Source organism: Macrotis lagotis, chromosome 8 (genome assembly GCF_037893015.1).
Source record: "Macrotis lagotis isolate mMagLag1 chromosome 8, bilby.v1.9.chrom.fasta, whole genome shotgun sequence".
Classification (NCBI taxonomy): domain Eukaryota; kingdom Metazoa; phylum Chordata; class Mammalia; order Peramelemorphia; family Peramelidae; genus Macrotis; species Macrotis lagotis.
Genome location: NC_133665.1, coordinates 81,846,510 through 81,990,688, shown reverse-complemented (window position 1 = coordinate 81,990,688; position 144,179 = coordinate 81,846,510). Strand labels below are relative to the sequence as shown.

The 144,179-nt window shown below is 37.1% G+C and overlaps 3 protein-coding genes across 10 annotated transcripts in view; 1 reads left to right on the top strand and 2 right to left on the bottom strand.

The window, feature by feature from the left end:
* Window positions 1–43,151, bottom strand: part of CCDC171 (coiled-coil domain containing 171) — a 459,446-nt gene extending 416,295 nt beyond the window's left edge. For 2 of the 6 annotated variants that reach the window (XM_074197551.1, XM_074197553.1), the window contains exons 1-5: window positions 42,856–43,151; window positions 26,516–26,673; window positions 20,734–20,872; window positions 5,749–5,923; window positions 1,028–1,218 (exon numbers count right to left, since the gene is read on the bottom strand). In XM_074197551.1, the coding sequence (XP_074053652.1) occupies window positions 1,028–1,218; window positions 5,749–5,923; window positions 20,734–20,872; window positions 26,516–26,556 (546 nt within the window). In that variant the 5' untranslated portion in view covers window positions 26,557–26,673; window positions 42,856–43,151. Of the gene's footprint in view, window positions 1–1,027; window positions 1,219–5,748; window positions 5,924–20,733; window positions 20,873–22,966; window positions 23,036–26,515; window positions 26,674–42,855 lie in introns of all 6 variants that reach the window. The other 4 variants (XM_074197550.1, XM_074197552.1, XM_074197549.1 and 1 more) reach the window with 3 other exon arrangements.
* Window positions 43,152–72,811: 29,660 nt separating this feature from the next.
* Window positions 72,812–100,356, top strand: PSIP1 (PC4 and SRSF1 interacting protein 1). Of its 3 annotated transcripts, none has more exons than XM_074197544.1 (16): window positions 72,812–72,935; window positions 73,170–73,340; window positions 76,141–76,217; window positions 85,241–85,379; window positions 86,162–86,266; window positions 87,374–87,436; window positions 90,812–90,914; window positions 92,346–92,421; window positions 94,333–94,561; window positions 95,522–95,640; window positions 97,053–97,108; window positions 97,521–97,591; window positions 97,729–97,830; window positions 97,926–98,139; window positions 98,519–98,630; window positions 98,898–100,356. In XM_074197544.1, the coding sequence occupies exons 2-16, from the start codon at window positions 73,269–73,271 to the stop codon at window positions 98,956–98,958; spliced, it is 1,599 nt and encodes a 532-aa protein (XP_074053645.1). In that variant the 5' UTR covers window positions 72,812–72,935; window positions 73,170–73,268; the 3' UTR covers window positions 98,959–100,356. The 3 variants fall into 3 exon arrangements, with proteins under 3 accessions (XP_074053645.1, XP_074053647.1, XP_074053646.1); XM_074197545.1 differs by lacking the exon at window positions 72,812–72,935 and adding an exon at window positions 73,009–73,083; XM_074197546.1 differs by lacking the exons at window positions 97,053–97,108; window positions 97,521–97,591; window positions 97,729–97,830; ... (1 more) ...; window positions 98,519–98,630; window positions 98,898–100,356 and adding an exon at window positions 96,260–96,675.
* An 879-nt stretch (window positions 100,357–101,235) lies between these two features.
* SNAPC3 (small nuclear RNA activating complex polypeptide 3) lies at window positions 101,236–122,888 on the bottom strand. The gene is made up of 9 exons (XM_074197547.1): window positions 122,598–122,888; window positions 121,477–121,554; window positions 116,706–116,790; window positions 116,021–116,125; window positions 112,783–112,932; window positions 105,825–105,907; window positions 104,782–104,946; window positions 102,648–102,755; window positions 101,236–101,538 (listed from the first exon to the last, which is right to left on the bottom strand). The coding sequence occupies exons 1-9, from the start codon at window positions 122,873–122,875 to the stop codon at window positions 101,391–101,393; spliced, it is 1,200 nt and encodes a 399-aa protein (XP_074053648.1). The 5' UTR covers window positions 122,876–122,888; the 3' UTR covers window positions 101,236–101,390.
* Between the last annotated feature and the right edge of the window lie 21,291 nt (window positions 122,889–144,179).

The following is a 144,179-nucleotide window of genomic DNA, read 5'->3' as shown; positions in this document are numbered from 1 at the left end:
TAAGTGGCTTGCCCAAGGCCACACAGCTAGGTAATTATTAAGTGTCTGAGACCAGATTTGAACCCAGGTACTCCTGACTCCAGGGCCAGTGCTTTATCCACTGCGCCAACTAGCCGCCCCGACTTAAGAGATTTGAAAGTGGAACAGAACTGAGGCAATATCTAATCTTAGTATAAGATGAGGTCTATTTGGGGAGAAGCCAAAGGATGTAGGCTATTTGGTCAGGGGTTGCCCTGACTTTGGTTTGTGAGAACTTCTGAATATACTAAGCATTAAAAACGAATTCAGGTAATATTGTTAACAGTAAAAACTGTTAACAAAAAAGTTTAAAAAAAAAACTGGTTTGAGAGTTTGAGATGCTCACTCAAAACTTAAATTCAATTAAACTGCATGTGAAAAATCATGATGAGCCCCCAAGTCACCCTTCAATTTCTACATGTCATCTACTAAATCCTTTTAAGAAGTACAACTGAAGAAAATACCATAAAATAATTACACTAAATATTAATTAAATGCTTATATAGTATGTGTCACAGATAACATTTAGAAGCTGAACTGATATATAAAATATTCTAGTGCCATAATGGTATGTTTGAACAAAAATATGTATTCCATTCATATATAATCTCAAAATATGTCACTGTTTGAGTGACAAGTTACTTTATTTTTTATCATATTATATTTCATGCAAATTATCCTGTCATTTGGTCTAGAAAAATCTAAACATTTTCACAGCAAAGGTTCTAATGTGATGAAAGTCTCAGAAGAGACTGATAAAAATGCAAAAAAAATAAAAATAAAGGAGAGAAAATGAACACATAAACCACATATACAAACATACACAAAACAAGCACAAGTGATAGGAAGCCTTCATGTATCACAAGTGATAGGAAGTGATAGGAAACCTTCATGTATCACAATTTACTATTTACCTTTCCTAAGGGTGTTTGGAGTCATTTCAGATTTTCTTGGTTTACAACAAAATACATTGAAACTGGACCAAAATTTCTTAATAAGAAAATTGTACCTTTAGAACAGTCTCTAGTCTATTTTTTTCCTTCAAAAGAACATCATATTCTTGATTACAGTTTTGAATTATGCTGTCTCTCTCCTCCAAATCCAGTTCAAATCTTCTGCATTCTTCTTTCCAGTTGTACTGAGAAGTCTGAAATGCTTTTTCAATCTCATTTATCTTCTCTTGAAGCTCTGAATTTTGCACTATAAAGGTAAAACATATGTTACAGACATATATATGTGTGTGTGTATAGATTCTGAATATATTTAGAACTAAATGTAAATCTCAGAGAGGTCTGGAACCTAACTTCTGTCTTGACTTCCTCCTACTCAATCTCCCAAAGCTAGTTTCCACATCAAAAAAGTGAATAATAATAATAATAACAGACAAATTCACATTTGCAGGTTTCTATACTAAAGAGCTTAAAAATTAGAAATATATTCTAAAGTACTGAGAAGTACTAGTTATAGGCAGTAAAATGTATCTTAATTACTATAAAAACTGGACATAGTAAATACATAATGAGAATATATTAACAATAAAATAACTTAATAGAATTAAAGTGTTGCTATAACTTCATTGTTGTCCTTCATAAAATGAGAGAACAAAAATACCAATATGAGCTCAGAAGGCTGGACACAAATAAGTAATATAAACATTTAGGAAAAAGTTAACTCCTATAACTTTCCAAGTCTTGCATTTCAAAGAACACAGAACCTTCTCTGATGAGAGCACACTATGTTGATGGTCCTGTGCTAGTGTCTCTTGGGTCTCACAACTGATATCAAAAGTCTTCAAAGATCTTGGGAGTCTTCGTATTGCCTCTTCTGACCTCCATGTGAGCACTGGCCTTGTCTGAATTCTCTGTAAAATAGTCTTTTAGGGAAATGTATGTTTGGTATTTGAACAACATGACCAACCCATTAGAATTGTGGTCTCTATAACAGTCTGAATGGTTGGTTGGCAGGTTCAACTCGATAAAGAACTTCAGTGTCCAGTACATTATCTTGCCCAGGTGATCTTCAGAGTCTTCCTAAGACAATTCAAATGGAATTGTCTAAATTTTCTGGCATGGTGCTAGTAAACTGTCCAAATTTCAGAGGCATGTAGCATGGAGGTCAGCACAACTGCTCTACAGACCTTCAGTATGATATCTCTTCTCTCCCACAGAGATATTTGTCAATGTGTATATCAACATCATCAGCTATGTAGATATCCCTGGAAAGTACACTGCCAGAATAAGTGAACTTACCCAGAGCATTCAAAATTTCTCCATTTATTGTAATCAATGGTTCCACATATAAATGACACAGTGATGGCTGGTGATAAATCTTTATTTTGTAAGTCAAAATTAGCACAAGAGGCAGAGAGCTAATCTATGCTTTGTTGTTTCTCAGTCTCAAAGACTGCATTAAGTGCACAAAGTATCTGCAGAGTCACATCAATTCTCCCTCCACTTTAAACTTGGTTTGTAGTTTCTTTAAGCTTAATAATTTACCATTAGCATAGTAGTTGATTTTGAAGCCGGTTTCATCCTTGTTAAGTCATCTGAAAACATTCCTGAAAACATCATGCTTAAAACACATAGGAACAAGCACCCAGACCTGCTCTTCACTCTACTGGTGACTGGAAAAGCATGAGGACATTGCCTAGTATCCAGAATATATGCAAGCATGCCATAATGAAATTAGCATACAATACTGATGAACTTTCTTCAGGTAACCAAATTTTACCATGATATTCCACAAGTCTTGGCAACTGACATTATCAAAGGCCTTGGTTAGATTGACAAAGACTGAGTATAGACCTCTGTTCTGCTTCTGGTATTTTTCCTGGAATTGTCAGACTATGAACACTATGTCAACTACTTCTTTTCTGAAGTACATGGGCAGGTGAAGAATCAGTCAATTAAAGATGATTCTGGGGGCAGCTAGGTGGCGCAGTGAGTCAGGAGTACCTGGGTTCAAATCCGACCTCAGACACTTAATAATTACCTAGCCGTCCTTGGGCAAGCCACTTAACCCCATTGCCTTGAAAAATCTTAAAAAAAAAAAAAAAAAAAAAAAAAGATGATTCTGTAAAGAATCTAGCCAGTAATGAATGACTCAGAGAAAGACTCCTCCATGATTGTTACAGGATAACCTATTACCTTTTCCTTACTATAGATGGACAATGGAGGCATCCTTAATCTCCTGAGGATTAAGCTGTTCTTGCCCTATAACCCAGAAGATTCCTGTCAGCTTTTATATTAATAGTAGACTTCCTGAGCGTTGAAGATTTCTAATGGAATGGAATCAGCACCAGGTGTTTTGCCCCAGTAGAAGTGCCTAATGATATTCAAAACTTCTTCTTTAGTTGGAAATTCAGCTAGAAGCTTGGGGTCAAGATGATTCATCTTCATGAGTTCAATCAAATTCAGCCTCAGACACTTACTATAATTATATAACCCTGGGCAAGTCATTTGATTCTGTTGGCCTCAGTTTCCTCTATATAATTCCTCTATAATAAGCTGGAGAAGGAAATGGCAAACCACTCCAGTATTTTGGCAAGAAAACCTCAAAATAGAATCAGACATAACTGAAATGACTGAATTATAACAAAAATAATAAAATAGTAAAATATAAATGGTAAAATTTTTAAAAATAAGTAATTTGTTTTGATTCACGTATAAATTAGATTTAAGTAAGGCAGAATTGTGGGGAAGTCATTGATTTTTCTCTTCCAGATAAAATCAAGCAGCCAAGACAAAAGTCAGAACAACTGGAAATGGTCTGGGATGACCATGATGTCTGAGATGACAAAACTCCAAGCATTCCAAAGTGACTGCTTCTGCCTCCTTTATATACTGTTGGAACAAATTCTTATATCCACCTATCCTGCTAGGGAAAATATTCACATACTTGGGGAAAACACACCTCTAACACACTAAGAGGTATGAGGCTCATAAGTTACTCTCAACCTGGTACAATATCTCTGCCAAGACAGTTTACCAGGCTGTGACTACTGTTCATCCTACAGTATCTTGGAACCACAGGTGAGAGGTGGGTGGCAAATGAGCAGCCCCGAAAAGGACTCACTTTGCACAGCAAAGGAGTTAGTCCTCCCTGAACACTTCCTCCACCCCAAGGGGCATGACAGTGAATCAGCAAAGGATACTGAAAAGACGCAAACAGCTAAGAGGAACACCAACAGTAAGTAATGTCACAAAATCTCAGAGACAAAAGCATATCCAGGAAGAGACAACAATGCTGCAAAAATGATCAAGAAAGATGAATCAGCTGCAGAAAAGGCTATGGTTGGGGCAACTAGGTGGCGCAGTAGATAGAGCAGCAGCCCTGAAGTCAGGAGTACCTAAATTCAAATTTGGCCTCAGATACTTAATAATAATTACCTAGCTGTGTGTCCTTGGGCAAGCCACTTAACCCCACTGCCTTGCAAAAAAAAAAAAGGCTATGGTGATCAGGAGAAGATTGGTAACTTTGGGGAGAGAGTTTCAGTTGAGGAGGAAAACTAGAGTGCAAAGGTTTGAGGAGAAAGGCCAAGGTAGCTTTCTTCTAAGGTATGACTATTATGAAAGAGAAGAGGGGGCGGCTAGGTGGTGCAGTGGATAGAGCACCAGCCTTGGAGTTGGGAGTACCTGGGTTCAAATCCAAACTCAGACACTTAATAATTACCTAGCTGTGTGGCCTTGGGCAAGTCACTTAACCCCATTGCCTTGAAAAATCTAAGGGAAAAAAAGAGAGAAAAGAGGCAGGAAGAAAACTAGAGAGGAGAGTCGGGTTAAATGCAGGATTGTTTGGGGGGTTTGTTTTTATCCAGAATGGGAAAGACATGAGTTTGTTTATCAGCACAAGAGAAGTAGTCAATAATTGGGGAAGAGACCAAAGATAAGAAGGTAGTTGGTATCTGCTAGAGAAAAGAGGAAAGAATGATATAACAAGGGTACACATAAAGGCTTGAGCTCTTTCTCAGAAACTGAAAGCAAAGTGGGAAGAAACAGAGTAGGAAGTGTAAGGAGAGAGAGAGAGAGAGAGAGAGAGAGAGAGAGAGAGAGAGAGAGAAGGCTTGAAACAATCTTTATAGGGAGTGGGACAGTCAGTCAGTCAGTCAAAAAAACAAGAATTTATTAAATACCTATGTGCCAGGCATAGATAAAATGATCATCCAAGCTGAACTCAAGGATCACCTTTTATACAAAGCCGTCCCTGATTCCCCATCTGGGAGTGCCTTCCCAATATATATCTACCTTCCATATAATTAGACATTGCTTCCCTGACAAAACAAGATCTCTCTGTGAGCAAGGACCATTTCATTTTTTTTTTAATCATTGCATTCCTAGCATGGTGCCTGGCACATAGTTGGCATTTAGGAGAAAAAAATTTTTAAAGGTAACAATAATAAACATTTAACTTGCCTTTCATATGAAAATCAGACCAAACATATAAAGATACTTGAGACTAATTTCAAGTACTTCCAAAACAGTAAGTCAGGATTAATGATGAAATTTATACCTGTAAAGTAGATTAAAGTTACCTACATTAGAGATCAATCCCATTATTCTGTCCTTCTACAAGCAGTGGGTTCTAAACAAAGCATCAGCTGGATACTGCTCCATCTATACCTGGGTCCACAACACAAATTTCCTAAAGCAGTTGTTTATATAATTATCAGAAAAGGTACACATAGAATCAATGCACAGAGTTTTAAAAATAAAACACAAAAAAAATATGTACCTTGTAGTTGGTCATTCTTCTTATATGACTCAACTAATTTTTCTTCAATAGCAAATCTTCCAAGGCCAAGTTCCTTTCTAGCAAGAGCAAGTTCATATTCAAGACTCTGTCGAAGTGCCTCCCCTTTCTCAACATCAGATCGAAGCTTGGTAAGCTGGCTCTCATAGGTCAACATCTGAAAATAGATTTCTAAAATCATCAACTAGGGGTGGCTAGGTGGCACAGTGTATACAGCACCGGCCCTGGAGTCAGAAGTACCTGGGTTCAAATCCAGTCTCAGATACTTAATAATTACCTAGTTGTGTGGCCTTGGACAAGCCACTTAACCCCATTTGCTTTGCAAAAACCTAAAATCATCAACTAACATTAAAATACTTTTCAGCTATTACTAAACCTAAAAATTATCATGTGAAATTCTGTAAAATGCAACAAGGAAATACTATTTGTTTGAATTATCTATACAAGCTAATCATTTCTTGATTCATTTCTTGAAGGACTGAAAACAGAACCCTTAAAGTGTTTTTAGCACATAATCAATGATATCATTTGATTTTCTCATTTTAAACTGTATTGAAAAAGTCATTTTTAAAGTTCAAAAATTCTTGAAAATTTAAGGGAAATCAAACTTAATTTCATACTTTAGCTATAGATAAATGAAATTAAAGGACAAATTAAATAACAATGTAGCTTTTTAATGGTTTTAATTTTCATTATAATTATACTGATATTTTTATTGTTGATACTGATTGATGAAACAGCAGAAATGGCAATAAATCATCTTTTTTGCAAAGTTCTGATAAACTCCTACTTTTTGAATTTCCATGAGGAAACAATGTATAATAAAAATCAATGTAATCATTCTAAAGTCCACCAGACAGTTTTTATATGGGATGATATGAAAGCCTTTTGACATCATTTTCTTGTCAATTTCTTTTTGCTCTTTCATGTGGCAAATACTATTCACACTTTTCTATAATACTTCTTTTGAAATGTTTTGCAAAAGAGCTTGTACTCTAAAGCTATGCTGCCAATGGCTTATATATTTGAAGTTTAAAAGATGATGCTTTTCCTAATTTTAAATAGTTTCTTGGTTCTTTTGGTCATTTCAAGTGACAATTGTTTTCCATCTTACACTTCTCTAAAAAATAGACTAAAAAAATACAAAGGAAATAATATCTTGAGGGGCGGCTAGGTGGCATGGTGGATAAAGCACCAGCCTTGGAGTCAGGAGTACCTGGGTTCAAATCCAGTCTCAGACACTTAATAATTACCTAGCTGTGTGGCCTTGGGTAAGCCACTTAAGCCCGTTTGCTTTGCAAAAACCTAAAAAAAAAAAAAAGAAAAGAAAAAGGAAATAATAAATTGGAAGAATGAGACTTCAACTGTCTTCATGTGATTTTCTCTAAGTCTCAATTCCTGGACCACTCAATCCCTGAGCTCTAGAACATTTCAAAAGATCTCTTTCAGATCTTAATGATATTACCCATACTATCATCCACTCAAAAGATTATTACCAAATATCTACCATATATAAGACACTGTGCTAAATAAACTAAGGGATCTAAAGATAAAATTCTTGTTCTTGAGAAATTTAGAACATGAAGTGAATATCAATTTACACAAAAAAAAGAAACAATATGAAATAGGCATATTTTAAAGTTCAGAGGTAAAAGAGATAATCATCATTATAACACTGATAAAATAATCAAAAAAATTGAAGCATTACTGATTTTATATTGATCTTTTTGCTATTATCTTTTGTATAAGCTAATAGGTATTTCTAAAATACCTATTTTAAATAAATCCATTTATAAAATGGATATTTTGTGGGCACACATTTTTTAATATTAAAAAAGCTCTTCATTGCCAAAATAAATTGAAATAGCCCACACCTATGAAGAAAACCATGTCATAGTCTATATCATATGATAAAGACCATTACTATCATCAAAGCCTGATGGTACACTACAAACTGCGAAACAATGCTATTTAGCTAATCCATTACTCAAACTGTTAAATTCTTGAGTCAAAAAAATTAAATAAAATAAATTTGGTCATGCAAAAGTGATATGTAAAAAATTAATATTTCTATGAAATTTAAAAAATGCAAAATTTGAAAAATAGATTTTTAGACATTCTATTTCCTTTAATCAGTTTATATTTTATAAGCATTCTTCCATTTCACATAAATTTTTAAATTTATTGGGATATAATCAAGTAAAATAAAACTCCCATTAATTGCATTGACTTCCTCCTCATTAGCAGTATATTAACCCTTTTCATTTTTCATAATAGAGAGCTAGCTTTCTTCATTTTTTTAAATCATATTAACCAATAATCTATCTATTTTATTGTGTTTTTAATAAAAAGCAACTAATAGTTGGCTAATTTAATTTCTTTTCTGACATTAAATTTTATTAATCTCATCATTAATTTTCAGGATTTCCAATTTGGTGGTTTTTTGTTTTGGGGTTTGTTTTTTTTTAGGATTTTTACAAGGCAAATGGGGTTAAGTGGCTTGCCCAAGGCCACACAGCTAGGGAATTATTAAGTGTCTGAGGCCGGATTTGAACCCAGGTACTCCTGACTCCAGGGCCGGTGCTCTATCCACTGCACCACCTAGCTGCCCCCAATTTGGTGTTTAATTGAGAATTTTTAACTTGTTTTTTAATTACATGCCAATTCATTGATTTGCTCTTTCTCTACTTTATTAACATGAGCATTCAGAGAAATAAATTTCCCTCTGATTACTCCTTTTGCTGAATCCCACAGTTTATGGTATGTTGTCATTATCATTTCCTTTAATCATACTAATTAAATATTTCCCTTCATCCTATTTTTCCTTTTTATCCTTCTCTCCCCTCCCCCTTTTTAGACTATCCTACCTAAGATATCTTATTTACTTTGACCACTGTTTCCCTAAACTACATCCCTTTTAAGAAACCAATCTTAATGATTTTTCTCTCAACACATTTAATTTTGATTAGTGTATAGCATGGAAACAATGTAAAGACTATCAGACTGCCTTCTGTGGGGGGTGAGGGGAAGGGAAGCAAGATTGGGAGGAAAATTGTAAAATTTAAAAAAAAAATTTTTTAGGGGCGGCTAGGCGGCACAGTGGATAGAGCACCAGTCCTGGAGTCAGGAGTACCTGAGTTCAAATCCTGCCTCAGACACTTAATATTTACCTAGCTGTGTGGCCTTGGACAAGCCCCTAAACCCCATTGCCTTGAAAAAAACGAAAAATAAAAGATAAAAAAAAATTTAAAAAAAGAATTCCAATCCTTATATGTTCCCTTATCTTATTTCTTAATTTGCCTATTTTATTTATCTATTTATTTATTTATTTATTCATTCATTTATTCATTCATTCTTATTTTGTACAAATAATTTTTATACATTACTAAAATATACTTGTTTAACAGTAAACATAATACCCCCTCCCCCAAGAAAATATAGACCCACATAAACAATAAAGGGGAGAGAAAAAAATTTAAATTTAAATTTAAAAATGATACTAAGAATAATCATAGGTAGGGACAGGTGGCGCAGTGGACAGAGAACCAGCCCTGGAGCCAGGAGCACCCAAGCCCAAACCCAGCCCCAAACTCCCAACAATCAGCCAGCTGTGTGACCAACCCCATGCAAGCCACCCCAACCCCATTGCCCTACAAACCCCCCCCAAAATAAAAGACCCAAAATAAAATAAAATAGTAATAATAATAATAATAATAATAATAATAACAGGGCCAGCTGGATGGCAGACAGATCACTGGCCCTTATGCCAGGAGCACCCAGGTCCAAATCTGGCCTCAGACACCCAAAAATCACCCAGCTGTGCGGCCCCAGGCAAGCCACCCAGTCCCATTTGCCCTGCACCCCCCAAAAAAATTAATAATAATAAAAAATGTGCTTCAGTCTGTGTTCCAACACCACCAGCTCTGTTGCAGGTGGATCACATTCTTTAGGATAAGTCCATCACAAAAGTTCCATATTTTTCCACCATTGCCATTGCTGATCACAACTCCCTCCGTTCATATTTCTCTACTACCATGAACTATATTTTCTCTCTCCTTTCACTCTGTCTCTGCTGTAGAGTAGCTGAGTGGCAACAGCAGACAGATCCCCGGCCCTGGGGCCAAGAGGCCCTAAGCCCACATACTACCCCTTACCCAGCATCAACCTAGCCCTATGGTCCTGGACAGGCCATCCAATCCCAGTCCCTAGCAAGAAGTAAAAAAGAAAATGTGTTATATCTGACCACTCTCCCCCCATGGTCCATCCTCTCCTCCATCACTCACATTCCCCCCCCTTCCCCCTGTCCCCCCTTCTCTCCTTCTTCCTACATATGTCTATACCCCATTGAGTAAATATGCTGTTTCCTCTCCTAGCCACCTCTAATGAGAGCAAAGATTCCCTCATTCCCCCTCGCCTTCCCCCTTCCATATTTATTGCAATAGTTCATTGTAATAAAGAAAAATCTTATTATATGAAATATCTTAGCCTATTCCTCCTCTCCTTTTTTTCCTCTCATTACATTTCCCTTTTAACTATTTTTACACCATTTTAACATTTTTAAAATTTTTACACAATATATATCTTCAAATTCAATTTTCTCCTGTGCTTCATCTATAAAAGCTCCTTCTACCTGCTCTATTAAATGAGAAGGTTCATATAAGTATTATCAGTATTATTTTTCTATACAGGAATACATGTAGTTCATCATCATTAAGTCCCTCATATTTTCCCCTTCTCCTCCAATCTCTATGCTTCACCTGAGTCCTGTATTTGAAGAGCAAACCTTCTGTTCAGCTCTGGCAATTCCAAAAGGAACATTTGAAATTCCTCTGGTTCATTGAAAGTCCATCTTTTTCCCTAGAAGAGGACATTCAGTTTTGCTGGGTAGCTGATTCTCAGTTGCATTCTAAGCTCTTTTGCCTTCTGGAATATTATATTCCAAGCCCTACGAGCTTTTAATGTAGTTGCTGCTAAGTCCTGCGTGATCCTGACTGCAGCTCCACGATATTTGAATTGTGTCCTTCTGGCTACTTGTAATATTTTCTCTTTGACTTGGGAGTTCTGGAACTTGGCTATAATATTACTGGGGGGTTGGGGTTTTTTTTTTTTTGGATCTCTTTCTTGGGAAGAACAATGGATTCTCTCCATTTCTATCTTGCCCTCTGCTTTTCGGATATACAGGCAATTTTCCTGTAATAATTCTTTGAAAATGATGTCAAGGCTCTTTTCCTGGTCATGACTTTCAGGTATTCCAATAATTTTTAAATTATCTTCCCTAAATCTGTTTTCCATATCTGTTGATTTTTCAATGAGATGTTTCACATTTTCTTCTAATTTTTCAATATGCATATTTTTTGAAGAGACTGTCCCTTATCCTATTCTGTTGACCACCTATTTCTCTTTAAATTGGCAAGTCTTTTATATGTTTTGAGACATATATTATTCCCTCTTTAACCCAGTTCTGATGAGATAAAGATTCAAATGCTACCAGGCCTCTACCCTGTACTGTCCTCTACTGTAATAGTTCTTCCATTCCCAACTTGTTTGTATGGGATTTGCTTCATTTTACCTTTCTATACCCAATTTTGTTTTTCAGAATTATACCAACATATTCAATTCAACCCCAAATCTTCTATCTATGGGTGCCCTTTCAAACTAATCTATTAATATAACATTCTAAAAAGTTATTGATAAGTTATCCTATATCAGGTAAATAATTTGACCTTATTAAATCTTTTATAAATGGTCTTTCATGTTTACCTTCTTATGTTTCTTCTGATTCTTGTAGATCAAATTTTGTATTTAGTTCTGGTTTAATCTTTATGAATACCTCAATGTCCTTTAATTCTTTAAGCATTCTTTTTCCTTGCAGGATTACACTGCTGGATAGTTACAATGACACTGCTGGATAAATTATTCTTGATTGCAAACCTAGTTAATTTACACTTTGGAATTTCATGCTCCATTCTCTTCAGTCTTTTAATATATAAGTTATTAAATGTTAAAATGGGAGCTTTAGAACTTAGTTATATAATGTAAAGACTGGCAAATTGCCTTCTGTGGAGGATGGGGGGAAGTAAGATTAGGGGAAAAATTGTAAAACTCAAAATAAATAACATCTTTAAAAAAAAAAGAACTTAGTTAAAATAATCCTCTGCATTTTTACCTTGGGACCTCTTTCAGGTGATAATTAGCTGTTTGTTTCAATTTCTATTTTACCCTCTACTTTTAAAACTTCAGGTCAATTTTCCTTAATAATTTTTTGATGTATACTGTCTAGCCTGTTTTTTGGATCATTACTTTCAGGTAGTCCAACAATTCTTACATTGTCTCTCTTTGATATATTTTAACCTTATAGATGCTATATGTTTTTATAAAGAGATATTTCACATTATCTTTTCTTTTTTCATTCTTTTAATTTTTTTATTATTTCTTGATATCTTCAAAAGTTATTAACTTCCCTTCATCGAATTCTAATTCTTCAGGAATTGTTTTCTTCTCTAAGTTTTTGGATCTCTTTTTTCAATTGAAAGACCTTTTCATAATTTTCTTGATTTTTTCATTAATCCTATTTTTTCCCTAATTTTTCCTCAAACTCTCTAAATATTTAAAGTCTTTCTAAGCTCTTCTAAGAAGTATTTTTGGATATTGACCATTTTACATTTTTATTTCAAGATTCAGAAGTAATTGTTTTGACTTTCACTGTTTTCTTCTGAGTTTGAACCCTGATTTTCTCTATAATTGTAATAGTTACCTAAGCTTGGGTTCTTTCTCTTTGGCTTACTTTTTCTTTGGGGGGGGGGGGGGGTTACTTATTTCTTGGCTTTCTTCAACTTTACATTAGAGTAGGGGTATAGAACCAAGAAGAGGGGGAATAATGTGTCAAGCTTTAATTGTGTAAGCTATTGTTTTCCAAGCTCTACCTGGCAATCTGCAGTCAGGTATTCCTCTCCACCCTTGAGCCATAATTAAGAGCCCCTAGCACTGAAACACACTTACTTCTTACAGTTCCACTAAGGCTGCTAGCTTCAGATCATCAAAATCTGTCCTGGAACCAAAACCAGGGACTGTACTCTCCTGTGAGTATCCCTTTAAAGCTGTCAACTTACCAGCAAGTACTTGTTCCTCCTCACTCACAACTTAAGAACCCCTCTAGTCAACAAACTTGGGCTCTACTTCCAGGACCAACTATCACAGAACACTGCAAACTTCCCCTGATCAGCTGTCTGATTCCCTACACTGTCCTTAGGTTGAAAATTTCTGAAAGCTAAGGCTATTGCAACAGAGCTAGCCCTGTGTGCCAACAAGTTACACAGGGTTTGTTGTATGATGATTTGTTAGAATCCACCAAGAGATATCTTAATATACTCCCAAGTTGTCTAAACTGGACAACTGTTTGCCATGCCTTTTAGTTATTTCTACCAATTAGAATTAGAATTGATTCTGAGATGTTATTTTAAATTATTTATGGGGAAATGAGAGAACTTTGTAGTTAGTTACTGATCTTATTCTGTCATTTTTCTTAGAGTCTCTTCATCCAATGATACTTTTATAATGTCAGAAGAAATAAAAGAGAGCTTCCAACAAGTTGGCACATTGTGTCAAAGTTTGAGGAAGACTTAAGCATATATCACACCAAGGAGGCATGAATAAAATGATCTATATCATTGGTAGAAGTTCCTGAATCAGTGAGACCTTATAGCCATTTAAATATGATATGGATTTTTTTTAAAAGTTCAGAAATGCATCCTTTAGGATATTTGGGACAACTTTTTAAAGCTTACTGTAAAATAAATTACATCTTGCTATAATTTTTTTTTAGGATTTTTGCAAGGCAAATGGGGTTAAGTGGCTTGCCCAAGGCCACATAGCTAGGTAATTATTAGGTGTCTAAGGTTGGATTTGAACTCAGGTACTCCTGACTTCAGAGCCAGTTCTCTATCCACTGCGCTACCTAGCTGCCCCTCTTGCTATAGATTTAAGAAAATTTAATCACAAACTCCAATTCAAGCTAGTTAAATTTAATATAAAAATTTTGTGGCCTAATAAACAAGGTTTGTTTGGAATCAGAGTAGAAATTTATAAATTAAAGATTAAACTAAATTATAAATTATAAATTAAAGATTTAACTCAAAAATGTTAAGAAATTATAAAGAAAGGCCAGAGAATAAGCCAAACTGGGATCTCCCAAATTCCCCTCGAAGCAATTTTAAAATATTATATCTCAAACATAATTGTGAAGAAATTAAAATTAAAATCAGAGTGGCTCGGTGGCACAGTAGGTAAAACATCAGCCCTGAAGTCAGAAGGACCTGAGTTCAAATCTAACCTCATGAGAAAGTCACTTAATCCCATTACCTCAAATAAATAAAAATTGAAAAAATAAATTAAATTAAATATTATATCATATCTCAAACATAATCATGGAGCAATTAAAATTAAAATCAGGGTTGCTAGGTGGTGGAGTCAGGAGAACCTGAGTTCAAATACGACCTCAGAGACTTAATAATTACCTACCTAGTTGTGTGACCTTGAGCAAATCACTTAACCCCACTGCCTTTCGAAAAAAAAGAGTATGTGTGTATAGAGAGCTGGAGTCAAGATGGTGGAGTTAAGGCAGGGACTATCCAGAGCTCTCCCCCAAACCACTTCAAATACTGTTAAATAATGACTGTCAAAAATTCTAGAGTGGCAGAACCCACATAAAAACTGAGGGAAACAATTTTTCAGCCCAAGACAACTTGGAAGATCTGGAAGAAGAGTCTGCTGCACCAGAATGAGAAAGGAGCACAGAATAGCACCAGTGAACAGCAATCTAAAAAACAGCCTGCAAGGTGACTGGGTCATTGACAGGAGTGGCAGCTTCCAGACCTCTCAGTCCAAGGATTACCAAGGACAACTTGGAAAGTCAGTGGGAAAATTCAGCTGTGCCAGAGTGAGATTGGAGCACAAATGAGTTCAGGCCTCAGCAGTATAGACCAGACTCCAAACAGATCAGGAGCAGGTCTCAGAAATCACTGAATCAACAGTGGCAGCTGCTACCAAAATTCTCAGCCCACAGACAGTAAGGAGGTAAGAAGATTACAGGGGTCCTCTTAGCTATCACTGAGGCAGGATTCTGTTGCTTTGCCCATATTCAGATCTGGATCAAAGTCCGGGCCCCAAGCCAAGGAACAATAGAGATTATTGCCACAGGGGAGAGGGGTAACTCTCCCCCTCACAGGTCCAATGCTGAAAGGAGTGCTTATGATTTCTTTCAGAATACAGCACAGGCCAGTAGAGAAGTGCTAACCTCTCCTTTGGTCATAAGACCTTGGAATTTTAAACTTGCACATCCCTAGAGGACCTATGATAACAGTTGTCAAAAACATCCCCAAAAGTTTGGTACAGTACACCTTTGATCCTGGAAACCAAAGAGTTAAAATCAAGTCGAAGACTAGGAAAATGAGCAAATAACATAAGAAAAAAATCTGATCAAAAATACTATGGGGATAAGGAAGATTAAACTACACACTCAGAAGAATATAGCAAAATCAAACCTTCTACATACAGACACCCAAGAAAAATATGAACTGGTCTCAGTTATGGAAGAATTCAAAAAGGATTCTGAAAATCAAGTAAGGGAGGTAGAGGAAAAAACTGGGAAGATAAAATCATGAAAACCAAGTCAGCAGTTTAGTGAAGGAAATAAAAAAAAATACTGAAAAAAAATCTTAAAAACTAGATTGAGGCAAATGGAAAAAGAAGTAAAAAAAAAAAAAAAACAAAGAAAGAAAGAAAGAAAAATGCATAATTGACCAAAGGAGAAAAGAGATACAAAAGCTTACTCAAGAAAATAATTCCCTTATGATTTCTCTCTCATCACATTCAATTTGGATCAATGTATACCATGGAAACAATGTAAAGAATGGCAAATTGCCTTATGTGGGGTGCTGGGGGAGGGAAGTAGGATTAGGGGAAAAATTCTAAAACTCAAAATAAATATAATCTTTATAATTCAAAAAAAAGAAAAGAATTCATTAAAATATAGAACGGAGTAAAGGGAAGCTGATGGTTTTGTGAGGAATCAAGAAACAATAAAACAAAACAAAAGAATGAAAAAACTATAAGAAAATGTGAACTATCTCCCTGGAAAAACAACTAACCTGGAAAATAAATCAAGGAGAAAGAATTTGAAAATATTGAACTACCTGAAAGAAGAGCATAGACTCATCTTTCAAGAAATTGACAAGGAAAACTGCCCTGATACTCTGATGGGGGGGGGGGGGGGGGCAGGAATGGAAATTGAAACATTTCACCTCCTGAGAGAGAACTAAAATGAAAACTGCCAAAAAACTTGAATGACAACCAAGAATCAGTTAACTACCCAGAAAAACTGATTAACTCTTTCAGAGGAAAAGATGAAACAGGGTACTCAAATTTTTCTGATGAAAACACCAGAGATGTTGTGAATTCATCCAACCTTTCCGGGGAGAAATTTGGAACTACGCCCAAAGGGCAACAAAAATGCGCATACCCTTTGAACCAGCAATACCACCACTGGGTCTATACCCTGAAGAGATGATGAAAAAGGGTAAAAACATCACTTGTACAAAAATATTCATAGCAGCCCTGTTTGTGGTGGAAAAGAATTGGAAATCATGTAAATGTCCTTCAACTGAGGAATGGCTTAGGGAAACTGTGGTATGTGTATATCATGGAACACTATTGTTCTATTAAAAAGCAGGAGGAACAAAAATTCAGGGAAGCCTGGACAGATTTGCATTAACTGATGCTGAGTAAGATGAGTAGAACCAGAAAAACACTGTACAACCTAACAGCAACATGGGAGTGATGATTAACCTTGATGGATACACTTATTTCATCAGTACAATAATCAGGGACAATTTGGGGTTGTCTGCAATGGAGAATACCATCTGTATCCAGATAAAGAACCATGGAGTTTGAACACAGTTCAAGGACTATTCCCTTTAATTTAGAAAAAAAAAGAAACTGCTATCTTATTGTCTGATCTTGTTATCTCTTATACTTTGTTTCTTCTTTTTTATTTATTTTTTATCTCATTTTGTACAAATGTTTTTTACATTAATAAAATATTCTTGTTTAAGAGTAAACGAAGTACCCCCTCCCCCCATAAATATAGACTTGCTTGAGCGTTAAAGTAAAGGGGAGAGAAAAAATTAAAATTAAAAAAAATAATAGTAATAATTGTAGGTATGGCCAGGTGGCGCAATGGACAAAGCACCAGCCCTGGAGCCACGAGCACCCGAGCCCACATCCAGCCCCATAGACCCAACAATCACCCAGCCGTGCGACATGCAAGCCACCCGAACCCCACTGCTCTCCAAAAAACCAAAAAGAAGAAAAAGAAAAGACCCAAAATAAAATAAAATAGTAATAAAAGCTTTTGTACAGATAAAACCACTGTAACCAAGATCAAAAGAAATATAGTAAACTGGGAAACAATATTTACAACTAATGATTCTGACAAAGGACTCATTTCTAAAATATACAGAGAACTGAGTCATATTTAAAAAAAAAGAAAAGCTATTCCCCAGTTGGCAAATGGTCAAACGATATGCAAAGGCAATTTACACATGAGGAGATCAAAGCAATACATAGTCATATGAAAAATTGCTCTAAATCATTAATTATTAGAGAAATGCAAATTAAAGCCTCTCTGAGGTACCACCTCACACCTCTCAGACTGGTCAATATGACCAGAAAGGATAATGATCATTGTTGGAAGGATTGTGGGAAATCTGGGACACTATTACACTGTTGATGGAGCTGTGAACTCATCCATCCTTTCTGGAGAGAAATTTGGAATTATGCCAAAATGGCAACAAATATGTGCATACCCTTTGATCCACCAATATTACTACTGGTTTTATAACCTGAAGAGATTATGAAAAACAGTAAAAACAACACTTGTACAGAAAATATTCATAGCAGCTCTGTTTGTGGTAGCAAAGAATTGGAAATTAAATAAATGTCCTTCAATTGAGGAATGGCTTAGCAAACTGTGATATATGTATGTCATGGAACACTACTGTTCTATTAGAAAGCAGGAGGAACGAAAATTCAGGGAAGCCTGGAGGGATTTGCATGAACTAATGCTGAGTGAGACAAGCAGAACAAAAAAAACATTTTACATCCTAACAGCAACATGGGGGCAATGATCAACCTTCATGGACTCACTCATTCCATCAGTATCAGGAACAATTTGGGGCTGTCTGCAATGGAGAATACCATATGCATCCAGATAAAGAACCATGGAGTTTGAACAAAGTCCAAGGACTATTTCCTTTAATTTAGGGAAAAAACATGATATTTTATTGTCTGATCTTGTTATCTCTTACACTTTATGTTTCTTCTATGATTTCTCTCTCATCACACTCAATTTGGAACAATGTACAACATGGAAACAATGTAAAGACTGACAAATTGCTTTCTGTGGGGGGGTTGGGGGAGGGAAGTGAAATGGGGGAAAAATGCAAAACTCAAAATAAATAAAATCTTTAATTAAAAATTTTAAAAAAAGAAAAGACCAGAGCTGAATAGAAAACATGTTTTTCAAATAGAAGACTCAAATAAAGCATAAACAGGTAAAGAAGAGAGGCAAATCATAAGGGATTTAATGATAATGAACTGCTTATGTTCCTATATGGAAAAATTATACTGATAACTCATATAAACTTTCTCCTTTATTAGGTCAGTTAGAAGGAGTAGATATATAGACAAGGCACAGATGGGAGTTGAATACTAAGGGACAACATATTAAATAGATGGGAGTTAAGAGGTGAGAGAGTAATGTACTGGGAGAAAGGGAAAGAGAGAAGTAGAATGGGATAAGTGGTTGTGCAGCGCCCCCCCCCCAACATGGAAATCAGCCCCTCCCTCTCTGAGCTGGTGGTAGCTGTGCAGAGTTAAGGGAAGGGAGGGGGTTTCTTAAAGAGAAAAGCTGCGGTTTGGGTAGAGTTCAGAAGAGTTTAAGAGAAGAAAGAACATTTAAGGGGAAGATTGAGCAGTTTTAGGGGGAAAGATTTTTTATCCTTACAAGTGTCTGGGAAAGATTCCATGCTTTCTCCCTGGGTTGGGGAAGGGGTGGTGGATTGGACATGTCTCAATCCCATCCACCATCTAGTTAAAACTTGAATCTGACCTCAGACACTTAATAATTGCCTAGCTGTGTGACCTTGGGCAAGTCAATTAACCCTACTGCCTTAAATTACAAAAAAAATTACCAATACTACAATCTGATTTCAAACTATATCTCCAGTCTAATTTTATATTATTCCCCTTCATACAATCTATATTCCAAACACACTGCATATTCTCCAAATTGTTATCTAAAATTACTCATGAGAATTTAACCTAACTCACATAGGAAAAAACCAAGGATATGAAAAATGCCTAAATGTTCAAACTGTGTGATGACTTTGGAAGAAGAGCCTATTTAGAGAGGTCATCTTGGACAGGCACTACAAAGAGGCACTTACTGAGCGAGAAATAAATAAAAGAGAACAGTCTGACTGCATCTGAGAAACTATTAAAGTGTTTTTAATGATCCTTAACTTCTCCCCCAAAAAAAGGTTCTTTTTTTAGGTGGGTTTTTTTTTGCATGTCAATGGGGTTAAGTGGTTTGCCCATGACCACACAGCTAGGTAATTATTAAGTGTCTGAGGCTGGATTTGAACTCAGAGACTCCTGACTCCAGAGCCAGTGCTGTATCCACTGTGCTACCTAGTCACCCCAAAAAAAGGTTCTTTTTAAAAATACATTTTTTGATGAATTATATAGCTATAAAGGATTAAGCCCTAGAATATCTGAAGAATAAAAATTGTATGTCAACCAAAGGGAAAGAGAGGTTAAATTAGACACAAGAGTCACATTTATCACCAATAAAGAACTATACAAGAAAAAAAAGCATAAAAATTTTCATCAAAGAAATGTTTGACCAGAAATGGCAAAGGATTAGAATAAAGAATATGTTTACGATAGTCACACAATGTCAGGAGATCCAGAGGAAGGACCCTGGTGTAAGGTTTTTTAAAAACTCATTGGGACAAGAGATTCAATAAATAAGAAGGCTGCAATCTGCACTGGTGGAGAATGTACTTTCATCACCCAAAGAATTTCATAAGAATCTGATCTGGAGTTAAAGAAGAGACTTTCATTTTATAAATGAGGCTTAGAAAGGCTAAGCAATTCATCCAAGGTCATAAAGGGTACATCAAGATTTCAATATGCATTCAATTCAATAAATTACAAAATGCCTACTACATTCCTGATACTCAGGTTAGAAAAGAAAAAAATAAAACCTTCATGTAATTAATTCATAGTGTATTGGAAGGTAACAATATGAATACAGAAAATTAGATACAAAATATAACAAAGTAATTTCAGTATGCAAAGTAATTTCACTAGTAACTAGGAGCAATAGATAAACTTCTTAGCTTTGAAGGAAGCTATGGAATTCCTAATGATGGTAAAGACATTACACAAATCATCAAAATAAGTAAAAAATGTCAAGTAAAAAGAATACAAGAAAATACATTGAAACTCACTCCTAATTATGTAAAGTGAAGAAAACCAAAAGAATAAACACTCTGACCTTACAACTGCCTTGGGAAACAAAGGCTTAAGCAAAAGTTATTTTTCCTTAATGTTCTTTTACTCTCACTAAAATATAATCATAACAAATATACACTTAAAAACTTTCCTTTTCCTCATATTCAGTTTTTTTCAAAAAGTAGACTACTATTTCTACAAATAATTAAAGAGCAGGTTAACATGTTGCAAAATGAAAAGTACTGAAAAATCAAATCCTAGGTTTCATATTTAATGAACATACTAGACTAGTATCACTGCAAAAAATATTTCTATAATTCAACAATTGTAGGTTTCCTTTCTATTTCTATACTAAACTGTTCTTTTGAGCACTCATCAATATATAAAACCTACCTGGGCATTGTGGGTAGTGGTTATTTCCAATTTTTCTTTTTTTGCTCTATGAAGTTTCTTTCTCAGATCTGTAATGAAATCCAAATCTGACTCATTGCTTCGCTGCATTTCTTTTAAGTTAGTAGCAGCATTCTTAAACCTATTAAATGAAATTATAAAATATTATTGTATTTAAACTTCCTGATAGTTTTCTTACATTGGTTTAAGACACACATTTGGGGCAGTTAGGTGGCTTGACAAATAAGAAACAAAACCTGGAGTCAGGAGGACCTGAACTCAAATCCAGCCTCAGACACTTAATAATTACCTAGCTGTGTAATCTTGGACAAATCACTTAACCCCACTGCCTTGAAAAAATAAAATAAAATTTTTAAAAAAGACAAACATTTAATTATTTTTATTCTTGCAAAGCAATGGGGTAAGTGACATGCCCAAGGTCACACAGCTAAATAAGTCTTAGGTCTGAGACTGAATCTGAACTGAAGTCCTCCAGACTCCAGGGCCAATGCTCTATTCATTGCGCCACCTAGCTGCCCCAATACACATTTAATTTAAAATAAAAGCATTTCAAATCATAAAGAGAAGGAAAAGTTAACAAGGGAAAGAAAGGTATGTAAGATATAAGAAACACAAATCATCTTTAGCTTTGGCCACCTCTCATATATTCTTCATGTTCTCTTAATCCTGTCTGGGCAAAATAATCTGGTAGTTGCACTACCACAAATTTTTCCAAGTGAAGAATTGTTTCCAAGAATACTTGGAAGTATTATAGCATTTTATACTATAATTAATATATATATATGTATATATATATATATATATACTTGGAAGCTTATAGTATTTTAAACTTCTAGATCCTAGACTCTACATCATCATTTTCAGAAATATTTCTACCTTCCAGGGATCTCCCCATTTTCTAAATTACTCTTTGATCAACCCCACTGTGCATAATTTTTATATTTGTTTTGCAGCTTAATTTCCAGTACTTAAAATATTATAACTTTATTATATAAAAATGGAAAATTCAATTTGTCTTCAGAACCCTATATCCAATATAACTACCCTTCTTGACACAAAAGTATAATTTAAAAAGTATAATTAAAAAAGTGATTATCATGTGCTGAGTGAGATGAGCAGAACCAGAAAAACACTGTACACCCTAACAGCAACATGGGGGTGACGTTCAACCTTGATGGACTCGCTCATTCCATCAGTGCAACAATCAGGGACAATTTTGGGCTGTCTACAATGGAGAATACCATCTATATCCAGAGAAGGAACCATGGAGTTTGAACAAAGTTCAAGGACTATTCCCTTTAATTTAGGGGAAAAAAACTGCTATCTTATTGTCTGATCTTGTTCTATTATACTTTATATTTCTTCCTTAAGGATATGATTTCTCTCTCATCACATTCAATTTGGATCAATGTACAACATGGAAACAATGTAAAGACTGACAAATTGCTTTCTGTGGGGGGGTAGGGGGAGGGAAGTAAGATTAGGGGGAAAATTGTAAAACTCAAAATAAATAAAATCTTTAAAAAAAGTAAAAAAAAAAGTGATTATCATGGTACGACTTCCATTAAGTAAAAAATTTATCCCAAATTCAGATGAAGTAGCAATTATAAAACAGCAACTTTTTCTGCATTGGTCTTGTAAAGCCAAACATATATAATGAGAGAATAAGTATTCACAGAGGGATCTTTTATAAACATTTAACACAGAGTAAAGTTATTGCTATGATAAATGCAACTTCCATGTCTTTAGCACTTTAGCAGATCTTCATTTATTCAACAGGTATTTCTCCAACAATTATGTCAAAACATTAGGTGATTTAAAGAAAATGTAAAAAATGGCCACTATCTACCATCACTCAGGGAGCAAGATATGACACCTAATAGCCTAAAAGAAAACAACAACAAAAAACTACAAAAAGCACACGATTCCCCAATTCACAGCAAATCTAGGGCTTCTTAATACAGGAATAAAAAACTGTCAATAGACAATAAGAACATTAAATTGTTTCAAAAAAATTGAAGTTCAAACCTGGATTTAAAAATGTATGTATCTTGTATAAGTATCTTGGATTATTTAAAATTAAAATGAGTTCAGCATGCTTTTAAAAAAACACAGAAAAGTGTGCAATGTATTTGAAAAAAGATGACCTTTAAAAAATTCTAATTAGATGGTTCTACCACTTACTATCTTTGTAAACCTAGACAAGTCACCTTACCTTTCTGGGCTTCTCTTTTCTCATCTGCAAAACAGGTTGTCTCTTTAAAGTCCCTTCTAGCTTTAAATCCTACAAACCAATGAACTTAAATAGTTAAGCTTCAGTTATCCAAAAATTTTTAATTATGTGAAATAGCAGATTCATTTCCCATAATTAGGAAGAACAGCTGATTCTTTGACCTTGTCAAATAAAGTATTATAACAATCATATTTTTCTAAAAATCATGAAATCCTTCTCCCTGCTATAAAGAAACATAATTTATAAAATGCTCAAATTTTTAAAATTCATAGATGAACATTGTAATGGTCTATTGAAGATCTGATATCCAATAAATTAACTGACACAGTATTTTTATAATACATCTGGAAGGAGCACAAACAAGGTTAAATGAAAGAATGTTTTTAAAACAGATATAGGAAAACCATAAAATTTTTTTGAAAGTAAATCAATCTAATAACCATAACATATTCTTTTCTTCCATATTTCCACTTATGTCCTCAATAGTTCAGTGTAATTCTTCTCAATATACAAATAGGCTAATAATTGCATTTGCAAACATTTGACAAACCTAGTATACTTTATCAAATAAAAAGACAAATCACTCATTTGTATAAAGCATGCTAAATTTAAATTGAACTATGTTAAAAAAAAAAGCTATATTTTTCCAAGAAATAAAAGTAACATTCAATATAAAACTTGAAAATTCAACACTGAAAATCAAAGAATGGGGGCAGCTAAGTGATGCAGTGGATAAAGCACCGGCCCTGAAGTCAGGAGTACCTGGGTTCAAATCCAGTCTCAGACACTTGATAATTACCTAGCTGTGCAGCCTTGGGCAAGGCACTTAACCCCATTGCCTTGCAAAAAAAAAAAAAAATCAAGAATAATCAACAAGGGAAGAAAGAAGTTCTGAAATAGGGGAATTTGGGGATTAGTGATAAGAAAAATAAAGTTATATCAGATTGAGATATATTGGAACTTTGGGAGCACATACTAAGGAAAAATCTTCACAGAGAAAATATATATAACAAAGAAACATTAAGAATGTGATATCTGCTTTAAGATGTAATTACTACATAGTTATCCACAGAAGGTAAGAGAGTAACTTTAGAGTCACAGTTTGTCTCAATTTAAGAAATATCATATAAAATCATAGAAAAAGGATATATAATTCAACCCCTTCAATATAATTTTGAATATAAAATTACTTGTATTTATGAAATCATGCATTTATTATAAATTAAATACCTACTCAACAGTAAATTATTAGGTCTAAAGTTACATAAGGAAAAAAGTTCTTTAGGAACTTCATACAAGTGGAAAACATTGGATTTAATATTTCTAAAAGGAATATATTGATAGAATTGAAAAGATTACTTAACAGAAAATTATTTAGGCTCATTAGATCACAGATTTAAAGTTGAAAGGACCTTAGAGGCATAACATAATCTAACTTCCTGAGGGAAAAAAAAAAGGGGGCAGCTAGGTGGCGAAGTGAATAGAGCGTTGCCCCTGGAGTCAGGAATACCTGAGTTCAAATCCAGCTTCAGACACTTAATAATTACCTAGCTATAGGGCCTTGGGCAAGCCACTTAACACATTTGTCTTGCAAAAACTTAAAAAAAAAAAGACAAATAAGACAAAAGGAGATATAAATCTAATCAAAATCTCTTGTATATAAGTTTCATTTGAAATAAGAAGCTTAAAACTTTTAAATTTTTTTTTTGTTTTTGCAAGGCCCAAGATCATACAACTAAGTATTAAGTGTCTGAGATTAGATATGCACTCAGGTCCTTCTGACTCCAGGGCCAATGCTCTATCCACTGTACCACCAAGCTGCTTCTCAATTTAGAGTAACATGATGTGATAGTCAGAAGACACCAGAACAAACATGGGCTCCAAGAAGTCATCTCTAAGTCTCAACTTCCTCTTCCTCTGCAAAATGAGGATAATGATTCTTAGAGAATAAAAGAACCTACTTTCACAGAGTGGTTGAAAGGATCAAAGGATAATGGATGGATAGAAATCTAGGTTATCACTACCATTAATAGTAAAGAATAAAAGTCTATGAAACAGAAAGCCTAGGTTCAAGTCCCATTGCCTGCTAGTATTTATATGACTTTGAATAAGTCACTTAGTCTCGCTGGGCTTCAGTTTATTCACCTGTAAAATAGAAAAATTAAACTAAATGCTCTACATCATTGGTATCAAACTCAAATAGAAAGAGGGACAATTAAGTTATACTTAAGGATCCCCATGATCCTACATTGACTTAGAAAATGACTTAGAAAACAAAATTAAAATTATGTATGTTCCATTTTATTTATGTTAAATATTTCCAAATTACATTTTTATCTAGTTTAGTCCCTCAATTTTTATCTCCTGCTTTACTGAGTTTCAGCTTCTTGAAATAAGATGCCACTTCCAGGATAAAAGTTCATCACTTCTAAATTCACCACCCTGCAACTACTTAAGCTTTGAGGGATCCCTCAAATTCCTCTCCATCTGATTGAAGAGCTAGAAAGTGAAGTATCAAATTCTTCCTTTACAGAAATAACTTCCTTTACAGAGGGCAAAAGCTAGATTATCTCTACTTGGCCTCCCCAGGTCTCTTCTTCCCTATCTCTCCATCCTTTACTCCCCCCCCCTTCTCTTTCTGTGTTAGCCTCCCCCATTTAGAATATAAGCTTTTTTGAGAAGAAGGGGTTATCTTTTTTGATTGTATCACTGTGTGTTTGGCGTATATTGAGTAAATTGGAATGTATCCAGTATCATCTGTGAAAGACTCAGGTATACTAATCAATACAATGATACAATTACAAAGAACCTAGAATGAAGCACATTTTTTCCCCATTTTTCTTTGTTTTTCTTGATTCTTGTTTGTTTTGTAAAATGGCTAACACAGAAATATGTTTTGCATGATTTTACATATATAATCGATTTCTTACTTATCTTCTCAATGGATGAAGAGGAGCAAGAGGAAGGGAATTTGGAACTTGACATTTTTTTAAAATGAATATTAAAAACATGATTTTACAAAAAAAAATGTTTATTGAACATTAGATTGCTTCCAGCTGCATATTTGACAACTCTGCCCTCAATGATCTCTTCCAGTTCAGTCTCTAAGAAGTGAAAATCTCTTAATATCTAATACAGATACATAGTTGCTGAAGAAAACAAGATCCTGATTTCTGAGTGGGGGAAAGGCATAATTTTCCAATGTAGGATAATGAGGAAGTTGGACCTGAATGAGGTTATATATATTGCAGGAGAGGAAGAATGTAGAGTCAAAAAGTAGCATATTGATGGGAGATAAATGCTTTCAGAAGTTGGAAGGGCCCTAATTTTACATCCTTTTTGGAGGGGTGGGGGTGGCTGGGGGCTTATGGGGAAAAAAATAGGAGAGACTGGGTTGTCTTTGTATCTCACCCAGGTCAGAGGTACACAGGCTTGATCTCAACACTGATCAGATAAGATATTTTTAACATTTAATTTTATCATTGTCAGTCCTACTATAATGTTAATAAAAGGAAAAGACTTAAGGATTACCTTTGAATTTCAGCATTAATATTACTTGGATGGAAGTTCATGATGATGTAGTCTGACTGTTAATAAACAATCAAAATTCTTCTTAACTTTTTACTTTTAGAAAATGAAAACCTTCAAAGATGTCTTTCACTTTACAGATCAAGTAGATATAAATAAATCTGTAAGAAATAAACATATTGAAAACAGTAACAGAATTACTCCTAAAAGAAATAAATGCAATATTAAAAAAATGTGGCTCTGAAAGAATTAATTTTAAGATACACAAATAGAACCTAATCTTTTTTATCTATATTCTTTTTTTTATAAAGATTTTATTTATTTTGAGTTTTACAATTTTTCCCTGGCTCTTATTTTCCTCCCCCCCACCCCCCACAGAAGGCAATTTGTCAGTCTTTACATTGTTTCCATGGTACACATTGTTGATCTCTATTCCTGAAGTCCAATTCTTTTCATTAACGAGTTAATATTCCGGGCAGCGAGGTGGCGCAATTAAGTAGAGAGAGCACTGTCCTTGGAATCGGGAGGACCTGAGTTCAAATGTAATCTCAGACCCATAATAATTACCTAGCTGTGTGACCTTGGGCAAGTCACTTAATCCCCCTGTCTAGCAAAAATTAAAAAAAAAAACAAAAGTTATTTTCCACTGCAGACAAGAGACCAAAAGGATCGAAGAATTCTCAAATATGTAATTCAACTTTTCACTGCCTTTACCCAGGAAATTGAGAGGGTTGGAAAGGTGGGTAAGAGGAGCAATCCAAAAAGACTAGTTTTTCCCTTTCTTTCTGGTATCCTTCCTCAGCAATACATAATCTGAATAATACATGGTTATATGTTTGGTAAACAAAACTATTACTTTACAAGGAAATTTCAAGATATAAATTCTAAACAGGTAGACAATTTACAAGTATACAAATGATCTCTTAGCTGCCAAATTCAATGAATGGCCTTTTCTCAATGCTCATTCTCCTTTGACACTGTGGATCACTCTCTTCCTTAATAACTATTTTCTAGGATTGCTGGAACTACTCTCCCAGTTTTTTCTCCTGACTGACTACTACTTTTCTACTTTCCTGGATTCTCCACCAGATCACAACTTTTAACCATAGGTGTCCCTCAGAATGAGTCCCCTTCTCTTCCCCTTCCAAACTACTTGGTGATCTCATCAGTTTCCATGGATTTAATCACTATCATTATGATAGAGCACAGGGTCTGAGTTAGAGGATCTGAGTTCAAATCCAGTCCCAGACACTTATTAGTTGTATGACCCTGGGCAAAACACTTAACCCTGTTGGCCTCAGTTTCCTCAACTGTAAAATGAGAAGAAATAAATAACAAATCACTCCAAACCACTCCAGTATCTTTGCTAGGAAAACCACAAATGAGAGCATGAAGGAACAAATGAAACAACTGAACAACAAAAAATGCTGATTCTCAAATCTACCTATTCTGCCCCAGTTTGCTGACCTCCAAGCATGTATCTACAATGGCCTTTCAGAAAGCTTGAACTAGATTAAATTTTTTATGTCAATAGACAAAATAAATAATAAATATCTTTCCCCCAAATCCCTCTCCTCTTAAGCTTCCCTACCTAGGAGTCACAATGGATTCCTCACCATCTTTCACCTCCCAAACCCAAGATGTAGTCAAGGCCTATATAGATATTCTCTTCCGATCTTTCCACTGTTCTAGAACAGACTCTAATCAACTGACTCCTGAATTACTCTAAGAGCCTGCTGGTGGGTCTGCCTGTCTCATCTCCTCTGACTCCAAAGCATTTTCCAGTCACTAAAATGATTTTCCTAAAATACAGGTCTGATTATGTCACTTCTCTCTTCTCCCACCAATCCCCCACATAATAAACTCCAGTGGCTTCCTATGGTCTTCCAAGAAAAAAAATTGCAAAATGCTCTGTTTGGCATTTGAAGCCTTCCATAATCTAGCCCTCTCCTCCCTTTCCAATCTTCTTACTCCTTAGCCCTAACGGCACTCTTTGATTCAGAACATCCTCAGAGTTGTTCCACACACAAGAACTCCATCTCTCAATTACAGGCATTATCTCTGGCTCTCTCTCTCTCTCTCTCTCTCTCATCTCCTTTAAATCTAAACTAAAACTACAGGAAGTCTTCCCTAGCCCCTTAAGTCCAGGATTTTCTTTTGTTTTCTATGGATCCTGTCTAGAGTTTACCTGTGTTTCTTTGTTTGCATGTGGTCTCCTCCCCAGATTGGGAGCTCTATGAGAGGGCTGTCTGTGGCCTCTTGTTGCATCCCCAGTTGGTACAAGATAGGCACCTGAATGAATTCATGAATCACACCACATGTCAGTCTAGGCCACTTTCGTCCATCTGATGGACTGATAGAGCAGTCTGTTTTCAAGGAGTCCTCAGAGTATTGTGGGCTCCCTCCCCACATAGAGATAGATCTGAAGGTCTTCAGCCCCTACAAATAATGCACTACGATTTGTGCTGTGGCTAAGACACTCTCCATTATACACATTGAACCTGGCTGCCCAGGTCCAGTCCCTTCCTCAGACACGACTCTCCAACTCTGCATCTCTGGGAAGGCCTTCAGAAGCAGCAGTGACTGCCCATTTGTGCCCCATGTGACCACCAGTCTTCATCAGCTTTAGAAATGCTTGAGGTTCTTTTTTTTCTTCTCTCTATACTGCAGAGAATTCCACCACCTTCTCATTAGGTCTCTACTCTAGATTCTCACTCAGCCCCTACATACAATCAGTTTCCAATTTCAAACTCAGCAACATCTCACACAGCCAACTCCTGTTCTCTCTTCTCAGGCAGCCACAACCATGTTCAAGTATTCACTTGGGTTCCCTGTCTCTTCCCACCATTCCAGTACATTCTCCTCTCGGCTACCAAAGCGATTTTCCACAAGTACAAGTCAGACTAGATCAAATCCCCTATTCAATAAACTTCAGTAGCTCCCATTCCCTCCAAGATCACATAAAAATCTTTTCTTTGGTTTTCAAAACTCTTTATGACCTGTCCCTTCCTATTGTTTCAATCTAAAACCTTACTTCTCACTAAGTGCTCTATAATTCAATGACATTGACCTCCTACCTGTTCCTAGAGTAAGGTTCCATTTCCTAACACCTTGTACACACTGGCCATCTTGGAATTCTCTCTTTTCTTATCCCCACCTCCTCCCTTCCCTTCAGAACCATCTAAAATCACAACTTTTGCAAGAAGCCTTTCCCAATTCTCCTTAATGTTTGCTCTTTCCTTCTAAGAGTATCTCTAATTTTTTCTGTATATAACTTGGTTGTACAAAGTTGCTTGCATATTATCTTCCCTTTTAGACTTCAAGTTCCTAAGAGATAAGAGATTTTTCCTACTCCCCTATTAAGTTCTCTATGTTTTATATATAATCTTCAAGTACTCAAATTATGCGTTTCTCTTATCTAAAACAAAGGAAGATTGTCTACTTCAGAGATGTCAAACACAGGCCCACAACACTACTGAGTATGACTAAATCAGATTAAAATATTACTTAGAAATATTTAACAAAATAAGTTAATTATAAAAATAGAAATATATAAAGATGTGTTTTGGGGCGGCTAGGTGTTGCAGTGGATAGAGCACTGGCCCTGGAGTCAGAGAGTACCTGAGTTCAAATCCACCCTCAGACACTTAATAATTTCCTAGCTGTGTGGCCTTCGGCAAGCTACTTAACCCCATTGCCTTGCAAAAACCTTAAAAAAAAAAAAAAAAAGAAAGAAAGAAAAAAGAACACAGGACAAACATCATCAACACATTTAAGAGCAGGGATTCTGAACCTATAAAGATGTGTTTTCTAAGTCATTCTGGGGTCCACTGGAATACTTATGTATATTTTAGTGGTCCCCATTTCTATTTGACTTCAATAGCACTGGTCAATACCAGGCACATATACATACATGGACCAACATATGCACATACACGGTTTGGTATGGTAATAAATTAAACTCAATTTGACAAAAAGAAAGGAGGGTTTAAGAGGAAGGTTGTATGCAAAAACAGAGCAAACTTTTATTTCAGGGAGTAGATTATAAAGGAATGGTTAAAACAAAATAAAGTATAAGAATTCAATTTCTGGAAGCCATCCAGCAGGAGCCACCCAGCAGCTGCTCCCTGGTCAAGGTCTGTCCTCTGGTCCTGGGACAAGACTCTGGAGATTTAATCATATTCAGACCCTGGTTGCAGTCTGGGCCCCCCACAGAGCAGGGACACCACACACACACACACACACACACACACACACACACACACACACACAGCCCTGGGGCAGAAGGGTGGGTTTGTGGTCATTCTACAGACTAGGAGAGCAGTCAGAGCCTCACATACTGAGGTCCTTGTGGGGGTGTCCCAATAATACTCAAAAGCTCAGTAAGAACCATAAAACCAGGCACAGGCTGGGGAAATGAGTAAATAGGAGGAAAAAAAAGGAACCTGACCATAGACAATTACTTTGGTCTCATGGAGGACCAAAATAATCTGAAGATGAGGAAGTCCAAGTTTCTGAATCTAAAGACTCCAAGAAATATAGAAGTTGTGCTCAGGCAATGACAAAGTTTAAAAAAAAGATTTTTAAAATTCAAGTAAGGGAGGGGGCAGCTAGGTGGCACAGTGGATAAAGCAACCAGCCCTGGAGTCAAGAGTACCTGGGTTCAAATCCGGTCTCAAACACTTAATAATTACCCAGCTGTGTGGCTTTGGGCAAGCCACTTAACCTCATTTGCCTTGCAAAAACCTAAAAAAAAAAAAAAAAAAAAAAGAACACAAAGTCAGAAGCTTAGTCAAGGAGATTCAAAAAAAAAAATGCTAAAGAAAATAATATATTAAAAACCAGCTTAGGTCAAATGGATAAAACAGTTCAAAAAGTTATTAAGGAGAAGAATGCTTTAAAAAAGAATTGGTCAGATGGAAAAAGAGATAAGAAAGCTCTAAGGAAAACAAATCTTTCAGAAGTAAAATGGAGCTAAAGGAAGCTAATGACTTTGAGAGAAATCAAGAAATGCTAATTCAACACCAAAAACAATGAAAAACTAGAAGAAAATGTGAAATATCTTATGGAAAAAAAAACAACTGATCTGGAAAACAGATCCAGGAAATATAATTCTTTTTTTTAGGTTTTTTCCAGGCAAATGGGGTTAAGTGGCTTGTCCAAGGCCACACAGCTGGGTAATTATTAAGTCTGAGGCCGGATTTGAACTCAGGTACTCCTGACTCCAGGGCCAGTGCTCTATCCACTGCACCACCTAGCCGGCCCAGGAAAGATAATTTAAAAATTATTGGAATACCTGAAAGTCATGATCAGGAAAAGAGCCTTGACCTCATTTTTGAAGAATTTCTATAGGAAAATTATCCTGATGTCCTAGAAGCAGAGGGTAAAATACAAATTGAGAGAATCTACCAATCTCCCCTGGAAAGAGATTTCAAAAAGAAACAACCCCCAGGAATACTATAGCCAAGTTCCAGAACTCCCAAGTCAAAAGAGGAATATTACAAGCAGCCAGAAGGACACAATTCAAATATCGTGGAGCTGCAATCAGGATCACACAGGACTTAGCAGCAACTACATTAAGGGCTCACAGAGTTTGGAATATAACATTCCGGAAGACAAAAGAGATTGGAATGCAACCGAGAATCAACTACCCAGCAAAAGTGAACATCCTCTTCCAGGGGAAAAAGATGGACTTCCAATGAAACAGGGGACTTTCAAATGTTCCTGCTGAAATGACCAGAGCTGAACAAAAAGTTTGACTTTCAAGTATTCCTGCATGGAAATATAATACTGATAATATTCATATGAACCTTCTCATTTAATAGAGCAGATAGAAGGAGTTTTATAGATGAAGCACAGGAGAGAGCTGAATTTGAAGATTAAAATATATTGTAAAAATGGAGTTAATGGGTGAAAGGGAAATAAATATACTGGAGTAAGAGAAAGGAGAGATAAAATAGACTAAGATATTTCATATAAAAGATATTTCATGTAGCTTTTGCAAAGGTATGAAGGGCAGAGGGCGAGGGGGAAAGAGGGAACTTTCATTCTCATTAGAAATGGCTCAGAGAGTAAACAGCATTACACATTCAATAGGGTATACCCATCTAAAAGAAAGAGGAGAGAAGGGGTATGGGGGTGGTGATAGAGGAGAGGATAGATCATAGGAGAGGATAGTCAGATATAACACATTTTCTTTTTTTACTTTGTGCAAGGTGCTGGAATTGGGTGGCCTGTCCAGAACCAAGGGACCAGGTAGTTGCTGGGTCTCTGGGGTGGGATGTGGGTTTGGAGCCTCTTGGCCCCAGGGCCAGTGCTCTGTTCACTGTACCACTCAGCTGCCCCACAGCACATTTTTGAAGAGGGACAGAGTGAAAGGAGAGAGAAAATATAATAGATGGTAGAGGGGAGGAATGGATGGAGGGAATTACAATCAGCAACAGCAACTGTGGAAAATATGGAAGTAACTTCTGTGATGGACTTACGATATAGAATGTGATCTACCCAAGACAGAACCTGATGGTATCAGAACACATTTTTTTCTCTCTCTTTTATTAGTCATGAGGTTTTATATTTTTGTGGGGGAGGGGTATTATATTTACTCTCAAACAAGAATATATTAGTAATATGTAAATAAAAAATAAAATATTAAAAAAAAAGAAGTCAATTCTTCACTCATCTAGCTTCATTCAATGGAGATGGTGGTCCTCAAATGAGTCACACAATTGAGGGGAAATTTTTCCATTACTGAATGTAATAGGATTCTCTGGATTCTCCAAGGTAATGAGAACAGACTCCTCTGGTTCCAAACTATATCTTTCTACTGGCATAGTTTGTAATAGGAAGCATCTTCACCAATAGGGAAAAATTCAGGTTATAGCCTTGAGTCCAAGTAATGGAGTATAGAATTAGATCCATGTGACCTCATTTGATCAGATACAGTAATAGGGCTTCTGGTATTTGGGATCTTGGTCTTTTTTTTTGTAGCTGATAGCAAATTACCTCTAGACACTGATTCCTACTTTTCCTTCTCTCTTTTTCATTAGAGAACAAAGTATTAGATTTGCTCCCTGTCTTCTTTTATCAAGTTTGAGGCAGCTGGTCATATTCCCTTTTGCCTTCCTTTCCCTAGTTTTTTATCAGTCCTCTCTACTTCTTTCCTCCTCTCTACAGAAACTGGAAAGTCTGCAAACACTATCCAGATTAGCTCAACTAAGCTTAGTAGAAGTATCAATTTATTACAATCTTCTTTAAAGGATTAACCTGATTGCTTTATACTTTAGGGATTTTTTTAAAGATTCTATTTCATTTTTTAAAGATTTTTAGAGATTTGAACATTTATTATGGTATTAACTGTTTGAGCAATAGCCCATTCCATGTACCTGGTAATTCAATAGATTTTGGATTGGTATGTTCATTATTGAACTATGAATACCCAAAAATTTATAGGCTTAAAGTCCCACTAAAGTTCTCTTTCTCAAGCAAAAAGATTTAAAGGTATAGCACATTTGCCAGCTGGTAACAGTCTGCTTAATAGGGAAATAAATTCATAAGATTTATATGTACCAGAAGACTTATACATGCAAGACCCACACAGAATCTCTACAAATAGCAAAAACAGATGAATCTACCTCTTCTCTTCAATTAGTAGATGAGGACCATCAATTTCATGAATAAGCAAGGACTTTTTAGTCCAATCCCTCACTTGGGGACAAGACCTAGCTCTATAGGTTTTCAACAGAAAGACTAATTGGACAAAAACATGTCATTTTAAGGTAAAACAAAACAAGTGTGATAGTATCCTATGCTGTTAAAAAGGTTGGGAGAAAGACAAAAGCACTCATCCCCCCTTTTTAGGCCAAAAACAGTGTAAGATCAAAGAAAGAGTAAGGTGACAAAGGTGAATACTTAAAAGTTAAAAGGAGATAGAGGTAGTGAAGGTTTTAGAAAGCATAATGTATAAGTAATTTTAATATGAAGTGGCTTAGCCACCAACTACCAGCAAACAATAATCCCTTTGTTGCCATTTTGGGAGGCAGCTAGGTGGTACAGGGGATAGGGTATGGTTTGATGTCAGGAGGACCTAAATTCAAATTTAATCTCACACACTTACTAGTTGTGTGACTCTGGGCAAGTTATTAACCCCTCATCTGTAAAATGAGCTAGAGAAGAAAATTGAAAACCACTCCAGTATCTTTGCCAAGAAAACCCCAAATGGGGTCACAAAGAGTCAGGCACAATTGAATGACTAAACAATAACAATGACCATTTTATAATTTACCTGGGTACTATAAGAAAGAGCTATTTAGCTAATTATTAAGTGAGATTACAATGGCAAATTTCTTCCATTCAGTTCATTAGAACTGTCTTAGTCTCAGGAGTTGGAACAAATCTTAAAAATCAAGTATTCTAATTCAAACCATATTTGAATAGAAATCCCAACAAAATATAGCCACAACTGGCTATCAGTAACTCTACTTGCAGACCTCCCTTTACAGGAAATTGAATTATCTTCTTAAAAGGGTTTATTTGGGGCAGCTAGGTGGTGCAGTGAATAGAGCATGGGCCCTGGAGTCAGGAATATCTGAGTTCAAATCTGGCCTCAGATTTGAATTCTTAAGAATAACCTAGCTGTGTGACCTTGGGCAAGCCACTTAACCCCATTGCCTTGAAAAAAATCTAAAAAAAAAAAGAGTTTATTCTACTTTGGAATGTCTTTGTTAAGAAAGTTTTCTTCTATGGAGTCAAAATATGCACCTCTACAAAGGCTAATCATTGCCCCTAGCTCTGTCCTCAGGGGTGAAGAAGAATAAATCTAATCCCTCTCTAACATGTCTATCACCACCACTACTACAAAATGTTCTCCTGTGTGTCACTATAAAAATATTTTTAATTACACTTTCACCAAAAAGAGAATTAACCTAAGATTATCTTTTTTTTTTTAGGTTTTTGCAAGGCAAATGGGGTTAAGTGGCTTGCCCAAGGCCACACAGCTAAATAATTATTAAGTGTCTGAGGCGGGATTTGAACTCAGGTACTCCTGACTCCAGGCTGGTGCTCTATCCACTGCTCCACCTAGCTGCCCCTAACCTATGATTATCTAAACCAAATATACACATTCCTCAAAACCATTCCCATCTAACTAGCAACCTTCACCTTGACTGAAAATTGCAAGAATTGAAGAAAACCTTAGACTGGGTTACCGCTCCAATCTCATCTAACATATTAGGAAATCAAGGGCTAGAGAAAATAAGAGAGTTTCCCACAAGGGTCTTAAAGGCAATATAAAGTTGTAGAACAGAATAACTGTGAGAACACAGAAGTAGAGTCTAGGTTTGCAGCTACTTATGCTATTCTGCAATACCAACTTTAAAAATAGTTCAATGGCATCCCCTCCAATTCTTGGCCACAGAAAAGAGCTGTTATAAATATTTTCGTATATATAGATCCTTTTCCTTTTTGTTTTGTTTTTTTTTATCTCTTTTGGGATACAGATCTAGTAGTCAGCTGTCAAAGTCAAAGGGCAATGCCCTTTGGGCATAGCTCCAAATTGCTCTACAGAATATTTGAATCATTTCACAGTTCCACCAACAATAATGTCTTATTTTTCCCATACCCCCTCCAACATTTGTTACTTTTCTTTTCTATCCTATTAGTACTTCTAATAGGTGTAAGGTCATACCTCAGTATTGTTTTAATTTGCATTTCTCCAATCAATAGTGAGTTAGAGTGGGGGTTTTTTTTCCATATGGCTATGGATAGCTTTGATTACTTCATCTAAAACTTGCTATCTTTTGATAATTCATCAATTGGGGAATGGCTGAAAAAATTGATTCATGGAATACTATTATGCTATAAGAAATGAAGAACAGGATACTCTCAGAAAAACTTGGAAAGATATTCATGACCTGATACAAAGTGAAATGGACTGTACACAAAGTAACAACAATATTGTAAAATGATCAACTGTAAATGATAAGCTAATCTCAGGATTTCAATGATCCAATACAATTCTGAAAAATTATATGCATTTCCAGAGAAAAAACTGATAGTGTCTAAATACATACTGATGCATAATTTTACTTTTTTAAATTTTTCTTGAGTTTTTTTAAGGGGGGAAATCTGTATTTTCCTTCACAACATGACAATTATGGAAATGTTTTACATGAATAAACATGTTTAGCATATATTCAATTGCTTGCCTTCTAAGTGTGGGGGGGAGAAATTTAGACATCAGAGTTTTTAAAATGAATGTTAAAAAATTGTTTTTACATATCTGCAAAAATTTAAAAACTAAGAAAAAAATTTAAAAAATACAGTTTGATGAAATCACATAATGTCAGAACCTGGAAGTAGTCTAAGATTACAGTATAGTAGAAAGAACCAGGAAATCAAAGAGATCCATAGTCATATGAAAAATAGTTCTAAATCATTACTTATTAGAGAAATGCAAATTAAAGCATCTCTGAAGTACCACCTCATAGCTCTCAGACTGGCCAATGTAACCAGAAAGGACAATGATCACTGTTGGAAGGGATATGGGAAATCTGGGATACTAATGCATTGTTAGTGGAGCAGTGAACTCATGCAACCTTTCTGGAGAGCAGTTTGGAATTAGGCCCAAAGGACAATAAAAATGTGTATACCCTTTGATCCAGCAATACCTCTACTGGGTCTATACCCTGAAGAGATCATAAAAAAGGGTAAAAACATCTCTTACATAAAAATATTCATAGCAGCCCTATTTGTGGTAGCAAAGAATTAGAAATCAAGTGAATGTCCATCAACTGGAGAATGGTTAAACAAATTGTGGTATATGTACGTTATGGAACACTGATGTTCTATTAAAAACCAGGAAGGATGGGAATTCAAAGAAGCCTGGAGGGATCTGTATGAACTAATGTTGAGCAAGATGAGCAGAATTGGAAGAACATTGTACACCATAAAAGCAACATGGGATCGATGATCAATCTTAATGGACTTCCATCAGTGAAACAATCAGAGAAAGAATTGTGAAGTTTGAACAAAGACCAAAGACTATTATCTTTAACTTTAAAAAAAAAGTTATCTTATTATGTAATTTTGCTATCTTTTATATTTCATTTTTTTCCCTTAAGGATATTATTTCTCTCTCAACATGTTCAATTTAGATCAATGTATACCAAGGAAACAATGTAAAGACTAACAGACTGCCTTCTGTGGGGGGGGGGGGAGAAGTAAGATTAGGGAAAAATTGTAAAATTCAAAATAAATTAATTAAATAAAAAAGAAAGAATTCTGTTCTGTTATCTGTTTTTTTGACTTCATCATTCAACTGGAGACATCAAAATTATGAATGATTTCATAATTGTCAAATCTGACAGTCCTGTCTCAGTTTTCATTTTTCTCTTTGCTGTCTCATCAACCTTAGCCTATCCCTCTTCTTCCTCTCTATTCTTCATTTTGTGATTTCATCCGCTCCCTTAATCTCTATGCTGATGATTCTCAAATCTGCCTAACCACTCTGCTGACCCTCCCCAGTCTCACATCCTCAAGGTGCCTTGTAGACACCTCAAACTGAAGGTCTAATTGATATCTGAAAGTGATCATGTCCAAAACTCTCATTGTCTTTCCCCCTGAACCCTCCCAAGCTCCTAACATTCTTTTTGCAGTAGAAGGCAACATCATCACCCCAGTCCTAGGAGTCATCCTCTCTCACCTCCCCATATTCAATCTGATCCCAAAGTCTATTTCATCTTTTCCACATCTCTCCAATACACTCCTTCTTCATTCCTCTGACAGTGCTAACACTAGGTTGCAGGTCCTAATCTTACCTCACATCTAGACTACTTACTGCAAAGACCTGATAATGGGTCTGCTGGCCTTTAAGCCTTGCCCTAGTCAATCTATTCTCCATTAAATGGATTTTCCTAAAACACAAGTCCAACAAAGTGAAACTCTCCACCCTTTCTCTAATCTCCAGTGGTTCCCTGTTGCCTTAAGGATATTTGGCATTTTCCACCCTTCATCTTCTCAGTCTTCAAGCACCTTACTATCTGCCACCTACTCTTTGATCCAGTGACACTGGCCTCTTTGCTGTTTCACAAAGGATACAACACTCAGCTCCAGGTATTTTCTCAGGCTGTCCCCCTCTGCCCAGAATGGCTTCCTTCCTCATCTCTGTTTCCAGGTTTCCAAGCTTCATTAAAATTCCAGCTAAAAAATCCCATCTTCTACTAGAAGCCTTTCCTATCCTATCTTAATTTTAATACTTTCCCTTTGTATATACCCTGTATAGATCTTGTTTGTACTAATTTGTTTGCTAGTGTTCTCCTCCATTAAAATGTGAATTCATTGAAAGAAGTCAATCCTCACTGAATGAGGGACTTCTAAAGTCCTACAAAACTTGACCCCAACTTATCTTTCCAGCATCATTACACCTTCTGCACTCTGCCATCTAAACTGGCTTTGTGTTCCTCATACAGAATACTCTATCTCACTTCAGTATGCATTTCCTTCTCATCTGTCAGAATAGCTTTCCTCTTTTGAAGACACTGCTGAAACATCATGAAACTTTTCCAGATTCTCCCTAACTGATGGGGTCCTTCTTCCTACACAATCTTGTATTGGACTTCTTTGTTTCTATTCTATTTATTTTGATTAAAGATTTTATTTATTTTAAATTTTACAATTTTTCCCCCAATACTACTTCCCTCCCCGTCCCCTACCCCCCCACAGAAAGCAATTTGTCAGTCTTAATCTATTTATTTCTAGTAAATTTGTTTACATATTTGTTTTCTTCCACATTAAAAGAAAGTAGGCAGGTCCTTGGGAGTAGGGAATATTTCTTTTCATGTGAATCCCTAGGGTGTGAATAGCCAATATAGTAAGCACTTAATACTTGTTGATTGGTTTTGAAAAGAGGAGGACTTAATATGTTGGCTAAGCCATTTGCTATCTGTGTGACTTTTATGTGTGTGTGTTTTTGGTTTTTTTAGGTTTTTGCAAGGCAAATGGCATTAAGTGGCTTGCCAAAGGCCACACAGCTAGGTCATTATTAAGTGTCTGAGGCTGGATTTGAACTTAGGTCCTCCTGACTCCAGGGCTGGTGCTCTATCCACTGCACCACCCAGCCGCCCCTTACCTATGTGACTTTGGACAAATCAATTCACCTGTTTTCTCAACTGTAAAAAGAACAGGTAGAGGGTAGCACTAGATGACCTGCAAGATTCCTTCCACTTGTAAATCTAGACTGTAAACCAGCATCCCTCATTTTCAAATGAAGAAGCTGAGACCCAGAGAGATTAAAAGACTTGCCCCAAATGACACAGGATATAGATGATATAAAGATATAGAGATAGAGATAGAGACAGAGATAGAGATAGAGATAAAGATAGAGATAGAGATATTGATGTAGATGATATAGAGATAGATATAGATATATATTTATATAGATATATATAGATGTGTAGATCTATAGTTACAGATATATAGATATATAAATGTATATAGACAGATATAGATACATATAGACATATAGATATGTAGATATATAGATATATAAATAGATAGATATAGTATACATAGATATATACATATAAATATACATATACATATATGTATATAGAGGAGAGAGAGAGAGGCGCAATTCCAAGTGGCCAAGGCAGTTCCTCCACCTCCGAGGGAGTGGTGAGGCAGCGGCGCAGGGGCAGCGGCAGAGGGGCAGCACTGCATGGGGCAGCCCCGGAGGGGCAGCACTTCATGGGGCAACACTGCATGGGGCAGCGGCGGAGGGGCAGCACTGCATGGGGCAGCTGCAGAGGGGCAGTGGCAGAGGGGCAACACTGCATGGGGCAGCGGCGGAGGGGCAGCACTGCATGGGGCAGCTGCGGAGGGGCAGTGGCAGAGGGGCAACACTGCATGGGGCAGCGGCGGAGGGGCAGCACTGCATGGGGCAGCGGCGGAGGGGCAGTGGCAGAGGGGCAGCACTGCATGGGGCAGCGGCGGAGGGGCAGCACTGCATGGGGCAGCCGCGGAGGGGCACCACTGCATGGGGCAGCCGCGGAGGGGCAGCGCTGCATGGGGCAGCCCCGGAGGGGCAGCCGCGGAGGGGCAGCGCTGCATGGGGCAGCTGCGGAGGGGCAGTGGCAGAGGGGCAGCACTGCATGGGGCAGCCGCGGAGGGGCAGCACTGCATGGGGCAGCCGCGGAGGGGCAGTGGCAGAGGGGCAACACTGCATGGGGCAGCGGCGGAGGGGCAGCACTGCATGGGGCAGCCGCGGAGGGGCACCACTGCATGGGGCAGCCGCGGAGGGGCAGCACTGCATGGGGCAGCCCCGGAGGGGCAGCGCTGCATGGGGCAGCCGCGGAGGGGCAGCGCTGCATGGGGCAGCTGCGGAGGGGCAGTGGCGGAGGGGCAGCACTGCATGGGGCAGCGGCGGAGGGGCAACACTGCATGGGGCAGCCGCGGAGGGGCAGCGCTGCATGGGGCAGCTGCGGAGGGGCAGTGGCGGAGGGGCAGCACTGCATGGGGCAGCGGCGGAGGGGCAGCACTGCATGGGGCAGCCGCGGAGGGGCACCACTGCATGGGGCAGCCGCGGAGGGGCAGCGCTGCATGGGGCAGCCCCGGAGGGGCAGCCGCGGAGGGGCAGCGCTGCATGGGGCAGCTGCGGAGGGGCAGTGGCAGAGGGGCAGCACTGCATGGGGCAGCCGCGGAGGGGCAGCACTGCATGGGGCAGCCGCGGAGGGGCAGTGGCAGAGGGGCAACACTGCATGGGGCAGCTGCGGAGGGGCAGTGGCAGAGGGGCAGCACTGCATGGGGCAGCGGCGGAGGGGCAGCACTGCATGGGGCAGCCGCGGAGGGGCACCACTGCATGGGGCAGCCGCAGAGGGGCAGCACTGCATGGGGCAGCCCCGGAGGGGCAGCGCTGCATGGGGCAGCCGCGGAGGGGCAGCGCTGCATGGGGCAGCTGCGGAGGGGCAGTGGCGGAGGGGCAGCACTGCATGGGGCAGCGGCGGAGGGGCAACACTGCATGGGGCAGCCGCGGAGGGGCAGCGCTGCATGGGGCAGCTGCGGAGGGGCAGTGGCGGAGGGGCAGCACTGCATGGGGCAGCGGCGGAGGGGCAGCACTGCATGGGGCAGCGGTGGAGGGGCAGCCGCGGAGGGGCAGCGCTGCATGGGGCAGCTGCGGAGGGGCAGTGGCGGAGGGGCAGCACTGCATGGGGCAGCGGCGGAGGGGCAACACTGCATGGGGCAGCCGCGGAGGGGCAGCGCTGCATGGGGCAGCTGCGGAGGGGCAGTGGCAGAGGGGCAGCACTGCATGGGGCAGCACTGCATGGGGCAGCACTGCATGGGGCAGCGGTGGAGGGGCAGTCGCGGAGGGGCAGCGCTGCATGGGGCAGCTGCGGAGGGGCAGTGGCGGAGGGGCAGCACTGCATGGGGCAGCGGCGGAGGGGCAACACTGCATGGGGCAGCCGCGGAGGGGCAGCGCTGCATGGGGCAGCTGCGGAGGGGCAGTGGCAGAGGGGCAGCACTGCATGGGGCAGCGGCGGAGGGGCAGCACTGCATGGGGCAGCACTGCATGGGGCAGCGGCGGAGGGGCAGCGCTGCATGGGGCAGCCGCGGAGGGGCAGCGCTGCATGGGGCAGCCGCGGAGGGGCAGCGCTGCATGGGGCAGCACTGCATGGGGCAGCCGCGGAGGGGCAGCGCTGCATGGGGCAGCCGCGGAGGGGCAGCGGCAGAGGGGCAGCACTGCATGGGGCAGCCGCGGAGGGGCAGCACTGCATGGGGGCAGCGGCGGAGGGGCAGCACTGCATGGGGCAGCCGCGGAGGGGCACAGCACTGCATGGGGCAGCACTGCATGGGGCAGCGGCGGAGGGGCAGCGCTGCATGGGGCAGCACTGCATGGGGCAGCCGCGGAGGGGCACAGCACTGCATGGGGCAGCACTGCATGGGGCAGCACTGCATGGGGCAGCGGCGGAGGGGCAGCACTGCATGGGGCAGCACTGCATGGGGCGGCACTGCATGGGGCAGCGGCGGAGGGCAGCCGGAACGACCCCCGGGGCTGGGCCAAGGCTGCCAGGGCCCCTGGGCTTTGCCCGCGCCCTAAGTCCGGCCCATAGGGGGCGCCACCCAAGGGCGACTGTGGGCGCGGGGGGAGCGAGGGAGAGCAGAGGCAGGAGGGAGGCGCCCCGACATTGCTTTGCGCCGCTCTCCTCTGCTCCGGGGACCCTAGGCTCGATTTTCCAAAAAAAGTGAAAAAGCTATTTCAGAAAGGAGCTGGCGGGGCAGGGGCGGGGCTCCGCCCAGGCCCGCGCAGCGCCCCACCCCGGGGCTCCGCCCCCCGGCCCCTCCCCACCCTTTACCTCGGCGGGTCTCGGGCCGGAGTCCCCCAGCGCCGGGGGTCCAAACTGAAGGGACTCCCCCGGCCCGGCCCCAGGCCGAAGCCGGAACTGGGCGCGGGGGCGCGGGGGGAGGGGCAGCGCTGGGGGCTGGGGCCGGGACTCGGCGGCTTCTAGGACCGCGGCATCAGACCGAGACCGGGGAAGGGGGTCCGGCTACGGGGGGCCGGCCTCGGGGGGGGCTCGGGGGAGCCCCGCGGTACAACGGCCACTTCCGGCCGGCGAGAGAGGCGGGGAGAGGCGGGGCTCCCCGCTCCGCCCGCAGCCCCGCCCCGCCCCGGACGCCCCGCCCCTCTCTAGGATACGTGCGCTCTGATTGGAGGAGCGAGAGTCCGGCGGGAGCAGCGCGGCCGCCCGCCGCGGAGCCTGCACTGCGCCTGCGCCTGCGCCTGCGCCCGCGCCCTCTCCGCGTCGCACACACCTGCTCCGAGTGGACCTCGGGGAGGGGGCGCCTGGGCCGCCGCTGCGAGCAGAGTCGAGGAGGAAGAGGGGGCGGCGCCTGAAAGTTTGAATCCGGCTTGACGATGAAAACACGGCCGCGTTCTCCTGCTGGATCTCTTCGCATCTTTCCATTCCCGCCTCCCCGCCCCACCCCCGGCCATTGTTCCGTGCCTGCCGCCTCCTAAACATGTCGGTAAAGACGGTTCCGAGCTCCGGGGCTCCCTCGGCCTTCTCCGCCGCCCCTCCAGGCCGCTGCCGGCCGGCCTCACCCCGCCAGCCCCGAGGCCGACGCGCATTTGGTAACCGCCTCCCCTTGCACCAAGAGCCGAGGGCACAGGCAGAAAGTCGTATAAGCCAGTTGCGTGTGTGATAAAAAGACACTAAAGATTAATCTTAGCAAAAGATTATGAGTTTTACAATTTTTCCTCTAATCTTCCTTCCCTCCCCCTACCCCTCACAGAAAGCAATTTGTCAGTCTTTGCATTGTTTCCATGGTATGCATTGATCCAAATTGAGTGTGATGAGAGAAAAATCATACCCTCAAGGAAGAAACATAAAGCAGAACAAAGACCAGACAATAAGGTACCTAAATTTAAGGTAATAGTCGTTGCTCTTTGATTGTTTGCTTTTTCTTACAAAGGTAGTGAAGATCAAGGAGCTGCACCCAAAGGACAGTCAAGCAAGATGATATATATATATAGGTCCTAACACAGGCCCCTCTCCCTAACCATCTTTAACCCATTAGCTGAGTCTCAGAGGCACCATCTTATTAGTGGAAAAATCCACCCCAGGAACAGACACACAGAAAAGAATGAAATGTTTTCATACTATTTTTCCCAGTTGAGATAACTCGGGAGCTTCATCACTATCTTTTTTCCCATTAAAGATTTCATTTATATTGAGTTTTACAATTTTTTCCCCCAATCTTACTTCCCCTCCACCCCCCCCACAAAGGCAATTTATCAGTCTTTGTTTCCGTGTAGTACTTTGATGCAAATTGAGTGTGACTTCATCACTATCTTAATGAAGCAATGTCTACGATTAGACTATCCTCCCAGTTTGCAAAAACAATCTTATTATAAAGCAGGTATCTCATGAGCTTCTCTTTTGGAATGCAAGGTCTTTCTAGGAGTAGCCCAATAATAATTACTTGTTTTTCTTAATAATTCTTAACCCTGAGAGAACTCCACTAGGAATATTAAGACTGAGGATTTTACTGGGAATATTCCACTCAGGTGGACACTACAAAAGGAAGGCTCTAGTTACAGAGGATAATCAGGTTTCCCCTCCTAAAGTGGGATTTTGGCTGTTATTTGAAAGAAGCCAGGAGGCAGAGATGTGCAGGGAGAGCATGCCAGGCGAGGGGGACCTAGGACAACCATTTAGAAATGCCTGGGAGTCTGGAGATGGAGTATCACTGGATTGGAAGGGTATGGAGAGTGGGGTATTAAGGTGTAATTGGCCTGGAAGGGCCCAAATGGTCAAGGACTTCCAATGTCAAACAGAACAGCTATCTTCCCAGTTATTCCTTAAATCCTCCAACTTCCCTTCCTTTGCTCATCAAGTGCTTACCAAGCTCTCCTTCCCTCAGGAATGTGCTAAATCCTTACCCACTCTAAAAGGCCAACCCCTCCAACAGAGCTGCTGTTCCTCCCTACATATATGATCCTGTGACCTTCCAATGCTCACCTTGGAAATCAAATTACACTACATTTTGAACCTTTCTAGTGCATCAATATGTACTATTCCTAAATGAAGAGCAGTTTTTAATCTAGGGTTTCCCCACCTTGATAAATGATTCTTGAATGAAAGGATCAGTCTTCTTTTCATGCTTTCCTGTTTCACCCCACAACCTGTTAAACCTCTTTTCTGGCCACCTTTGCCTTCCCTTCCCCAGTCTTCTAGTGAGCTTTCCTACCTCAAGCAAAAAGACTATGAAGGATTATTTTTCTTTAAAAACTTAAATAAAACCCACAGGAAGTAAGTGATCGAGTAAAAGGTAATTCTTGGAATAGAAACATTACCCACACACTACCCTTCCACAAAGATTTTTCACTGTGTGTGTATATATATATATATATATATATATATATATATACACACTACAGGTCTCCAAACTGCCTAAGTGGTATAAGGAAAATTAAAAACCTCTTTTGTTCTACTTCTGGGGAAAGCTGATAGTGGTAATCAAGGGGGAACAATAAATGATAGCCAGGAAGTAGGTGGGCAATTTAACTACTTTGGTGTTAAATTCAAAGTGTTGTTATTATGTTGATTATATTCAACTTAACTCCTAAGCACAGGTGACCTCCCCCACCAGAGGAATGCCTGTAGTCCTTAAAGTATTGAATTGCAAATGAAGTGGAAGATACCAAAACCTGCATAATTTTAGTGACTTGGAAAATCTTTAAAAATTTGTTCACAATATCAAATTAAAAAAAAAACAAAACTTTTGAAACTCTATTCACCTATATTACAATAAAATAGCTACATGTTGTTTCATGGATTTGAAATGGAAAAAAAGAATGTGACTGCTCCAATGTCTGTAGTGGGTTTTTTTTAAGACTAAAAACCATTTCTTCTCAACAATCCTAGAAGACACATAATTACCATTTTACAGATAAAGAAATTGAGACCCAGAGAAAGATCAAAGAGCTAGTTGGAAGCTAGCTAATACACTCCAGTATTGTGTTAGGCTCAGGAGATAATCACAAAGAAAGCATCTTTACTCTAAAAGTTGGGAGGAGGAGGGGAAAGGGAAAGCAAGACATCAATTTTTGTGTAAATATACACAATATAAATATAAAGATAAATACATGGTAATTTAGGAGAGAGGAACTCTAGTAGTTGTGGGGATCAGGGAAGATTCTATGTAGAAAGTGACATGGATTACCCCTTGAAAGAAGAGAGGGATTTTATGAAATAAAAAGAAAAAAGGGAGTACATTCCAGGCAAATAAGATGACCAATTCAAAATCAGACATGAAATGTGAAATACAGAAAAAAGGCCAATTTCGTGGTCTAGAGGGGGATTAATGTCCAATGAAGATAGGTCTAGGGCTGGGATGTGAAAGACTTTTTTGAAAAACTAAACAAAGGTGTTTCTATTTTATCCTGGAGAAAATTCATTTTAAAAGGGGATTCAAAGACTATATTTAAAAAAAAAACACAAAAATATTTTTCCTGAGCCAACTCTAAGAATTATGATAAGCAGAAATCTGATTTTTTTATTAAAGCCAAAAGATTTAAGAAATCATTAAACTAGTCTATTCAAAAGCAATTGAATGTAATTACCACTATAAAACAGATTTTTTTTCTGAAGAGCTTTTGTCGTTGTGCATATGGTGAAATTTTATCTATGCTTTTGAAGTTCCAAATAAAAAGTTTGTATTATTGGAGGCACAGGTTGACTGTTGATAATTCTTGTCTTTCAGTTAATTATGAGCCTTCAGGCTTAAAAGCTGTTCTTAGATTGCAGGCTCTCCCAGTTTTCTTTTCAATCACCTGCAGGGTAATTTCAGACAAAAGCATCCAGCATGGTACTTTCTTAAAGGAGACAGAATGAATAAAGAAGACTGTAGGCGTATCATTTTTTTTCTACCCTATATCTGCTTTAGATCCTCTTTTCCATATCCATATGAATATTCTGGATTTTATTAAAGTAGTTATAGCAAAAATAAGCGCAGCTTATGAAATTTTTTTAAAGATTCTACTTTGAGATAGATACCATGGGGGGGGTTTAAATGGGGAAAAAAAGATATGAAACACAAATGACTCTCTAAAGCTAATTTACAAAATCAAGTTGATCCATTTCTCAATGTTTTCCATCAGACTTCTGAAGCATTGGTCATACCAGACCTTCCCTTCTTGTCATTTTTTTTTTAGGTTTTTGCAAGGCAAACAGGGTTAAGTGGCCTGCCCAAGGCCACACAGCTAGGTAATTATTAAGTGGCTGAGACCGGATTTGAACCCAGGCACTCCTGACTCCAGGGCGGGTGCTTTATCCACTATATCACCTAGCAGCCCCTTGTGTCATTTCTTAATAGTCTTTGAATTCTTCCTTCTTGTCTCCTAATGACTTCACTAAAGTTCTGTTCTCACTCTTTTCTCCTCCCTACACTTTCCATCAGAGAACTCATTCACTCCTTTGTATTATGACTTTTGAGGCATCAGCTTGAATTTCTTCCCCAAGTTCCAAATTTCAATTGCCTTGTAGATTTTTCTGTCTGAAAGCCCAAACATGATTTTAAAACCAGCAGGTTGGGTGGCTAGGGGGCGAAGTGGATAGAGCACCAGCCCTGGAGTCAGGAGTACCAGAGTTCAAATCCACTTAATAATTACCTAGCTGTGTGGCCTTGGGCAAGCCACTGAACCCTATTCCATTGCAAAAAAAAAAAACCTAAAAAATAATCAGCAGTTCAAAAAACAGATCCTCAACCACCAGCAAACAAAACAGTTCTTCAGGTGAGGAATGTAGTGTAGTGGTAATAAAGCTAGATTTGTTTTGATTTTAAGGATCTGAGTTCAATTGTCAGTGGGCTATTTACTACCTATGTGACCTTGAAAAAGTCACAATTCCTAGGAGCTACAACAGCTTTCTACTAATTCCTTCCTTCGTTCTTTAATAAGAAGAGTTGATGATTACTTAATGATCTCTGTTTCCTACCAATTCCAGAACCTAGGACTACAATTTCTGTCTTAACTACTTAATCTCTCAGCCATCCAGGATATTCAGAAGCATCTGACTCCTCCCTGACTTTGAATCTCTGCAACTGGTCCTTAGTCAAATGTCAGAAAGTCCCTTCCTTTCCATCTCCACCACAATCTGGACTTTTAAGGAACATTTATTCACTTAATTTCTTCAGTGCTGAGTTATAAACTGCCCTAAAATTTACCATGGCAACCCAAGATCATACATGTTTCCTGCAGTTCAACTTTTGCTATGTAAATAATAATAATAATAATAATAATAATAATAATAACTACAAAGTTTAATTAATAATAATAATAATAATAACTACAAAGTTTAATGAAACCAAACCATACATCAGCAGTCTAATAACATATGCAAGCAACATTTCCCACTATACTTCTTCATCTCTCTCCAATGAACCAAAATTGGTCATTATAATTATAGTTAAGTTTCAACTTCATTTTATTGAACTTTCCAATTATACAGCTGTAACCATTCTATACATTGTTTTACTGGATCTGCTTATTCCATTTTGCATTAGTTCATATAAGACAAAACAATCAACATATCAATAACAAAACCAAAAGAAATCATATGATTATCTCAGCAGATGCTGGAAAAGCCTTTGACAAATACAATACCTATTTCTATTCAAAATAATAGAGTATAGTTTATATAAGACTACTATAGTAAGGGATTTTTCTGTATTTGCTTAATGACTGCTATTTTCTTAAGATAGTAGGATAATTACTGTGGAGCTTGCTAGTTTAGTTAACATTAAAGTTTACCTCTAGTCCTTAATTGGTTAGCAATAAAAACTAAGCTTGATTTCCTCTATTTATTTAGGATAAGTATGTCAAGTAACTAGATAGCTATAGTTCTTATTTTAATGGTTAGTGTACAGATTTCCTATTTTTATCCATAGTGTTTACTGATCAATGTATAATTTTATCTGATGTAGATCTTTCCTTTCTGCCATTTGTTCTTTGATGTGCAAATCTTTATCTTTACCTTCTGCCTACAATAAAATTTAAAGATATCCATCCTGCTAATGTAATTAAAACCTATATAAGGCAGTTGAAAATGGCTGATCGGAAGCAATGGGTTTTTTTGGTACCTTGGATCTATACTAAAAGTAGGAACCAGTTTAATAAATTGGATGAGTTTCATAAACCAGTTATTAAACTGTTTCTGCATGCTATTAAGTATAATTGCCAGTAGTACCTATCATCCTTGGACAATTTTCATGTCACTCCCAGGTTTATCTGAATTCCTCATTTTCATCAATTTTTTAAAAATAATTTATTTAGTATTTTATTTTCCCCCAATTACATATAAAAACAATTTTAACATGTTTTTAAAACTTTGAGTTCCAAATTCTCTTCATTCCTCCTGCCCCACTGACAGCTGATTATCCTACAATATTGCTGTTACTTTGTACATACTATATTTCACTTTGCAACACTTTGTGTAAGCATTCAGAGCTTTTTCTGAAAGAATCCTGCTCAGCATTTTTTTTTTAGGTTTTTGCAGGGCAAGTGGGGTTAAGTGGCTTGCCCAAGACCACACAGCTAGGTAATTATTAAGTGTCTGAGACCGGATTTGAACCCAGGTACTCCTGACTCCAGGGCCAGTGCTCTATCCACTGCGCCACCTAGCCATACCTCACCATTTCTTCCAGCAAAATAGCATTCCATCATCACCACATACCACAGTTTGTTCAGCCATTGCCCAAACAATGAATATCCCCTCAATTTCCAAATTCATTGACATCAGAAAAAAAGGCTGCTATAAATATATTTATAAATATAGATTCTTTTCCTTTTTGTTTTTCATCTCTTTTGGAATCCAGATTTTGTAGTGGTTGCTAAGTCAAAGGGTACACATGGTTTTATAGCCTTTTGGGCGTAGTTTCAAAATGCTCAAAAGAATGATTAAAGGGACGGCTAGGTGGCGCAGTAGATAGAGCACTGGCCCTGGAGTCAGGAGTACCTGGGTTCAAATCCGGTCTCAGACACTTAATAATTACCTAGCTGTGTGGCCTTGGGCAAGCCACTTAACCCCATTTGCCTTGCAAAAACCTAAAAAAAAAAAAAAAAAAAAAACTAAAAAAAACTAAAAAAAATGATTAAATTAGTTAACAACTCAAACAATAATGTAATAATGTCTCTCTTTTCCCCTCCATCGCCGTCACCAGACATTGCCATCACTGCACAACATTTGTCATTTTCCTTTACTATCCTATTGGTTAATCTAATAAGAATAAGGTAAGTATCTCAGAATTGTTTTAATTTGCATTTCTCCAGTCTATAGTAAGTTAGATCTTTTTAAAATATGGCTAGAGACAGCATTGATAACTTCATCTGAAAACTGTTTATATCTTTTGATCATTTATCAGTTGGGGAAAGTCTCATAATTTTATATATTTGACTCAATTCTTTGTGTTTGAGAAATGAGGCCTTTATCAGAGAAACTTGCTTCAAAATTGTTTTTTAAGTTACAGTTCCTGTATTTTACTCCATCCTGTTCCCCTACCTCCAATCCCTTCTTACCACCCCCACCACCTCCATTTTTCTCTTACTCCTTCCCCTCCTACTTTCCTGTAGAATGATGGATTTCTATATTTAAATGCTATTCCCTCTTTTTTTTAAAAATTTATTTAAAGCAATGGGATGAAGTGACTTGACCAAGGTCACACATCTAGGTAATTATTAAATGTCTGAGATTGGATGTGAACTTAGGTCCTCCCTACTCTGCTGTGCTACCCAGCTACCCCTTTCCTATTCCCTCTTTGAACCATTCTGATGGGAGTAAGAATTACTCATTCCCCTTTACCTCCCCCCACTTTCCATTCCCCTATAAAAGCTTTTTCTTGACTTTTTTTATTTGAGATAATTTAACCCATTTACCAACCTCTTTCCATCTTTCCTAGTATAATCCTCTCTCACTCCTTAATTTTACTTTTTTTTAGATCTCCAGCTTTCATGATCAATTCACACCTGTGCCTTGTATGTGTGCATTTATACATATTTATGTATATATATACCTTCTAACTACCTTGATAATGAGAAAGTTCATATCAGTTATCCATATCAAGTTCCCATGTAGGAATATCAACAGTTCCACATTATAAAGAACTTCATGATTTCCCTATCCTCTGTTCAGCTCTGGTCTTTTCATCAGGAAAGTTTTAAAGTTCCCTATTTCATTGAATATGTAACTTTTTATCTCCTGAAAGAATATGCTCAATTTTGCTGGAGAGTTGATTCTTGATTATAATCCAAGCTCCTTTTGCCTTCTGGAATATCATATTCCCAGTCCTATAGTCCTTTACTGTAGAAGCTGCTAAATTTTGTATTATCCTGATTGTGATTCTACAATACTTGAATTGTTTCTTTCTAGCTGCATACAATATTTTTGCCTAGAACTGGTAGCTCTGGAATTTGACTATAATATTCCTGGGAGTTTTTGTTTTGCAATCTCTTTCAGGAGGTGTTCAGAGAATACTTTCCATTTCTATTTTACCCCTCTGGTACTAAAATATCAGGGATGGGTTCCTTGATAATTTCTTGAAAGATGATGTCTAGGTTGGTTTTTTTTGATCATGGCTATCAGTAATCCAATACTTTTTTTTTTCAAAGTGATATTTTATTTTTCTAAATACATGTCATAAAAGTTTTTCAATATTCATCCACATGAATATGTATATTTATAAGTTACATAACTTCCTTCTATCCTCCCTTCCAACCCCCTTCTCCCTCAGTGACAAACAGTCTGGTAAATATCACACACACACACACACACACACACACACAAACATAGAAGACACTTGTGTTTAACATGTTTACAGAATAGTCATTTTCTGTATGAGGAATTAGGACTAAGGGAAATGAAAGAAAAGCATGAGATAGAAAGGAAAAACATAAGAGAAATTTTAAAATAGTGAACATAGTGCTCATTCAGATTCTGTAGTTTTTTTGTTCATTTTGTTTTGTTCTTATTCATCTGGATGTAGATAGCATTGTCCATAATAGATTTCCCAGGGTTGTCCTACATCTCTGAACTGCTGAGATGAGCTGCATCCATTAAAGTTAATCAGCTCACAATGTTGTTGTTAATGTGTTAATGTTCTCTTGGTTTTGCTCCCTTCATTCAGTATCAGTTCCTATAATTCTCTAGAGTCTGACCATTCATGGTTTCTTATAGAACAATTGTACTCCATAACATTCATATGCCAAAATTTGTTCAGTCATTTTTCAGCTGATGGGCATCCCTCCAATTTCTAATTCTTTGGCACTACAAAAAGAGCTGCTATCAATATTTTGGAACATGTGGGACTTTTTTCCATTTTTATGATTTCTTCTTTAAATATAGGGCTAGTATTGGTATTGCTGGGTCAAAGGGTATGATTAATTTTATTGCTCTTTGGACATAGTTCCATATTGCTTTCCAGAAGGGTTGGATTAGTTCAAAAAACCACCAACAGTGTAATTTCCCAAACCTCCTACAACCTCTCCAACATTAATCATTTTCCCAGTCTAATAATTTTTTAATTCTCTATTCTAGTTCTATTTTCCAGGTCAGTTGCTTTTCCAAAGAGATATCTTGCATTGTCTTCAATGAGCTTTTTGTACCCTCTTTTTTTTTTATGAAAGTTATTTATTTATTTTGAATTTTACAATGTTCCCCCTAATCTCGTTTCCCTTCCCCCACCCCCCACAGAAGGCAGTCTGTTAGTCTTTACATTGGTTCCATAGTATACACTGATCTAAGTTGAATGTGATGAGAGAGAAAAACTATATTCTTAAGGAAGAAAAATAAAATATGATAGAAAAATTATATAATAATGGATTTTTTTAAAATTAAAGGCAATAGTCTTTGATCTTTGCTCAAACTCCACAATTCTTTCTCTGGATACAGATGGTATTCTCCATCGCAGATATCCCAAAATTGTGCCTGACTATTGCACTGATGGAATGAGCAAGTCCATTAAGGTTGATCATCACCCGCCTGTTGCTGTTAGGGTTGTACCCTCTTTTCCATTTGACCAATTCTACTTTTTAAGGAATTATTTTTTTCAATGAATTTTTGTATGTATTTGGGGTACAGCTCTGGTACTGGTGTTTGTTGTTGTTTGTCCTTTGTTCTAAAAGACATCAGGAAGTTGGTCTCTACTTGCAATTGAAATGGGTTTAAATGAACCAGAGTTGTGCAAAGGAACCAGCCTCATTCTTCCAGTGTCATCTAGGTCCAATGGCAACATATAGATCAGAATGACTGGAGGTGGCACTGGATGCAGTGGGGGACTTTGGCCTTTTTTAAAAAAAATTAAGATTTTCCTCAAGATTCGGTTTGCTGAGACAATTCAGCCTGGAAGACTATCAGATTTCTGGGCAAAACATAACAATTGCTATTTATACTCACTCTAAGCCATCAAAATCCAATGACCCAGTAAGGCTTGAACTGGGTGGGAACTATTGTTAGTCAAACTATGAGAGCCTGATTAATTTGGGTTTAAGGCATGGTTTGTTTTATTTTTTAATGATAGAATAAATAAATTGAAGAGAGGAAAAAAAAGAGATCTATCCTGTAAACCCCAAAATATCTTATGATGTTTCAGCAACCAAAATTTATATTTCTTTGAGCATGATAGGTATGATTCCCTATGTGGACTGAGGAAGAGGCAGGAGAAAAATGAAGGGAGAAGACAAGGAGGAAGGAAGAGCTACATTGCTCAATTGGAACTGGCCAACTGGATTCCCAGTGAAGCAGCTATTACCCCTTTCAGATTGCTTTTTATCCTCTTACAGATATAGTAGTGGTATTGCTGAGTTAAAAGGTATGCACAGTTTTATAGTCCCTTGGGCAAAATTCCAAATTGCTCTCCAGAAGAGTTAGATAAGTTCACAAATCTGTTGCATGCATTAGTGTCCTAATTTTTCTACATCCCCTCCTATACTTGTTATTTTTCTTTTCTGTCACATTTGCTATTCTGATAGGTATAAGATGGTACCTGAGAGTTGTTTTAATTTGCATTTCTCTAATAATGATTTAGAGCATTTTTTATATGCCTATAGAGAAAACTATGTTTCTATCTGTTCAGATAGAAAACTATCTGTTCATATCCTTAGACCATTTCTGTTTCTGCCATACCATTTTCTGGTTGTCCCAGCAGTTCTTGTAAAAAAGTGGTTTCTTATCCTAAAATCTGTGACCTTTGCATTTATCAAAAACTATTTAACTATGGTCATTTATTACTATGTATTATATCCATAATCTTTTCTATTTTTTAGCCAGTCCTAGATTGTTTTCATGATTAATACAGAGACCTGGTATGACTAAGATATTTCCCCTTCACTTTTTTTTCATTAATACCCTTGATATTGTTGACTTTTTGTTATACAGATGAATTTTGATATTTTGCTACCTCTATAAAGTAATACTTTGGTCATTTGATTGGTATGGCACTGAATAAGTAAATAATTAGCTAGAACTGTCATTTTTTTCTTATAGTGGTTTAGCCTACTCACGAGTAATTAATATTTTTTTCTGTTTAGATTTGACTTTATTAGTATGAAAAGTGTTTCATAATTGTATTCTTATGGTTCTTGGGTTTGTCTGTGGCAAATAGATTCTCAAATATTTTATATTGTCAAGCTATCTTGAATGAAATTTCTCTTTCTATTTCTTTTTGCTGAACTCAACAATATATAGAAATGCTGATAATTTATGTGGGTTTATTTTATATCCTGCAACTTTGTTAACATTGTTAGTTATTTCAACAAGTTTTTTTAATTGATTCTCCAGGATTCTCCAAGTATACTATCATGTAATTTGTAAAGAATGATAGTGTTATTTTTGCTCATTGTGTGTTCTAATTCCTTCTATTTCTCTTTATTTTTTTATTTCTATAGCTAGTATTTCTAGTATAATATTGAATAATAATGGTAATAATGGGCACCCTTGCTTCACCCCTGATCTTACTGAGTAGGCTTCTAGCTTATCCTTAATACTTGCTTATGGTTTTAGATAAATTCCATTTATCATAAATGGAGAGATTAGCTGAGTATGTAGTTAGAAAAAAAGGATAGCAGATGGTACTGCCATCTTGCATGGTACTCATATAGTTTCTAAAAAACTATAGCATTTGTCACACCAAATTCATATTCCAAATGAATTGAGTCTGTATCTCTGCTACTGCTAAGCTAAATCAAGCAGATTCTTTCATCTAAAAGTAGGCAAAATTAGACAGATACAACAGAAACAGAATCAACAACCAAGTCATGTACCCACAGGCAACATGCCCTGTTGAAATATCCTATGATCTTTCCTGAGTAAGGGCTTGGTCCTTTCCTTCTCACTTCAGCATAGACAAGCAGGAATGATAAATTAGATGGTTACTGTTTTTTAAATGCACCACACTTCCATTTACAAAATCTATCAATAGACCATTTTTTAGTGAGCAGACCAGAACCAATTACTGAAAATCTGGTCATGCTCCAAATCAAGAAGCAGGACATTTCCCTTGCATGTCATCATGCCTTCCTAGAAGCAAGCTTGGGTCTTCCTTGTGAGGAATACTTCAATTGAGTGCAGTGAGCATGTTCACAAACCCTCTATTGTTTGTGTATGTGTTAATTATATATATCTTTAAAAATTTTTTTTCCTTAAAAGTTTTTTAATCTATTAATTTGTCTAATTATAAATATGGTTTTAATATTCATTTTTATAAAATTGTGGATTTCACATGTTTCTCCTCTCTTACCTGCTTCCTCTCCTTGTTAGCGAGAAATCTGATATAAGTTATGCATGTACAATCATATTAAGCATATTTTGATATTAGTCAAGTTGTAAAAGAAGAATAAGAACAGTAGGGAAAAAATCGTGAGAAAGAAAAATATAAAAAGATTTTTAAAAATTAAAATATTATGCTTTGATCTGCATTCAGATTCCATAGTTTTTTCTCTGGATATGGATGGTATTTTCTATCACAAGTCTTTCAGAATTGTCTTTGATTGTTGTATTGCTGAGAAGATTTAAGTCTTTCATAGTTAATCATCGCACAATTTATTTTTTAAGTTTTCAACATTTATTTTTTGTAAGATTTTGAGTTCCACATTTTTCTCCCACTTCATATGTACAATCATATTAAATATTTCCATATTAGTTGTATGGTGAAAGAAGAATCAGAAGAGAAGGTTTAAAAAAAACATGCGAAGGAAAAAATATAAAACAAATTTAAAAAATTGAAAATAGTATGCTTTGATTTGCATTCAGACTCCATATGTGGATGTGGATGATATTTTCCATCACAAATCTTTTAGAATTATCAGTACAAAGGTACCGATGAGAAGAGTTAAGTTTATCATAGTTAATCATCACACAATGTTGCTGCTGATGTGTACAATGTGCTTCTGTTCTAGACTTTTCACTTAGCATCAGTTCATGCAAGTCTTGCCAGGCTTTTCTGAAGCCCTCCCACCTATGATTTCTTACAGAACAATAATATTCCATTACATTTGTATGTTACAACTTGTTCACTAATACTCCATTTGAAGGGCCTTCCCCCAATTTCCAGTCTTTACCACTACTAGAAGAACTACTTAATCATTTATTTCTAAAAATACAGAAAACTGGGGCAGCTTGGTGGTGCAGTGGATAGAATATCAACTCTGGAGTCACTAGGATCTGAGTTCAAATTTGTGTAATAATTACCTAGTTGTGTGACCTTGGGCAAGTCACTTAATCCATTGCTTTGCAAAAACCAAAAAAAAATACAGAAGACTTTTGAATTCATACATCTTCATTTCATGTAAGTCATCTTAACCTTCTCTATATCATTACAATTTTAGTATATTTTCTACCATACTGGAGTTGCCCTCTAGTTCTCAAAGTCTATACCAATAAACCAGAAAATTTGGTCAGGTTCTAACATGTTGGAAAGCTATGTTTATTTTTTCAGACGACCAGCCTAGTTATGTAGAGAAAGACCCATTCCCAGTAGGCTGGATGCTTGGTAAGAAATCTTTGTCCATAGTAATGTGAGAAACAGAAAAAATTCAAAATGGTCCTTAGCAACCAATTTAAGTTTTGGCAGAGTCTAGAGGTAGCTTCTGCTGGTTTGCATCCAAAAAATCATTTATTTTAAATTCTCTCTTATTTTATTTTTTACTCAATTATATGTAAGACATTTTTTAACATTTTTAAAATTTTAGCTCTAAATTCTTTCCCTCCTTCACGTTCCCTCTCCTTGAGAAAGCAAGCAATTTGATATAGATTATACATGTTCAATCATACAAAACTTGTTTCCATATTAGCCTTGTTGCAAAAGAAAATATAGAAATCAACTGGCCTTGAACAATGCCAGAAAATCCTGTTAGTGTCACATACTGGCTGTGTGATCCTGGGCACATCATTAAACTCTCAGTGAAAGAACGAATGAATAAATGTATTGATCAATGAATAAAAAAATATTACTAAGTGCCTATACCTGCAAAGCATTATTTTAAAATAGAAAATGCTCTTATATTGTAATGGAGAATACCACACATATGTACAATTTCAACTGAACAACTTTTGTACTTCCATAGCTATCTACAAAGGAGTTAAAGCAAAAAACTAAGGAGCTCACTTTCAGTAAAGTTTGATCAGGAAGAATTTTGAGTAATCTACACTGCAACTCTTAATACTTTTTCTACCATAGCTAAATGATTGCTTAAAATACAAGCTGGAATCCCTTCTCCAGGAGAAGTTAAAGGGGTTCAAAGAACATTTTCTATTCCCTTGGTTAGCAGGGACAATATTTTTCTCCCCTTAACACACACACACACACACACACACACACACACACTGCTGTTTCTGTTATGAAAATCAAGAAGAAAAAAATACCTGAAAAGATAGAGATGAATGCATATCTTGGGCAAGGAGTAAAGAAAAAGGTCACTGATCACTTGGAGTTAAGAAATAATTGGGGGGGGGGTGTTTTAGGGAGGGAAAGCATTTAAGACTGAGTCAGAATTGATAAAAAGTTCTAGTCCTCCAATATATTGGTCCTGTCACCCAGAAGTCTACAAAGAGGAGGAAAAAGGATGCTTTGAAGAGGAAATAATTGCTTATTGTACTAAGAATGGAAAGGTAAGTTCATAGGTACTGCCATTGAAATATTTAAGATTGGTCAAAGGAAAAAAAAAATAAAAAAAAATGGTCAGAGAAAGAAGAAATGATTAGTGATAGTTGAAGAATCTTTGCTGGGCGGTACTGAGGCAGCTATATTTAATTTTTGATCTGATAAAAAAGAAAGGTCAGCTATCTTACTGGGCCAGGTGACATCAATAAGCAGTTCTTTTTTTTATTTTAACACTTTAATTTAATATTTATTGATTTTTAACATTTTCTTTTTAAAATTTTAATTTCCAGATTCTCTCCTTTCCTTCTTGTCTCATCATTATCCACTAAGAAGATAAGGAATATATCAATTATATATATGGAAATCATGCAAAACATTTTTATATTGCTCATATTACAAAAAATAGTAAAATAATGAAAAAAGTGAGAAATTTATACTTCAATTTGCATTAGTTCTGAGATTCGTTAACTTTCTCTCTGGTAGTTGATAACATTTTTTCATCATCATTCCTTTGGAATTATCTTTTGATCACTGAATTGATCAGAATTGCCAAGTCTTTCACAGTTGATCATCAGTATGTGCACAATGATATCTTGGTTCTTCTCACTTCACTTTGTATCAGTTCATATAGGTCTTGCCATGTTTTTCTGAAAGCACCCCACTCATCATTTCCCTCAGCACAATCAAATGCCACAACTTGTTCAGTCATTCCCCAATCCACTTGATTCCCAATTCTTTGCCACCATTCCAGCATTTGTTATTTCTGATGTTTCAGGTAGTTCCTCAGAATTATTTTAATTTTCATTTCTCTAATAAATAGTTATTAATAGTATTTTCCTTATGATTAGAGATAGCTTTGATTTCCTCTTCTGAAAACTGCTTGTATATATCTTTTGACCATTTTTCAATTCAGGAATTCAATCAGTTTTATATTTAGTAGATAGTTGAGGAATTAAGACTCTATAATAGAAATGTCCTGATGGGGCAGGGGAGGAATTGTACATTAAAACATAGTCAGGTGGAAAAATCCATAAACCACAGAAGGAAGCATGATCAATACATTCTCAGAAGTCTTCTTTTGTAGTACTCCCTCCATTTCCCAAGAGACTATCATATAGATATAGATATAGATATAGATATAGATATAGATATAGATATAGATATATGTACATATATTTATTCATTTTTTTTTGCAAGACAATGGGGGTTAAGTGGCTTGCCCAGGGCCACACATCTAGGTAATTATTAAGTATCTGAGGCCAAATTTGAACTCAGGTACTCCTGACTCCAGGGCCAGTGCTCTACCCACTGAGCAACCTAGCTGCCCCCATTCCTATATTTTTAAAAATTAAATGATAGCTTTTGGTTTTATATAAACACTATTTACATATAACAGAAAAGTAAATTTATTCCTATGCTTTTCAGTGTTTTTTTTTAAAACAGGAATTGTATTTTCTCAAATATTTGAGAGAAAGTAGTCATGTGGGGATCAAGTTTAGGTATTTTAATGAGATAACAGGCAACTGGGAGAAAATAGCAAAGAAGATAATCAGGTTAAAGAAGGTGAGTTTCTAAGCAGAGAGTAGTTTGTTTTTGTTAGGTTTTTGCAATGCAATGGGGTTAAGTGGCTTACCCAAGGCCACACAACTAAGTAATAATTAAGTGTCTATGTTGGGATTTGAACTCAAGGTACTCCTGACTCCAGGGCCGGTGCTCTTATCCACTGCACCACCTAGCCACCCTCAGAGAGTAGTTTCTAAGAAGAAAGTTAAATTAATCAAGGAGAGTCAGTGGGAGAGAGTAGCAAGGACAGTTAAAGGGAAACAAGGGATCAATATGGATCAAGCCACATAGAGCTTGGACCACTTGGGGTCCAGCAGCATGGAGCTGGATCACATGAATCAAGCTTAGAGAAAGAAAAAAGAAAGGGAAAGGGGGAGCCTCACAGCAAAGAGTCCATTGAGGAAAGGATGACTCAGTAAGTATTTTCTGGGATGGGAGGAGCAAGAGTGGCACTTGAAGAGTGGTTTAACACCTGGTGTAGGTGTGGTTTTTATCAATGGCAAACCATAGGGGTCGTCCTTAAGGAGTGACAATCATAGGGCATGAGCAGCATTCATTAGTACTGCCCTTGAGAGGTGTCCATTAGCACTGTGCATGCTCCTCCCCCAAAGGGTATGACCAAGGTCAGGCTTAGGAAATGGGGTTCACAAAGAGACAACACTACAGAAATAAACCCACAAGACTTGTTTCCAATACAAAAAGATTATGACATTTCTCTGTGCAGAGTTTCCCTGCTTCAAAGTGATATTGATTTTGTTATTAATATGGTCCATCATGATTATAATTTTCCTAATATTGAACCAGCTTTGCATTTTTAGTATAAATCCTCCCTGATGATTTACAGTCAAGATAACTCCCTGAATGGGCCACTCTCACTAAGAACTGAAATGAAATCCTAAAATTTATTCTGGACCATATAATGATCAAGAAATCCAATGAAATGGTTAATATGGAAATACACTTTAACATGGTTATACATGTCAGTTCAAGGACTCTGAGATTCCCAAAAAGCCAGTGTTCTGCAAAAAGGGAGAACAATATAATCCCAGGAAGAGGTCAGCACAAGATCTCAGAGATGAGGCAGGACCAAGCAAATCCAACCACCTCAACCTACCCAAAAGTGTGACAAGAAAGAGAGCTTAGTCATATCACAAAGTTCCACATCTAGAGATGTGTAAATAAAAGAGATGTGTAAATAAAAGAAAATTCCAACCAGTAACAAAAAATGATGGAAAATCCAAAGATTTCCCCCAAAAGACTGGGTTGAGTAACTCCTTAATAACTGCAGGCAGAGACTCAAGGAAAAAATAATTTTTTAACAAACGTGCATGCTCCAGGATTCCCTAGAATGAAGACTTTTGTGAGTTGTACTCTCTAGCTAAGCTCTTCTGTCTGAACCTCTTCCTTAGTGCCTCCAAGCTTCTAGCTGCCTCTTCCCATGGACCAGGGCTAGTAAAATACACTTCTATAGTATCCCCTTTACATTTCTTGATCTTTATTTAAGGTTCTTTTTTTCCCCATCTTGATAGAGTAGTTGTAAGACAACTAGGCTATTCTGCTTCTGGTTACTCACTTTGTCATTTTGAGAAAAAGACCTTTCAAAAATTATATTATAAAGCAGCAGTCATCAAAGCAATTTGGAACTATTTAACAAAAACTTTATCAGTGGGATAAGATAAACAAGCAACGGAACACTAAACAGTCAAATAAGCTCTGGCTTCAAGTTCAGAGTAACTGGTTTCACTTCTTAGTCTCACATCAGTCAAATTATATAGCCTCCTTGGACCTTAGTTTCCCCATTTGTAAAATGAAGAGGTTAGACAAATGTCCTTTGAAGTCCCCTCTAGTTTTAGATCCATGACCCTTTTTTCCAGACTTGCAATAATAATCATTTTTAAACAGCAGAAAAAAATAGTCCATTTAGTAATGGATAAAACCAATAACACAACTTACTGGAAGACAGGGCTTATTCTTTGCCATAGATTACTAGGAAAAACTAGAAAGTGATTGGACATAATTTATATTTCGATAAACATTTTATACTAAAACCAACAACTCATTCCATTTTGGGGCAGGGGCAATTGTTAGAAAGTTTTCCATAACACTGTACCTATTTCCTTCTTTGCACTTTTCCTACATTGCTCCTGGCTCTGCTCTCAGAAGTCAAATAGAATAAATCTAATCCTTTCTCCTCAGAGTTCTTCAACTACCTGGAGAGAGCTATCCTGTTTTCCTAAGTCTTCCTTTCTTCAAATTAAAATACATCTAGGATGGCTAGGTGGCGAAGTGGATAGAACACCAGCCCTGGAGTCAGGAGTACCTGAGTTCAAATCCAGCTTCATACACTTAATAATTACCTAGCTGTGTGGCCTTGGGCAATTCACTTAACCCCATTGCCTTGCAAAAAAACTAAAAAATTAAAATACACCCATTTCACTGAATGTATCCTCATATGCCATGGGCTCCAAGGTCTTTCACCATCCTTATGGCCCTCTATTTCTAGATGCTCACCAATTTGTTCTTTAATTTTCCTAGGTATCAAAGTCAAGCTCACTGGTATGTAGACTCTATGCTATCCTTTGTTGACCTCTAAAGGTCACTGGGTGTACCAACTTATTGGAGAGAGGAATTCACATTTGCCAAAGCCCTGGCATAACTGAGTCATCCCTCCTGGCATTACCTCTTGGAAACACCTCCTCATGGGCATGTTTGATATCCAGCCCCTATCCTAAGATGAAGGCCATTCCCTTCTTTTGATGGAAGGCAAAAGTAACTTTTCAGATCAGGTCAGTGCATGGTAGAATGTATTTAAAAAAAAATAAACCCTTTTCAAAGGTGTACCTTTGGGGATTTGAGTCTCTAGTCAGACCCCCTCCCATGCATGGCTGCATAATCAGTGAACTTAGAGAAATATTAATAAATTTGTATATTAACCTAATTATGTTTTGCTTTTTATTAAGGCCAAGCCCTGGAGGTTAAAGTTTGTCCCTTGTTAGGACAAACTCTGATACTTAATATTTAATTTAATTATTTTTTTAAGGTCCAAACTCAAATCTTAGAATATTTGTATTTATAAGATCGACATTTGCAACAAGGAATCATTGGAAGGCTTATATGATATTTTAAATGTGATTCAGTCCAATCTTCTCCTTCTCAATTATATAACCAGACCCAGCTTTCATTTTCCATCTGTAGCACTTTTCATATATAAAATGGAGCAACTGAATTGTTATTCATCCATCCCTATCTTGTCATCTGAGCAAAATCCATTAGTGATTAATTTGAGTTTTCCTATGTGGATGGTTGGGTTACTTCTTTCAAGTGGAAGGTCTGAACTGAAGAAGATTTTTAGTATTCTGCTACTTGGTGCATCTGCTTATAATATTCTGCTACATATTATCTGGTTTTTTTCTCTCCCTGTCACAACCTCCAAAAAACAACAACAGACTTTTGTAATAAATATAAATAGTCAAACAAAACAAAATTACTTGCCCTTATCCACAATACATCTCATTTTGTGTATTTAGTTCATCACTTCTTGGTTAGAAAGTAAATAGCATTATTCTTTTTAAAATAAATTTTATTGATAGTTTGTTGCTGCATCACCAAAACATCTTTGTTTACTTATTCTGTCCCCAAAAGCTATCTCCAACAACAAGTAGTGTTTTTAATAGAGGAAAAAAAAAAAGAAAAAAGAAGGAAAATCAGCAAAACTGATCAATACATCAGGAACAGAAATATAAGCAGTATTAATTTCTGTGAACCCTCTATATCTTCAAAGATGTGAGGAAGGATTGTCTTCTCACATCTTTTCTTTGGGGTTATTATTTTTTCTTTTCTTTTTGCAACATTTACTTTTGTTATTTTTGAGGTTGTTATTCTTTTCATGTACTTTGAAATCATTGTCTTCTTATTTCTGTTTAATTCACAATGCATCTGTTTTTGTAAATCTTTCCATGTTTCTGTTTCCATCATCTCATTTCTTACAAGATATTACCATTAATCACATTCATAATGTGCCACAACTGGCTTAGCTATGCCCCAATTAATGGACATCTACTTTGTTTCAGATTTTCTGAGTCTTGAATCTTAGTCAAACATTACACTAAACTGGGTTCTTGGCTTTTCCAAATTGCTTGCTTTTATAATGATAATAGGACCATTTGAAGGACCTAAAAAAGTAAGGCATTTCTTTTGTGTTTGAACTCTGTGGAAAACCTTCTGTGTAACAAAAGCAAATGCCTTGGTAGGTAGCATTTGACAGAACAAAGAAAACTGGTTTTGGAGTCAAAAAATCTGGATTCTTATCAACACTTGGATGCATCCCACTTATGTTACAAATTTAGGCTAATCATTTTACCTTCTGAATCCTCAGTTTCATCTAAAAAATCCAGGAGATTGAACTGGATGTCTTATGAAGTCCCATAGCGTGAAGATCTCTCATCCTAAATTCCAGTATTTCCCTTGGTGATAATTATGCCTTGATCAATGTCAACACTCAGAAGAATCTTGAACAAAACTAATTCTCTTTTTTGTGTGACTATTGAATGATTTTTAATATAAGTATGAAAGAAACGTTAAGGGTACATTTTATATTACTGAAGCAAATAAAAAATTTACAGATAGGAAATTAATAATCTCTGCATTTCTTGGTCACATGAAGGTGTCCCTTTTGCATATTTGTTACAAGGATTTGCTTTCAGTGATAAGTGTATGGAGTGGATTTTGGAATAGGCAGCAAAAAATAAGAAAGAAAAGTAGATGATTGAAGCATCCTTTTGGAAAATTTGAAGGAAATAGAAGGCTAGAAAGTAGTACAGCTTCAAAAGTTACAGGTTGAACTTATACCTTTAAAGAATAGAAGCTTGTATATAACAAAGATCTGCAGTTTCACGTGTAATTAGTTCTATATAAATGGGAATGCCCATTTTATTTGGAGTTTTTTAAAACTCAATTTAAAGAAAAACATTTTGTCTGATATTCACTCATAGGAAAAGGCCTTTTTATTTTTGCCTTTGTGTATCCAGTCCCCAGCACAGCAATTCACACCCAGTAGGCATTAATAAATGCTCCTTTCATCTTCATAATAAATGGTCTTTGGATAATCTGGGATCAGTGGGTTTCAGGCCAAACTTTTTGCAGACTCATTTTCCTAGTTGATTTTCAATGTTTTGCAAGGCAGAGACCTCTTGTGCTCTTCTTATAGTCCTTTGTCACTCATATCCTTAATCAGCATTTCCCTTAGCTAAGGGGTCTCTTAGTTTGCCAAGGATATAAAGTGTTAGTTGGTATGCTATTTTAATTTTTTCATTTTGTAAAGTGTTTTACATATATTTTCTATGATAAATTTATCTATAATTATGATTAATATATTTTCCACTTCTCATTTTTTGTATTCATTCCTTTTCAAACAGATTTGTTCAGAACTGCTTTTAATGACATACAGTAGCTTCTTGATTTCAGAGATTCTTGGATAAAGACCACAGCACTGAGGCCACAGGTAGTTCCCAGGATGGGAAGGCAACTATGAAGGCAAAAGTTCAGAGTTAGAAGTATAGCTGAGAAAGAAAACTAGAAAGGAGAGTGTCTAGGAGATAGATGATCAACAGCATCAAAATCTCTGGAGAGAACAAGAAGAATTACAATTGAGAAAAGGCCATTGGATTTAGCAATTAAAAGAACATTGATAACTTTGGAGAGGGCAGTTTCAATTAAATGATGAGGTCTTAAAACCAGATTGCAGAGAGTGAGAATAGAGGAATCAAAGGTACTATCAGTCAACTGGTATTTATTAAGCACCTACTATTTACCTGTTCAGGTGCTAAGTACTGGAAATACTAAGGGGAATTTTAAACATTAAAGGGAGGAAAATGTGGGATAATAACTAGTAAGGATTACAGGGTCAAGTGAGTGTTTTTATTGTTTTAGGATGGGGAGACAATTAATAGGTAGTAGTGTTGGAAACTGTAGATCAGGAGAGGGTTTTTTTGATAAAAGAGAGAAGGGAGAGGATAATGAGAGTCATTTGTTGGAATAATATGGAGGGTTTGGGATTGAATTTACATATTTAGAATTTGACCTTGGTAAGGAAAAAAAAATCACCTCATCTGAGAAAAAAAAAGACACAAAATAAAATAGTAATAATAGTAGGGGTGGCTGGGTGGCAGACAGAGCATTGGCCCTTGAGCCAGGAGTACCTGGGTCCGAATCTGGCCCCAGACACCCAAAGATCACCCTGCTATGTGGCCCCAGGCAGGCCACCCAGCCCCACTTGCCCTGCACCCTCCCCCAAATAATAATAACAAAAAATGTGCTTCAGTCTTTGTTCCAACACCATCAACTCTGTTGTGGGTGGATCACATTCTTTATGATAAGTCCATCACAAAAGTTACTTCCATATTTTTCCAATGTTTTCATTGCTGATCTCAACTCCCTCCTTTCTTATTTCTCCACTACCATGTACTCTATTTTCTCTCTCCTTTCACTCTGACTCTGCTGTAGGGTCGCTGAGTGGCACAGCAGACAGATCCCTGGTCCTGGGGCCAAGAAGCCCTGAGCCCCCATACCACCCCTTAGGCCCAGCATCCACCTGGCCCTATGGTCCTGGGCAGGCCTTCCAATCCCAGCCCCTTGCAAGAAGTAAAAAAGAAAATGTGTTATATCTGACCACTCTCCCCCCATGGCCCATCCTCTCCTCATTTATTCACATCCCCACCCCTTCCCCCTGCTCCCCACTCCTTCTTACTCCAGATGTCTATACTCCATTGAGTATATTTGCTGTTTCCTCTCCTAGCCACCTCTGATGAGAGCAAAGGTTCCCTCATTCCCCCTTGCCTCCCCCCTTCCATATCATTGCAATAGCTCATTGTAATAAAAAAAAATCTTATTATATGAAATATCTTGGACTATTCCCCCTCTCCTTTTTCTTTCTCCCATTCCATTTCCATTTTTTTCCTATTGACTCCATTTTTACACCATATTTTATCTTCGAATTCAGCTTTCTCCTGTGCTTCAACTATAAAAGCTCCCTCTACCTGCTCGATTAACTGAGATGGTTCATATGAATATTATCAGTATCATTTTTCTATACATGCAGTTCATCCTCATTAAGTCCCTCATATTTACCCCCTCTCCTCCAATCTCCATGCTTCACCTGAGTCCTGTATCTGAAGATCAAACCTTCTGATTAGCTCTGGTCATTCCAAAAGGAACCTTTGAAATTCCCCTGGTTCATTGAAAGTCCATCTTTTTCCCTGGAAGAGGACATTCAGCCTTGCTGGATAGTTCATTCTTGGCTGCATTCTAAGCTCTTTTGCCTTCCAGTATATTGTATTCCAAGCCCTATGAGCTTCCAATGTAGTTGCTGCTAAGTCCTGTGTGATCCTGACTGCAGCTCCATGATATTTGAACTGTGTCCTTCTGGCTGCTTGTAATATTTTCTCTTTGACTTGGGAGTTCTGGAACTTGGCTATAATATTCCTGGGGGTTGGTTTTTTGGGATCTCTTTCTCAGGGGGATTGGTGGATTCTCTCCATTTCTATTTTGCCCTCTGCTTCTAGAATATCAGGGCAATTTTCCTGTAGTAATTCTTTGAAAATGATGTCAAGGCTCTTTTCCTGATCATGACTTTAAGGTATTCCAATAATTTTCAAATTATCTTTCCTAAGTCTGTTTTCCATATCAGTTGTTTTTTCAATGAGATATTTCACATTTTCTTCTAATTTTTCATTTTTTTGGTTTTGAAGTATTGATTCCTGATTTCTGGTAAATTCATCAATCTCCCTGAATTCTATTCTTTGTCTGAAGGATCTGTCCTCCCTCCTGGTCTGTGAATGACCATAAGCGCCCCCCCTCTGCCACGGGGCCGAGGTGGGGGGGCCTAGACTGGGATCAGGATCTGAATGTGGTCAGAGCCCCAGAGTCCTGTTCCAGGGGCAGAGGACAGAACTCTGCAGTCTCTCTCTTCATTCCCCTCCCTCAGCTCAATGGGCTCATGCCCTGGGGGCTCCTGCTTACCGGCTCCACCTGCTTTTGTTTCTGGGTCTAGGCTGGATCTGGGCTGAGGAAAGACCAAGCTGCTTGCTGTGTGCCCTGAGGGCTGGGCTCCAAATGCTCACTCTGGCAGAGGTACCCCGCTGTTCCCCCACTTTGTGCCGGTGCTCCTCGGGGTGCAGCTCAGGAGACTCCCCCCTGCTGTGAGCCACGGCTCCCAGCACCCTGGGGCTGCCTCCGGGAGGCTGAAGTTCTTTGGCTCTGGTGGGCCACCCCTCTGGCGGGCCGCCCCTCCAACCCTGGGGAGCAGAGCCTTTCTGCTCTTTTCCAGGTTACCTTGAGTAGGAGAACTGCCTCACTGGATCCCTCTGTGGGTTCTGTCTCTCGAAAGTTTAGTTAGAGTCCTTAGCTGATGAGTTTTTATCAGAGAGCTCCTAAGACTGGATCCCTTCATCTTGACTCTGCCCCCCCCATGATTTCTTATAAGAACAATAGTACATCATCATATTCATATACCATAATTTGTTCAATCATTCCCCAATTGATTGGCATCCCCTAATTTTCTAATTCTTTGCCATTACAAAGAAAAGCTGATATAAATATTTTTGTATAAGTTAGTCATTTTCTTTTTTTATTTTCTTAAAGAAAGTGTTCATGATTTTGGCATATGCCTAATGAACCCTTATAATTAACATTTGGGAATTGGTTAATTGATCCCGAGTATCAAGATATATCATAATTTATTCTGAAAGTTCTTTTCATGTGCTATTCTTTCTTCTATAAGTTCTTTGCAAACAGTCTGTAATTACCTTTGTAGTGATCCATTTACTTAGGCTCCAACAAGCACTGTAAGGCAATATGACCAAGTACCACATGAAATGATGTCTTTTCTTGCCTTTGGATACGTGACATTGAAATGTGGATAATCAGGAGAGTTCCTCTCATTTGTTGGATCCTTGGCTACTTTGGTGATATTGCCAATTTGGGGATAATGATGCAAACATGCCAGCAGCAGGGGCATCTACATCACTTTCTAATTTTAATTTTTTTCCAATTAAATGTAGAGTTTTTAACATTCACATTTTTAAGATTATATCATGTACAACTATGTTAAATATACTTCCATCTTAGTCATGTTGTGAAAGAAGAGTCAGAACAAAAAGGGAAAAACATGACAAAAAAATATAAAACAAATTTTTAAAAAGTGAAAAATAGCGGCATGCAGACTCTAAAGTTCTTTCTCTAGATTCTGCATCCTTTTTTTGTTTTTAAGTTTTTGCAAGGCAATGGGGTTAAGTGGTTTGCCCAAGGCCACACAGCTAGGTAATTATTAACTGTCTGAGGCTGGATTTGAACTCAGGTACTCCTGACTCCAGGGCTGGTGCTCTATCCATTATGCCACTTAGCTGACCCAGATTCTACATACTTTCAAAGGGTGAGAAGGCTAACATTCTTCTTCCTTATCTCTGCAGAATGTGTCAGGTAACTATCTTATTTGGGACCTTATGTGAGGATGGTGGGCCCCTTCCATCCCTGGCAGTTATGGAGACTTCATGGAATCTGCCTATGTGATTTGAGTTCTGATGGAGTCTTCTTCTTTGGGGTTTTTTGTCTTATGTATAGATAATGGAACACCCCCATTGCTTTAGAAGCAACCTTGTGGGTTCTAGAAGTCAAGTAAGGAGTTCCTCCTATTACAAACATTAAGTGAGCTTTAATATAGGATGACACGTCACCACAGGTATTTGGCACTTTTTAAGGAGAACAAAAAAGAATAGTGAGGTTTTCTAAGTGGTGAAGTCCTTTAGAGATCTCTGTGAACATCATGCTGGTCACATATGGTACTGATCATAGAATACCACAGGTTATTCTTTTTTTTTTCCACAAGTTATTCTTAATGGTATCTGTGACTCTGTAGAAGAGATTAGATTTAATAATCTACATAGGAAAACTCAAGTAGAAGAATGAAGGGCAGTTGTTAGTTCATTAATACATACCACTAGAATAGCACCTGCAGATAGACAACGTGCAAGAGGAAGAGATAAGGTTGAATTGAATTTGGGAAATTGTGTCATGTTTTCAACAATCCCAATGTTTTCAATGGTTCCTTGACACAAAAACCTATCTTTTTAAAAACAAATATTCTCCTGGCAAGGCTATGATTTTGAATGCTAGAATATCAAAATCCATGAAAAATGAAAATTGTAAACAATCTAAAGGGCAATGTAGAGATATGTAGTACATTTTAAAAAAATTGTAGTTTATATATAACATAGACTAGGGCCCAGAAATTATATTAAGAGATATTATCCAGGAGATCTGTGATTTGAAAAGTAAAAAGGAACAGGTCTATAGCAATAGTGAAAATAATAGATGGATATCCTGAGCCTACCACTGGTGCTCATAAAATATAAAGTGTTCAGGGAAATTAGGTGGCATAGTGGATAAAGCACCGGTATTGGAATCAAGAGGGTCTGAGTTCAAATCCGTCCTCAGACACTTAATAATTACCTATCTGTGTAACGTTGGACAAGTCACTTAACCCCATTGCTTTGCAAAAAAAAAAAAATGTAAAGTGTTCTAGAGAATTTGGAACCTTCAGTTCTAAATATAGTTATGTATAGTTCTGGAACTAAGAATTAAGATTTTAAAAAAACATAAGCATTTAGTGTTTGCAAAATATTGAACTTCAGGCTACACAAATAACTAGGATACAAAGGGAGATAAATTGGAAGAAGTGGGACAAAGTGGCTATAAAATTTTTGAGGCGAAATCCCTTTCAGATGGTGATTAATTGCTTTCTGAGGGTAGACATTCACTTCCAAAATTTTTATTTTATAATTTTCTCCATTTGCATATAAAAAATTTTTTAATATATATTTTTTAAAATATGAGTGCCAAATTCTTCCCTTCCCTCCCTAAGAGGGTGAGCAATTTGATATAGGCTTGACATAAACAATTATACAAAATATATTTCCATATTGATCATGTTGTGAAAGAAAACATTGACCTAACACATATAAAAGTGAAAATTAGTGTTTTGATCTGCATTCAGCCTCTCATTAGTTCTCTTCTCTGGAGAGAAGGATGTTTGTCTTTCATTCCCAAAGAAGATCATGACATCGGGGAGGTGAACCATATGAATTGGATTTCAGTGAGGGGAGTCACCTTCCTTGATTTCTCTTTCAGTGTCATCAGGATCCAGGGACCAGATATGAATCAGGAGACCTGGAGATGGTCCTGGATGTGAGTGAGGCAATCAGGGCTAAGTGACTTGCCCAAGGCCATATGACTAGGGAGGTGTCAAGTATCTGAGGTTAGAATCAGTCTCTTAGCCTCCTAACTCCAAGGTCAGTACTCTATCTACTGTACCACTTAACTTCCCATTCTGGAGCTGGATAGATAGCATTTTTCATCATTAGTACTTTGGAATTGTCTTGCATCATTGTACTGCTGAGAATAAAACTAAGTCACTCAGAGTTGATCATCATACGATATTGATTTTACCATATCCAATGTTCTTCTCCAGATTCTACTCACTTCATTCTGCATCAATTCACATTAAGTCCAAGTTTTCTGAACTAATCTTTCTCATTTCTTTATAGTGCAATATTAATGCAATACAATCATACATCATAGCTTTTTCAGCCCTTCTCCAATTGATAGTCATTCCCTCAATTTCCAGTTCTTTACCACCACGAAAAGAATTGCTATATTTTTATACAAATAGGTTACCTCCCCTTATTTTTTGCATTTTAGCTCAAAGGGAATATGCAGTTACCCAATTTTCCCACATTCCTTCTAACATTGATCGTTTTTTTTTGTCCTATTAGTGAATCTGATAAATGTGAGGTGGTAGCTCAGCATGGTTTCAATTTGCATTTCTTTAATTAATAGTGATTTAGAACATTTTTTCATATGCTTATAGAAAACTTTGATTATCTGCCATATTCTCCAGAGATAGGGAAGAGCCTTAGACTTATCTCCCTTTGAAACTGATGTAGAATCCAGGGACAGAACAGAGCAAAGCATACTATTTTCAGTTTTTAATATTTGTTTTCTCGTTTTCCCCTCTTGTTCTGACTCTTTCTTTACACCATGACTCAGATGGTATCCTTTTTCTTTTGACCATTTATCCAATGGGAAATGACTTTTATTCTTATAAATTTGACTCAGTTCTCTCTATGATTTATATATAGGTTTTTAACATATATAATCATCAGACACTGGTTAGAAATTACGCTTTTCTTCTAATCTTGGTTGCTTTGGGGTTTTTGGGTGCAAACTCTTTTTAATTAAACGTAATCAAAATTCTCCATTTTCCATTCCTTGTTTGGTTACACATTTTTTGAAACGTTTCATTAGCAGAGATGATTCCGGGGTGCACATTTGGCCGGGCCGCCCCGACCCAGATCGAGTTACATTTCCTGGCCTATCATTACATTACTCTGGAGTAAATAAAGGAAAAAAAACTGCGGATGGGCGAAGAGGCAGCCCTCGCCCCGCCGGCCCCGGGCCGCCCTGGCCCCGGGCCGCCCTGGCCCCGCCGGGCCCGCTCGCCGCCACGCCTCCTCCCGGCGGATGCCGCTAATCCGGGCGCCGCGGCCCGCCAGCCCGCCGAGCACGCGCGGCCGGAGCCCGCCAGATTGGCCCTCCCCACAACACAGCCCGCGAGGCCAGAGCCCCGGATGCCCGCCCCCGAGCCAGCGACAACAATCGGCGCCTCCCTCCCCGCCTTTTACAGACTGTACACACCTACGCACGCACGCGCGCGTACAAACACACGCACATTCGCACGCAGAAAGCCTGCAGCCGGGGGGAGGGGAGGCGGCGCCGGACTCGCCCATTCCGCGGGGCCCCGCAGGGGGGGCCGTTCTGGCCGTCCGCGCCCCCTCCGCCCCCCCGCGAGCGCAGCCGGCCGGGCCCGACCTCGCGCCCCCGCCGCCGCTCTCGGCACCAGAGCTTTCGCTTCCGAGGAGGGCGTTGGCGCTCCGCGCCCCCCGGCCCGGCCCGGCCTGCCGCGCCACCCCCCTCCTCCGCGCGCGGACTTGGTCCGGCCCGGGCGCCCGCGAGCGCGGAGCGAGCAGCGCGCGGGAGCCGCGACGGCAGTTGCGTCTCGGGGGCCGAGGGAGCAGGCGCGGGCTGCGGCAGCTGGTGGCGCAGCTTCCCCCCGCGTGGGAGCCGACGCCGAGGAGGCGGTAACCGCAGCGGCGGCGCGAGGCCCGGGCAGGTGAGGGCGGCGGCGGCGCGGCCGTGTGCGGAGGCCCGGCCGCGGGTGCGGGGAGCCGGAGGCGGCGGGCGGCCATCGCGGGCTCCGCCTTCGCCCGTTTCCCGCCGCCGCCGCTCCCCGGGCCCGGCCCGGCCCCCGCGGCCCGGAGGTGGGGCCCCGGGGGCGGGGGGCGGGGAGGGAGCGGGCGGCCCCCCGCGGCGCCCCCTCGTAACCGCTCTTTCCGTCCCCTCGCAGGCGCATCCGGAGGCCCAGCCCGACGCTCCCCGCCCTCGCCGCGCCTCGTCACCGCCGCCTGTGGCCGGGGCCGGGACCCCCCACCTCCGCGGCCCCGACATGACTCGCGACTTCAAGCCGGGAGACCTGATCTTCGCCAAGATGAAAGGTTACCCCCACTGGCCCGCCCGCGTAAGTGCCCGCCCGCCGGGCCGGGGAGGGCCGCGCGCCCGTGCCAGCCTGCCCCTTCTGCCCGCTCCAGCTTTTGTGCCTGCGCACGCGGGGCGCTGGATTTACATGGCTTTTCCCTCTAGAAACTGCATATTCCGTCTTTTTTTTCCTCTCTTTAGTGAGGAGCATCCAAAAATAAGAGGATTGCTTAGCTCACTCCCCAAGATGCTTAGCTTTTTCTTATGCTATGCTTTAATGTCACACTTTTCCCACATTATATTCAGTTCTGGAAATTTTACAGAAAACATACTTGTACCAGACACTTAGTACTGTAAACTTTGAATAAAGGAAACGATTTTTCTTTGCCTAAGGATATTTAGTTTTCAAAACAAATTGGATGGGTTTTTCATGCCCTTCCCCAAACCCCAAGTGCTCACACCACTTTAATACATCGGGCTTTCCATTAGACTTTTTTTGATTTTGTAGCAATAGTCTTGAACAGAAAAGTGATGTTTTTAAGCTTCTCGGTGGAATGAAGTTCATAAAAACGTCTATTTTGTTTATTTCTACAGCTGATTTTTATTTTAGCAAGCTGCTGAAAGATGGGTTTTTAAAAAATGCTTCCTATTTTAACATAATTTTGAATGAAAAAATGCTAGACAACCTCCCATTGTGAAAGTAATAGAGTTCACAACCAATTTTATATATTTGTGAAGGACGAAGGAAGGGGGGGGGGTCCATCCAGACTTGTAAAATCATTTATGGTAAGAACACATTCCAAAGCAAATCTACAGTTTTAGACTCAGAATTACCTGCAGATCACACAGCTGTCAAAGGCATGATGCTAAAAGTTATTTATCTGTTGAACAAAAAGATATTAAAAAGACTATACTTAGAGGATTTTTTCTTTTTCTCCGGGAGTATTTATTGAAGTGTTTTTTTTTCTTGAAATGAGCTACACTTATGCTGTGAACTATATTTTCTGTGAATATAGTTGCATGTTGACTCTTAATTGGAATATGAATACCTGGAAACCAGGGACAAAGTTTTGAACCTTTCTTGGTATCTCCAGTGTTTAACACTGCCCAGAACATAGTGCTTAATGACTGACATAAGAGCCCTTTGCACTTTTCAATTGAAAAAGTACTTTGTTATGAAGAGTGATTGATTCCTTTAAGTTATTTCTCTTATCTGGTAGCTTGGATTTTTTTACATAGCCTTCAATAATAGTACCATTTATGAAGCACTTTAATGTTTGTAAAGTTCTTTAAGGATGTATTATATCATTTGATCTCACTATGCCAGGTGAGGAAATGGGGCACGCAGAGCATAAATAACTTGCTCAGCTGGTGTTTGAGACAGTATTTGAAGTTAGGTCTTTTTTCTTTTAACTCCTAAGTTCAGTATTTTATCCACAGCTGTTAAGGTAAGATTGCTTGCTCTCAGTCACATAGTTGCTAATCTTAGAAGCAGGATTTGAACTTGGGTCTTCCTGATTCAAATTCCAGCTCTATGCACACCCAAAAAATAGTTTCTATCCTAGTTCTGTACCTATTTTGGAAGACAAAAATGCTGTTACAAAGCATCGATAGGCAGCGCATGCACACACACAACATCCAAATCAACTGGAAGCCAGTAAGATCAGGATAATAGTTTCTGCTAAATCAATTTTTGATTTCTTATACAATTTTTAATCTCTTTCAATTAAAGGTGTATTCCAGGAGTGATATCTGACTCTTTAGCACCTCTTACAGATTGTAAATTATAAATGATTATGAATTGGTTAAAGTTGTTGCAAGGTTTCTGAACCTTGATGCACATAGCATAGAACTTGGTACATGTTTATAGATACCATGTGCAGTTTGTGGATCCTTTTGAGATTGTTAAGAGGACCCTTTCTGTGTGTGTGTGTGTGTGTGTGTGTGTGTGTGTGTGTGTGTGTGTGTATGTGTATGTGTATGGGGGGGGGTATTGGTTTTTAACCTAGACCTGAGATTTCATTGATTTCATACTCCCTCTACAGAACCACAAGTCCCAGATAACTCATAATCTTAACAAGTAGCCTAAGGCACTGAGATGAAATAATTTACTTGAGGTCTCATAACCTTTATGTGTAATTGTTTCTAATTCCTGTATCTAAGGCTGTTTATTATCTATACCACCTTGCCTACTTTGAAGTATTGTGAATCCTTTTTGTTTTTGGTTTTTGCGAGGTAATGGGGTTAAGTGATTTCCCCAAGCTCACACAGAAGGTAATTGTTAAGTGTCTGAGGCTGAGTTTGAACTCAGGTCCTCCTTCTTTTTGAATCATTTATTATATAATTATAGTTTGGCTCTTTTTTTGCTTAATCAGAAGGTTTTTTGAGTCTGTATTTTCCAAAATCCAAAATAAAAACAAAAAACAACCAAACCCCAGTATGATCTCACTGGTTAACTCTGTGCTAACTCTTAACCAGAAGGCATATCTTTGTTCACCAAGGGTACATTTAAGACTTTTTCATATCTATTTCAAAAAGAACTGTTTGTGCATTGTAAGTAAATTTGGATGGGTATGTGTATGGGGATATTTTTTTAATAGTGTCATATGTCAATGCATATATATATATATATACACACACACAGAATTTAGTAATAACACTTTAGGAGTTTGTTTTTAGTATTTTTGATGCTTTTTTTAAGTTTTATTTTTTGTCACAAATAGTAGTGAGAAATATATGTATTGTATGGCTTTGTTCCAGTTGTTGATCTTTTCTGAATGATCTCATGCTAACACAGGTTAAAATGTAAAGAGTGTGATTTTCTTAAATCTTTTTTCTTTTAGGTAGATGAAGTTCCTGATGGAGCTGTAAAGCCACCTACAAATAAACTACCCATTTTCTTTTTTGGAACTCATGAGACGTAAGTTCTGTAGATTAAAATTTGAACAATTACTTAGCAAGACTGAAATAGACAACTAAGGAGGAAATATATAATCAGTATAAAACAATAAAAATTTACTGTTGAATGGTGGAAACATTTCAGATTTTCCCTATGATTCTGTTGATTACAAGTTTAAAAATATTGTGCATATCAGGTGAGAGTGATAGTCTTTAGTTTTGATTTAATAGCTAACTTTGCCAGAGAGAAGTAGAATTTCTCTTGTGTTTCATGATCACATGATTGTTTTTCCAACTAGTTTGGTAATTTTTTCTGTGCTGTAAAACTCAGAGACTTAGTCCCTCTGTATATATTGCAAAGTGGGATGGGGAAGAAGGGCTTTCAACCTTCAGTTGGACTAGCCAGCATGTCTGTGGTTGTTCAGGTGAATGACCTAGGAACATTGTGGAATGCTTCTACTTTACTTGGATCATTGCATTTTGCTGTCCCTTTCTAAGAGCCCTACCATCTAATGTTGTTGGCCCTTTTCCATTGTTCTTGCTGCCATAGTAACTATTGGGCTTTTTACACTTGGGACTTGGACTAGGGGCTATTAATAACATTTCAACTATTTGTTGTTTTTAATCTTACCTCTATGAAACAGTAATACACATTAGGATTAACAGTTAGGATTACTTAGATTTTTTTTATGCCTGATTATTTGTAATTCTTTATTTAGAACATTTTTCCAAATGAAAAGTACTATCAGAAAATACTTGAGCAATCATTTTACAATACTGAGAGAGGTTAAAAAAATTTAAATGACAGGAAAGTGTGTTCAAAATATACAAGTATACCAAGTGATAGCATTTGGTACATCTAAAGTAAACTTTCGGCAGATTGAATTTGGTTTAAATAGTTGATGTGTCAAGTCAAATCACATTTTGCCCAGCTCTTTAAATTTGTTCTGCAAATTACCTACTCTGATTTAATGCTCTAGTTTCCCTGAAGGTTATTGGAATGTCTCGATGTTGGGCTAGCTAATCTTTTGACTATCTTTATCCTTTGACTCTTAGGGTCACAAAACAACCACCACAAAAGTGTTCCTTTCATTAAGTATCAATTAAGAATCATAATGAGTTTCTGGATCTTAGGGAAAAAAGTAAAATGAAAAGTTAAAAGGAAATTTATTCAGATGTGTTTGCTTAAAGAGTGGAGGAGAAAAACAAAAGTTATTAATTTTACAATTGTGTATTTTCATGAGCCTGTTAATAGAATTTTTTCAGGAATTTTAACCAGAATATAATTCATCATGCCATGTACTTAAGTAGCTGATATTTAGATATATTTTTGAAATGCAAATAGGTAAAGCTTGAACATAGTTTGGGAATAAAGATATAAAAACAATTGTCACTCTCAAAACATTTATAATTCTGTTCATTGTTCCTCTGAATTGTCATCAGTTAAATTTGACTCTCTTTATGGTCTTTGTTGTATGGAGATAGATCTCAGAAGATAAATTTTTCAGTTGTATTCCAAAGTGAATTGAGATTTTTATCAGTAAAGGTGATCATATTTAGAAGTAGTTGTAATACAATCAGGTATGGTAAATCTTTGAAAGTTTAGTACTATTTATCTTCAGTTCTGTCCTGTTGTCTTAATTTTTGTCTATACATCAAAAAATGTATAGAGACCTAAAAATGTGTCCCATAGTTTACTTCAGTTTTAGAACTAGTTGCATTAGTGTAAAAAAGTATTGTATGAGAAGTCAAAGGGTTCAGATTTTGAATTCTGACTTTGTCATCTCTAGTTCAAGTCAGTTCACTTTGATGGACTATACATTTTTAAAGTAACTGATTCAGAATGAAGGACTTGAGCTAGATGGACTTATAAGATGACTCCTTTCAAATTCAACATCTAGTTGTAAGAACTAAATAAGTACTTCTGTAATTTTATTTGGGGTCTGGACTTGTGATTTCCACAACATGGATAGTTCCTATTGGAGAAATTCTTTACAAATGTAGGCTCTGCAATGATTATATAATACATAGTGTTTTACTCTGGTCACTGAGAGGTTAAAGAATTCTGAACAGTTACATAATGTTTCAGAGATGAAACATGAACCAAGGTCTTCTTGACCAAGGCCAGATTATTATGTCATTCTGATATATATCATCTTTGGGATAAGACTTGAAAAAGTTAAAGATCCTAGTAGCCTTTTTTTTTTTAAAGCATTTTCTATTTCTAGTATTTATTATTTTGGCAATCTTAACATGGCATAAATAAATGCCTCCTTATTTTAGGAAGAAACATTTTTGGGTATGGATTACCTATCTTTTTAGCTATTTGGTTTTCTGTTTTGTTCATAAGTGATTTTATTCTTGGAAGAATCAGTATAAAGGAAAGTGAACAAATTAATTGCCTTAATGATTGGGAGTTTTAGAAGTGATTTCCTAGCTTAAGAAAGAAATAAAACAGGAAAAAACTTTTGAAGTCCACCTGATCTAAATGAATTTGTAGTCCTGTAGAAGAAATTGTTATATTTAGGTATTTAGAGTTATAGGTATTATATCTGAGGATGACCAGGGAATTTTTTTCGTGGCATTATTACAAGAGCATACTACCAGTTAACTTGGCTATAAAGAACCATTGACCTTTCCATTGTTATTTTTCAGTTAGGTTGATAACTGTGGGGTGTTTTTGTTTGTTTCTTAGGTTTTTGCAAGGCAAATGGGGTTAAGTGGCTTGCCCAAGGCCACTTATTAAGTGTCTTAGACTTGGATTTGAACCTAGGTACTCCTGACTCCAGGGCTTGTGCTTTATCCACTGTGCCACCTAGCCGCCCCCAGCAGTGGTTTTCCAAGTGTTGACTGCCAGGATGATTGAGGGTTTTTTTGATGGGGGGGCAATTTTTTGATTTTGATGATAGCAATAGTTTAAGAGAGATCATTTGATTTGCTCATATGGCAAGTACACTGACACTGAACTGAACTCTCATGGCTAATTTGATTATCCCAGTAAGAAAGGAATAGTAAGCCTTAATTCTAAAATAAAATTTTATTAAAATTAATTTAACCAATTTGTGGTCCCACTTTATGGTCTATTTGGCAGTTGGTGAATGTCTTTAATTCTTCCTTTTGTCTACAATATCTACTGACTCTTATTCCCCCTAAGAATTCTAATCACAAGCAATTCCATTGTGTTAGATAAATTTGGCAATATTTAGTGTTTATTCATGTTCACTAGTTCTGTCACAAATTCAGTAATTTGAGGTTCACTGCCACAAAACATAGTAAAATTTTTACTTTGTAAAAATTTTTATTTAAGGCAATGAGAGTTAAGAGTGACTTGCCCAAGGTCACACAGCTAGGCAACAGGTTCTCCTGACTCCAGGGCCTGTGCTCTATCCCACTGCACCACCTAGCTGCCCTATATTTACATTTAAATTTATTTCAACGTTAAGAATCATAATTGTGTAGACAGTTCTTTTATGATCCTCATTGAGATTTTTTTCCTCATGCTAACATTTTTCTTAAGAAATTCATTTTTTTGATATCTGTATTATTTTGAGAGGATCAATCCCGTTTTCTTAATGCCATAGTGATACTTGATTATTGTAATGTACCTGATTAAAGTGTAAGCTCATTAAACTGCACACTTTTTGTTACTAGGGATTATTTTCTTTGTATTGTCTCCAACAGTTAGTGTTTGCCTCACTGGGTGTTTAATAAATGCTTATTGATCATTTCCCTGTTGTTGGATATAAATTCTAGCTTTTTTATTCTTGTAACTGTAGTTCTTGTTTCAATTTTTAACTCTTGTTTCAATTTTTAAGGTTATTTTACTTTTTCATTTACATTCAAAGATAGTTCTCAGTAGGCTTTTGAGTAGTTTTTCTACCTCCCTCCTTCCCTCCCCTCTCCCCATGATACAGCAGATAATCTGATATAGGTTCTACATGTACAATCATATGTAACATTTATATGTATTAGTAATGTATGAAGAATCTTGGGTTTTTTGGCTTTTTTTTTTTTAGGTTTTTTGCAAGGCAAATGGGGTTAAGTGGCTTGCCCAAGCCACACAGCTAGGTAATTATTATGTGTCTGAGACCGTATTTGAACCCAGGTATTCCTGACTCCTGGGCCGGTGGTCTATACACTGTGCCACCTAGCCGCCTCCTTGGTTTATTTATTTTTTCCTTTTTTTTTTAGGTTTTTTTGCAAGGCAAATGGGGTTAAGTGGCTTGCCCAAGGCCACACAGTTAGGTAATTATTATGTGTCTGAGACCAGATTTGAACCCAGGTACTCCTGACTCCAAGGCTGGTGCTTTATCCACTACGCCACCTAGCTGCCCCCCCTTGGTTTATTTCTGATAACAATTTACTGGTCTAAAGAGAATACTTTGGTAACATTTCCTGTATGTGCACTTTTCAAAAAAAAATCTGATTATTTTTTGAGCTTTTTAAAAATTAAGGGTCAATTACTTTATAATTTTGATAAAAGTAGTCATAAAATGTACTTTCTGGTATCATAGACATAGGAAATCAAAGCTGATTTGTAAAGGTGCTACATTTCAGAATGCTGTAAGAATCTCAATGTTTTTCCCATCTCGGGATTTAAGGAATTCTAGTTGTGAATTTGTCAAGCTGTGGTTCAATAATGAAGTTTACCTTGCACATAAGAACTTGTTTATTTAGGTGTACAAAAAGAAAAAAGTTGAGGCAATTTCATGTCTCTCAACTTCTTTAGAAGCACATCAGAAATACATTGGGCAAGCCACTTAACCCCATTGCCTTGAAAAAAATCTATAAATAAAATGTTTTTTTTAAAATACATTACAGAATGCTCCAATTGTATTGCTTACTTCCACCTGTGAATATTGGCTTTTTTGTTTTTTTGAATTAACAGAATTATAAGGTAGCTCCTTAACAATCCCTGACTGCCCCCCTCCAATCCCTTTAATTCAAGTGTGGTAAAGAACAATTCACCATTCCATTGTCAACATTCAGTTACATGAATTAGCAGTGTTCTTCAAAGTGATTGACTACCAGAACTGTTGAGGGCTTTATATTTCATTCGATGATTAGGGGTAGAGCAGGGTTGGGGTGGGTGTTAGTGTTTGATTTTGATGATAACAATGGTTCTTGGGGCACCTAGAAGCACTGGTTTGGCAAATCACTTAACTCCACTCCTTAGCAAAAACTAAATGAAAAAATTGAACTTCATTTTTCAGTGTAATTTTATTTGTAATCCTTTTTAAAAATTTTATTCATTTTGAAAAGAGGTCTATAAGGCTTCACCAGTATGTCAAAGGGAAGGGTACATGCCCCAAAAAGTATCCAGTTTTAGTTCTCACTAAAGTGCAATAGGATTCAACTTTATTCTTTTTGGCTTGAATGTTTCCCTGATAGTGTAGCTTTATCCTGAAATTATTAATTTAAGTAGTTTTGCAAGGCAAATGGGGTTAAGTGGCTTGCCCCAAGGCCACAAAGCTAGGTAATTTTTAAGTGCCTGAGAGCGGATTTGAACCCAGGTATTCCTGACTCCAGGGCTGGTGCTTTATCCACTGTGCCACCTAGCTACCCCCCCATTATATCTTTATTACTATAGCAATTTGTGTTCGTTGGAGAATTCATGCAATATTATTTTAACAGAATGAAGAAATAATTGCTTATATAGAATTAAGGAAAATAAAAGATTGGGGGTTTTTTTGTCCTTCATTATTGAAGATTAAGGCATCAGGAGAAATGATGCCATGACAAGCATATGAATTGGAGTGAAGGGGAGCTGTGTTAAGTCATGAGCCTCACTTTCTCCTCCAGTCATCTAAGATCCAGTGGCCAGCTATGAATCAGGACAACTGGAGATGGCCCTGATGGCTGGGCAGTAAGGGTCAAGTGACTCGCCCAAGGTCACATAGCTAGTAAATGTCTGAGGTTGGATTTGAACTCCAGTCCTCTTGACTTCAAGGCCAGTACTCTATCCACTGCACCACTTAGCTGCCCTTATTAGTGAAAGTGCATTGTTGTAAGTAATCAATATTTGAGTAATAGTTTTTGAATACTTCAGTAGTTCATAGAGGTTCCCAAAAAATGGAACAGAATTGTGTTTTAAGATGTTCACAAATTGATCACAAATCTCTCTAAATTAGAAAGTTACGGTCATGTTTTTATCTCTTGTGGGAGCTGGTAATACCAAAAACAGAGGGAGTCAGTCCCAAATTTTCGCTACTGAGAAGATAAACCAATCCAATAATTTGATTGATATTACAACTCCAGGGTGCAACCCATCCAAAGCTGCTTATTCTCTGCTACTTAGTCATATCCTCCAGAAAATATGCCATAGTAGGCAGATTTGTGCTCAGTATGCTGGGGACCTTTTTCTAGAATTTGAATGAATGACTCTAGAACCTATGGGTTCCAATTCTCAAATGCGCAGATTGGGGTTTATTTTTTTTTTGGCATATTAAAATGTTGGTCTCTACCCTGTTTTAACATGTCATTAAACTCTGCTTTGTAATAAAGGACAGTTAAGCATAATTGACAGATAAGTATTACACTGTATATTTACACTGTGTTCTTTGCCCAAACTCCTTTCCCAAGAGGGAAGGATGTATTACATCCATTGTTTCCTGCAACCATGATTGCTCTTTGTAATTAATCTGAATTCAGCTGCTGTTATTGTAGACGTAATAAGTGGTTATTCATTTCAATGTCTGTATTCTCCGGATTGTTCTCTCCCCCTCTATATCACCTCATACAGGCCTAACCTTGTTTTTTTAAAATTCCTCATTCACTTCTTAAAGCACAATAATAAACCACATTTACATATCTGAAGTTTGTTCATCTATTTCCTGGTCTGTGGCCATAAACTGTCTTTACATTTTCTAGCCCAGAAAATGCTGCTTTGAGTATTTTGATGTGTGTATATAGGACATGTCCAGTACTCAAAGAAATGAATTGGAGGATAGAACCAGTTACTGCTTATTTTTCAGACTAGTTGGAACAAATCACATTATGTAAACTGATGATGTGGGCCTTTTCTGTTTTGCTGAAATTATTTTTTAGGGTTTTTTATTTACAAGGCAAATGGGGTCAAGTGGCTTGCCCAAGGCCACACAGCTAGGTGTCTGAGGTGGGATTTGAATTGGGGCGCTCCTGACTACAAAGCTGGTGCTTTATCCACTGTGCCACCTAGCCGCCCCTGTTTTGCTGAAATTTAGAATTTTAACCCTGTTCATATGTAACAACAATAATACTGGGGGCAGTATTCTATGATTTTAGGCATATAACATAGGTTAGGTTTAGAACTTGAACTCAGAAACCATCTGGTTTAAACCTCTAATTTTATAATTGAGGAAGCTAAAGCATAAAAGAAATAATTTTTCTCAAGGTCACACAAAGGTGTAGTAAGTGACAATACTCAACTCAGATTCCTGACACCAAATCCGTACCTGCTTTCTATGCTATCACACCAATTATTGTCTTGTTCAGTTATTAGAACTATATTTCTATCTATTCAGATGAAATTTCATACTAAAATATATTTTAATTGTTTTCCTTTTGTAAAAATACTATGGAATAAGTTGTAATTATAAAATTACTTTTAAGAATGCCACAATCTTTTCAAAATCAATTAAAAGAAATAGTTTTGATAAAGCAATGCTTAAGGGATCTTAATTTATTTTTATTGAAAAATTTTTGAGTTTTACAACCCCCCCCCCCCCCCGGAAAGCAGTCTGTCAGTCTTTACTTTGTTTCCATGTTGTACATTGATCCAAATTGAGTGTGATGGGAGAGAAATCATATCCTTAAGGAAGAGACAAGAAGTCTAAGAGTTAACAAGGTCAGACAATAAGATCTGTTTTTTTTCCCCTAAATTAAAGGGAATAGTCCTTGAACTTTGTTCAAATTCCACTGCTCTTTATCTGGATACAGATGGTATTCTCCATTGCAGACAGCCCCAAATTGTCCGATTGTTGCACTGATGGAATTAGCAAGTACCCGAGTTCAAATTCAGTCTCACACTTAATGATTACCTAGCTGAGTGGCCTTGGGTAAGCCACAACCCCATTTGCCTTGCAGAAACCTAAATATATATATATGTGTATATATATATATATATATATATATATATATATGTATATAGGAAAGCATTGTTGTACTTTGAAGGGTAGACTTTAGCCTATCCGTTTAATATTTAATATTCTGCCAAACATACCCTTTTTTGTAAACTAGTATTGTGTAATAATTGTGTGTAAGGAAGAAAAGAACAGTAAAGTTTTCAATTGTGATATTTATATTTGTCCCTCATAAAAGCACTACTAATGAAATAAAAAGATTACTTAAAAATGCATAGTAGGTAACATGTCTGCACTGATACAGACCAGCAATCTTCTTTATGATTGTGAGTTTTCTAATCTTGTGGGATCTGGTACTTTGATAACTGTTTATTGTAAAGGAAAGAATTTTTATGTCAGACAGAATTGAGATTTTTAAAATTTTAGTCTTTGATTTCATAGGATCGTATCTTAATTTTGTTTTAATATTTAAAATCTGATATGGTTATCTAAATTTAAAAGTTGATTTTTCTGATGAAATATGTGAACATGCTTGTAAAGTATTTTCTTGATTACACTGGCTAAAGTGAACTATGCGTTTGAAAGAATTTTGGGCATTAGAACTGGTTTTTTTGAGTGGTCATTTAGTAAGTCCCATGTATCTGCTGTATTTTTTTTTATCTTAATGTGACATTTTAGCAGAAGTAATGAAGTTCCAAATGACAAATGAATGAAATAATAAAACTTGAATCTTCCCAGGATTTAGTTCTTTGTTGTATGGGAAGAGATTTAAGAGGAAGATTTAAACACTTCAGTAAACAAATGCAATGATTGTAGAAAAATTTCAGTAATTCAGACTAGGATGAACAAGTCATAGAGAATTAATTTAACTAACTATATAGTTAGACTGTAGGAATTAAGTATAATTAAAGTCAGCAGTTATTCATTTTTAGTCAAATAGTAGTCATTTACATAAAATGTGACATCTCTTGTTCATATTTCACAGTGCTTTTTTGGGACCAAAGGATATATTTCCTTACTCAGAAAATAAAGATAAATATGGCAAGCCTAATAAAAGAAAAGGCTTTAATGAAGGATTATGGGAAATAGACAATAACCCCAAAGTGAAGTTTTCTAGTCAACAGGTAAGTAATGGTTACTTTAAAATTTAGTTTTATTAGAATATTTTATCCATCCCAGGGAAATCTGTGGGTTATGCAGTTTATGATTTATTGAGCACATTTAAACTTTTAGGCAACTTAAATTTCCTAATTTTAAGTATATTGTGGAGTTTTCTTATAATTTCTGAATTGATTGTCTTTGCTGCTTTTATGCAGAACTGATGTTTGCTTTTGACCTAAATATTTTGGTATAAGGAATTAGGATTTTGCCTTTGTGTTTAATGTAGTGAGACTTTGCCTAATTGTTAAAAGCTTCAATACCTTCTCAAAATCCTAAACTTATTACAAGTTCATCTCCTAGTGTTACCTCATTATGTCCACCTCCTGGTCGACTCTAAAGAAAGTTGTCCTTTCTAGCCGTTTATGGAGGTTTACAATAAACAATAAATAATTTATTAGGTTTACACATCTTAGAAGGTCTTTAAGGTGGCACACTTTTTGCTCTTAAATGCAATCTTGTATAACTACTAACCTCTGTCTTGTTTAGAATGTGAGGATTGGGTTATTTTGTCTAATCCACCTCTACCACACAAAAAAAAATCATATTGTATGTAATAAAGTTTGAAGAAATAAAAGTTAATAAAATTGAAGGTGCAATAACCCTTAGCCTCTATCAAGGAAATAGAGATCAAAATGTGTGTGAATTAATTGCTTGATGTATACTGGAAATTAATGTAATTGCCAAACCTGAATGAAAACCAAGGAGAAATTCATTTTGTACAATGAAACACTTCAATTTATTACAGGCATCTACGAAACAGTCAAATGCGTCTTCTGATGTTGAGACTGAAGAAAAAGAAATTAGTGCTTCAAAAGACGACACTGATCACGAAGAAAAAGCCAGTAATGAAGTATGTCTAACAAGTCTTTTTTTTTTAATTTGTTTTTGAGAATTTGATGGTAGCAAAGTAATGTTTGCAATAGACAGTAGTGCTTAAGGAAGATTTTGACATTGGAAAGACCTTCAGAAGCTAACCAGCCCAACCTATATTTGTAAAAGACTACCCCCAACATGCCCAGCACCTTCTCAGATTATCCATTCTACTTGAGGATGGTTTTAATTATGATTCTTCAGTCAAAAGTGTTATAAGGATTTTGAGAGAGAGTATATTTGTGTGTGTGTGTGTGTGTGTGTGTGTATTTAGAGAGAGAGTATTTAGTTGTCCACTACATCACTATAACTTGAATATTTGATGTTTATGTTGCACTAATGGGAACCCTCTGTCCTTTTTGGAAATCAACTAGAGTTGAATCACATCTTACAAAATAGATGTGATATTGAGAAATTAAGTGAAATTAACAGAAATTGAATAATTTTATTGATGAATATTTTAGTAACTGTAAAAAAGTGAATACAACTAATTTTTTTAAATCAAATCATCCTGTGCCAAAACAGTTACCTGTTAAAAATCAAAAAGTTGATTTCAATTATATAATAGAATGTAAAAATACATTAATAAAAAAGTCAGATTTCTAAATATGCTAAATTTAGAGCAGGAAAGAAACCTTAAAAAGTTTTAAATCCACTCTCATTTTTTCACATTGAAAAAATTGAGACTCAGGCAACAGTAATGGAGGGTGGTGAGTATGATTTTGCTGAGCTGTCACTTTAAGAGTGATTTAATTTACAAAAATGTCATTTATAAAATTGTCTTTGAAAGAAAAGAAATTAGGGGATGATTATTTTAAATTTTCATCACCTCTGGCCATTTGAGATACATGAGGGTGAAAATTTTATAACCTGAAATAATACAAGAATTAGTAAGCAAAAAATATGACATTAGATGGAAATTTTAAATTTCTACTATCTACTATCCAAGCACTTAAAATTAAAATTTTGGGTGCTGGTTTACATAATAATTGTAAAGGTTTTAATGTTTGCAATTTAGAAAGTTTAAAAACACTTACCAGGTCTCAATTTTACTTAATGAATCTTTTACTTAATGATTCTTTTTTAGGATGTGACTAAAACAATGGACATAACCACTCCTAAGGCTGCTAGAAGAGGAAGAAAGAGAAAGGTAATATCATTGGATGGATGAAAGGATGGAGTAGATTTTTAAATAATATTGGGAGGGAACATTGATTTAATTTCAGTTTTGGATTCAGCTTCTAACTTTTCCTTCAAACTTGATTTTGCAGGGGCCAGTTGTGTAGTCTCATATTATCCAGATTCATTTCTCCTGCTCAATTTTTTGGCTATTCTTTGTACCTCCAACTCACAGTGGACAGGGTAGGGAAAGGAGGTAAAACCTAACAGTTTTATCACTTGTTTTTCAGTCCATTCAACTGTTTTAGGGTGTCCACTTAGAAAATAGAATGTTGTTGTATTTTAGACACTGCCTGAAATGACATTTTGGGATCATCTTTGAATTTCAGTTATCCAAGTTGTTTCTGCCTCCTAGTACATGGATATTTGACAGCTGGCTGTACTTAAAGTAATCGGAGGTATTTGAACAGCTTTTTATAATTTTAGAACTAATTATATCACATCTGTTTCTGTGAACCCTATAATGTATGTGAAGATTTTTATGATCCATATGGTTACAATCACCTTTCTCAAGATTTATGGCTTTATTACAATTAATCAAGCCATTTGTGCAGTCAGATTTCTATTTTAATGCTTTCTAGTTTCATAGTTATATGTTAGCAGGTTGAACTAAATCAACAACTTGGTTCATAAGAAGAAATGGCTTAATTTTCACTATACTCTGTGAAACCAAAAGTAATTTTGTGCATTTGTGAATTTTTTTGATGTCTGATTTGTTAAATGTGCTGAGAATAAAAGAAAATCCAAATGTGAATGTTGGAATCAATTGATTAAATGAATATTCAAGTACTCACCTACATTCATTATATTTCAAAGGGGGGAACTCAGTGGAATTGGACACAATCTTGGGGAGCCTATAATGAAGCAATAAAGTAACTGTCATAATATTTTTGCAATAGCATTCAAAAAGTAAAGAGCACATCTTGTGTTCTAATATACTATTTTGATGCCAGGAGTATGAATTTTCTTTTCAGTGATAAAATTTTCAATATCAGTGAAATCAGCTAAAAGGAGATTACACAAGTTTCTTTTGGTCCAGTTTTGTATTAGTAACATCAAAATACATGGATTTACATTTATATATTTACACATTTATATTTTATAATCCTGCACATTATGGCTTCTGTAAAACAGCGTGGGAAGTGCAGTTTATGATGTATCTTCACAGATGTTGGCCAGATACCCGAATCTTTTGAAACATTTTTCAGTTCAATTCTAATTTTTTCTAAAAAGAGCAATCCAAAGAATCACCTTAGATCTCAGACATATCCCAAGTGATATATACATATACCAACCAGACATGACAGTAGTCAAAGTTCGCTGCTAGAAAAACTTAAAATTCTTTCTTGCGTACACCCGTGCTATTAAAAATTCTTTCTTGCGTACACCCGTGCTATTATGAGCTTTCTTTTTCCTGCTAAACACGAATGAAATTTTTAAAGAATTTTAAGTAGGATTGCTTTTTTTTTTAACTAATCCATGGAGACAATGTGACAGTGGATACAGTTGACCAAAACTTAACAAAGTTGAAGCAGTTTCCCCAGCTGTGTCCTCTATACCATTGAAATTACATATAAAAAACACATGGCACAATGTAGACATTTTATAGACTTAAAGTTCAAACATAATAAAGGTTATAAAAGCACTTTAAATACTATTACCATACCATAAAATGATGCTTTCATTTTGACGTTATTTTATTAGATCATAAGAAAGTTGTGGTTTAACAATCATGAGAAGGCTAGAAGTTGTTCTGAACTACTTAGATAAAGCATTCCTGAAAAAATTCCTTAACAGAGATGCTTGATTTGAGTTCTCAAACTTGATAAGCCTTTGATAACCTTATTGCTACTTTGTATACAAAGAACAGATTAACTGGCCTTTAAAAATGGGAATGAAGTTCTGGGGATAGAATTAATCTACAGGGAAGAGGACTCTTTAGTTGGAGATTTTATAACCAGTTTTTCTTAGTGATATTAGTCTAACTTTCTGAGAAATTTACTTCGTAAACTGAAACTTTTTAAAGCTTTGGAATGGTTGGCTCTCCTATATCAAAAGTTCTGTATTTCTGATGTTTCAAAATATAATCGGTTATTGCCATTTCTTTTTGGCATGCTATATTCAAAAATACAGGATAGCTTTTTTTGGAGGTGAAAGGAGAGAGAGAGAGTGTGTGTGTGTGTGTGTGTGTGTGTGTGTTTATGTGTATAAAGGGTAAGACTGCATTAGCAATCTTCTGCTTGATAAACCTTTATGCCCATACCTCCAATAACATAGTATTGTGACAAAACTTATTTTGAGGCATAGTCTATAGCAATACAAAATATTACTCTGTTAAGGCTGCCTAATTTAACATTTAGGGGAGGAACTGATGAATTAGCTTTTTTATATTTGAGAAAATGGCTGTAAAAGGCTGTATAATGATAGTCTTAGAACTTAATAACTTGACTTAGTTCTTCAGAAGCTTTAAAGGATTTTTAAAGAGGCTAGGAATTTTTGAATTTTGTTTTTATTGTGAAAGGATCATTTTCAGGTAACTATTATTATCCTAACATTTTCTTTTAAAAATTTTTTTAAAATTTATTCTTTTACCATGATTGCATGTAAAACACTTTTCAACATTTCATTTAACTCTATACATTCATTTCACTGTTATATCAGTGGAATATTACTTTGTTGACTGGACTGAAATGAAAGCAAGTGTCTAGTGAATTCATACCTCCTTTCCCTACTCTTATCTGCCCCACTTTGTATTGGAGGCTCTTATCAGTTATTAATCACAGAAAATCTAACCAGGTTCTTACAAGGAAAAGGTTAGAAGCCATAGATCCTTTTTCAGATGTCATTTGTTTCCAAATCCAACTGTATTAAACACGGTTTAGAAGAATTTAGATCTTTTATCTTGGATATAACTAATTAGGTGACAGATTGCTTACCAACAGATTTATTCTTTCCCTATATTAATCAAGTTCATAAAGGTCTATTTTAGTAGCCTTTAAAAAGTTTGTCTTTTTGCTTTGAATATTTGGTTGAATATTTCTCCATAAAAATTAAGGGTCTTTGCTTCTTTAAAGGGAACCTTGATTATGTATACTGTAATTCTCCAAAAACCGATGAAAACCAAGATGTTTGTGTAATATTTTGGTTAAAGCAGATCTACTATACTGCTATCTCACAATAGGGTATAAAAATTTGTGCAGAAGCCAAGCCATAGTTATATTTAAATTACTATAAGCAACATAAGAAGAAATACTTTATATTTTGTGTATATCATACTTATGGCCTAAGCTTTTTAAGCCTTCTTTTGGGGAATAAAATCCAACTCTGCTAATCTTTTGTGATCCAGGCAGAGAAGCAAGTAGAAACCGAGGAGGTAGGAATAGTGACTGCAGCAACAACAGCAACATCAGTTTCTCCAAAAGTGAGTCCTAAAAGAGGAAGACCATCAGGTAGGTTTAGTTAATACTTGACAGCCTTGTTTGTGTTCACTACCTGAATCCCGTTGGTAGAGCTATAGTTAAAAGCATTTTAAACATGAAAAAAAAAACATTATTCTTAATTAGTAAAAATAATGAGGGGATAGTGAGGGTAATTAGAAATAAGTTTCATTCTGTATCTGGTAATTGATGAAACTATGGAACTTCCAAATGTAGTCTTGTTTTGCAAGGCAAATGGGGTTAAGTGGCTTGCCCAAGGCCACACAGCTAGGTAATTAGTAAGTGTCTGAGGCCGAATTTGAACCCAGGTACTCCTGACTCCAGGGCCAGTGCTTATTCACTGCGCCACCTAACCGTCCCTCAATTTACTTTTGAAGCTGTTTCATTATAATCCTTGGTAATATTAACCTTTTTACTATAAATGAAATAATTGTAATATTAATAAACAAGCCACTTGAAAATTACTAAAACATAGTTCTTGTTAACATTAAATGATGTTTTGCCTTCATTCAATTCATGAGCTTGTCATGGCATCACTTTTGTTACAGTCTCCTTTGAGAATGAAGAACAAATAACATCAAGTAGCCTAATGTGTGTAGTATATAAAAATATATGAAAGTATATATAATATATAAAAATATAAAAGAAATATGGTGAGAATACTTAAACTACCAAAATTAAGTAAATTTCAACATTTGATTCAAATAAAAATGATCTACATATATTACTACAAGGATAAAGTGTGTGTGTATATTGTACATACATACACACACACACACACACACACACACACACAAAGTACATGTTCTAGAGATTGGTAATCATTCCTAAATATTGGACCAGGTAGACATTGTTGCTTAGCTAAAGCTTGATAGAATACATATGTAATTGGCATAAAAATACTGATCAGAAATGTGAAGATCCAAATTGAGTAAGAATTTACATCACTGTTACTAAGCAAAATATTGTCTACTCACTTGTAAAGGTCCTCGCCCTCTTCGTTTAAAAAAAAAATCCTTTAACATCTTTCTTTTTTTTCCCCCTTCAATTTTTGATGCGGTACTTGCATAATTTTTAAATCTTTTACCTGAAAGAGAAAAATGATACAATAGCCACTTAAGGTTTTTTTTAGTTTCACTTTCATACGTTTCATCTCCAGAAGGCATTAAATTTTAGTGCCTATGAAAAACTAATGGTCCTAATAGAAGTAGTAAAGTAGAAATTCTTATTTAAAAAATTATTTGCTTACATTGTTCAAAAGTCTCCTTTTGTTAGGACAAATTATAAGGAAATAATTCTTTTTGACTATCCTCCAATAATATTCCATAATGACTAAAACAACCAACTACAGCATTGTGCTTTTTCATTTAGAAGAGTTAAAAAATAAGAAAGAATTAAAACTTATGATCTTGAGCTAACCTAGTCTTTTTATGTGAATGTTAGCTACAGAAGTAAAAGTTCCAAAACCAAGAGGGAGGCCCAAAATGGTGAAACCGCCTTGTCCTTCAGACAATGACAAGTGAGTTTATTTTGAACATTATTGATGTAATATATATTTTTTAGAAATTGAATATACTTGTTTTTTAGTTTCTTCTCGTTCTCACAAGTGATTGTTATCTTGAGAAATTAAATAGCTAACAAAATTCCCTTGAACATCTAATCCAGATATTCACTGTTCTAAAATCTTGTGCTTTGGGGAAGAATAACAATTGCTGAAAGCAATTTTGAAAATCTGTTGTGCTTTCAATTTGTTATGTATTATTATACTCTTAGGCCTTGATCCAAATTTGACCTTAGGTACTTACTGAAGTCGTAAGTATTAAACTTTGGAATGCAGAAGCATAGTATGAATAAAATACAAAAAGCATAGTGTTATTTCTGGTAGATTTTTTTAAAAAAATATTGAGCAGGAAAGTTTTTACATAAAAAAAGTAAGTAAAACAAAAAACTAGCTTTATTTGTATAGCACCTACAATGCAACAGATTCTGTGCTTATCAGATCCCTATAACAAACCTGTAAAATAGATGCTGTTATCATTACTTTTATTCTACTCCAGGGTCAAGAAACTAATAATTATCTAAGGCTTCATTTAAACCCAGATCTTCCTGACTGTGATGTTCCATATATTGTGTTACCTAGGTGTTCATTTTCTTTAAAAAAATTTTCAATATTGGCATAATAGGAAATCTACTGAATTATATTAGAATAGTCCAAAAATATCAATTTAACCATATAGTGTATTATAAATTGAGATCAAATTAAAATCAGTAATGTTAAGTTCCTATTTTTAGTATTTGAGTAGATCATATACATTATTGCTCAACTATAGAAAATATATAGAATATTATGGAAAAATTAATGAGTATTGTTTCTCCAATTCTTTGATCTTACACATTTCAGAGTAGGAATTTAATAGTCCATTTCTTTATATTCTAGTTTCAACTTAAGAATTTAAAGTCAAATCAGTTAATTATGTATATATGAAGTCTTTCTCACTTTGTTATGTAGGTAGCTAACCACAAGTTATGCAGGACAAAGATTTTTTAAAAAAAAGTTTTATATTGTACCTTGAAATTAAACGTTAGAGCAAATTCTGCCAAAATCTGACTAACGTATGAAGATGTAATTATTATGTTATGTATTCATAAACTAAAATATACACATAAGTAGAATAATGTAATTAGACAATAGAAATGAAGTTTGGAGTTACCTTATTTGGTTGGGGTATGTGTGTGTGTATGTGTATGTGTATATATAACGATATATATATATATATATATCTTTGTTATTCAGGTTTTGGTAGCAATATCTAAATGCTTCTGAATCATAAATAAGATACTGGAACCTAATTTCAAACAAATTGGGTTGGCCCAATGTGGTTGGGCAGATACTACAATTTTTTATTTTCAAATGCAGAATCTAAAACACATTTGATACCTAAAAAAATTTAAGGCAGTGGGATTAAGTGACTTGCCCAACATCACACAGCTAGGTGTCTGAGGTTGGATTTGAACTCAGGTACTCCTGACTCCCATCTAGCCATCCCTTTGGTACTACAGAAGTTGTTATATAAATTTTATTTTTGCAAATATTAATACTACCTAATTATCAGTCTTGTCTTTTGTAATTTGTTGGGCATGGTACACTTCAGCTCACAAATTCATTTAGCGCTATTATTTGTATGACAATCTGAATGTAATTTATTTGCCACCTGACTGCTTGGTAGCAGTTTAACTGTAGATCCTAAGAAGCTAAAACTCCAGTTTGACTTTTCCCCAAGCAGTTCACTCTTTTACTTGGACTTGAATGCAAGGAAAACTGCATTTTTGAGTGGAAGAGCCCATTGAAAAAGATGCTTAGAAAGGTTAGGTGATCAAGATGATTGTTAACACTGACTTTGCAGCAGCTAATTTTGTAATATTAATACAGTGTTACTGAAGAGGATAAAAGTAAAAAAAAAGGTCAAGAGGAGAAACAACCGAAGAAGCAGTTAAAAAAAGAGGAAGAGGTCCAGAAGGAAGAAGATAAACCAAGGAAAGAGCCAGACAAAAAGGAAGGGAAGAAGGAAGTTGAGCCAAAAAGGAAAGCTACAACAAAAGCTGGTTTTGCATCAACCTCTGATTCAGAAGAGGAAGGTGAAGATCAAGAAGGTGAAAAGGTAGACTTTTAAAAAAAAAATATTTGCCTCCTAACTGCCCTTCCTTCTTCAACTGAATGTTGAAGCAAACTTGTTTTACTTGTTCTCATTTGAAACTTGTGATTGTTACACTAATTTTTTTTTGTTTTTAAAACTATTTGTAGGGGCAGCTATAATATATTTAACTGTGTCCATCTTCTACATTTGGGTTTGAGGGTTTACTGATACCCATAGTAGATTTAGAACAGGGGTCAAAAAAAAAGCTTTTTTCTAAATGTTGGGTTGCAGGGGGGATGAGGGGAGTACACGTGTGTACACCTGTACACGAGGTAATTCCCTACCAATGAGAAGAGATCCAGTAGTTTTAAAAAATTGACTCTTTGGGAGAAAAGACTTATCCAGACTTTGTCTGAAGAACTAGATCTATTGAGGGGAAAGATTTTAAATGCTACTAAAATAAAAATTGAGAGCCTTTCAGATTTGTTATAGGCCAGTGGTAGTTGGTGAATTGAATTTCTAATTAATGGAAATTATTTGATGATTCCACTTTATAGATGAAAAAGTATTTTCCACCAGGAGTCCAGCACACTATTCATCAATATTCACTGGCCTAGTTTGCAAACTTATTGTCTACCATTACAAAAATACTTGAATAATTTTGCAAATGGAAGGGAAGACTTTTTAAAATAGACTTTTCTGATATGGACAGCATTAGTTGCAATAATGTCTTGTCATCAAATCTATCATTTTGGGGTGAATTTTTACTTTATATGTAACTATTAGTCCAAACCAAAATTTTCCTAGATGGTTTTATCATCATACTTGTTTCTAACGATTGGTAATAAAGGGACATGTGAACATTTATATATAATTATACTTAAAAATATATGACTATTCATAGTTTTATTTGTGTTTAAGATGGTGGAGACAAATTATTATAGTAACTTGAAATATTTCATTTTAATTTTCAAAATTAAACAGAAGAGAAAAGGAGGAAGAAATTTTCAGACTGCTCATAGAAGAAATATAATAAAAGGTCAACATGAAAAAGAAGCAGCAGACAGAAAACGCAAGCAAGAAGAGCAAATGGAAGCTGAACCGTAAGTGTTATATTTTAAACTTTTGCTAGTAGGAATTTTCCTCCTCCATATACTCCTTTCTTTTTCTTCACTGTTTGTGCCTATTCAAAATAGGGAGATAGGATTCAATGAATTATTGACCTATCAACTTTTGTTTGACTATAATGTATAGTGCAATAGGAGCATCTTGTTTTCACTATCTCTCACCATCCTATTGGCACTTGGGCTATTGGAAATCTTTTGAGCTCAGTAATTCATTCACAGTGGGATTCTAACAGTAATAATTGAAATAATCCTCCAACAGTTATGGTATTGAAGTTAAATCTTCACTATAGAAATTTACCATTAATGGAAATGGTGTATATTTATTTCTCAGGAGTTTTTTCTATTCCTTTCCTATTTCTTTCCTATTTCTAAAATAGCCCCTTAGTCCCATTTAGCAAAAGCAAATTTTCTCACTATCATTTTGGCTTTTTTAAATGTTCTCTCAATAACAGTGTCTTAATTCTCATGTGGCTTTTTTTTTAAAATCATGAAATAATTTTATAAATAGCTTCTTGTTTCTGTTGTAAAGCATTTCAGATGGGGAGGAAATTTTAATGCATTCTGCAAAATAAAGTTTATTGTATTGTATTCCCAGCCAAACAGCTTGTAATCTACAGTAAAAAAAATTTGGGGGCTCAAACCATTAATCCAGTTTCTACAAAGAGAATGCAAGTGGAGCACAGGAGATGAAGATCTTAAGACACTCAGATGACTGGATGGAAGAATTTTGTTCCAGATTGCTAATTAAAAAAAGTCGAGAACTTGCTTAATGGGTTTTACTATTTTGTTGAATTAAAATTGTCACAGTTTTTCTTAGGGTATATTACACTACACATTAAGGAGAACTTAGGTATTGAACTGACATAACCAGCTTTAGTACCCCTGAATGTTTCTTTTCTGTTGAAATTTTTTAGTTTGTTAGCAGTTGTGCTTTATCCTGAGATAAAGATAGATTTGTATAATGATAATGTTCAAGTACATTTTAAAATAAAGATATTTTTAAAAGCTGTTTATAGATATCTCTTTGTTCTTGTGTATTTTAATTGGCTTATAATATTGACTGAATTTCAAGGTACTGGATTTTTAGTGAAATATACATGTAAAACTGAGCAACTAAACATCAATATTCAGTTGATTTTTCCAATTTTGTATAATTGTTATATCAAATTACGGAGAATTTTCCCTTCATATAAATTTTATCTGATTAGAATACATTAGATATGAGTAATCTCATCTCAAGAATATTAAATATTATGAATACAGATTTGGTAGAAAATGGAAGATTTGATGGTCGATTTCCTGAAAATAGGTTTTTATTTAAAGTTTAAAAACCTCTGGGGTGTGTGTGTGTTACAAAGTTGTAAAATATTTCTGTTAACATTTGATAGGCAGAATAAGGATGAAAGCAAGAAGCCAGAAGTTAAGAAAGTGGAGAAGAAACGAGGTTAGTAGCCTCATAATAATGCTTATTATTTATAAGATATGTATTACCTGAAGACGTGCAAAACCTTTTGTTATGCTTTGTGTGCTTTATGGGGGATTTGTGAATCTTACATATTCCCTGGCTCTTAACTCAAAGTTGGACACAATCACAGAAGCTAACATTATAAGCTGCTTCTTAGTGGAAGCAGACACTACTCATTTTCAATGTGATTGGCAAATAGTTTTTGTGATTTATTTATGGGTTAATTTGGAGAGATTTCAGAAGATTTTTGCTACAAGACCAAAGCCAACTATGAGAACTGATTTCCTTTCCGTTATTAAGACTAATTCCTAACTTTTAAATCTTTTTAGATTAGGTAGATTTTGATGAAAGTTCAGATGTTCATTCACCTTATTTTCTAAATATTTAATAGAAACATCAATGGATTCCCGACTTCAAAGGATACATGCAGAAATTAAAAACTCCCTCAAAATTGATAATCTTGTAAGTTTACATAGTATGAACATTTCCTGTTTGAAGGCTAGCTTAAAATGACTTGATTTAGTCAGATAACAGATTAACTGAAATTTTCCATGTTCAGGGAGAAACTCAATGCTAAAACTTTTCTCTTGTTAAAAAAGGATGTAAACAGATGTATTGAGGCCCTTGATGAGCTTGCATCACTTCAGGTCACCATGCAACAAGCACAGAAACACACAGAGATGATTACAACCTTAAAGAAAGTAAGAAGTTGGCCTTTTTTTCCTTGAGTTTAGCTATTAATTATATTTTGAACAATAGATCAATGCAATTACTAACATTTCTTTGTCCTTTCCAGATAAGGCGTTTTAAAGTTAGTCAGGTTATTATGGAAAAGTCTACCATGCTATACAACAAGTTTAAGAACATGTTTTTAGTTGGTGAAGGAGATTCTGTTATTACACAAGTGCTGAATAAATCACTTGCTGAACAAAGACAACATGAGGAAGCCAATAAAACAAAAGAACAGGGAAAGAAAGGTCCAAGTAAAAAGCTAGAAAAGGAACAAACAGGTATGTAGTTATTCCTTATAATCTCTGCTGCACATAACTGATACTTAACTGTTCAGTAAAGCTAAATTAGAGACGAGGAAAAAGTGGATTAACTGAGGTTACAGGTTACTACTTAAAATGATTTAATGGGATACTTGTAGGATGGAGGTTTGTTAATAGTATTGTCCCCTATTAACACAGCTGTTTCTTAGTCTCTTTGATTTGTGCAGCAACCAAAAAAGGGGCGGGGTTGGGAGGGTTTAGTTTGGCTACAGGGGACTACTTGGAGAATATACCTGTAGAAAGCAATTTTGGTGGGCAAGAAATAAGTATAGGCTATTAAGAATAATCTAATGATTGAATTATGATAATGTAACTTTAAGGTATTTTATTTCAAAAGGTTCAAAAACATTGAATGGTGGATCTGATGCTCAAGATAGTACCCAGCCACAGCACAATGGAGAAAGCAATGAGGAAAGTAAAGATAGGCATGAAACCAGCATGAAGAAAAAGTGAGGATTGTTTATCATGTATTCTTTTTTTTGTTGTGGCTATTTATTGCTCAAAATGTAGTTGAGTTTTTTACTGTGAAAGAGACCAACTTTTGTGAGCTATATTTTCTTCCACAGAATCTTTTCCTCAAAAACAACAAGGGCAAAACTAGCTTTGATAATTGAATGCCAGTGTCTGTGGTTTTTTTTTAAAAAAGTTAAAAATGTTGGTGTTCTCTTGTGATTCTTAGGAGTATTCACTGATCTTTGTTTTCCCCCCATTTCTAGAACATCCATTGAAGAGAGGGAGACTGAAAAAATTCCAAAGGACTCAACAGTAGAAAACTAATTTTGAAGAGAATTGTCGCATTTTTTCATTTAAAAATTTTACTGCTGAAAGTTTTAAATAATTTTTATAAGCATAGGTTTGATGTTTAATAAACTTAGTTTTAAGGGGAAACATTCCCTTTATATCTTCGTTTTAAAAGTAAACATTCTTGCTGATTGTATTTGTGCAGTATTAACCGCTATATACACAGTAAAAGTGTGTTGTCTTTGGGGGAGAAAGATCCATTTAGGAGAAACTGCTTTTATTTTTTAAGAGTTAATAGTTGTAGTATATTTTTTGATTATTGTATGTGTAGTTAAATGGTGGTTGAGAGTTACTTTTTTTAACTGCCACCTGTATAAACCCTTCCCATGTCCCTAAATACCGTGGTATTTTTTTGTGCATAGTTTTTACAAATCTTGTATTTACTGAATTGTCTTTTCACTGTTTGTGGTTTTTGTAGAAGTTAAGCATTTTTATAGTAGATAAAACGTTACTTCTGTATAAGAATACTCATTCACCCCCTTTTATAGAAATTAATCTTTTGAACGCCATTTGCCAGGTTTTCCTGCTTTGAAACAATCTAAGTTTTGATGCCTTTATTTTTTTATTTTTAAGCAGTTGGGTAACCCAGATGGCAATTTGGGAAGTAGTAACTTTTTTAACAGGCAAAAATCACGTGTTTCTTTTTTTGTAGTAGTTGGGCATAGCTTTATAAATAAAGCTGGATAGGATAAATAGGGTTATTAATTACCCTGTAAGAAAGCAACTAGAAAGCTAATGGTGGTTACTGGGAACAGTCAAATATTATGGAATGCTTGTCAGTAAATTACCTGATCCATTCAGTAGGTAGACTGGAAGCACTTAATGACAACAGAGTGCTACCTTATGGAACAAAGTAGTCTGATATGAAGTGTTCCAGATTTAAGTAATTAACAATTTTCAAAAGACAAAATTTGAACACAAACTCAAGTTAACATGTAAATATGCCCCCTAAAATAAAAAATTTAAAGGCACTTAGTGTTGTACAAGAGTGAATGAGGAGAAATTACTGCTAAAGTATGAAGCATACATAATATTAGTCCACTAGTTTAAGCAATACTTACAGATACAATGTTTTAGGTTATACACTTTGACTTACATATTTCAGGATTTTTCAAATACTTAAAGCATGTCAAATTTATTTGTAGATGTTTCCACAATTTGGAGCTTGAATAAACTGGTTAAACTAAATTTAAATGAAGTACTTTTAAGAGGCAAAAAGGTATCAGAATGTATCATCTATTGCGTTGTTGGAATTCTACATATGCCAGTAATATTAGTTTGCTCCTAATTTAAAAATCAGATTTACTGTAGTTAATCTAAAGTGTCAATGTAAAACTTTAACCAATTTTGATTAAAGAATTTTGTGAATCTCAACCAGTATGTTGTTTGATCAAGATTATGTAACATTTATTTTTCTGTGATAATCTATTTCCCCCTACCAGGAAAGCTAAACTAAATATAATCTGACAGAACTAGAAAGCTATTGTTGAATGAATATTTACTTTTGGACACTCCTGTTGCATCTTGACTAAATGACATAAGGTTTACAAAAAAACCATCAAAACAAGTGATAACTTGGTAGGAAACATTTATAAATTAAATTTTTCCTTTACAATAGTGTTAAGATTCAGTTCCTAGTACTTTTGAAAGTAATCCAAGCTTGCTCATACTTTTTTTTTCTCCTTAATTCAAATGATTACCAACCTTTCAATGACGAGCTTCTCTTTGAGCAGACTGGCTCCCAAACATCCAGATGTTGTTTGGCTTAACCTGGACAAAAGAAAATGAAAACCTGCACATATTTTTAAAATGTCAAGATTTAGTAATAGTAATTTCTTTCATAATTTGATTTTTCCATAAACAAAATTTTTTAAAAAAGAAACCTTTGAACTTTTTACTCAGATTCAATATCAAGGTTTTTAGCCTTTTTGGGGGGTTCAAGCCAAAGTTTCTACACACAAAAAGGCAAGAGTCAACAGAAACAGTGGAAATCAAAGTTGCTCTGCCAAATTAACAGCAAGGACAAGTATATAATAATCGCTGCAAATATTTTGCAATTAATTTGATTTTTATTAAATATTACCCTCCCCACTCCCACTTTGATATACTTGCCTTCTCTTGAGGTCCAGTTCCTTGTTAGAAGTAATAAGTGGGTCTAACTTTATTACTTGTAACTTGAAAGGAATGACTAAAAGTACAGGTTGCCTTGGGACCATTTTGGTTAGGTCAAAATAAGAAGAAATAATTTATAAATTAAGACTACTATGAATTTAATAGACTAAATGGGTTATCACAATAGTAGATTGCTTTCCAGTAGTTCCAGTAGATGGCTTAAGATGCTCCTGGCACCACTCCAAACAACCATGAGTATTCAAAGCTAGTTTGTAGGCAGTGTTTCTGTGTTGTCTTCAGTTAAAAGTCCCAGGATCTACATAAGGATAAGCAAGGAATTCCCCTAGTTTGTTGCCTTCAGAATCGTAATGAAGCATTCGAAAACAAACATCACAGAAGAAACAGGGGTCCTCTGGTGCAAAGCAGTCGTTGTTGGTTACCCATCTGTGTTATAAAGAAATTTATAGTGACATTGTTTTCATACCTTTCACTCAAATGCTAAAAATAAAAAAATCCTCTTATTACCAAAATGAGCAGTATTTTCTACTGATGAGGCAGCTACCATAGCCTTTGACTCTACCAGGTCTGTATCCCAAAGAAATCAAAAGAAAAAAGGACCTATGAACAAAAATATAGCAAAACTCTGTGATGGCAAATTTGGGGAATGGGCATAAGTTGTAGCATATATCTGCATTGGAGTGCTACTTTGTGAATTAACAGCAATATGGTAATGATCATGACCTGAAAAATGCTATCATCCACCTCAGGAGATGAACTGAGTGTAAACTCAAATATGAAAAGAAACATTCATACTCAATGGGAACCAGTGAACTTGGGTTCCATTGACAAACATTTTGAATTTCAAATTCCTTTTCCATTTAAAAACAAACTGATATTATCAGTATACATGTCAAATATTTCCACATTGTGTAAGAAAACATCAAAGTGAGAAAAAGACATTTTAAAAAGGGGAGATACACCTTTTAAAAAAGGAAAATAGTTTTTTCTGAATGTGAATGGTATTTTCCATCACAAGTCTTTTGTAATTGTAATTGTTACTGAGAAAAGCTAAGTATCATAGTGGATCGTATAATGTGCTGTCAATCGCTATAATGTTTCGGTTCTTGCTCACTCAACATGTAAGTTCATCTGAGTCTTGGTTTTTCTGAATTTGGCTTGCTCACAATTTCTTATGGAATATACTACGTGTATCCTGTGCATTTCTCAAACTTTAAAGCTCAGTTTCATTTTCTGAAAAATTTTTGGGCTAACCAAAAATTAACTTTAGAACTGCAAGGTGCAATTATTTGCTTCCTAGGATTAAAATGGAATTTGTACTATGTACAAACCAGAATCAGAAAAGTATATTTAATGTACCCAAAGAATACTCTTTCCTTTTTTGGAAGGGCATTTCCCATATAGGGTCAGAATGCTATTATCTCCAGTAAAATCACTGATAATGAGAAACATTAAACAGAAGATTACTTACCTGGCTGTGGACATTTTACAAACACTATTTGAGAAATATTCATTAAAACACTAGGATTACTTACCTGGCTGTGTACATTTTACAAACAAAACATTTCCTGGTCCATAACCAGTGCTTCTTGATGAGTAGGGGATAAAGTGTTTTATCCAAGCAGTCATCATGATGTACAAGCCTTTTGGCGTAAGGAAGAATACATTAGAGCCAAGACAAAAAGCATTACATCACATAACCTTCACAATCTCATTTGTTACTGTCCACATTACTCATTGGCACCATATGTAAGAGAATTTCTCTATAATTATAAAATGTTAAGAATATAACTTTTTAATGGTAGGAATATAATTTAATGGTTGACTAGTTTGCCAAAATCCATTAAGATCTGAGTGTAGACTATGACTGTTTTTTAAAAAGTGTTAAATAAAATACAAAACTGATATGGACAAGGTAAATGGTAAAAATGAGTCAAAAATCTATAGAAAAAAATTCAGAGCAAATACAATTACTATCATTCTTCTAATCATTCATTGGTTTATCCTACATATTCAATCATTTTTATCCTCACAAAATCTTTTTAGAAAGGCAATGGGGTTAAGTGACTTGCCTAAGGTCACACAGCTAAGGTAATTCTTAAGTGTCTGAGCTTGGATTTGAACTCTGGTACTCCTGACTCGAGGGCCAGTGCTCTATCCACTGCACCACCTAGCTGCCCCACTGTATTCACTTTCAATGTTTAGAATCCCTAGCTTCCTTTAAGAAATCGGTTCAGGTGCTTAATGCTTTCTGAATTGTTGAACTGAACCACATCCAAACTTCTGTATCTTCTCTAACATCCCTGACACATCATCTATTCTATACTTAAGGAAGTTTTTTTTAAAAACCATTACGTAACCTTTGTTAGCATCATCTTCATTATATCGAACTAATATAGGTCTCCTATTTCTGTTATTTGCACTCTCCTTTCCATGTGAAAGTCTTTCTTTTGCATATTTCCCATGCATTCTACATAACACTGCAAAATCCCTAAACATCAAATAATTAAATTTAGCATGTCTTAAATTATACAGAAAACTAAACTAACTTCAGAAAGATTTGCAATAATTGAAATACCAGCAGTAAACCAAAATAATTATCACTTGAGAGTTTTAATTAACTGGGATTTTAATATCCTTCAATGAAAAGTACCATCCAGCTTTAATTAAAGGTTGAATTTTTTTTTTTACAAGGCAATGGGGTTAAGAGGTTGAATTCTAAGTCAATTTTTAACTTGGTTGTAACTCATGAAATCTCCCAGAGAAACAATTTTATACGGTGGTTAGTAATAACCATATTCTCAGGCCAACCAACATTAGCCTTTTTTCATTCATAGTGAAGCCTAATTATAGGACCAAAAGCATCTTAACTATTTATAAATCTAAAAAATGAACATGAAATTTCAAGCAAGATGCCCAAAACACATCTACTTCTGCTTACAGTTTCAGTGACATGGCTAATTCCTTGAACAATGGGTGACTTCCACCACCCTCACCGTAATAATCTAGTTTAGGTGGAAAGAATGCTCTGGCAGGAAAGAGAACAACAGGAGCATATGCTGGTGGAGGTGAGAAATGGTGACCTTCCCACTCAAATCCCACTGATGATCTCAGAAAATTTAAGGGCTTTGAGGGTGAAAAATACCATGGCAATGCTAAATTGATAAAAGACAGTAACCCTGGAGGTAGGTAGCAAGGGTTTTATATATGTAGACATTTTAATCCAAGTATTAATAAAAGGAATTCCTCTATTTGTGCCATGGGTAAGGAAACATATCAAGACTCATCAATATAAGCCTTCTAAGTAATTTTTTTTTCATAGAATTGCTAAAACATTGTTTTTCTCTCTTACCAGTTGGTAAAGGCATTAACCAATAATTTAAATACGAAAGGGGAGAAAAAAGATAAAATAAGGTGCATAGGTTACCCATAATTATCCCTTATCACAGCTTTTTGTATTAAATGAGTTAAAAATTTAGATTTACTACTAAATGAAATAGAAGACAGAAAGTGAAGAAATTCTAATTATGAAACTTTGGTCACTGAATTGAAATAAAGTGGGGTTTTTCTTTGGCTTTCAAAAGCCTTAATGACATTAAAAATTCCCCCCCCCTTCTGATGTATATTAAAAAAAAATGAAAAGAGGATCAATTAACCATTTCTACAAACCTTATATCTGTGATGATGACAATATGTTCACAATCTCCCTGATGACAATACAGATAAGGAAAACCTAATTTAATGTACAGGTCATTGAAGGTGAAATCTTCCATTTTAGCAGACTGGAACTTCCCATATCCTCGATCATGAGACTCTGACCACTCAATAATTGTTCTGAAAATAAGCACACATATATATATATATATGTGTATGTGATCAGCCAGGCTGCTCAAGAAACCTAAAAGGCAATAAACCTTTGCCAGGACTCTCATGTTGCACTTCAACCAATACAGCCTAATTAATTGGAGAATTGTCAATTCTAGAAGGAAATCATTGCTTAAGGTTTGTACAGCACTTTGCCAACATCTCATTTTATCGATACCACAATGGAATATATATATATATATATATATATATATATATCTTTGCTTCCAACTGTCCCCATTTTATGTATGAGGTAACTGAGGCGAAGTCAAGTTAAGTGACTTACTCTGCTGGTAAATAGTTGACTTCAGATTTGTACTTAGGACTCTCTACTCCAGGTCTAGTATTCTATCTATTGTGCCACCTAGATGTCTCCTCAAGTTTTAACTAAGTAGTTTTATATCATGCTTTAAGAAACCTCTGATCTTCAGCACAATTGTTAATGACCTTCCTCTGCTTAAGAATCAAAATTCATTTTCCTATCCTGCAATAAAGAACAGCTTGGTGATGTGTTTTAATGGCATGATAAATTACATTTTTTGGATTACTTGCAATATAAGCAATTTAAATAACTGAGTATTTTTTTAAAAAATGTTTTTTTCACAAAAGATATTTGCAGAAGTTACTATAAATCTATACTAAAATATATATTCTCTATACTACCCTGGTAGGAAAATTACTATTTTGGTTTGATAAATGAGTATGACTACCTGGATGCTCTGATTATAGAATTATCAAAAAGTTAGGTAATCAAAATAATTTTTGTCCAAAAGTCTTAGTTTCAAGGTTATTTATATTGACTACATTTTTAGAACGGGAAAAAATAGATTTTTATGAAGAGTTATTACCTGCTCAAATCTCTGCATTCAGGGTATCTTCTGTCATTGTAAAATGTTCCTTCAAAATAAAAGAAAGCTGACTTGTAAAGATCCTACAATAAAAAAATAAGGGAATTGGGGGGGATATATCATCAATAATTATACAAAAATGCATACATTATTAAAATTTGCCATGGTGTTAGCCACTAGTATTTTTAAATTTATTTTATTTTTTTGCAAGGCAATGGGGTTAAGTGGCTTGCCCAAGGCCACACAGCTAGGTAATTAGTAAGTGTCTGAGGCCGGATTTGAACTCAGGTACTCCTGACTCCAGGGCCAGTGCTCTATCCACTGCACCACCTAGCCACCCCACTAGTATGATTTTAAAATTATATTAAAATGAATTTTAGGAGAACTCAGTACACACACACACACACACACACCCACCCACCCCTATCATTTCCAGTTCATTTTATTTTGCTGTCATTTTACTTGGTATATTCTGTTTTAAATGTTTATTCTTGTATTTGAAGCATGTCCATAAAAGTTATCCCCTTAAAAACAGCATACTAAATCTCTTCATTTTTATATTATATGCACATATTTCAATAGGAAGATATTTTGACGGAACCTAAACCTTTTCATGCTAACAACCTTTTTTTTGATAGCATAAAGTGTTATTTTTTTCCGGCTGCTTATCTTTAGCATAGTTGTATCAGTAATATTCTGTTGCACGTGTGCAATTTTTAAAAATGTTATTGAAGTGTTTTCATAGATATTATTTAGCTTCAACCCTCTTTTAATGATGACGAAACTGTGCTGGTCAATGACTTGTCCCAAGTGTCCAAGTTAGTGGTAAGACTAGTATTAACACCCAGTTCTAAGAGTCCATAATTTTTTTCTAGGCAATGGTAATAAGAGTAAAATAGTCTCTGTAAATTATTCAGAAGCATCCTATTTTTCCTATCATATACACTTTGTTTGGAGCACCAATATCACCAAAAACAAAACTTGAATAGTAAAAGGAAATAATGTTTTTCAATTAGCAAGTGATTATTTTTCTCCCTCTTCCTTCTCCCCCTTGTGAGAAATAAAGAAAATAAATAAAAGAAAAACTAAACCCTTGACTATGTGTAAGTATAGTCAAGCAAAACAAAGTCCTATTCTGGCCACAACCAAAACCTGTGCTTTCTTCTGTATATTAATCCATCACTTCTCTATCAGGAAGTGGATAACATTCTTTAACACCTATGCTCCAAAAAAAAAAAAAAAAAAAAAAATGAAGATTGACTCCTCATATAAGGAAATGAATAAAGTTTTTAGAAAGACAAAGATTCTGATAATCACTATTTTCTCCCCCAAGGATTTCTGCCTATGTGAACAGTCACCATAACTATGAGACTGAAGTGAACTGAAAGCGCAGGTCAAGGCCAGGTTGTAAGCGAAACATCTGAGGGGAGGTGGAATGGTGGCCACCTATGAACTGTGTTCTCATTAAACAGTGAAACATCGAGAGGAAAAAAGTCTTAAGAAATTTTGACCTGAGGTCTGTTCAGCCATGCCATGTCAAGAGTATTTAAAGATGAAACTGGAAGAAAAACAAAGTGTGTGTAAATGGAAAAGATCCACAGCACTCCTGGAATAATCTACTGAGGAGTTCACCACAATGGTGGAATCACCACAATTAAGACTTCCACATCTCTGTAACCTCACGAGAAGTAGAAATAAGCACTTTAAGGCAATGAAGTAGGGAAGAACATCTGAAGCACCCCAAGCACACAGAAGAAATCTGTGTGGGAGGGTCACCCAATTCTCAAAGAATTGAAACCAATTTTCAAGACATTTCAAAGAAGGGAAAAAAATTAAATAACTAGGGGGGCTAGGTAGCGTAGTGGATAGAGCACCAGCCCTGGAGTCAGGAGGACCTGAGTTCAAAACTAGCCTGAGACACTTAATTACCTAGCTGTGTGGCTTGGGCAAGCCACTTAACCCCATTGTCTTGCAAAAAAAAAAAAAAAAATTATTCTCCTGGCTGTATTCACTGAACTTTGTATCAGTTCACATAATTCTTGCCACAGTTCTCTGAAACAATCAACTACTTTTAAACATTCTTTAAAAAAAAAAAATACAATTGTGAGTTCTTAATGGAATCTGAATACAGATTGAAGAATACTTTTTTTTAATTTTTTGGTCTATTTTTTAATACAACATGACTAATGACTAATATGAAAATATTTTACAAACACACACACACACACACACACACACTCTGCATCAAATTGCTTTCTTTCTTAACGGAGGGAGGGCCTGAAGAGAGGAAATTTGGAACTCAAAAATTTTAAAATGAATGTTAAAAACTGCTTTTATATGTAATTGGGGAAAAAACCACCTTCATAGGAATAGTTTCCCACCCTCTCCCCCACAAAACTAGCTTTTAGTCTGTTTTTCTGGGTTTTGCAAGGCAATGGTCTTAAGTGACCTGCCCAAGGTCACACAGTTATGTAACTATTAAGTGTCTGAAGCTGGATTTGAATTCAGGTACTCCTGATTCCAGGGCCAGTACTCTATCTACTGTATCATCTAGTTTTCCCTAGCTCTTAATATTTTTTACTTTTATAATTTTTAAATAAATAGAACTTTCATTTTTATTAATCTTTCCCTGTTGATTTTCAAGATTTTCATTCTGGTGCTTTGTTGGGAATTTTAATTTCTTTTTTCCTAATTTTTTAAAGTGCATGCCCATTCCTTGACCTGCTCTTTCTTTATTACACTGACATAAGCATTTAGAGATATAAATTTCTTTTTCATGCTCATCTTTTTATGCTTTTCTTACATCTGTGCTTAAATATCTGATTCTCTATTCTACTCTGATGTTTTCATCAGAAATGATTGAAGGGTCCTCTACTCTTTGAATATTCTTTTTCAACCTTGAAGGATTATACTCAGTTTTTAGTAGGTAGTAATCTTGGATGTAATCCTAGCTCCTCTGCCTTTTAGAGTATCATATTTTTTTTCTTTGTTTTTACAAGACAGTGGGATTAAATGACTGGCTCAAGGTCACAGAGCTAGTAAATATGAAGTGTCTGAGGCTGGATTTGAACTCGGGTCCTCCCAGTCCAAGGGCTAGTGCTCTATCTACTGTGCCACCTTTACCCCAACATAGTTTAAACTCTTTGCTCCTTTAACCTGGAAGCTGCCAAATCCTCTATAATCTTGACTATAGATATAGGATATTGAATTGTTTCTTTGGGGATACTTGCAATATTTTCTCCTTGACCTGGAATTTCTGAAATTTGGTTATAAAATTCCTAGGAGTTTCCGTTTCTTGTTTTAGCATCTTCTTCCACACAATAATCAGTGGATTCTTTCCACTTTTTACATTCTGAAGCTATGATCTTGGGGCAGTTCTTTCAGGCAGTCCAATAATTCTTAAATTGTCTCTCTGGATCTAATTTCTAGGTCACCTGTTTTTATAATAAGATATTTCATTTTCTTGTATCTTTTCATTCTTTTGACTTGCTAATTTTTTTTCTTAGGTTTTTTGCAAGGCAAATGGGGTTAAGTGACTTGCCTAAGGCCACACAGCTAGGTAATTATTAAGTGTCTGAGACTGGATTTTGATTTCTACTTTAAAGTTGGGATCTGGGGGTGGCTAGGTGGCGCAGTGGGTAGAGCACCAGCCCTAGAGTCAGGGGGACCGGAGTTCAAATCCAGCCTCAGACACTTAATAATCACGTAGCTGTGTGGCCTTGGGCAAGCCCCTTAACTTCCATTGCCTTGCAAAAACAAAAACAAAAAAAAAAAAAGGCTGTGCTTCCAGGGTGGGGGGTACTGTCCCAAGCTTCAGGTTTTTAGTGCTTCAAAAGTAGTATGATCCAAGGAGAGGTGAGGTCCATCCTCTCCTGGCCTGTGCTTTGGTTTTCACTCAGGAAGGGACCTTGCTCCTCTATAAACTGCACACACTGGTACTCCTTTGACCCTGGAATTATGACTAGGTCCCCTGCTCTCCTAGATCTGTCACAAGGACCACTACTTTCCTAGAGTTACAGGGACGTTTCTGCTGGAACTGCAAATAGTGCCCTTGGGGAGGCTACAAATCCTCCACCCTGGAATTGTAAGCAGGCCTCTGCTCCCCTGCAGCTGCCAGTGCTAGTGCTACTCTGAATTTAACATTAATTTAGGCAGTAGTTTCATTTGTATTTATATTGGTAAGCCCAACCATTAGGAATGACTTTATCTCTAATCATTTAGCAGGACTTTTGCCTGGACATTAATCTACTAGTTTACAGTTTTCATTTAAGACAAATATTTACCTGGGCCTGTAATGTAATAGGAAGAGAGTTAACTAGATTATATTAGACAAGCTACATAGCATTTTCAACAATTCCAGCTGGTTCACAACATAAAAATGCATCTTTTTAACATTTTAATTCCCTTGGTGATCCTATGAATTATGAAACATCACGATCTCCAAAAAATAGATAAAAATCTCAAATGATCTAAAGGGAAATCAAGAGATATCAGCAGGATGAGCATATTAACCACTGATGATCTACCCATTAGTGGTAACATAAAAGGATGTCCTCCAGGAGATTTGTGTTTAGAAAAGTGGTCAGTCCTATAGAGTAAAGAATGAATGACAGAGTTCAAATGCTAGGCTTTTATCAATGAGATTTTTTTTCTTTAGTTTTTTTGCAAGGCAATGGGGTTAAGTGGCTTGCCCAAGGCCACACGGCTAGGTAATTATTAAGGGTCTGAGGTCGGATTTGAACTCAGGTCCTCCTGACTCCAGGGCCGGTGCTCTATCCACTGCGCCACCTCGCCACCCCTATCAATGAGTTTTTCCTAAGTCCAGAAGAGAGCCAGCATACTGAGTAGAAGCTCAATGGAGGACTTAAGAAAGGACAGATAAAAATAGCATCAGATGAGACGGGTAAGAATGGGTCATGAGTTCTACTCCTGCAGGGAGGGAGTATTCCCAGATCTAGTGAAAGACTGAAGGACTATAGCTCTCACCTCTATTTCTAGCTCTTCCCTTCCTATCATTCTTTCTAACTTAAGCAAAGAATGAAAGTGAGCAGTTTTAAGAAATAATTTTGGATATAATAAAAAAGTATTATTAGTCTATACATACCTAATTCACTTCTTAAATACTTAAAATTTGTGATTTGATATAGGCCCTCTTCCAGGAGACATAGGTCTCAACTTCTCCAAGATTTAGCAAAATAGTTTGAATTAGACCAGTTTTCATTGAAGGGCTAACTGTTAAGTGGTAACCACCCCCCCACTTAATTTAGCTAGATCACACCTTAAGAGTTCAAAACTGCAATGAATTCCCTCTGTAACATACTAATAGATCTATCCTGATAGCTATAAAACACTTAAATCAACACTATAAATAAGATCAAGTGAAGGAAACTGAACAACAACATGATTTGGATAATGTAGTTAAAAGTTAATTTAGGGTCAGCTAGGTGGCACAGTGGATAGAGCACCGGCCCTGGAGTCAGGAGGACCTGAGTTCAAATCCAGCCTCAGACACTTAATAATTACCTAGCCATGTGACCTTGGGCAAGCCACTTAACCCCACTGCCTTGCAAAAACTAAAAAGTTAATTTAACAGATAGGGAAGGGATTAATGAGAGAAGAGAGGAATACCACTTTGGGAAATTTGGTAGTCCTTTTTCTTTCAAATACTGAGTACTGGTTAAACATTAAAAGCAAAGTGCTTGGAGAGATACAAAGACATATGACTATTCTCAAAGAATTAATAATCTATTACAGTGGTTAAAACAGTGGGTGTAGGGGGCAGGTAGGTGGTGTAGTGGATAAAGCACCAGCCCTGGAGTCAACAGTACCTGGGTTCAAATCCAGTCTCAGACACTTAAAATTACCTAGCTGTGTGGCCTTGGGCAAGCCACTTAACCCCATTTGCCTTGCAAAAAAACCTAAAAAAAAAAGGGGGGGTATAAATAATTATAAAATATCTTAAGACAAGTATTCAAGTATTATGAACAATCCTAGACCAGGCTTCATGAAGATATCTCCTTGAGGACAGAACGATAAGAATTCTTTGGGTCTCAAGTCTCCTCATCTGTTAAAAGGGTTGGCATTTTTAGCTCTAAGTTTCTGACTTTCAAGTTTGGTCAAAGCATGAATAGGTAATATAAGAAAGGGAGAGATCACAACTGTGTTAGGAAGATGACTAGAAGCAACCTCCTTTATAGATGTGCAGGAAAAGAAATTGGAAGTAAGGGAAACAGATATAAGGCTACTCTGACAAGGAATTGAACTAGGAAAGCAAAATAGGAATAGAAAGTGAAATATGAGATCAGGATTGCAGCAGCAGATTGATTAGAACTTGAAAACTGACTGGAAAGACATCAGAAAAGATTCTGAGATTTAAAAAAGGCATTCTGATAGTTTCATATTTAAATAATTTAAATTAAATATTTTAAATAATAACTCATGTTTTTCAAAGTACTTAAATATCCATTACTGAGGTAGAAATTATAGGCTAGAATTGCAAAGAGGCAGCAGAGGATCTAGGTTTAAATCTCAGCTCTGAAGTTCATGCTCTTTGTCACCTTGGCCAAGTTATTTATCCTCTTCGTTTCAGGTTTCTCATTTGTTAAAGGAAGGCCTTGATGAGGGCTTCAGATCCCATTCAGCTCTAGATCTAAGACTACGACACCCGAACATTTTAAAGCTAGGTAACCAGACAGAACATGCAATGGCAAACAAACCTCATTTCCTTTAGTTTAATGATAGTTTTGAAACTTTACTCATTTCTCAAGAGCCTAGTGGTTTTTTTCCCCATAGTTATTTACATTTTCTAGGAAACACTCAAGAAGGCTGACTTGAAAAAAATCATTATCTCAAAGCCAGTCCAGGAAAGCATTTGATGAAACATTTGTCTAAGATTATAAATTATTATGTGCTACTTTTAGCACTTGCCTCATTTTTATGCAAAAAAAAATCACCTTACCTTACTAGTGTGCTCAGGTGCCTGGTCAGGTGTGCTGCTGAACTCTCCTCCAATTTGAAGGTCACTGGCACAGCAAAATGAATCTCTGAGCTCAGTGAGCTTTTGACTGCCCAATACCAGCAGGGTTTGATAGGGTTTGCGTTCTTTATGCTACAAATCAAACAGTAAGACAAAAGTCAGCCTCAAAAGGGGAAATGTACCTGCACCAAGATTAGGAACCTCTCTTTGCAGACAGGGTAAACTGTAAACAATACTGGACTTAAAAGTAAGAACCCATGTTCAAATCCCATTTCCAATACTTAAAAGTTATGCTGTTAAGTTGGCCTTATGCAAGACTCTTTAAGCTTAGGGACGGCTAGGTGGCATAATGGATTAAAGCACAGGATAAAGTCAGGAGTACCTGGGTTCAAATCCGATCTCAGACACTTAATAATTACCTAGCTGTGTGGCCTTGGGCAAGCCACTTAAACCCATCTTGCCTTGCAGAAAACTGGGAAAAGAAAGGAGAGAGATGCCAGGAAAAACATGAAAATGAAGGCAGCAGCTTAGTCAAGGAAATCCAAAAAAAATGCTGAAGGAAACAGTATGCTAAAAACCAGCTTAGGTCAAATGGATAAAACAGTTCAAAAAGTTATTGAGAAGAATGCCTTAAAAAGCAAAACTGGCCAGATGGAAAAAGAGATAAGAAAACTCTCTGAGGAGAACAAATCCTTCAGACAAAGAATAGAATTCAGGGAGATGGATGAATCTGCCAGAAATCAGGAATCAATACTTCAAAACCAAAAGAATGAAAAATTAGAAGAAAATGTGAATCATCTCATTGAAAAAACTGATATGGAAAACAGACGTAGAAAAGATAATTTAATAGAAATGGAGAGAATCCACCGATCCCCCCCCCAAGGAAGAGATCCCAAAAAACCAACCCCTAGGAATATTATAGCCAAGTTCCAGAACTCCCAAGTCAAAGAGAAAATATTACAAGCAGCCAGAAGGACACAGTTCAAATATCATGGAGCTGCAGTCAGGATCACACAGGACTTAGCAGCAACTACAGTGGAAGCTCGTGGGCTTGGAATATAATATACCGGAAGGCAAAAGAGCTTAGAATGCAGCCAAGAATGAACTACCCAGCAAGGCTGAATGTCCTCTTCCAGGGAAAAAGATGGACTTTCAATGAACCAGGAGAATTTCAAAGGTTCCTTTTGGAAAAAAATGGAAATGGAATGGGAGAAAGAAAAAGGAGAGGGGGAAACAGTCCCAGATATTTCATGTAATAAGATTTTTTTTTATTACAATGAGCTATTGCAATGACATGGAAGGGGGGAGGCAAGGGGGAATGAGGGAAACTGCTTTCATCAGAGATGGCTAGGAGAGGAAACAGCAAATATACTCAATGGGGTATAGACATCTGGAATAAGGAGGAGGGGGGACAGGGGGAAGGGGTGGGGATGTGAATAAAGGAGGAGAGGATGGACCATGAGGTGAGAGTGGTCAGATATAACACATTTTCTTTTTTACTTCTTGCAAGGGGCTGGGATTGGAAGGCCTGTCCGAGACCATAGGGCCAGGTGGTTGCTGGGTCTAAGGGGTGGTATGGGGGCTCAGGGCCTCTTGGCCCCAGGACCAGGGATCTGTCTGCTGCACCACTCAGCAACCCTACAGCAGAGTCAGAGTGAAAGGAGAGAGAAAATAGAGTACATGGTAGTGGAGAAATAAGGAGGGAGTTGCGATCAGCAATGGCAACTTTGGAAAAATATGGAAGCAACTTTTGTGATGGACTTACCATAAAGAATGTGATCCACCTGTGACAGAGTTGTTGGTATGGGAACAAAGACTGAAGCACATTTTTTATTATTATTTGGGAGAGGGTTCAGGGCAAATGGGGCTGTGTGGCCTGCCTGGAGCTGCATAGCAGGGTGATCTTTGGGTGTCTGAGGCCAGATTTGGACCCGGGTGCTCCAGGCTTAAGGGCCAATGCTGTGTCCACACCCAGCCACCCCTACTATTATTACTATTTTATTTTGGGTCTTTTTTTTTCCTTTTTTTGGTTTTTGCAGGGAATTAGCGTTGGGGTGGCTTGCATGTCACAAGGCTGGGTGATTGTTGGGGCTGAATATGAGCTCGGGTACTCCTGGCTCCAGGGCTGGTGCTTTGTCCATTGTGCCACCTGGCCATACCTACAATTATTACTATTATTTTTTTAATTTTAATTTTTTTCTCTCCCCTTTACTTTATTGCTCAAGCGAGTCTATATTTTGTGGGGGGAGGGGCATTCTGTTTACTCTTAAACAAGAATATTTTATTAATGTATAAAAAACATTTGTACAAAAAGAGAATAAGTAAATATAAAATAAAGTGAACATTTTTTTTAAAAAAGAATAAAATATAAATCCCTGTTTGTTCTTTTTTTAAGCACTTGGTCTTTAAAAGATTGAAGTTCATCTCAATTTTCCAGCCTTATTATACATTTTTCCTTTCCACATTCTGCCACCAGCCAAACTGACTTTCTCTCTGAATCCCCTATTGTATTCCAATGACTTTGTACTGCTGTCCCCAACTCACAGACTGGAATGTAATCCCTTCTTGGCTTTCTTTACAAAGAATCCCTCCCTCCTTCCTTCAGTTCAAGTAGACCACCTACATGACTTGAAGCCTTTCTTGATCCAATCAAAGAAAGTGAGGTCCCTCCCCTAATTACTCTTTTCTTTTTTTGTTTGTTTTTTACAAGGCAATGGGGTTAAGTGACTTGCCCAAGGCCACACAGCTAGGTAATGATCAAGTGTCTGAGGCCAGATTTGAACTCTAATGCTCTATCCACAGAGCCATCTAGCTGCCCCTGTTACCTTTAATTTAGAAAAAAAACCCGATATCTTATTGTCTGATTTTGCTATCTCTTATATTTTATGTTTCTTCCTGATGTGGGATTTGAACTCAGGTCTTCCAGACTCCAGGGTCTGTGTTCTATCCACTTCGCCACCTAGCTGGCCCCAATTACTCTTTATCTTTATTTCATTTATGCTTATACTAACATGCATACAAAAACATGTAGAGACATATAAATGTATATTTAAGCACACTGTAAGCTTCTTAAAAGCAATGATAATTTTTTTTAAAGATGCATCTTAGGACCAGCCAATTTTCATAATATTTGAAATTGGTTACTTCAGTAAACCAATCATGATAAATATTTAAGAAATTTTTATCATCACTGAGTTATTTTTTAGTTTTCAGAACTGACCTTACAAAATATAACAGGATAGAAGATATTCAGAGTTAAAATAATTTCTCCTTCATTAACTAAGTCTGCTGGATTTGATGGCTTCTTTCCTATGGCATGTGACTCCTGATGGGGAAGAAGAAAGGAAAAAATGAATAATGTCCAAGTAAGCTTCTGGAATACAAAAAAACTACTTTATATTTCATCACTGAATATGATCGTGATTTTATACATTACTTTTAAGATTATGATTTACTGAAAAAGGATTAAAGACAGAAAAGAAAGGAGATGACCCAATAAATTTCCATGACATTACAAAATCTCGTCTTTTATCTGTCTAAAAATCCTTAGTTTTCTTATAATAAGAGCAGGGATGTGTCTGGAAGATGAGGCAGGAATATAAGCCCAAGTTCATGTGCAATACAGAAAAAGAAGCAGGAGCTGGGAAAGAAACAAAGTCAATTCTGAGAAGAGAACCAAGTAAAAGGGGAAAGTATTAAGAGCAGGAGAGTCAAAAGCAAAACCTGAGGGAAGGGTAGTAGTCACTGGGATGACTTACTTATTTCCTCTCCTCCCCCCTTCCTCTTTAGGGTTTGCTAAGGATTCTAAAAAACTCCCTAGGAATGTTAAGTTGAGCAAATACAATAAAAAGGGCTTCACTAAAGCTCTGTCACATAAAGAGTGAGAGGAAAAGAAGTAATCTTACCATTTCATAAGCAAAGGTTTCTTGTCTGCAGATTCGATCCACTGTGATGGTTTCTTCTCGATGTTCCAATGCCCTCTTTCTAAGTCTATTGAGGTTTTGGTAAAATAAACAAATATTTCTTCACTAAAATATCAAGGATGTCTAATTTAGAAATTGTTTGTAGGGGTGGCTAGGTGGCATAGTGGATAAAAGCACCAGCCTTGGGAGTCAGGAGTACCTGGGTTCAAATCCAGTCTCAGACACAATAATTACCTAGCTGTGTGGCCTTGGGCAAGCCACTTAACCCCATTTGCCTTGCAAAAAAACCCAAAACAAACAAACAAAAAAAAAACACCTAAAAAATAAATTGTAAAACCATATGAAGATTTTTCTATAAATAGATGCTTTAATGTCTATATTGGGAATTTTTTTCACCGAAAACAGAAAATTTTACCTATTCTTTCCAGTACACTCAATGATGCTGATTGTTTTAAACATTAAATGAGTCAACCTAATTTTTTTTGAATTATAAAGATTTTATTTGAATTTTGCAATTTTCCCCCTAATCTTATTTCCCTCCCCTCAGCCCCAACAGAAGGCAATTTAATTGAATGTGATGAGAGAGAAATCATGTACTTAAGGAAGAAACATAAAATATAAGAGATAGCAAAATCAGACAATAAGATATCAATTCCCCCCCCCAAATTAAAGGTAATAGGGGCAGCTAGATGGCGCTGTGAATAGAGCACCCGAGTTCAAATCTGACCTCAGACACTTCATAATTACCTAGCTGTGCGGCCTTGGGCAAGTCACTTAACCCCATTGCCTTGCAAAAAAAAACTAAAAAAAAAATTAAAGGTAATAGTCCTTGGTCTTTTTTCAAATTCCACAGTTCTTTCTCTGGATATAGATGGTATTCTCCATTGCAGACAGCCCCACATTGTCCCTGATTGTTGCAGTGATGGAATGATCGAATCCATCAAGGTTGATCATCGCCCCCATGTAAACCTAATTTTTAAGAAACCTCTAAAATTTCACCAAACAAAACAAAAACACTGGTTCTAGAAAAAACTGGAAAGATTTGTATGAACTGATGCAAAGTGAAGATTTAGCAACTCTGATCAACAAAATGACCAGTTATAAATCCAAAGAATTAAAAAAAATGCCACCAACTTCTAGACATAAAGAGAGCAAGAGCGAGGATGGTGCTCATGTAATATACTCAAAATATAGGACCATATTTTGGGACATGGCTAATTCAGGAATGTTTTGCTTGCTTGTAAAAAGGTTTTGTTTTTCTTGTTTTCTCAAAGTGTGGGTAAAAAAAGGTGAGAATTCAGAGATAAATATAAAATAAAATTTAATTTAAAAAATTACACTAATTACATTACTTATGTAGGAAGTGGATTACTACTAAATATAATTTAAATTCCTAAATTTGAAAGAGAAAATCACGTAACCATGATACGAATGGTCTAACTCACATATACTATTCTAATTTCTAATTGTCTAAATGTATCACAGAAATAGAAAGCTAGAAAAGACCTTAGAGATCATCTCTTTTTTTTCAGGTTTTTGCAAGGCAAATGGGGTTAAGTGGCTTGCCCAAGGCCGCACAGCTAGGTAATTTTAAGTGTCTGAGACCAGATTTGAACCCAGGTACTCCTGACTCCAAGGCCAGTGCTTTATCCACTATGCCACCTAGCCACCCCTAATATAGGTTGTACATCTCCTAACTCTTTCACGAGTTTTACAAATGAGGAAATTGAAGCCCAGGAAGGGGAAACAATTTTCCCAAGGCCACAAAACCAGATGGTTGCAAAAACTCCTTTTGCAGCCAATAATATGTGATTTTCATCAAATGACACTAGGTAAATAATTTAAATGTTTTTTTCCTTCAAGGGATGGGAATTCAGAGAAGTCTGGAAGGATTTGCATGAAGTAATGCTGAGCGAGATGAGCAGAACCAGAAAAACATTGTACACCCTAACAGCAAACATGGGGGGTGAAGATCAACCTTGATGGACTTGCTCATTCCATTAGTGCAACAATCATACACAATTTTGGGCTGTCTTAGATGGAGAATACCATCTGTATCCAGAGAAAGAATTGTGGAGTTTGAACAAAGACCAAAAACCATTACCTTTATTTAAAAACAAACAAACAAACAGTTATCTCATTATGTAATTTTGCTATCTCTCTTATACATATTTTTCTTCCTTAAGGATATGATTTCTCTCTTATCACATTCAACTGACATGGGGGGTGGGGGGAAGGGAAGCAAGATTAGGAGAAAAAATTGTAAAACTCAAAATAAATAAAATCTTTCTTTTATTAAAAAATGCTTTTCCTTTGAAGTTACTTTTTTCCCCCTAGAGGTTGGAATGAATTTTGCCATCTATTTTATTTTTATTTAAGGCAATAGGATTAAGTGACTTGTACAAGGTCACATAGCTAGGCAATTATTGTCTGAGGCTGGATTTGAACTCAGGTCCTCCTAACTCCAGGGCTGGGGCTCTATCTGCTGCACCACCTAGCTACCCCTCATCTATTTGATTTTGACCAACAGCACACAAATGCTTGATCACAGAACAAAATTAAATCAACAGGCCCATGTGAATATGTGAAGGTTGACTTCAATTTCCATAAAATTCATGTGTTTTATGGCACTTAAAATCAGCACAAATAGTAATGATTCCTCTCTAGAGAACCAAAACCTTCTCTTAAATGGCTAAAGCAGAGAATTTATACATGTTACATAAATGGTTGAAGGTTGTGGAAGCAAATGTCAGTCTCTGCAACCTCTCTCCCCAAATACCTGCCATGAGTATAACAACAATTGTGTAGTCTCTTTGTTGGTCAGAGAAAAGAATATTGCATTACAATGAAATGGGGCCATCACACACACTCAATTTGCGTATGTGTGCATCTATATAATATTTACTTTAGATTGAACTTATGACTTCATTAATATAAAGAGTTCCTTATAAAATATTCCCTCTATTAAAGTATATTTGAATCTGCTCTGCTATAGTTATAGAAAACTGAGAGGATAGAAAATAAAACTGGTCTGGCCATCAAGAAGAACAAAGTTCAAAGTCCCACCTCTGTCACATATATTGGTGGTGACCCTACCCCATCTCTGGCCCCCACCCCCAACTCTCATCCTCTTCAAGTCACTGAACCTCTCAGTACTAACAAGTATATATATATCATCCAACAAAACAAACTCCTCTGCTGGCCATATTCAAAAATTCTTATCTCATTGTATATCTGAGTCTATTTTTCTGGCAGCATATTTCATCCTGTTCTTTGGAATTGTATTTCACTATATAAGTAGAAGTTTCTTAGACCAGTGGAGTCACAGGAGACATTCCAAGTCCTGGGAACTTATGTAGCTGATGCAGTTCATATCAGCTTAGGATATGTATAGGTTGTTCTTCAAGATATTTTCTCCATGAAATGATCACCTACTCTGATAATTATACTTTAGGAGAAGAATTTCTACATTGGAATCAGAAGACTATTCAATTAATTTTTTTTGTTTTGTTTTTGCAAGGCAATAGGGTTAAGTGACTTACCCAGGGTCACACAGTTAGGCAATTATTAAGTGTCAGAGGCCAAGTTTGAACTCAGGTCCTCCTGATTCCAGGGCCAGGGATCGGATCTATCCTAGCTATCTCAATTCAATTTTTTTAAAGGTATTTGCAAGGCAAATGGGGTTAAATGGCTTGCCCAAGGCCACACAGCTAGGTAATTAAGTGTCTGAGGCTGGATTTGAACCCAGGTACTCCTGACTCCAGGGTTGGTGCTTTATCCACTGCGCTACCTAGCTGCCCCCTCAATTCAATTCTTTTAAGGGGTATTTGGGTAGGGAAGGTTTGGGGCTGAAGAACACAATAGTACAACCTTTGGCATGGGTGAACATGTAAAGTTTCATCCTTTGTTTACCTTTCAACTGTTCCTCTGCTTAGAAGCAACATTTTTCTCAGTTTAAGGTAAAAGAAATATGGCACTAATTCCTCGTCAAATTTACTTCATCACAATTTATTGAAGGTACAATTTTGTCCAAGTATATACCCTCAGAATGGAGTGGGGGGGGGAATCTCAGGGAGGTGGGGTTTTTTTGCAAGGCAATTGGGTTAAGTGGCTTGCCCAAGGTCACACAGCTAGGTAATTATTAAGTGGCTGAATCTGGATTTGAACTCAGGTCCTCCTGACTCCAGGGCCCTATCTACTGTGCCATCTAGCTGCCCCCACTCAGGGAGGTTTAGTATGGACAAACTGTCATAGAAAGAAGGAAAATAGCATAGTTAAGCAACCTATGAGTTTTTGATTTTCTTTACTAAAGTGAACTTTGCAAAGTATCAAGGAGATATATATATATATATATATACATCTTTCTCTTTAGCAGTACAAGTGTAAAATTAGGAGGCTGGCAGGAGGAATGGAAAGAAAGATGTGAGATATTATAAAAAGAAGATTCAAAAGGACTTAGGATATGGATTTCAAGGGAATGGAGAAGTCAAGGCTGCCTTTTTTTTTTTTTGTTAAACCAGGAGTCTAGAAGAATGATGGTACTTGTATCATTAATAGAAATACTATGCAACAAGTTAACAAGAGGTTGATACTTAGAAATCTCATCCCACAAATATTTTGAAAGAAACTATATTTCTTGGAATCTGGCTAGTATTAATATAAAAGTATTACATTATTGAATGTAGTCAGTATCTTCACTGGAAAATGAACTTAAAAAACCCATATCGTATTATAAAATCAAAGTCTACTATACCCCAAAGTCACTAGGTTGGTGTCTTCAGGAATGACTTCTGGATCATCTTCCTCTTCAGAGTACTTCAACTTATCCAAGCTAAATATGGAAATATGAGAACAGATATTTTGCATTTTTTACTTAGAAGATATCCATCCCTGTCTATTAGGGCCTCACAATGTCCTGATCAATTAAAAAGCAAGGCATATACAGTGACATCACAAGATAAAACTGTTCTGAAACGAACAGTTAGGTGCATATGATGTGTTTAACTTCTTCCCCTTCAATAAACCTCCACGGAAGTCAATAATTAGTTAACATCTATATCACATTTACTCTAGGCCAGGAGCTCTGTCTGCTAAGCACTAAACAGCCCTGTGGGGTGGAGGTGGGCGCTATTATCCCCATTTCAGAGATGAAGAAACTGAGGCAAAGAGAGGTTAAATGAGTTGCTGAACAAGAGAACGGGTCTACTACTTTCCCAATACTATTAGTGGCAAAGTAAAATCAACAAGTTTTTTTTTTAAATTTATTTTTAAGGTTTTTTTGCAAGGCAATGGGGTTAGGCGGCTTGCCCAAGGCCACACGGCTAGGTAATTATTAAGTGTCTGAGGCCGGATTTGAACCTAGCTGCCCCCCTTTTTTAGAAAGAATGTTTTCTTGGGGGGGGGGCCGTCCGGGAAACTGACCAACGATGACATCACTTAAGAAAACACTAAGCGCGGCTGCTATCTGTCACACAAGGTCAGATTGTAGAATCAAGGCCAGAAGGGCACGAATCCGGCTTCTTATTGTATTTTAATTAAATGAATTCATTTGCGCGTGTCTGTATGTAGGCATTCAGGTTTTTGCAAGGCGGCTTGCCCACGGCCCCACCAGTCTGGGGTCCTCCTGGCTCCCGGCCACCCAGGAGAGAAGGCCCGGTTCTGGCCCCGGAAGGGCCCGGGCTCGGAACTTCGGGGTTCCGCCGGGTTCGCTCCTCGGGGGCCGCCCGCGGGGTGGGGCTCCCCCGCCCCGCCCGGTCCTGCCCGGCCCGGCCCACCCTCGGGGGGACAACAAAGGAGCCGCCCGGCCTCCCCTCCCCCACCCGCCCCGGGCCCCGGGCCACGCGCGCGCTGAGCAGGGGGCCGGGGCGCGCTCACCCGCACACGAGGCCCAGCTCGGCCGCCGTCTCCGGGCCGCAGCCCAGGGCCTCGGCCACGGCCGCATCCTCCTCCTCGCCGGCCCCGTCCGCGCCGCCGGGCGCCTCCAGGGAGAAGTCCCGGAGCCCGAGGAGCCTCTCCCTCCACAGGCTCCCCACTGCCCGCACGAGGAAGGGCTTGGTGTTCAGCTCCGGGATCTCGTACTCCGGGAAGCTGAACCCGCCCGAGGAGGCGCCGCCGCCGCCGCCGCCGCCGACCCCAGCCCCATCCGCAGCCATGTCCGTCCTCCTCGGCTCCTCGTCCCGCAAAAGCCGGGTCCCACCCCCTCCGCCACTCCCACCCGGGGCGGCAGCGCAGCGCCTCGTGGGACTTGTAGTCTCCGGCTGTCCCACGTGAGCGGCTCGGCCGGGAGAACAAGAGAAGGCGGGACTACATTTCCCAGAAAGCGCCGCGCCGCGGCCGAGCGGCGCAGAAAAGCTCCGGAGCGTGTCCTTCGCTCGCATTGTTCTCTGCATAGGGAGGAGCTGCGGGCGGGAGCGGCCTCCGCCGGCCCGTGCCCCGTGCCCCGTGCCCCGTGCCCTGGCTTTCACCTCCCCACCCACCCGCCTCGCCTCCTCGTGGAGGGTAAAACTGCGGCTTCTGGCAGAATGCCCTCTGTGGGGGGTGGGGAGGGAGCAAGGATGGGGGGAAATTCTAAAACTCAGTCAATGAACCTCTTTAAGAAAACTACAGACTGGCAGAATGCCTTCTGTGGGGGGGGGAGCCAAGGATGGGGGGAAATTCTAAAACTCAATCAATGAACCTCTATAAGAAAACTACAGACTGGCAGAATGCCTTCTGTGGGGGTGGGGAGGGAGCAAGAATTGGGGGGGATTGTAAAACTCAAAATAAATAAAATCTCTAAGAAAATACGAATTCTGCATGAAACAATGTCAACACTGGCAGAATGCCTTCTGTGGGGGTGGGGTGGGGAGGGAAGCAAGAATGGGGGAAATTGTAAAACTCAAAATAAATAAAATCTTTAAGAAAACTAGGAATTCTGAGGCGGGGAAACCTTCCTGTGAAAGGGACTGGGTCACACACCCACCCTTTGCGACTAGCCCCCCCCAGCCGGAGTCTTGGGGAGAAGGCAGCAGGGGTCCTGCTTCTGCCAGAGATTTGAAGATTGCTGCCCTTTACCATCTTGACCTGGAAGGATCACCAGGTCCAGACCCCTTATTTAACAGGTGATGGAATTGAGAGGCATCATATCTAATCACTGACTTTGCAAGGTCGCACAATTGATAACAGAACTGGAAGTCAGATTTAGGTCATCTGACTCTCTAGAGTCACCTCTGCTTCATGCTTGTATCTTAGAAATGACACCTGGAGGACAAGGACAACGTGCTGGGGACAGGAGCTGAGCACCGCAGGAGGAAGCCAGATCCAGAGCTTTCTGGAGAGGTTGTGGCCCTGCGTGGTCCAGGTTGACCTGAGGAGTGTAACCCTTCCAAGGCATTTACCTCCACTTGATGATGCCCATCAGCATGAAGTCAGATTTACACTTAACAGCACCAAGGTTTAGAAGTGAAACAAAAGTGGGATTTTTTTTTGTTTTTATTTTAAAAAATGTGCATGTGTACACTTGCCCACACTCCTATAGGTATAAGCAGGCCCACACAAAAGTCTAACAGCCAGAATGATGGCAGGAGTTATTTTATTAAAAAATACATTTATTTACTAATTATTCAACCACATACAAAGATAGTTTTCAACAATCATTTTTTTTAGGTTTTTTTTTTTTGTAAGGCAATGGGGTAAGATGGCTTGCCCAAGGCCACACAGCTAGGTAATTATTAAGTGTCTGAGGTCAAATTTGAACTCAGGTACTCCTGACTCCAGCACCACCTACCCACCCCAACATTCATTTTTTTCCTTCAAAATGAACAATTTAATTTTTTTTCAGAGTAACAAATATTTACCCATTATTATTTTTAATAGCTTAAAACTGTACTAAGATTTTGGGAACCCCTCTATTTTCTTTTTTTTTAACCTTTTACTTAAAGATTTTATTTATTTTGAGTTTTACAACTTTTCTCCTAATCTTACTTCCCTCCCCCACCCCCCACAGAAGGTAATTTGCCAGTCTTTACATTGTTTCCATGTTGTACATTGATCCAAACTGAATGTGATGAGAGAGAAATCATATCCTTAAGGAAGAAACAAAGTATAAGAGATAACAAGATCAGACAATAAAATATCAGGTTTTTTCCCTAAGTTAAAGGTAATAGTCCTTGGTCTTTGTTCAAACTCCACAGTTCTTTCTCTGGATACAGATGGTATTCTGCATTGCAGACAGCCCGGAATTGTCCCTGGTTGTTGCACTGATGGAATGACCATCAAGGTTGATCATCACCCCCATGTTGCTGTTAGCGTGTACAATGTTTTTCTGGTTCTGCTCAGCTTGCTCAGCAACAGTACATGAAAATCCCTCCAGGCTTCCCTGAATTCCCATCACTCCTAGTTTCTTTCTTTCTTTCTTTCTTTCTTTCTTTCTTTCTTTCTTTCTTTCTTTCTTTCTTTCTTTCTTTCTTTCTTCTTCCTTCCTTCCTTCCTTCCTTCCTTCCTTCCTTCCTTCCTTCCTTCCTTCCTTCCTTCCTTCCTTCCTTCCTTCCTTCCTTCCTTCCTTTCTTTCTTTCTTTTCTTTCTTTTCTTTCTTTTCTTTCTTTTTTAGTTTTATTTTTGCAAGACAATGGGGTTAAGTGGCTTGCCCAAGGCCACAAAGCTAGGTAATTATTAAGTGTCTGAGGCTGGATTTGAATTCAGATACTCCTGACTCCAGGGCCAGTGCTGTATCCACTTCGCCATCTAGCTGCCCTCCTGCTGGTTTCTAATAGGACAATAGTGTTCCATGACATACATATACCACAGTTTGCTAAGCCATTCCCCAATTGAAGGACATTGACTTGATTTCCAATTCTTTGCCACCACAAACAGGGCTGCTACGAATATTTTTGTACAAGTGATTCAACATTCATTTTTTGATAAGATTTTGAGTTCTACATTTTTCTCCTTCCCTCTGTGTGGGACAAATGCCACTTAAATAAATTTCGGAGATCTCTCAAGAGATCAAGAGAACAATCAATTACAGAGATTGAGGCAAAAGCAAAAAGGCCCAAGAATCACATTTATCCTAACTCTATTCCTGCCCCCCATTGACCCACCCTCTTTAATGAGGAATGTGGTCTTACTATCTAGAAGAGCAAACAAATCTAGGGAAAAGAACATACAATTCAAACCTAAACCAGATTATCTCTTCAGCCCCAGGAATTGAATGGTCATCAGGACTTCAGCAGATAAAGTGGGGCCAGCTGACTCTTCATCACTATCCCAGAAGTTGCTTTGTGAAGGGAGGAGAGGCACACAGTTAACTATTCTCCAATCTATAATATTCTACTGAAGAAATCTCAGACTTTATCCCACTCATCTCCCTTCTTTCCCCCTTCCCCTTGACAGAGAGTAATCTGATACAGATTACACATGTATAAGTATGATGAGCATTTTTCCATATTAGTCATGTTGTGAAAAAAAGAATCAGAACAATAGGGGAAAAAACATGAGAGGGGGAAAAAAAGTCATAAAACATTAAGTAAATTTTAAAAATTGAATATATAAGGCTTTGTTCTGCAATCAGACTCTATACTTCTTTGGATGTGGATGGTATTTAGAATTGTCTTTGATTATTTACTGCTATCAAATTTGATCATCACACCAAGTTACTGTTAATGTGCACAGTGTTCTGTTTCTCCTCACTTTACTCTGGATCAGTTCATGTAAGTCTTTCTAGGCTTTTCCAAAATCTGCCTGTTCATGATTTCTTACAGAGTAATAGTATTCCATCACATTCATATATATCCCAATTTGTTCAGCCATTTCCCCAATTGATAGGCATCCCTTCAGTTTTCAATTCTTCGAAATTTCCAAAGCAAGCTGTTGTACATATTTGTATACATATGGGTCTTCTTTCCTTTTTTTTTTTATCTCTGTGGGATACAGACCTAGTAGTGATAACGAAGTATCAAAGAGAATGCACAGTTTTATTGCCATTTGGGAATAGTTCCAATTGCTCTCCAGAATAATGGGATCAGTTCATATCTGATGATAGGAGCTATTTTGCAAACTTTGGGTAAATAAAGATTTTGGTTAAGGTGAGATCTAATTTATTTAAAATTAAGTCTGAATTTAAATTTGAAAAAAGAAAGACCTCCCATTTAGAAAGAATTAGTACTTTAAATAGGAAATTAGAAGAGTTTCCCATACATTCCCAGGACTAAGTTTTTCTGGTTCTGCTCATCTCACTCAGCATCAGTTCATGCAAATCCCCCCAGGCTTCCCTGAATTCCCATTCCCTCCAGGTTTCTAATAGAACAATAGTATTCCATGACATACATATACCACAGTTTGCTAAGCCATTCCCCAACTGAAGGACATTTACTTTATTTCCAATTCTTTGCCACCACAAACAGGGCTGTTATAAATATTTTTGTACAAGTAATGTTTTTACCCTTTCTCTTCATCTCTTCAGGGTATAGACCCAGTAGTGGTATTGCTGGGTCAAAGGGTATGCACATTTTTGTTGCCCTTTGGGCATAGTTCCAAATAGCTCTCCAGAAGGCTTGGATGAGTTCACAGCTCCACCAACAGTGTAATAGTGTCCCAGATTTCCTACAACCCTTCCAACAATGATCATCATCCTTTCTGGTCATATTGGCCAATCTGAGAGGTGTGAGGTGGTACCTCAGAGAAGCTTTAATTTGCATTTCTCTAATAATTAATGATTTAGAGCATTTTTTCATATGACTATGGATTACTTTGATGTCCTCATCTGTAAATTGCCTTTGTATATCCTTTGATCATTTGTCAATTGGGGAATGGCTTTTTGTTTTAAAAATATGACTCAGTACTCTGTATATTTTAGAAATGAGTCCTTTGTCAGAATCATTAGTTGTAAAGATTGTTTCCCAATTTACTACATTTCTTTTGATCTTGATTACATTGGTTTTATCTGTGCAAAAGCTTTTTAATTTAATATAATCTAAATCATCTAATTGGTTTTTGGTGATGTTCTCCAACTCTTCCTTAGTCATAAACTGCTCCACTTTCCATAGATCTGACAGGTAGACTAATCCTTGATCTTCTAATTTGCTTATAGTATTGTTTTTTATGTCTATGTCCTGTAACCATTTGGATCTTATCTTGGTAAGGGGTATGAGGTGTTGGTCTAATCTAAGTTTCTTCCATACTAACTTCCAATTATCCCAGCAGTTTTTATCAAAGAGGGAGTTTTTATCCCAATGGCTGGACTCTTTGGATTTATCAAACAGCAGATTACTATAATCATCTCCTGCTTTTACACCTAGTCTATTCCACTGGTCCACCACCCTATTTCTTAGCCAATACCAAACAATTTTGATGACTGAAGCTTTATAATATAATTTTAGATCTGGTAGGGCTAAGCCACCTTCTTTTGCACTTTTTTTTCATTAAGCTCCTGTCAATTCTTGACTTTTTATTTCTCCATATGAATTTACTTACAATTTTTTCTAACTTGTTAAAGTAATTTTTTGGAATTTTGATGGGTAGGGCACTAAACAGATAGTTTAGTTTTGGTGGAATTGTCATTTTTATTATATTAGCTTGACCTATCCATGAGCAGTTGATATTTGCCCAGTTATTTAAATCTGATTTAATTTGTGAGAGAAGTGTTTTATAATTGTTTTCAAAAAAGATTCTGAGTCTGTCTTGGCAAATAGACTCCCGAATATTTTATATTGTCTGAGGTTACTTTGAATGGGATCTCTCTTTCTAGCTCTTCCTGCTGTTTCTTGTTAGACAGATATAGAAAAGTTGAGGATTGATGAGGGTTTATTTTATAACCTGCAACTTTGCTAAAATTGCTAATTGTTTCCAGTAGTTTTTTGGATGATTTCTTGGGATTCTCTAGGTAGACCATCATGTCATCTGCAAAGAGTGAGAGTTTTGTCTCTTCCTTCCCAATTCTATTTCCTTCAATTTCTTTTTCTTCTCTAATTGCTGATGCTAACATTTCTAATACAATATTGAATAGTAATGGTGATAATGAGCACCCTTGTTTCACCCCTGATCTTATTGGGAATGCCTCTAGCCTCTCCCCATTGAATATAATGCTTGTTGATGGTTTCAAATAGATACTGCTAATTATTTTAAGGAACAGTCCATTTATTCCTATACTCTCTAGTGTTTTTAATAGGAATGGATGCTGTATTTTGTCAAAAGCTTTTTCAGCATCTATTGATATGATCATATGATTTCTGATAGGTTTGTTGTTGATATAATTGAGTATACTAACAGTTTTTATAATATTGAACCAACCCTGCATTCCTGGAATAAATCTTACTTGATCATAATGTATTATCCTAGTGATGAGTTGTTGTAATCATTTTGCTAAGATTTTATTTAGGATTTTTGCATCTATATTCATTAGGGAAATAGGTCTATAATTTTCTTTCTCTGTTTTAACTCTTCCTGGTTTAGGTAACAGTACCATATTGGTTTCACAGAAAGAGTTAGGCAGAGTTCCATCTTTCCCTATTTTTCCAAAGAGTTTATATAGGATTGGAACCAATTGTTCCTTAAATGTTTGGTAGAATTCACTTGTGAATCCATCAGGCCCTGGAGATTTTTTTTAGGGAGTTCAATAATGGCTTGTTGAATTTCTTTTTCTGAGATAGGGTTGTTTAGGTATTTAATCTCTTCTTCACTTAACCTGGGCAAATTATATTTTTGTAAATATTCATCCATTTCACTTAGATTATCAAATTTATTGGCATAGAGTTGGGCAAAATAATTTCAAATTATTACTTTAATTTCCTCCTCATTAGTGGTGAGTTCTTTTTCATTTATGATACTAGCAATTTGGTTTCCTACTTTCTTTTTTTAATCAAATTGGCCAGAGATTTATCAATTTTATTGGTTTTTTCATAATACCAACTTTTGGTTTTATTTATTAATTCAATTTCTTGCCTTCAATTTTATTAATTTCCCCTTTAATTTTTAGAATTTCTAATTTGGTATTTAATTGGAGATTTTTGATTTGTTCTTTCTCTAATTTTTTTAGTTGCATGTTTAGTTCATTGATTTCCTCTTTCTCCAATTTATTCATGTAAGCATTTAGAGCTATAATATATCCCCTGAGAGTCACTTTGAATGAATCCCATAGGTTTTGGTATGTTGTTTCATTATTATCATCATTGTCTAGGATAAAATGCTTAATTCTTTCTATAATTTGTTTTTTGGTCCACTCATTTTTTAAAATGAGGTTATTCAGTTTCCAATTTGTTCTGGGTCTATATCTCCTTGGCCCAGTATTGCATATGATTTTTATTGCATTGTGATCTGAGAAAGATGTATTCACTATTTCTGCCTTTCTGCAGTTGATCATTAGGTTTTTATGTCCTAGTACATGGTCAATTTTTGTATAAGTTCCATGTACTGCAGAGAAAAAGGTATATTCCTTTCCATCCCCATTCAGTTTCCTCCATAAATCTACCATATCTAATTTTTCTAACAATCGATTTACCTCCTTAACTTCTTTCTGGTTTATTTTATGATTCGATTTATCTAGATCTGATAGTGGGAGGTTGAGGTCTCCCACTAGTAGAGTTTTGCTGTCTATGTCTTCCTGTAGTTCTTTCAGCTTCTCCTCTAAGAATTTGGGTGCTGTCCCACTGGGTGTATATATTCAATATTGAAATGACTTTATTGTCTATGGTACCTTTTAGGAGGATAAAGTTTCCTTCCTTATCTCTTTTAATGCTATCTATTTTTGCTGCTGCTTTGTATGAGATAAGGATTGCTACCCCTGCTTTTATTACTTCAGCTGAAGCAATATATATTTTGCTCCAACCTTTTACCTTTACTCTATATGTATCTCTTTGGTTCAAATGAGTTTCTTGTAAGCAGCATATTGTAGGATTCTGGTTTTTAATCCACTCTGCTATTTGCTTACGTTTTAAGGGAGAGTTCATCCCATTCACATTCAAGGTTATGATTACTAATTCTTTATTGCCCTCTGTGCTATCTTCCCTCTGTTTGTATTTTTCCCCCTTTCCCCCCCTTTATCCATATTCCCCAGTATTTTGTTTCTGAATACCACCCCCTTCAGTGTGTTTTCCCTCCTATATCACACCCTCCCCTTTCTTTCCCCTTTCCCTTTTTCCCTTCCCTTCCTTTTGTTATTCCCCCTTTTTCCCCCACTTCCCTTCCCTTTCTCCATCCTCCCTCCCCTTCCCTCCCCCCTTTAATACTTGAAAGGTTAGATGTTTTATAAGTTAACTGATTATGTGTAGATTGACTTTAGGCCAAGTCTGATGAGAAGAAGATTCAGGTGTTTCTCCTCTGCTCCCTTCTTCCCCACTATTACCATAGGTTTTTTTTGTACCTTTTAGTGTAATGAGATTTACTCCATTCAATCCCCTCCCTCCTCCTGTCTCTTTCCTGTCTCCCTTTTTAAGGAGGTAGTGTTTTTTTTATATCATTCTATCTAAGTCATAGAAAATTCTGAGTGTCTGTCCCTTCTAGTTCAGTATATTCTATCGAATAGAGTCAAAATTCCTGAGAGTTATTAGAGTCTTTCTCCCAAGTGGGGTTGAAGCCAGTTACATCCCATTAGATAGCAGTCTCATGGTTAGGTCATGAATGTCCATCATTTCTGGCTAGGTGTATTCTCTCTGTTAGAGTTACAATTCTCAAGATTTATGAGAATCTTTTTTTCCCCCATGCTGGGATATAGCCAGTTTCAACTTACTGGATTGCATTTTTTTTCCCTTTTACCGCCCCCCCCCCTTTTTTTAACCTTTTCATGTGTCTCTTGAACCTCCTGTTTGATGTCCAAATTTTCCATTTAGCTCTGGTCTTTTCATAAGAAATTTTTGGAATTCTGCCATTTTGTTAAAAGTCCATCTTTTTCCCTGGAAGAGAAGGCTCAGCTTTGCAGGAAAGTAGATTCTTGGCTGCATTCCAAGCTCCCTTGCTCTTTGAAATATCTTGTTCCAGGCCCTTCGATCCCTTAAAGTTGATGCAGCCAGGTCCTTCATGATCCTTACTGTGTCTCCTTGATATTTAAATTGTTTCTTTCTGGCTGCTTGCAGGATTTTTTCTTTTATCTGATAATTCTGGAGTTTGGCCACAACATTCCTTGGTGTTTTCATTTTAGGATCTTTTTCTGGTGGGAATCAATGTACTCTTTCAATAACTACTTTGCCCTCCGATTCCATGATATCAGGGCAGTTTTCCATCACTAGATCCTGTAATATTAAGTCCAGGCTTTTTTTCTCTTCAATGTTTTCAGGAAGTCCTATAATTTTCAGGTTGTCCCTCCTCAATCTATTCTTGAGGTCAGTGGTTTTGTTGATGAGGTATTTTACATTTGCTTCTATTTTTTCTATTTTTTGATTTTGTTTAACTGACTCTTGCTGTCTCATGGAGTTATTAGTTTCTGTAGACTCCATTCTTTTTTGGGGGGAGGAGTTTTCTTCATTAACCTTTTGCAACTCCTTTTCCAATTGGTCAATTCTACTTTTGAAAGAGCTTTCCATTTGACCAATTGAGGTTTTGAGGGAGTTCATTTCTTTTTGCATTTGCTCATTTGAGGATCTGAGAGATTTATTCTCCTTTTGTGTTTGTCCAATTGTACTTTCTAAGGTTTTGTTTTCTTGTTGCAAGGTATTAATTGTCACTCCCAAATTTTTAAGCTCCTTCCTTATTTCTTCAAGGAAGTCTTTCTGCGCTGGAGACCAGATTGTATTCTCCTCAGAGGTTCCAGGTCTCTCTGAGTTGGGGTCTTTCCCTTCCTGGAATTTTTCTATGGATCCACCTTTCTGCTGACCCTTCTTCATTATGCTAAGACTTTGAGTTGTGGGGGGGCTGGTTCACCTGGGCTTGGGATTGCTAAAGGCTTTACTGAGTGCAGTTTCTCTGGATGGCCAGTAGTAGGTGTTGGTTGCTTCCTCTGGAGTGTCTGTGACCTTGGTTGAGGCCTTCTACTTTTGCTTGAAGGGAGAGGTTGGAGCTATTGAATTCTTTTGCCTTCAATCAATGGTGGGCTTTACCCTGGCCTGAGGTCATTCCTCGGCTGGGCTGGTTCTTCTGTTCACACATCTGGGCCTGAGGCAGAAGTAGTTCGCATTTGTTTGTTTGTTTGGGAGGAGGTCTGAGCTGCAGTGGGACCAGAGGAGCCCAGGATGGTGTCCACAGCTCTCCTGCACCAGAACTCTACCCCTAGCTCTGTCCCCAAGCTCCAGGGGGACAGCACCAACACTAGCGCCTCTGCTTCCCTGCAGACCCAAGCCCCTCTCGTCCAGCCCTATCACTGATCCAGCAGGTCCAGCTCTGGGGCCCTCAGACTCCCAGTTCCAATTTAGCTGTTAATCTGGCTGATCCGGGGCTGATCCTTCCTCTGAGCCCAGACTCACCGGCCCGAATTCGGCCAAAGCTGCTGCTGGAGACAAATCCTGAAGTAGATGTTCGTTCTACTGAATTTTCTTTCTGGGTTTTGTGGGTCGGAGTCTTTTAAGAGGTTTGTTTCATGTGATAGATGGGGAAGAGATCAGGAGACTTAAGAACTGTGCCTGTCTTCTCTCTTCCATCTTGGCTGTAAGTCTTAATTTTTGTCTCTTTATAAAAGAAAACTTACGGTTTGTTCTGTACCTTGAGTCTCTGAACTTATAACCAATCATCAAATTTGGGTCTAAATAAGTGGAAGTAGACCATAAGTGTAGCTCAGGTCACCAATCTAAAATACTCATGTCATATTGGGTAGTATCTGCTCTCTTCTCCCTTTGGCATATATTCTTCAGAAGGCAATATATTCAAATAACAGAGTGAAGCACAAACAGAAAGATTAGAATACTTGCAATTTACTAAGGAAAAACAGCAGCAGTGAATGATTAAGTTGGTTCTGAAATAACTCTAATAAATACAGGTTTTAAATTATAGCACCTGCCAGAGTTAAAATGGTTGTTGTTTTGGCTTTGCAAAAGCAGACTATCTTGTAATGGTTTTGTTGTTGTTAAAAAAATTTACAGTAGTCATTTTCATCAGGACTAATAATTTTTATTGATGTTTTTGTTAAATTCCTATAACTGTGTATGCTATAATTATTTTGACAGGCTGCCTGTTTTTCAGCTATTCAGCATATGAATTTGTGCCAAAGGATTCACATCTGATGCATTTTCATAAAACTCTTTATAAATGTGGCTAGCTTCTAAACATCTTCTGTTATGAGAATGCCTTTTCCATCCTCCTCTGCCTAATACAGAGAATCACAGATCCCTCCAAGAGGACTGAACCTTTCCAAGAAGATCATGTTAAGGTGAAAAATTTTATCAATACACTTCTTTTTTAAAAATTAATTTAATTTTTTTCAATTACATGTAAAGATAGTTTTCAACATAGAATTTTTAGTAAATTTATTTATTATTTCTAACTACATGCAAAAATAGTTTTGAGTTCCACATTTTTCTAGCCTTCTCCTTCCCCTCCCTTATCCCCTTGAGAGAGAGTTATCCACTACAAGTTATACATGTACAATTACATTAAACATATTTCCATATTAGTCACATTGGGAGAGAAACATTAGAACAAAAGGGAAAAAAACCATGAGAGGGAAAAAAGCATAAAGTATGAAACAAATTTTAAAACTTGAAAATAATATGCTTTGATTTGTTTTCAGACTCCAAAGTTCTTTAGATGTGGATGGTAATTTCCATTACAAGTACTTTGGAATTGTCTTTGATCATTGTACTGCTGAGAAAAACTGTCTATTATAGTTGATCATATATCTATATATCTATATATCTATGTATATATATATCTATATATATATATATATATATATATATATATATAAAACTGTTGCTGTAAATGTGTACGGTGTTCTCCTGGTTCTGCTCATTTCACTCAGTATTAGTTCATGTAAAAGACACTTCCTTATAAATTGTTGTCTCCCTTAGGTCTATCAACACAGAAAGAAATGCTCATTTGATTTCTCTTTTTCCACGAACATACAGAAAATCTTGGGGGGGGGGTTATCAGTGATATCATTTGAGATTTGATTGTACTAAGCTCTTCATAGTCACAGCACCTCCATTCATTCATTCATTCATTCATTCATTCATTCATCTACCCATCCATTTATTTATTTGCTTATTCATTCATTCATTCATTCATTCATTCATTTATTTATTTTTGGTTTTTGCAAGGCAATAGGATTAAGTGGCTTGCCCAAGCCCACACAGCTAGGTAATTATTAAGTGCCTGAGGCCAGATTTGAACTCAGGCACCCCTGACTACAAGGCTGGTGCTCTATCCATTCCGCTACCTAGCTGCCCCTGCACCTCCATTTTTAAAAATCCATTCCATTACACCCAAAGGGCAATAAAACTGTGGAAACCCTTTGATCCATTATTGAGATCACAAAAGAGGTGTAAAAAGCTCACATGAACAAAAAAATAGTTTAGCAGCTCTTTTGTAGTGGCAAATAATTGGAAATTGAGGGGATGTTCATCAATGAGGAATGACTGAACAAATTACGGTATATGAATGTGATGGAACATGATTGTTCTATAAGAGATCATGAGGGGGAAACAGAAGCAAGCATGGACCCAGCAAGCAGGAGCTTCCAGGCAAGTGGCTCTGAGTGCTCAGCCCACTGAAGGTAGGGCAGTGGAGAGAGAGGCTTTCGAGTCTGTCCTCTGTCCCTGGAACAGGACTCTGGGGCTCTGACCGCATTCAGATCCTGATCTCAGTCTAGGCCCCACATAAAACAGCCCCCCCCCCCCAGCCCCGTGGCAGAGGGGTGTGTTTGTAGTCATTCACAGACCAGGAGAGCAGAGCTTCAAACTGAGGTCCTTGGGGGGGGGTGTCTCAATAATACTCAAAAGCTCAGGAAGCACCCCAGAACCATGCACAGGATGGAGAAATGAATAAACAGAGAAAAAGGAGGAACACCATTGAGAAGTACTTTGTCTATGATCTCAAGAAGGATCAAAATACTCAATCTGAAGATGAGGAAGTACAAGCTTCTGCATCTAAAGACTCCAAGAGAAACAGAAGTTGGGCTCAGGCTATGATAGAGCTCAAAAAGATTTTGAAAATCAAGTAAGAGAGATAGAAGAAAAATTTGGGAAAAGAAATGAGAAAGATGCAGGAAAATCATGAAAAAGAAGTCAGCAGTTTAGTCAAGGAAATCCAGAAAAATGCTGAAGAAAATACCATGTTAAAAACCAGCATAGGTCAAATGGATAAAACAGTTCAAAAAGTTATGGAGGAGAAGAATGCTTTAAAAAGCAGAATTGACCAGATGGAAAAAGATAAGACAGCTCTCTGAGGAAAACAAATCCTTCAGATGTAGAATGGAGCTAAAGGAAACTGATGACTTTACAAGAAGAAGACACAATACTTCAAAACCAAAAGAATGAAAAATAAGAAGAAAATGTGAAACATCTCATTAAAAAAACAACTGATCTGGAAAACAAATTCAGAAAGGATAATTTAAAAATTATTGGGATATCTGAAAGTCATGATCAGGAAAAGAGTCTTGACCTCATTTTAAAACAATTCCTAGAGGAAAATTGCCCTGTTATCCTAGAAGCAGAGGGTAAAATAGAAATTGAGGGAATCTACCAATCTCTCCTGGAAAGAGATCTCAAAAAAACAACCCCCAGGAATATTATAGCCAAGTTCCAGAATTCCCAAGTCAAAGAGAAAATATTACAAGCAGCCCAAAGGACACAATTCAAATATTGTGGAGCTACAGTCAAGATCACACAGGACTTAGCAGCAACTACATTAAGGACTCACAGGACTTGAAATATAATATTCTAGAAGGCAAAAGAGCTTAGAATGTAATCAAGAATCAACTACCCAGCAAAACTGAACATCCTCTTCCAGGGGAAAAGATGGATTTTCAATGACCCAGAGGAATTTAAAATGTTCCTGTTGAAGTGACCAGAGCTGAACAGAAAGTTTGACCTTCAAATACAGGACTCAGGGGAGCATAGAGAGTGCTGGAGAAGGGTAAAATAGGAGGGACTTGATGATGAACTGCATGTATTCCTCCATAGGAAAAATGATACTGTTAATATTTACATAAAACTTCTCATTTAATAGAGCAGGTAGAAGGAACTTTTATGGATGCAGCACAGGAGAAAGCTGAGTTTGAAGATATAATATATTGTAAAAATGGAGTCATGGCTAAAAGGGAAATATACTGGAGTAAAGAGAAGGGAGAGGAGGAACAGGCTAAGATATTTCGTATAAAAGGTATATATAAATATAGATAGAGATAGAGATAGAGATAGAGATAGATATATATTTTTGCAATGAGCTGTTGCACAGATATGGAAGGGGGGAAGGTGGGGGAATGAGGGGATTTTCACTCTCATCAGAGGTGGCTCAGAGAGGAAACAGCATATACACTCAATAGGTTATAGACATCTAGAGTAAAAAAGGAGAGAAGGGGGAAAGGGAGAAGGGGAGGATGTGAGTGATACAGGAGAGGTTAGATCATATGAGAGGATAGTCATATATAACACACCTTCTTTTTTATTTCTTGCAAGGGACTGGGATTGGGTGGCCTGTCTGGGATCAGGGGCTGGATGTTTGCTGGGTCTCAGGGGTGGTATATGGGCTGGGGGCCTCTTGGTCCCAGGGCCAGTGCTCTGTCCACTGCGCCACTCAGCTACCCTATAGCACATTTTAGAAGAGGGACAGAGTGAAAGGAGAGAGAAAATATAATATATGGTAGAGGGGAGAAATGGATGGAGGGAATTACAATCAGCAACAGCAACAGTGGAAAAATCTGGAAGTAACTTCTGTGATGGACTTATGATAAAGAATATGATCCACCAGAGACAGAGCTGATGGTATCAGAACACAGACTGAAACACATTTTTTTTTTTCTTTCTTTTACTTTCTCTTGAGGTTCTATATTTTTTTTTGGGGGGGTATTGTTTACTCTCAAACAAGAGTATTCTAGCAATGTATAAAAAAATCACTTGTATAAAATCATTTATGGCAGCTCTGTTTGTGGTGACAAAGAATTGGAAGTTAAGTAGATGTCCTTCAACTGTGGAATGGCTCAACGAAATGTAGTATATGTATGTGATGGAGCACTGTTGTTCTTTTGGGGTCCAGAGGGATGGGAGTTCAGGGAAACCTGGAGAGATTTGCATGTACTGATGCTGAGCAAGATGAACAGAACCAGAGGAACATTGTACACCCTAGCAGTAATATGGGGGTGACGATCAACCTTGATGGACTTGCTAATTCCATTAGCGCGACAATCAGGCAGTATACTTTATTTTTCTTCCTTGAGATTACGCTTTCTCTGTCATCACATTCAACTTGGATCAATATGTACCATGGAAACAATGTGGGGACTAGCAGACTGCCTTCTGTAAGGTGGGGTGAGGGGAAGAAAGCAAGATTAGGGGAAAAATTGTAAAAAATTTAAAATTTAAAATAAAAAAAAAGAAACCATGAGGAACAAGACTTCAGAATAGCCTGGAAAGACTTGCATGAACTGATGCTGAGTGAAGTGAGTAGAACCAGAAAAACATTATACATACTAACAGCCACACTAGATAATGAACAACTATGATGGACTTGTTCATTTCAGCAGTGCAAAAATCAAAGACAATTTTAAAAGACTTGTGATGGAAAATACCATTCATATCCAGAAAAGGAACTGTGGAGTTTAAATGCAGACCAAAACTTACTATCTTCAGTTTTTAAAAGTTGTCTTATGTATGTCTTTTTTTTTTTCTCTCTACTGGTTTTTAAAAAATTTTTGATTTGATTCTTCTTTCACAACATGATTAATATGGATTTATATTTAGCATAGTTATACATTAATAGCCTATATAAGATTGCTTTCTATCAGGGGAGGGGGAGGTAATGGAGGAGAGGAGAAAAATGTAAAACTCAAAACCTTGCAAAAAAAATGATTGTTGTAAAGTACTGTTACATATAGTAGGGAAAATAAATAAATAAAAATCTGTTCAGTATCCAATCCATGATGCTGATACTGGAACATGGAAGAGAGTTGAATAAGCTGTTCCCAACTTGAAATTTATAGAATAATGCATTTGGGCAGTTTTTGATTTCAAATCCAATAAGTCTTCACATGCTAGTATCACAAAGACCCCAGCATTTTTCAAAAACTCAACCCAAACTTAGAAACATCTAGTGACTTAGATGAGAAGTTTCAGGATATACCAGACAAAATCTGTTCCCTTAATATTTTTAGGTATAAAAATTAAACTCTGTACCATGGACTGTCTCATTTGTATAACATTACACATAAAATGCATTTAGGCTGAAATTATAGGTTTTTAGATTATGCATTTTCACATAATGCTGGTTTCGGGTGAATATTAACTGCAGCAAACTTTTTTTGGTCTCTTCACCTGCCTTAACTATCCAAAGTCTTGTCATTATATACTTGGTAAATCTTTCAGAAGTCAAGTTTGGGGGGTGGCTAGGTGGCACAGTGGATAAAGCACCGGCCCTGGAGTCAGGAGTACCTGGGTTCAAATCCAGTCTCAGACACTTAATAATTACCTAGCTGTGTGGCCTTGGGCAAGCAACTTAACCCCATTTGCCCTGGAAAAAAAAAAAGAAGTCAAGTTTGAGTACAGTACTTCACCAGCCAAGTCTACTTTCTTGCACACACACACACACACACACACACACACACACACACACACAACACACATCATTTAAAAAAAATCAAATTGTAGATGTCAGAAATGGTATTATTCTGAAAAATTTGTTTATAAGTGCCAAAGGAACTCTCCTTGCACAAAGTTCTCAGGTTAACTTTGGAGGTAGCATGTGCCAGGAAAGTCAAACTACCATTACCACCACCATGATTACATCTCCCTTTAGACCCTGATGGAGACAGCTGAACTAAGGAGTTTTGGAAATACTAGTGCATCCAATGGACCTGTTTCCAGTTCACTCATCCACATCCATGGCTTTATATAGTCATTGAAGAGCGAAATCACCAACCTATAGAGACCCTGTAGGGGTCACCAACCTGCCTTATTACTATTAGCAACAACTGCCAACCAGCCACTACTGATAATCAAATAGTCCTGAAAGTGGCAGTACCTTAGAAAGCCCAGTCTCTATGTTACCCTCTTTCAGAGACCTATATAATTTCTTTGAATTTCAGGGTAGGGGCAAGGGAGAAGTATTTTTTTTTCCCTCATAATCATTTTCTGTAACTTCTTTGAACTCCCAGAAAGTGGTGGTCATTCTTTTTTTTTTTTAAATGAAATTCTATTTCTTTGTTGTTGTTGTTTTGCAAGGCAATGGAGTTAAGTGATTCACCCAAGATCACACAGCTAGCTATAAAATATTTGAGGTTGGATTTGAACTCAAGTCCTCCTGACTCCAAAGCTGGTACTCTATCCGCTGCACCACCTAGCTGCCCCAAGTGATGGTCCTTCTTTATGAGCCTTGTTCATTCTGCTTTGGAGCTCCTGAAGGATTCTCCTTCCTGACAAATTGAAAGATCTGCTCCTCCCATAAATCAATAACCTTCCAGCAGATGGCGCACATTTTCTTCTGCTGGAGACCATCTCTGTGATTGTTGAGATGATTCAGCCCAAGCCTGACTCATTGTGACCCTATTGGGGTTTTCCTGGCAGAGATGGTTCACTGGTTTTCCATTTCCTTCTCCAGTGCATTTTACAGATGAGGAAACTGAGGCAAACAGGTTTAAGTGATTTCCATAGGGGCATCCAGCTAATGTCCAAGGTCAAATATGAACTCAGGTCTTTCTGACTCCAGGGTCAGCACTCTATTCATTATGGCACCCATCTCTTTAGCAATTGGCAAGTGTAGAATTCATCACTTAGATGGATGTTTTATACTTTAAAAATGAATCTTGGGGTTAATCTATCTTTACTTTTTGAAATCATTTTGTACATCTGGGTCTCATTCCTCCCTACCTCCTTGCTCCAAGCTTCTCTGAGGGTACTTTGAGAATATCTCCCTTTGATATGATTCCAATAAATTTCTATTTTCTATCCTCAGCTGGCTTATTTTCTTTTAAAATCCAAGTTAAAGATAATTTTTCTTTTATTTTCTTGAAATTTTATTTGTCTTTTATTTTTATAACATTTATTTTGGGGAGAAATTAAAAATCTTTTACTGCTCCAGTTTGAAACCTTGCTTATAATAAAAAAAAACACAAACCCCCAAAACAATTCGAGATAAACACATGGTACAGGGTTAGCATCTGACAATGTTTACAATAGTATGTTCTGGCAGTAGCCTTGTTCTTTGTGGTCAGGTATACTTCCTTATTTGTTTCTGGAATCACAATTGGCTTTTCAAGTAGCCAAATATAAGACTGCTTGCTAAGTTTCATTTTATTAGTTTAGTCTTGACATTCCTGCCTATTAGGTTCAGAATTCTGACTCCTCTAATGAATTAATTATGCCCTACAACTTTGTGGTCCCCTGCAAATTTTACTTTATTCAAGCAATGATAAAAATGTTAAATAGTAAAAGGCCAAATGGAGATTATCTGAAGCCCTGTACTTCTAGATATTTTAGGGTGACACAGGGGTCCCATGAAAGAGAGCCCATTCCCTTACTGGGTTGGCCGAGGCAGGAGGAGACATTGCAGACTCAGTTTGGAACCACAATGGCCATGTCAGTTGTCACACCTCTAGGGGTGTGCTGAAGCTACCAGATATGAACTCTCAAGAGCAGAATGTCAAATTTTCAGTAAATTGGAAAGCAATGCAAATAAAGGTTTGATTGTTTTGTGGATTGTCTAGACTATAGAAAGTAATGGAGAAAATGTTAGTAATGATTAACTGCTGCTACAGTCTTGCTTTTGCCATGGAACAACTGCTATTTCTTCCTTCCCTTTCTCTTAGACAGAATGCCCTTACTTGGAAACTTATGTTCTGCCTTTCTATGAGGGTTGATCTCTAATTAAGGTTCCTTTACCCCCAAACTGTAAAAAAAATCCCCTAAAAATCCTAGGGTTGTTTTTGTGGTTAGTCAATCCTTTACTAGAATTTGATATAATTATATCAATAGATGCAGGAAAAAACCTAGAAATCATAGGAATAAACGGATCTTTCCTTAAAAATGACTAGGCCAAAGCAATAAAAATGACAATAATATTTAAACTAATTAATGCCATATTGATGAAAATACCAAAGAATCACTATATAGAACTAGGATAATAAAATACACATGAATGCAAAAAAATATACCAAGAAAAGGGAAATAATGAAAAAAAAAGTCAGAATTGAGAGAGCCAAGAAGGGCCAGATGTCAAACTATACTACAAAGCAATGCTTTCAAAACAATTCAGTACTGGTTAAAAAATATTGATCCGTGGCATAGAATAGGTACACAACATCAAAAATATTCAATAAACACAAAGATTCCAACTACTGAGATTGGAAACTATTGGAAACATTGAGTTTAATTTGCAAATATCTTGTATTTAGTTATCTAGTTCATTTCATTAGTATCAGTCATTTATACATGGTGATTATTCGACCAGTTAATCTGTCAGTGAAATCTGTTGACCAACACATGTTACTGCAATTCCATTCAATTCAACAAGTGTTTTTGTTCAGGGCCTGCTATGGGGCAGGTGTCACATACAAAGACAAAAATTGAAACAGCTTTTTCCTACTAGGAATTGTGGGAAAACAATATGTATACAGATAAAAAATTTAAAATTTTCAAAGTAAATACAATGTATTGTAGAGGAGTAACCTAAGGAAAGGTAACCAGTACCAGAAAATTGTCTTTTAGGGGAATTGTCATAGCTAATCTTTGAAACATTGATATTTTACAGCTTTTTATAAATTTCAAATGAAAAGCTTTTTATCCTCTTCCTGCCCCGACCTCCCCATTTGGGGCAGCTAGGTAGCCTAGGGAATTGAGTTAGGAAGACTTTATTCACTGTATCATTAAGCTATTGGCAAATAAATGGGGAGACTTTTAAGGAGGGCAAAAATCAAATTTAGGTTTCCTTGAATGGAAAAACTTTTGAGGTAGCTAGCCAGGATAGTGATGGAGCAATGAACATGGATTCAGAAAGACAAGTTTAAACCTTGCCTCACACATAACAAGGGAATTATGCAAACTTTAAAATCCTACATGAATGCTAGCTACTTTATTCCTAACAATATTTTGTTTTGTTTTTTGGATTGAAATCTGAGTGTCAGAAATGACAGTAGTTTTTTCCCCTCAAGAAAATGACTTTTCTCTTAGTGATTGTGAAGATCAAATGAGAAAATAATTTTTAAATGCTTGGCATATCATGCTTAGCATAATTCATTCTTTTTTTTTTTTTTTTTAGGTTTTTGCAAGGCAAATGGGGTTAAGTGGCTTGCCCAAGGCCACACAGCTAGGTAATTATTAAGTGTCTGAGACTGGATTTGAACCTAGGTACTCCTGACTCCAAGGCTGGTGCTCTATCCATTGCACCACCTAGCTGCCCCTATAATTCATTCTTAATACAGTAAGTGCCATATAAATGTTACTACCATCACCACTACCACCACTACCACTACATACCACTAGTACTACTACTACTTACTACCACCACTACCACTACTACTACTACTACTACTACTACTACCACTTCCACTACCACTATTGAAGCAGGGCACAGAGAAAATGTAAACTTTTTAAAAAATGTCTTTTTTAAATTTAAAGCAATGGGGTCCAAGGTCACACAGCTAGGTAATTATTAAGTGTCTGAGGCTGAATTTGAACTCAGGTCCTCCTGCCTCCAGGGCTGGTGCTCTATCCACTGCCACACCTATCTGCCCCAAAAATGTAATCTTTTTGAAACTTTTCTGTATTGTTTGTGGAAGGGTTCTCCATTCTGTTTGACTCTTTACTATCTCCACTTCCTAAGCCTAAGCCTAGTATATAGAATGCCTCTCATGTGCAATGACTACTGTCTTAACAACTCCTTGGGGACTGCCCCTGTGGCAAAGGCACTGGAGAATACATGGAACCAGGTGCTCAGTAGTAACCATGTGCTTAGTAGTAACAGTAGTAACAGTATTATCTCGTATTACTATCCTTGTCCTGCCCATCAAAAAGTTGTTTGAATGGACTTCCATCCTGTGAAAGTTCTCTTTTTCCACTTTTGGACTCCTTTCTGTCTCTTTCTTTCTTCTCTCCTCTAAGTTTCTTCTCTTTTCCCTTTTCTTTTTTAACTTGACTACCTGTTTCCCAGGCTGTAATTACCAATATGACCCAGCTCCATGTGGCTGGATCTGTGATGATCTAAACTTTTTTTTCCTTCTTAAGTGCTTTAACCTTTTTAACTTCAAATTCTGCTAATCAGCCTGTCCTTTAAGTAATACATTATCTTATTGCTTCTTCAAAGAACTTAACTTGTGAACTTTTTGTAGTCACCTGTGAACTTTGTGTAGTAATCTATGAACTTTCTGCACTTACCTGTGAACTCTGCAATAAGTTGTGAATTAAAGTCTATGCCTTT

What these genes read in the sequence shown, in the direction of transcription:
- PSIP1 (XM_074197544.1), top strand. Translation starts at nt 73,269, where the DNA reads ATGACTCGCGACTTCAAGCCGGGAGACCTGATCTTCGCCAAGATGAAA. An exon ending in ACCCCCACTGGCCCGCCCGC is followed by an intron (nt 73,341 to 76,140) that starts GTAAGTGCCCGC and finishes TTTTTCTTTTAG; the next exon opens with GTAGATGAAGTTCCTGATGG. An exon ending in GAAAGTGGAGAAGAAACGAG is followed by an intron (nt 97,109 to 97,520) that starts GTTAGTAGCCTC and finishes AATATTTAATAG; the next exon opens with AAACATCAATGGATTCCCGA.
- SNAPC3 (XM_074197547.1), bottom strand. Translation starts at nt 122,875, where the DNA reads ATGGCTGCGGATGGGGCTGGGGTCGGCGGCGGCGGCGGCGGCGGCGCC. An exon ending in GAATGCAGAGATTTGAGCAG is followed by an intron (nt 104,947 to 105,824) that starts GTAATAACTCTT and finishes GCTTATTTTCAG; the next exon opens with AACAATTATTGAGTGGTCAG. An exon ending in TGTAAAATGTACACAGCCAG is followed by an intron (nt 101,539 to 102,647) that starts GTAAGTAATCCT and finishes TTTATAACACAG; the next exon opens with ATGGGTAACCAACAACGACT.